This window comes from Odocoileus virginianus, chromosome 3 (genome assembly GCF_023699985.2).
Source record: "Odocoileus virginianus isolate 20LAN1187 ecotype Illinois chromosome 3, Ovbor_1.2, whole genome shotgun sequence".
NCBI classification, from domain to species: domain Eukaryota; kingdom Metazoa; phylum Chordata; class Mammalia; order Artiodactyla; family Cervidae; genus Odocoileus; species Odocoileus virginianus.
Window position 1 is genome coordinate 27,621,191 of NC_069676.1, and position 144,179 is coordinate 27,765,369.

General features: G+C 37.4%; 1 protein-coding gene across 3 annotated transcripts; it reads left to right on the forward strand.

Moving 5' to 3' along the window:
- Nucleotides 1–1,310: 1,310 nt before the first annotated feature.
- CEP120 (centrosomal protein 120) lies at nucleotides 1,311–83,494 on the forward strand. Of its 3 annotated transcripts, none has more exons than XM_070465101.1 (21): nucleotides 1,311–1,331; nucleotides 1,772–1,850; nucleotides 9,181–9,337; nucleotides 10,790–10,904; nucleotides 15,766–15,907; nucleotides 37,436–37,584; nucleotides 44,474–44,671; nucleotides 46,427–46,654; nucleotides 47,616–47,832; nucleotides 49,335–49,512; nucleotides 52,248–52,397; nucleotides 53,142–53,324; nucleotides 55,038–55,134; nucleotides 55,246–55,398; nucleotides 56,162–56,251; nucleotides 60,397–60,489; nucleotides 61,744–61,905; nucleotides 65,445–65,567; nucleotides 69,807–69,905; nucleotides 78,727–78,872; nucleotides 81,772–83,494. In XM_070465101.1, exons 2-21 carry the CDS (start codon nucleotides 1,802–1,804, stop codon nucleotides 82,004–82,006), a joined length of 2,964 nt encoding a protein of 987 aa, XP_070321202.1. In that variant the 5' UTR covers nucleotides 1,311–1,331; nucleotides 1,772–1,801; the 3' UTR covers nucleotides 82,007–83,494. The 3 variants fall into 3 exon arrangements, with proteins under 3 accessions (XP_070321202.1, XP_070321201.1, XP_070321203.1); XM_070465100.1 differs by lacking the exon at nucleotides 1,311–1,331 and adding an exon at nucleotides 1,391–1,517; XM_070465102.1 differs by lacking the exon at nucleotides 1,311–1,331 and adding an exon at nucleotides 1,392–1,517 and having other exon boundaries at nucleotides 1,769–1,850.
- The last annotated feature ends 60,685 nt before the right edge of the window (nucleotides 83,495–144,179 follow it).

Sequence of the window (144,179 nt, forward strand, 5' to 3'; positions counted from 1 at the left end):
CCCATGGTGCCACCCCATGGATTATACAGTCCATGGAATTCTCCAGGCCAGAATACTGGAGTGGGTAGCCTTTCCCTTCTCCAGGGGATCTTCTCAACCCAGGGATCAAACCCCAGTATCTCACATTGTGGGTAGATTCTTTACCAGCTGGGCCACAGGGTAAGCCCAAGAACACTAAAGTGGGTAGCCTATTCCTTCTCGGGGGGATCTTCACGACCCAGGAATTGAACTGGGTCTCCTTCATTGCAGGTGAATTCTTGACCAACTGAGTTATCAGGCATTTCCTTCAAATACCTGTTGCTCTGCAATGGATGAAGAGGACTGGTCTTCAGCTGATAATTTCCCAAGCTGCGTTCTGGGTACCTGGGGGTTCTTGTATGATCGGTCCTCTTTTGAGTCTGACATTTTCCGCAGAAGAATGTATTGAACCGAAAGTAGATCATTACTTTGGTTTTATTTTGCATAATGCCTTATTTCAGGGAGGCCTCTAAAGGGGCTTGAAAATGTTTTAGAAGTAGTCTAGTCCGGTCTCCACATCCTCTTTTTCTTTGGGGCACAAAGCGGAGATGGGGTGATGGGGCGGGGTGATGGGGCGGAGTGAAGGAGTAGAAATTGTTCTCTCTTCCTCGTCCTCCCACCGATTCCGCCCAAGAACCAGTTTCAAACTAGGTGCTTTCCAAAACGCTTCTAATCTTTCCTAAAATAAAGCCTGAAGTGTGTGGGGGAGAAGGCATGGAAAGGAGGAAATGTCCTCTAAAATGAAGCTTTTAGACGCTTTTTGATTTCTGGTCTTGATTTCGCTGATTACTTTGTCGCTAGGGAGTAGAAGAACCTATACCTTTAATTTTCCTGCCCACGTGACAATGTTTTTGTTTTAGGGTAGTTTTTACTGTACAGGAAATTCTCAGCGAGCTTACGTCACTGCCAGCAGTTACAGCAGTTACCGTAATGACACTACTTTAGTTTACAAAGCGTGAAACCTGAGCTGCCGTCAGGACAATTTTAGTTGATTTTAGAGTTCAGACTTAAATCATTATTTTTCCAGGATTTACCTTTTAAGCAGTATTGACACTGGTGGCCTGAACAGAGTTAGCTTTTTTGTTTTCTAAACTTATATTGATGTATTTCCCAGGTTTTGTCTAGGACGAAAACCAGAGAATACATCACATTCACTTTCCTTACTGGGGAAGTTCGGGAAGGGTTTACTGCAGTAGTGCGCCTGCGCGGTTGGTCTCCACCAAGTCGCCCGCTTTCCCCGGTCCGGCTAGCAGGGGGCGCTGTGAGGCCACGGCCAGTCTTTTCTTCAGGGCTCTGGAACGTAGCGTAAAAGGGTAAGAGGTGAGGCGGGCTGAAGGGCGTTCTATCCTCGACTGCCCTGATCTCTATCACCCTTTGTCCTCCAGCCTCCCCGGGGCGCTGGGCCTGCGGGCCTGGTTGCTAGGCGGAAGCGGGGAACTGCGGCGGCCGCGGCGGCAGCAGCCGGGGTGTTTGAAAAGCTTTTACGCAGGCGGCAAAAGGTCCTCTGGCGGCGGGCTCGCGTCTCCCTGCGGACAGGCCGGGCCGGGTGGCCGACCGGCTTTTGCTTTGAGTCGGGCCCGGGTTGCGGGTGGACTGGCGGCCCCGCGCCGGGGAGCCGGGCGCGCTGCAGGCCGACCACCGGGCGGGATCCGGGTGTCCGGGGCTGTGGGCGGGCTGCGGGAGCCTCGCCGGGAGTTCTGCCTGGGGTCGCAGGCTGCCCGCCACTCACCCGGGCCCCTCTTCCTCCCAGCAGACCCCCGCCTACCGGCCGCCGCCCGCAACCATGGTCTCCAAGTCCGACCAACTGCTCATCGTCGTGTCCATCCTAGAAGGTGAGTGATCGGGAACTTGGCGTTTGCAGTTGCTGCTTTCTAAATGTTAACGGAGTAATGTGGGACCGAGGCTTTGTTAACCTGAGGAGCCCTGTCATCTTCGCTGGTGCGGTCCTCAGAGATTTGTTTGAAGTTGTATGCTGTAAGGTCTGTTGGGCAGTTGATTTACAAGTCCCCCAAGGGAGTGGGAGTATGAGAGGTTAAGGGTAGATGATATTTAGCGTGATTAGCCGTAGACCCAGAGAATGTTGGAGAAAGTTTCCATCAGAAGCAGCATATCGATGCTGCTTACAATATGAGCTGAAATAGTACCTGGAAAGCACGTTCTGTTCAGCGTCCTCCTGGTATCAGTGTTGAGAACTTTGCTTTGACTCAGATACATATTTCTTGCATTTTTCAGAAGTGTTTATGTGTTCTTGCATTTTCAGATGTCTTTGCGGGTGCCCTTCCGTTTACAGGTCTCTACTGGGTGCTTAGAGGACTACAGTTGTCAAGAGGGTCTATTGCACATGCCCGGAAGTTGGGTTTGTTTGGAGACTAGCTGAGTGTCAGGCACTGTGCTGGGAATAAAAACACAACAGACCTGGTTCCAAAAGCTATCGGCGTAGCCTGGAGAACAATAAATTCTTATCAAGGTGTGGAAGAAGGGATGATCACCTCTGTCTGGGGAAGCTGGCAACGTTTTCCCAAAGGAGATGACATTTATTTTAGTCCTAAAGAATGATTAAAAGTTTGTCGGGGGAGAAAAAAGGAAGCAAGGGCATTCCAGGCAAAGGGAAGCGCCAGTGGTGTTTAAGGGATAGTCAAGCCAGACATCTTTGATTGCTTGAATTCAGTGTGGTTGGAGAACAGGAAAGTGGAGGATATAGGAGTTGATGGGTAAATTGAGGTTAGGTTTTGAATAATAGGACAAGAAGGAGTCATCTTGAACGGTGAGAGGAACCGCTGGGGACCCCTGCCCTTCAGGGGAGGTGTCTCATGGAGGCCTGGCACTCTTTGGGAGGTGAGAGGGAAGAAAAGATAAAACTAATTTTTGAATTTTGGAGGAGAGGATGGGCTGGAATCCGTAGTGTTGGGGAAGATTTAGCTGTTAGGTTACTGACTGTTTAAAGACATAGGACTAAAATCCTCTTGTAATTTGGTGAACAAAAGCTTTTGGACTGTGGCCCATGCTATGAGGTAACAGAAATGTAAGGCACTCTCTTTCCCTTCAAGGTTGTAGGGTTCTGTCTCCTTAGGGGGGTCAAATTAATGTGCAGGACATAATATGTTGGGATGTAATGTAAATAAAAATAAATGATACAGGCTGTAAACACAGGTTTGGGAGGTGGATGAGGTTGATGGCTGAAGTGCCTTGGTTGGTAGGTAATCAAGGACAGAAGAGTCATTCCAGGCAATTAGACAACTCAGACCACTGTGGGATTGAGTATGGTGGTTTCCAGAGAACCTGGAATTGGGAAGGTCAGTTAGGTGTTGCTATAAACATATGCAGTCCTCCAAGCCATTCCTCCTTTTGTGTTTGTATTTCCATTCATTGTAACCACGCTGTTGCTTCAAGCCAAGACCCTGGGAGTCATCGTCTTCCTGGGTTCCCTCTCCATCACCAACATCCAGTTGGTCACCAAGTGTTGATTTTATTTTAACAATAATAGTAGGTGCTTTATATAACTTTTTAAAAAATGTAAGCTATTAAATGAACGAGTTTCCATTGTGGGTGCCTTGCTGTGGGGCTGTCATTATCCCCCTAATCTACTGTAGTAATCTTCTCAGTAGTCTGTTTGATAAATCTTCAGGAAACACTGTCCACCTTACTGGCAGGGGTAACTTCTGAAATGCCAAGCTAAGTTTCTTAAAATCCTTTGATGTGCTGAGGGATAAGGTCCTGCTTAAAGTGGCATACATGGCCCTTTAGGGTAGACTTGTGACCTACCTTTTTAGCCTTCTCTCTCCTGCTGTGTGTATTCATATGTTCCTGGTCCTTCAACTATTTGAACTGCTTGCAATTTCTTGGCTATGCTTCTAGAAGTGCTCTTTATTCAAAAGAAGATCACTGGGCCTCTACCATGAGCAAACTTTGGCCTAAGTACTAGATTCCAGGGATGAGAATGACACGGGTTTCTGATTTCAAGGTCGTCTTTGTCTTTGGGACGAGGCAGGCACCTGTTGTTCCGTACTTATCCTCTGGTTTCAAGCTAATTGGAAGTTGTAGTTAGGATCGTCTGAAAATATAGGGGTCTTTTTGGACACATATGAAATTCATTTGTGAAACTTAGTGATCGGTTAGAGCAGCCAACAGTGACGTCCTGTGAGAGGCCCCTGAGTTCTACTGGGGAGAGCCATGCCCAGCGTGGCAAGACTCTTCATGGGGAGTTTCAAATGAGAACTTTAGGTTGACACTCACAGGTTTGCAGTCAAGGTCTTATGACCAGCTTAATTCCTTTTAAGCAGCTTGAACCAGGGTGAGTGGCAGGAGGGATGTGCTTGTTTAACAGTGGTTAAACTCCGCTTACTGAAACCCCCTCACCAGACCTGCAGACATATTGGCTGTAAGATGCTTAGTGCTTATTTCTTTTTTAGTGTTTTGTTTTTTGTTTTCACTATGTTAAGTTTGTTTCCACTGGACCCTCAACTCTTCAAGAACACATACTCTGTTTTCTTCCTTTTGCATCCCATTTTCTGGCATAAATTGAACTCTGAATATGTCTTCAGCAGACTGAAGGAATGAAGTCTGTCAGTACAAATGAACAGTAATGCAGAGAGAATATTTTAATATTTCTTGATAGTGTATAGCATTGTCGTTGAAAATAACATGAATGAATGAATGTGTTTATTTTCCTTTGGCTAATTTGTAAAGTATCCTTTACTGTGTTGTGTTAGTTCAGTTCAGTTGCTCAGTCGTGTCTGACTCTTTGCGACCTGATGGACTGCAGCACTCCAGGCCTCCCTGTCCATTGCCAACTCCAAGTTGACTCAAACTCATGTCCATTGAGTCCAGGATGCCATCCAACCATCTCATCCTCTGTCATCCCCTTCTCCTTCCGCCTTCAATCTTTCCTAGCATCAGGGTCTTTTCAAATGAGTCAGTTCTTTGCATGAGGTGACCAATGTATTGGAGCTTCATCTTCAGCATCAGTCCTTCCAATGAATATTCAGGACTGATTTCCTTTAGGATGGACTGTTTGGATCTCCTTGCAGAGACTCTCAAGAGTCTCCTCCCAACACCACAGTTCAAAAGCGTCAATTCTTCAGTGCTCAGCTTTCTTTATAGTCCAATTCTCACATCCATACATGGCTACTGGAGAAACCACAGATTCGACTAGATGGACCTATGTTGGCAAAGTAATGTCTCTGCTTTATAACTTTTCTTCCAAGGAGTAAGCGTCTTTTAATTTATGACTGCAGTCACCGTCTGCAGTGATTTTGGAGCCCAAAAAATAAAGTCTGTCACTGTTTCCACTGTTTCCCCATCTATTTGCCGTGAAGTGATGGGACCAGATGCCATGATCTTAGTTTTCTGAATGTTGAGTTTTAAGCCAACTTTTTCACTTTCCTCTTTCAACTTTCATCAAGAGGCACTTTAGTTCTTCTTTGCTTTCTGCCGTAAAGGTGGTATCATCTGCATATCTGGAGAAGAAAATGGCAACCCACTCCAGTACTCTTGCCTGGAAAATCCCATGGATGGAGGAGCCTGGTAGGCTGCAGTCCATGGGGTCGCACAGAGTCAGACATGACTGAAGCTACTTAGCAGCAGCAGCATCTGCATATCTGAGGTTATTGATATTTCTCCCGACAATCTTGATTCCACCTTGTGCTTCATTCAGCCCAGCGTTTCTCATGATGTACTCTGCATATAAGTTAAATAAGCACAGTGACAATATACAGCCTTGACGTACTCCTTTTCCTATTTGGAACCAGTCTGTTGTTCCATGTCCAGTTCTAACTGTTGCTTCCTGACCTGCTTACAGGTTTCTCAAGAGGCAGGTCAGGTGGTCTGGTATTTCCATCCCTTGAAGAATTTTTTACTGTTTTCTGTGGTCCACACAATCAAAGGCTTTGGCATAGTCAATAAAGCCGAAGTAGATGTTTTTCTGGAACTCTCTTGCTTTTCAATGACCCAGCGGATGTTGGCAATTTGATCTCTGGTTCCTCTGCCTTTTCTAAATCCAGCTTGAACATCTGGAAGTTCATGGTTCACATACTGTTGAAGCCTGGCATGGAGAATTTTGAGCATTACTTTGCTAGCGTGTGAGATGAGTGCAATTGTGTAGTAGTTTGAGCATTCTTTGGCATTGCCTTTCTTTGGGATTGGAATGAAAGGTGACCTCCAGTCCTGTAGCCACTGCTGAGTTTTTCAAATTTGCTGGCATATTGAGTGCAGTACTTTCACAACTTCGTTTCTTAGGATTTGAAATAACTCAACTAGAATTCTATCACCTCCACTAGCTTTGTTTGTAGTGATGCTTCCTAAGGCCCACTTGACTTCACATTCCAGGATGTCTGACACCATTGTGATTATCTGGGTCATGAAGATCTTTTTTGTATAGTTCTGTGTATTCTTGCCACCTTTTCTCAATAGCTTCTGCTTCTGTTAGGTCCATACCATCTCTAATTTTCTTGAAGAGATCTCTAGACCCCATTCTATTGTTTTCCTCTATTTCTTTGCATTGCTTGCTGAGGAAGGCTTTCTTATCTCTCCTTGCTATTCTTTGGAACTCTGCATTCATATAGGTATATCTTTCCTTTTCTCCTTTGCTTTTCACATCTCTTCTTTTCAAAGCTATTTGTAAGGCCTCCTCAGACAACCATTTTGCTGTTTTGCATTTCTTTTCCTTGGGGATGGTCTTGATCCCTGCCTCCTCTATAATGTAATGAACTTCCATCCATAGTTCTTCAGGCACTCTATCAGATCTAATCCCTTGAATCTATTTGTCACTTCCACTGTATAATCGCAAGGGATTTGATTTAGGTCATACCTGAATGGCCTAGTGGTTTTCCCTACTTTCTTCAATTTCAGTCTGAATTTGGCAATAAGGAGTCCGTGGTCTGTGCCACAATCAGCTCCTGGTCTTGTTTTTGCTGACTGTATAGAGCTTCTCCATCTTTGGCTGCAAAGAATATAATCAATCTGATTTCGGTGTTGACCATCTGGTGATGTCCATGTGTAGAGTCTTCTCTTGTGTTGTTGGAAGAGGGTGTTCACTATGACCAGTGCATTCTCTTGGCCAAAACTCTATTAGCCTTTGCCCTGCTTCATTCCGTACTCCAAGGCCAAATTTGCCTGTTACTCCAGGTGTTACTTCCTACTTTTGCATTCCAGTCCCCTATAATGAAAAAGACATCTTTTTTGGGTGTTAGTTCTAGAAGGTCTTGTAGGTCTTCAAAGAATCATTCAACTTCAGCTTCTTCAGTATTACTGGTCGGGGCATACACTTGGATTACCGTGATATTGAATGGTTTGCTTTAAACGAACAGAGATCATTCTGTCATTTTTGAGTTTGCATCCAAGTACTGCATTTTGGACTCTTGTTGACGATGATGGTTACTCCATTTCTTCTAAGGGATTCTTGCCCACAGTAGTAGACGTATTTGTTGTCTGAGTTAAATTCACCCATTCCAGTCCATTTTAATTCTCTGATTCCCAAAATGTGGATGTTCACTCTTGCCATCTCCTGTTTAACCACTTCCAATTTGCCTTGATTCATGGACCTAACATTCCAGGTTCCTATGCAATATTGCTCTTTACAGCATCGGACTTTACTTCCATCACCTGTCACATCCACAGCTGGGTGTTGTTTTTGCTTTGGCTCCATCCCTTCATTCTTTCTGGAGTTATTTCTCCACTGATCTCCAGTAACATATTGGGCATCTACTGACCTGGGTAGTTCATCTTTCAGAGTCCTATCTTTTTGCCTTTTCATACTGTTCATGGGATTCTCAAGGCAAGAATACTGAAGTGGTTTGCCATTCCCTTCTCCAGTGGACCACATTTTGTCAGAACTCTCCACCGTGACCTGTTTGTCTTGGGTGGCCCTACACAGCATGTTTGTTCGTTTCATTGAGTTGGACAAGGCTGAGGTCCATGTGATCAGATTGATCCTGTTACTGTGTTAACAGGAAAATTAAGATGCAGGTAAATTTGTTTTTGCTAATTTGATTATTTTTTAACTCTCTAGACAACCTGTTCTATATTAAATACTGGTATTTGTTGTTGTTCAGTTGCTTTGTCCTGTCTGACTCTTTGTGACCCCATGGAGTGCAGCATGACAAGCTTCCGTGTCCTTCACTATCTCCCAGAATTTGCTCAGACTATTACCATTGAGTCAATGATGCCATCCAACGACCTTGTCCTCTGCTGCCCCCACTTCTCCTGCCCTCAGTCTTTCCCAGCATCAGGGAGTCACCTCTTCGTTTCAGATGGCGAAGGTACTGGAGCTTCAGCATCAATCCTTCTAATGAATATTTAGGGTTGATTTCCTCTAGGATTGACTGCTTTGATCTCCTTGCTGTCCAAAGGACTCTCAAGAGTCTTCTCCAGCACCACAGTTGGAAAGCATCAGTTCTTTGGGGCTCAGATGTCTCTCCAACTCTCACATCCATACTTGACTACTGGAAAAACCATAGGTTTGACTATATGGACCTTTGTTGGCAAAGTGATGTTTCTGCTTTTTAATATGCTGTGTAAGTTTGTCATAGGTTTTCTTCCAAGGAACAAGCATCTTTTAATTTTGTGGCTGCAGTCACTGTCCACAGTGATTTTAGTAACATCTAAAGTGGGTATAATCACATTTTTAACAGTTTAATTATGAATGTTATTGAGATTATTGCTGCTCAAAGTATGAACCAAGAATAACATCATTGACATCTCCTGGGATCTTGTTAGAAATGCAGAATCTTGGGCCCATCCCAGACCAGTTGAACCAGAATCTACATTTTAACAGGACCTTGGGTGATTCATTGCACAGTAATGTTAGAGAAGCACTAATTTATTAATCACAGCTTTCGATTTGACTAATGTGTTTATGAATCATGAATTTGAGTATATATGTGAGTATGTGCTTCTGCTGCTGCTAAGTTGCTTCAGTTGTGTCCGACTCTTAGTGACACCATGGACTGCAGCCCACCAGGTTCCTCCGTCCATGGGATTTTTCAGGCAAGAGTACTGGAGTGGGGTGCCATTGCCTTCTCCGGAGTATGTGCTAGTGAGTTAGTTTATGGAATACATGATAGGCTAACCACTGTTAACATGTCAGTTTTTAAAACTTAGGTGCCAGGTGACCATATTTGATTTTTGTACACTTCCAGTTAACCTGTACAGTCTTTTTTTTTCTAGGTCGCCATTTCCCCAAACGTCCAAAACATATGCTTATAGTAGAAGCAAAGTTTGATGGAGAGCAGTTGGCTACTGATCCTGTGGACCATACAGACCAGCCAGAATTTGCTACTGAGTTAGCCTGGGAAATTGACAGGAAAGCACTTCATCAGCACAGGTGACTGTTATTTCCAGTCTGTTCAGCTCTTGTTTCAGTTTGTGAGTTGTGTGTGCACGGACATGTGTACACGCTCAAAGGTGCTGTGCTGTGTTTAGTTACTCAGTCGTGTCCAACTCTTTGTGACCCCATGGACTGTAGCCCACCAGGCTCCTCTGCCATGGGGATTCTCCAGGCAAGAATACTGGAGTGGGTTGCCATGCCCTCCAGGGGATCTTCCCAACCCAGGGATCAAACCGGGGTCTCCTGCATTGCAGGTGGGTTCTTTACCAGCTGAGCTACTGCATGTATATATATGTATATACATACATGTCTAGGTAGGCTTCCCTGGCAGCTCAGGTGGTAAAGAATCTGCCTGCAGTGCAGGAAACCTGCGTTTGATTGGGAAGATCCCCTGACTTAGTCCATGAATTTCTTTAAAATGGTATTAAATGCAAGAATTTTCCTTTTCATCTCAGTGACTTCTGGAATATCTGCTCATACAGTGTCTTCATATTGAGATATTAGTGCCTGCGCTGATGTTTGTGTATACAATTGTGTTAGTATAAAGTGGCACCACTCTATTTCATAGACTGAGACAATAACACAGATAAATACATACATGATGAGTTTTGTGTCCAGTGCAGGGTTCACAGTCATTCCGTTAGATAATGGCAGTGATGGCAAACTCCAGTCAGCTTACCATATGTGTAGGGGTTCCAGACTCAAAAGAAGCCATGTTGCACAAGTCAGGCTCCTGCTTACATGACCTTATCATGTATTACACTGAATTGCTTTTAACTTAATAATTTACAATGTTATGACATTTAATTCTTAAGCTTATTTCATTTTTTTTAGCAACAAAAAGAGTTACAAGCATATAAATAGGGACTCCCTGGCTGTACAGTTAAGACAGCCTTCCAGTGCAGTGGTGCAGGTTCCATCCCTAGTCTGGGAGCTAAGATGCCACATGCCTCAGGGCCATGAAACTAAAACATTAAACAGAAGCAGTGTTGTAACAGATTCAATAAAGATTTCTTTCATCTATGTAAAAAAATCTATATATATAAAAAAAGAAGCATATATATGTATGTTCAAGCCTTTATGTGTATAAGTCTAAGAAAAACAATTTAAAATCAGTCTTGAGGATTAATGGTAATTTTTGACTTTGAAAGCATTCTGTGTATCACAGAAGCTTGAGAAACATTGACCTAGATGTTAGCTTCTTAGATGAGAGAGACTTAAAGTTTTTTTTTTTTTTGACATGTTTTGTGTATTAGTTGGTATATAGATAAGTAGACATAATTAATAGCTCTTGCCAGTTGAGTTTTTTAGAAAGTACAGAAAAGATATAGGTTATCCAACAAAATAATAGTTGTCTTGAGTAGTAGTAAGTAGCTTTTTCAAAGCTGATAGAAAGTTCAGTATTAAGCAAAAGTGATTTTATTTATCACATGAATTGTTATGTTACAGGCTACAGCGTACTCCTATCAAACTGCAGTGTTTTGCCTTGGATCCTTTAACTTCAGCCAGAGAAACTATTGGTTACCTTGTTCTCGACTTAAGAACTGCTCAAGAAACAAAGCAGGTACTGACCTTTTGATGTTTTGTTACTGACTCTGTCAAACAGTTGGTTATTTTCAGTAGATAAGAGATTGATGGAAAGGACATGGACTATTAGACCTAGTAGATCATGGCTCGTACCATGGTGTATGGTATGGTAGTTCTTAGTTCTTAAAGTGAATTTGCTATAGAAAATCCTGACCTTTTGATCCTTCCTTTGACCTAGATCTTCTGAGTTCAAATCTGTGTTCAAGTTGCTATTACCTTTACGTTTAGCATGTTCAGCTCCTGCTGAACCTTCAAAGTGTTCCTCTTGTAGAGTTCCTTGCTTCAGTGATCGTCACTGCTGTCCTTCCAGACGTGTTCCTTGACACTCCCCTTTCCTGGCCTCCAGAGCCAACCTTTCCCAGTTGGTTTTCCCTCCTGATCCATCTGATGTCCTGCATTTCATGCTGCCATCTCAAACTGAAGCCACTTACCCAGCCTGTCATGTTGTTCAGTCACTAAGTCATGTCCAACTCTTTGCGATCCCATGGACTGCAGCACACCAGGCTTCCCTGTCCTTCATTATCTCCCAGAGTTTGCTCAGATTCATGTCCACTGAGTCGGTGATGCTCTCTAACCATTTCATCCTCTGCTGCTCTCTTCTCCTTTTGCCTTCAATTGTTTCCAGCCTCAGGGTCTTTTCCAGTGAGTTATCTCTTCACATCATGTGGCCACAGTATTGGAGCTTCAGTTTCAGCGCAGTCCTTCCAGTGAATATTCAGGGTTTATTTCCTTTAGGATTGACTGGTTTGATCTCTTTGCAGTCCAACTGCAAGAGGACTTTCAAGAGTCTTTTCCAGCACCATAATTCAAAGGCATCAATTTTTTGGCACTCAGCCTTCTTTATGGTCCAGTTCTGTCTTCCACATGACTATTGCAAAAATCATAGCTTTGGGTATATGGACCTTTATTGTTGAAGCGATGTCTCTACTTTTTAATACACTGTCAAGGTTTGTCATTCCTTTCCTTCCAAGGAGCAAGCATCTTTTAATTTCACAGCTGCAGTCACCTTCCTCAGTGATTTTGTAGCCCAAGAAAGTAAAGCCTGTCACTGCTTCCATTTTTTTCCCCTTCTATTTGCCATGAATACCATGATTTTTGCTTTTTGAATGTTGAGAGTTAAGCCAACTTTTTCACTCTTCCCTTTCACCCTCATCAAGAGGCTCTTTAGTTCTTTTCTTTCTGCCATTAGAGTGGTATCATCTGCATGTCTGACGTTGTTGATAGTTCTCATGTCAGTCTTGATTCCAGCTTGTGATTCATCCAGTCTGGCATTTCACATAGTGCACTCTGCATATAAGATAAATAAACAGGGTGACAATTTACAGCCTTATTGTACTCCTTTCCCAGTTTTGAACTAGTCAGTTGTTTCCTGTAAGATTCTGACTGTTGCTTCTGAACCCACATACAGGTTTCTCAGGAGACAGGTAAGGTGGTCTGGTATTTCCATGTCTTTAAGAATTTTCCACAGTTTGTTATGATCCACACAGTCAAAGACTTTAGCCTGGTTAATGAAGCAGAGGTAGATTTTTTCTGAAATTCCCTTGCTTTTTCTATGTTCTAACAAATGTTGGCAATTTAATCTCTGGTTCCTCTGCCTTTTCTAAACCCAGCTTATACGTCTGGAAGTTCTTCAGAAGCCTTGCTTGAAGGATTTTGAACATAACCTTACTAGCATGTGAAATGAATGCTATTATACCCTAGTTTGTACATTCTTTGGCACTGCCTTTCTTTGGGATTGTAATGAAAACTGACCTTTCCCAGTCCTGTGGCCACTGCTGAGTTTTCCATACTTGCTGACATATTGAGTGCAGCACTTTAACAGCATCATCTTTCAGGATTTGAAATAGCTCAGCTGGAATTCCATCACCTACACTAGCCTTGTTTGTAGTGTTGCTTCCTAAGGCCCACTTGACTTCAGACTCCATCATGTCAGGCTCTAGGTGAGTGACCACACCATCGTGGTTACCTGGGTCACAGAATATTTTGTATTGTTCTTCTATGAATTCTTGTCACTTCTTTTAAATCTCTTCTGCTTCTGTTAGGTCCTTACTGTTTTGTCTTTTATCGTGCCCATCCTTGCATGAAATGTTCCCTTGGTATCTCTGATTTTCTTGAAGAGTTCCCTAGTCTTTCCCATTCTGTTGTTTTCCTCTACTTTTTGCATGGTTCATTCAAGAAGCCCTTCTTATCTCTCCTTGCTATTCTCTGGGAACTGTGCATTCAGTTGGATATATCTTTCCCTTTCTTGCTTTTTGCTTCTCTTCTTTCCTCAGCTATGTGTAAAGCCTCCTCAGACAACCACTTTGTCTTCTGGCATTTCTTTTTCTTTGGGATAATTTTGGTCACTAACTCCTGTACAATGTTACGAACCTCTGTCCATAGTCTTCAGGCACTCTGTCAGATCTAATCCCTTGAATCTATTCATCGCCTCCACTGTATGATCATAAGGGATTTGAACTGGGTCATACCTGAATGGCCTAGTGGTTTTCCCTACTTCTTTCAGTTTAAACCTGAATTTTGCCGGCTTTCATGGTAGCCTTCTAATTGGTATCCCGGCTTCCTGCTCATTGCATGCCTTTTGTATTACTTAAGAGTAAGGGAACTTCGTGTAACACACTTGTTATGTAAATAGTATCCCTTTGGCAAGATGGTAAAACAACTCAGGGTCTTGATTATGCTTTTGTTATTGAAAATGCTTCTTAGGTCTTTTAAAATATCTTACAACTTTTTTTGTATGTTACTGACTTTAGAAGTTCTTAGTTTCAGTTTTTCTTAATGATATTTTTTGGTCCTACTTTCTTCAGAAAATAAAGTAAAAAAATATTCTCTCATTTTAAAGTCCTTGATGGATTTGGATCTTACATGAGGATTCTGTGAAGAAAAATTTATCTGTTACTGACATTTCTGCTCCTGGTAGAAAGATAAAGGCATACCTCATTTTTATTGCACTTCAGTTTATTATGCTTCACAGATATGCTTATTTAAAAAAAAAAAAAAACAATTGTGATCTGTTGGCGCCGCTTTCCAGCAGCATTTGCTCACATTTTGGTAACTGGAATATTTCAAACATTTTCATCATAATATTTATTACAATGATCTGTGATCAGTGATCTCTGATGTTACTATTGTAAGGAGATTATGACTCACTGAAGGCTTAGCTGATGGTTAGCATTTTTTAGCAATAAAACATTTTTAAAATAAGGTATGTACTTTTTTTTAGGCATAATGCTACTGCACAGTTAAACTACAGTATAGCATAAACAGAACTTCTGTGTGCACTGGGAGGCCCAAGAACTTGTACGACTCCCTTTATTGCAATAGTCAGTTTATCGTGGTCGTCTGGGACCCACCCTGCAATATCTCCAAGAATATGTGTGTAATTGCAAATAAGCCAGTCAGTCTGGCCCAAATTTGGGGCTATTCAGAAGAAACTGAAGTGCTTTAAAAGAGGACTTGTTTCTCCTCCATCTTTGGGTCACCTCTCTTCCCCCCAAGTCCTGAGAAAGGTTTTCCTTCTAGGCTTAGACCCAGAATACTTGTGTAGTTTCTTTGGTTAAAGAGAAGGTAATGCCTCTGAGGAGGAGGATGTCCAAGGCAAGCTCTTATCTCTAAATGCTCTTAGCATTGCTTTTACCTGGTTAGTCCTTTAGGGCAGTTAGTCTTCATATTGGTGAACAGAGTTAAGAAGGAATGTTTCAAAAGTATGTTAGTTTTGGGAAAACTAAATATTGTCTTGCTTAATGTTTTCTGTTTGCCAGCAGAAATATTTGAAGTTGGATAGTAGAATATTTTAATTTCAGGGTAAATTGATTCTCTGTAAATAAACACAAACAGAAGAAACCAAATTTGTTTTTCTGAGTTAACACCAGAAAAATAAAATATATCGTAAATTCTGTGAGCAACTAAAAGTCTTTTTTTTTTATGCTAATGCTTAAAGTTATAAAATATCTGTCATAAATACAGCAACAAACTATGAGTTTTTGCCTTAAAAAAACTTGGTTATGGATTTTAAAAAATACCTATGGTTTATTTCATCCTGTTTCACCTATAAACATAGTTTGAATATAAAGCCGCAGTTTTTGGTTTTGATCACCAGTTCCCTCGCCTTTCTGTTACAGTGTTCAGAGTAAGAATGCTGTTTATAGGTGTTGAAATGGTGCCCCTGTGCTGATGGTACGTGTGATCATGGGCCATGAGATTCTGCAGGCTGATTTGGGTATTAAAATTCTTGAGGTTACTCTTAGGTTTGAGGAGAGAGGGTGGCTATGCAGGTATTTTAGGATTCCTCATTCTGTGAGAAAGCTTTTATATTTCGGTATCAGTCAAATACATGGCTCATAACCCAGAACGCTACCATTAGACCTTACTTGAGTATTTTGTTTGTGTTTTTATTAACATTAAGCTTTTCTTTTCCTGATTTGATATGAACAGAACAAAACAGAAATGTGGCAAGCAGAAAAGGTATAACAGAAAAAGTGAAAAATTAGTGGTTAGAAACTGGAAAACCGATAGTCTCTGTTGTTGTTATAAGGGATGAAGTGAGACAGACGATACAAGAGTGAAGATAGAAAGAAATACACATACCTGTTGAAGCATAGAAATAAAAACAAGCAAGGCAATCTAAACTTTTGCTTGTTTTTTTTTTCAACAGGAAACTCAGTTAGTTTCCTAAGCAGTATTCATTTCTTTTGAGGAAAATGTGGAGGAAAAATACTTTAAAAGAGGAGGAAGTTCTGAGAAACTACAGGAAACGTATTTACAACCTTATAGAACATTTCCCACTACTGTTTATTTCCTGTTAACTATTAAGGAGCTTTGCTTTTTTTGTTACTCTCTAGGCACCAAAATGGTACCAGTTGCTGAGTAATAAATACACCAAGTTCAAGTCTGAGATACAGATAAGCATTGCTTTGGAAACAGACACAAAGGCACCAGTGGACAGTTTTAAAGCAAAGGGAGCCCCTCCTCGTGATGGAAAAGGTTTGTGCATCATCTCTAAGGTTATTCTCTGTGAGGTACACCTGTGGACCAGAATTTCAGGAAGGGAGGGGTGGAGGTATTATAGGGAGATAAATGCAAGTGTGTGAACTGATTTTACTCCAGAGCATCAGACAAATGCTGTGACATTGTTATGCATGAACACTTGTTTCTCTCTGCTGTTGTCTTCAAAAATTAGCAATAAGGAAAGATTGTGTTTTCATTGTTTGATATACAGCAGAATAAAGCAGAATTTTGTATTGTTTTTAAAAATTGCTTCTTAGGAAAATTTTCTTCCTTGGATGAGTGCAGGGAAACCAAAAATGTCTTCATTGGTCTCTGTTAACTCAGCTGTAGTTTAAGAAAACCTTCATTTTTTTATTTTTCATTTAATAAACTTTTGTTTTTTTAGAGCTTTTTTAGGTTCACAGCAAAATCAAGTGGGAAGTACTGAGTGTTCCCAAATACTACCCCCCCCCGCCCCACAGTCCTCCTCACCATTGTCAGCATCTCCCACCAGAGTGGTGCATTTAAACAATTGATGAACCCACACTGACACATCATTATCACTGAGTGTCCATAATTCATATTAGGGTTTGTCCTTGGTATTGTACATCCTATAGGTTTTGACAAGTGTGTAATGACACCCATCGATGGATGGAGGATCCTGCAGAATAGTTTCACTGCCCTAAAGATCTCCTGTGTTCTATTTGTTCATCCCTCCTCCCCCTCTAACCCTTGGCCACTACCAATCTTTTTACTGTCTCCATAGTTTTGCTTTTTCTAGAATGTTGTATTATTGGGATCATGTAGCATGTGGCTTTTTCAGATTGGCTTCTTTCACTCAGTAATATGCATTTAGGTTTCTTCCGTGTCATTTTGTGGCTTGATAGGTCATTTCTTTTTAGAGCTGAATAATATGCCATTGTTTGGATGTACCAGTATTTATTTATCCACTCAAGCTATTGAAGAATATCTTAGTTGCTTCCAAGTTGGGGCTCTTAGGAATAGAGCTATTACAGACATCCTTATGCAGGCTTTTGAATGGACCTGAGTTTTCAGTTCATTTGGGCAAATACCAGAGAGCGTGATTATTGGATCGTATGGTAAAAGCATGCCAAGTTTTATTAATATAAGAAACTGCCAAATGGTAAGAGTGTATGGTAAGAATGTTTAATTTTGTAAGAAACCAACAAACTTGTCTTCTAAAGTGGGTGTGCCATTTTCCATCTCCACCAGCCATGAACAAGAGTTTCTGTTGCTGCACATCTTTGACAGCATTTAGTGTTGTCTGTGTTTTGGATTTTGTTCATTTTAATAGATACATAGTGGTATCTCATTGTTTTTATTTGCAATTCTCTAGTGATAAATGATGTTAACATCTTTTCCTGTGCTTACTTGCCCTCTGTATATCTTCTTAAGTGAGGTGTCTGTTTAGGTTGTTTGCCCAGTTTTTATTTTTTTGCATTTTAAGTGTTCTTTGTATATTTTGGAAAATAGGTCTTTATCAAATGTCTTTTGCAAATATTTTTTCCATTCTGTAGCTTGTCTTCTTAATTGTTTGACATTGCCTTTAGCAGAGCAGAAGTTTTAAAATTTTAATGAAATCCTGCTCATCAATTCTTTCACAGATTGTACCTACAGTGTTGTATCTAAAAAATCATTCCATAACTACAGTCACCCAGGTTTTTCCTAGGGTTTAATAGGGTTTGTACTTTGGTCTTTTAGGAGTTAATAAAGATTTGTACTTTACACTTAGATCTATGAACCATTTTGAGTTAACTTTTGTAAAGATTTTAAAGTCATACAGACCTTAAAATAAGTTTGTGTTCATATTTTTACATGTGGCTGTTCTAGCACCGTTTGTTGAAAGACTGTCTGCTCCATTGTATTGTCTTTGCTACTTTGTCAAACATCAGTTGACAGTGTTTATGTCAGTCTGTTTCTGGGCTCTCTGTTTCATTGATCTTTATGTGTTTCATGAGTACCACACTGTCTTAATTACTGTAGCTTTGTAGTAAGTGTGTAGGTTGAGTAGTATCAGTCTAGCAACTTTGTTCCTCAATACTAAGGTGCCTATTCTGGGTTCTTTGCTTCTCCATTGAAACTTTGGAATCATTTTGTCCTTATGCCCACAAAATAGCTTGTTGGAATTTTGATTGGGATTGCACTGATTGTGTAGATCAAGTTGGAAGGACTGACATCTTGACAGTATTGAATTATTCTACTCATAAGCATAGAATTTGGCTTAATTTATTTAGTTCTTTGATGTTATCACAGCTTTATAGTTTACCTTGTATAGATCTTCTGCATGTTTTGTTAGGCTTATTTTTAAGTATATAATTGTTTTGGGTGCTGATGTAAATAGTATCTTATTTTGATGGTACATTGAAACATTTTATTTGATATTGGAGTAGATAGTCGATTTAAAATTTTGTGTAACTTTCAGGTGTTAGAGCAAAGTGGTTCAGTTATACATATGCATATATCCGTTCTTTTTCAAATTATTTTCCCATATAGGTTATTACAGAATACTGAGTAGAGTTCCCTGTACTATACAGTTGTCCTTGTTGATCATCTGTTTTAAATATAGTGTGTTTATTTAAAATTTTGGATTTTAAATAACTCCACCTTATCCCAGATTCCCAGTTTACCTCTCCCTCCCACCTTTCCCCTGGTCAGCATGAGTCTATTTTTCTATGTGTGTGAGTGTTTTTATTTGTAAATAAGTTCAATTGTATCATTTTTTTCAGTTTCTTCAATAAGGGGTATTGTATTAGTCTTTCTTTGTCTGACTTCACAGTATGGTAATCTCTATGTAGATCTCTACAAATAGCATTATTTCATTCTTTTAAATGGCTGAGTAATATTCCATTGCATGTACATATTCTATCTTTCTTTATCCATCCGTCTGTCAGTGGACATTGGGTTGCTTCCATGTCTTGGCTATTGTAAATAGTGCTGCAGTGAACATGGGGTGCATGGATCTTTTCAAATTATGGTTTTCTCTGGATATATGCCCAGCAGTGGCTTCCCAGGTGGCACTAGTGGTAAAGAACCCACCTGCCTATTTAAGAGACACAGGAGACAGGGGTTTGATCTCTGGGTTGGAAAGGTCCCCTGGAGGAGGGCATGGCAACCCACTTCAGTATTCTTGCCTGGAAGATCCCATGGACAGAGGAGGCTGGCAGGCTGCAGTCCATGGGGTTGCAGAGAGATGGACATGACTGAAGCAACTTAACATGCACATAGGTACACACGTATGCCCAGGAATGGGATTGCTGCATCATATGGTAGCTCTATCTTAGTTTTTTAAGGAATCTCCATACTGTTCTCCATAGTAGCTGTATTATTTAACATTCCTATGAAAACACTGTAGAAGTGTTCTCTTTTCTCTACACCCTCTCCAGCATTTATTGTTTATAGACTTTTTTAAAATTTATTTTTTTTATTGAAGGATAATTTCTTTACAGAATTTTGTTGTTCTCTGTCAAACCTCAACATGAATCAGCAATGGGTATATATATATCCCCTCCCTTTTGAACCTCTCTCCCATCTCCCTCCCCATCCCACCCATCTAGGCTGATACAGAGCCCTTGTTTGAGTTTCCTGAGCCATACAGCAAATTCCCATTGGCTATCTATTTTATAGATGGTAATGTAAGTTTCCCTGTTACTCTTTCCATACATTTCACCCTCTCCTCCCCTCTCCCCATGTGCACAAATCTATTCTCTATGTCTGTTTCTCCACTGCTTCCCTGAAAATAAGTCCTTCAGTACCATTCTTCTAGATTCTGTATATATGCGTTAAGTTCAGTTCAGTCACTCAGTTGTATCTCTGTGACCCCATGGACTGCAGCATGCCAGGCTTCCCTGTCTATCACCAGTTCCCAGAGCTTACTCAAACTCATGTCCATTGAGTTGGTGATGCCATCCTACCATCTCATCCTCTGTTGTCTCATCCTCCTGCCTTCAATCTTTCCCAGCATCAGGGTCTTTTCTAATAAGTCAGTTCTTCACATCAGGTGGCCAAAGTATTGGAGTTTCAACTTCAGCATCAGTCCTTCCAATGAATATTCAGGACTGATTTCCTTTAGGATGGACTGGTTGGATCTCCTTGCAGTCCATGGGATGCTCAAGAGTCTTCTGCAACACCACAGTTTAAAAGCATCAGTTCTTCAGCACTCATCTTTTTTATAGTCCAATTCTCACATCCATACATGACTACTGGAAAAAGCCATAGCTGTGACTAGATGGACCTTTGTTGGCAAAGTAATGTCTCTGTTTTTTAATATGCTGTCTAGGTTGCTCATAACTTTTCTTCCAAGCAGCAAGCGTCTATTAATTTCATGGCTGCAGTCCCCATATGCGGTGATTTTGTAGCCCAAAAAAATAAAGTCTGTCACTGTTTCCACTGTTTCCCCATCTATTTGCCATGAAGCGATGGGACCAGATGCTGTGATCTTAGTTTCCTGAATGTTGAGTTTTAAGTCAACTTTTTCACTCTCCTCTTTCACTTTCATTGAGATTCTGTTTAGTTCTCCTTTGCTTTCTGCCAGAGGGTGGTGTCATCTGCATATCTGAGGTTATTGATATTTCTCCTGGCAGTCTTGATTCCAGGTTGTGCTTCATCGAGCCAAGCGTTTCTCATGATGTACTCTGCATATAAGTTAAATAAGCAGGGTGACAATATACAGCCTTGAGGTACTCCTTTCCCTATTTGGAAGCAGTCTGTCTTTCCATGTCCAGTTCTAAGTGTTATAAATGCACTAGAATATGATATTTATCTTTCTATTTTTTGACTCACTTCACTCTGTATAATAGGTTCTGGGTTCATCCATCTCATCAGAACTGACTCAAATGCATTCCTTTTTATGGCTGTGTAATATTCCATTGTGTATATGTACCACAATTTCTTCATCCATTCATCTGTCTGTGGACATCTACATTGCTTCTATGTTCTAGCTATGGTAAATAGTGCTGCAGTGAACAATGGGATGCATGTGTCCTTTTCAGTTTTGGTTTCCTCAGGGTATATGCCTAGGAGTGGGATTGCTGGGTCATGTGGTGGTTTTATTCCTAGTGTTTTAAGGAATCTTCATACCATCTTCCATAGTGGCTGTATCAATTTACATTCCCACCAACAGTACAAGAGTGTTCCCTTTTTGCCACACCTCTCCAGCATTATTGTTTGTAGACTTGGCCATTCTGACCAGTGTGAGCTGATACCTCATTGTGGTTTTGATTTGCATTTCTCTAATAATGAGTGATGTTGAGCATCTTTTCATGTGTTTGTTAACCATCTGTATGTCTTCTTTGGAGAAATGTCTGTTTGTCTTTTTCCCACTTTTTGATTGGGTTGTTTGGTTTCCTGGCATGGAGTTGTGTAAGCTGCTTGTATATTTTGGAAACTAATTCTTTGTCAGTTTTTTTCATTTGCTATTTTTATCTCCCATTCTGAGGGTTGTCTTTTCATCTTGCTTATAGTTTCCTTTGCTGTATGAAAGCTTTTAAGTTTAACCAGGTCCCACTTGTTTACTTTTGTTTTTATTTCCATTACTCTAGGAGGTGGGTCATAGAGGATCTTGCTTTGATTTATGTCCTCAAGTGATCTGCCTATGTTTTCCTCTAAGAGTTTTATAGTTTCTGGTCTTACATTTAGGTCTTTAATCCATTTTGAGTTTATCTTTGTGAATGGTGTTAGGAAGTGTTCTAATTTCATTCTTTTACATGTAGCTGTCCAGTTTTCCCAGCACCATTTATTGAACAGGCTATCTTTGCCCCATTGTTTATCTTGTTTGTCAAAAATAAGGTCCCCATAGGTGCATGAGTTTATTTCTGGGCTTTCCATTTTGTTTCATTAGTTTTTATTTGTTTTTGTGCTAGTACCATACAGTCTTGATGACTGTAGCTTTGTAGTATAATCTGAAGTCAGGAAGGTTGATTGCTTCAGTTCCATTCTTCTTTCTCAAGACTGCTTTGGCCATTTGGAGTCTTTTGTGTTTCCATATGAATTGTGAAATTTTTTGTTCTAGTTCTGTGAAAAATGCCATTGGTAATTTGCTGGGAATGCATTGAATCTGTAGATTGCATTTGGTAGTATAGTCATTTCCATAATATTGATTCTTCCTACCCAGGAACATGGAATTTGTTTATTTTGTCTTTGATTTCTTTTATTAATGTCTTATAATTTTCTGTGTACAGTTCTTTTGTCTCCCTAGGTAACTTTATTCCTAGATATTTAACTCTTTTTGTTGCAATAGTAAATAGAATTGATTCCTTAATTTCTTTCTGATTTTTCATTGTTAGTATATAGAAATGCAAGTGATTTCTGTGTATTGATTTTGTATCCTGCACCTTTGATAAATTCACTGATTAGCTCTAGTAATTTTCTGATACTATCTTTAGGGTTTTCTATGTATAGTATCATATCATCTGCAAACAGTGGGAGCTTTACTTCTTTTCTGATCTGGATTCCTTGTATTTCTTTTTCTTCTGTGATCGCTGTAGCTAGAACTTCCAGAATTATGTTGAACAGTAGTGGTGAAAGTGGACACCCATGTCTTGTTCCTGATGTTAGGGGGAATGCTTTCAGTTTTTCACCATTGAGAATAGTGTTTGCTGTTAGGGCTTCCCTGGTGGCTCAGAGGTAAAGTGTCTACCTGCAATGTGGGAGACCCAGGTTCAATCCCTGGGTCGGGAAGATCCCCTGGAGAAGGAAATGGCAACCCACTCCAGTATTCTTGCCTGGCGAATCCCATGGAGGAAGGAGCCTGGTGGGCTACAGTCCACGGGGTCGCAAAGAGTCGGACATGACTGAGCCACTTCACTTTCACTTTATTACATACAGCCTTTAATATGTTGAGGTAGCTTCCTTCTATGCCCAGTTTTTGAAGAGTTTTCATCATAAATGGGTGCTGAATTTTGTCAAAGGCTTTTTCTGCATCTATTGAGAGGATCATATGGTTTTTATCTTTCAGTTTGCTAATATGGTGTATCACATGGATTGATTTGCATATATTGAAGAATCCTTGCATGCCTGGAATAAACCCAACTTGATCATGGTGTATGAGCAATTTGATGTGTTGCTGCATTCTGTTTGCTAAAATTTTGCTGAGGATTTTTGCATCTATGCTCATCAGTGATATTGGCCTGTGGTTTTCTTTTTTTGTGTTGTCTTTTTCTGGTCTTGGTATCAGCGTGATGATGGCCTCATAAAATGAGTGGAAGTGTTCTTTCCTCTGCAGTGTTTTGAAAGAGTTTCAGAAGGATAGACGTTAGCTCTTCTCTAAATGTTTGCTAGAATTCTCCTGTGAAAGTATCTGGTCCTGGGCTTTTTTTTTGGGGGGGGGGAGATTTTTGATCACAGCTTCAGTTTCAGTGCCTGTAATTGAGTTGCTCATAATTCCTATTTCTTGTTGTTTCAGTCTTGAAAGATTGATCTTTTCTAAGAATCTGTCCATTTCTTCCAGGTTATCTATTTTATTGCCATATAGTTTTTCATAATACTCTCTTAAAATCCTTTGTATTTCTTCATTGTCTGTTGTAACCTATTCTTTTCATTTCTAATTTTGTTGATTTGATTCTTCTCTCTTTTGCTCTTGATGAGTCTGGCTAAAGGTGTCTCAATTTTGTTTATCTTCTCAAAGAACCAGCTTTTAGTTTTATTAATCTTTACTATTGTTTCTTTTATTTCTTTTTCATTTATTTCTGCTCAGATCTTTATGATTTCTTTCCTTCTACTAACTTTGGGGTTCTTGTTTTGTTCTTCTTTTTCCAGTTGTTTTAGATGTAAAATTAGGTTGTCTATTTGATGTTATTCTTCAGGTAGGAGTGTATTGGTATAAACTTCCCTCTTAGAACTGCTTTTGCTGCATCCCATGGGTTTTGAGTTGTCATGTTTTCATTGTCGTTTGTTTCTAGAAATTTTTTAATTTCCTTTTTGATTTCTTCAGTAACCTGTTGGTTTTTTAGAAATGTGTTGTTTAATCTCCATGTGTTTGTGTTTCTTACAGTTTTTTTCCCCTATAATTGATATCCAGTCTCATAGTGTCATGGTCAGAAGATGCTTGATATGATTTCAGTTTTTTAAAAATTTACTGAGGTTTGATTTGTGACCCAGGATGTGGTCTTTCCTGAAGAATGTTCCATGTGCATTTGAGAAGAAGGTGTATTCTTCTGTGTTTTGATGGAATGTCCTGAAGATACGATCAATGAGCTCCATTTCATCTAATGTATCATTTAAGACTTGTGTTTTCTTATTAATTTTCTGTTTTGATGATGTGTCCATTGGTGTGAGTGGGGTGTTAAAGTCTCCTAGTATTATCGTGTTACTGTCAATTTCTCCTTTTATGTCTGTTGGTGTTTTTCTTATGTATTGAGGTGCTCCTATGCTGGGTGCATACATATTTACAATTGTTAAGTCATCTTCTTGGATTGATACCTCAATTATTATGTAATGTCCTTCTTCATCTCTAGTAATATTCTTTAAGATCTATTTTGTCTGATGTGAGGATTGCTACGGTAGCTTTCTTTTGTTTCCCATTTGCGTGGAATATATTTTTCTATCCTCTCACTTTCAGTCTATATGTGTCTTTAGGTCTGAAGTAGGTTTCTTGTAGACAGCATATATATGTGTCTTGTTTTTGTATTCATTCAGCCAGTCTGTGTCTTTTGGTTGGAGCATTTAATCGATTTACACTTAAAGTAATTATTGATATATATGTTCCTATTGCCATTTTCTTAATTGTTTGGAGTTTACTTTGTAGATTTTTTTCTTTTCTTGTATTTCTTGACTATATAGGTCCTGTTAACATTTGTGGTAAAGCTGGTTTGGTGGTACTGAATTCTCTTTAACTTTTGCTTGTCTGAAAAGCTTTTTATTTTTCCATCAATTTTGAATGAGATCCTTGCTGGGTACCATCATCTTGGTTGTAGATTTTCCCCTTTCAGTACTTTAAATATATCCTGCCGTTCCCTTCTGGCCTGCAGTTTCTGCTGAAAGATCAGCTGTTAAATGTAAGGGGTTTCCTTTGTTTGTTACTTGTTACTTCTCCCTTGCTGCTTTTAATATTCTTTCTTTGTGCTTAGACTTTGTTAGGTTGATTAGTATGCATCTTGGTATGTTTCTCCTTGGGTTTATCCTGTATAGGACTCTTTGTGCCTCTTGGACTTGATTATTTCTTTTTCCATGTTTGGGAATTTTTCAACTATAATCTCTTCAAAAATTTTCTCATACCCTTTCTTTTTCTCTTCTTCTGGGACCCCTATAATTGAATATTGGTGTGTTTGATATTGTCCCAGAGGTTTCTGAGACTGTCCTCCGCTCTTTTCATTCTTTTTACTTTATTCTGCTCTTCAGAAGTTATTTCCACCATTTTATCTTCCAGCTCACTGATTTGTTCTTCTGTTTCAGATATTCTGCTATTGATTCCTTCTAGAGTATTTTTATTTATTTTTTTTTTTGTTTGTTTTTTTTTTGTTTGTTTGTTTTTTTTCATTTATTTTTATTAGTTGGAGGCTAATTACTTTACATCATTACAGTAGTTTTTGTCATACATTGAAATGAATTAGCCATGGATTTACATGTAATCCCCATCCCATTCCCCCCTCCCACCTCCCTCTCTACCCGATCCCTCTGGGTCTTCCCAGTGCACCAGGCCCGAGCACTTGTCTCATGTACCCAACCTGGGCTGGTGATCTGTTTCACCCTAGATAATATACATGTTTCAATGCTGTTCTCTTGAAACATCCCACTCTCGCCTTCTCCCAGAGTCCACAAGTCTGTTGTATACATCTGAGTCTCTTTTTCTGTTTTGCATATAGGGTTATCGTTACCATCTTTCTAAAGTCCATATATATGTGTTAGTATACTGTAATGGTCTTTATCTTTCTGGCTTACTTCGCTCTGTATAATGGGCTGCAGTTTCATCCATCTCATTAGAACTGATTCAAATGAATTCTTTTTAATGGCTGAGTAATATTCCATGGTGTATATGTTAATTTCAGTAATTGTGTTGTTTCTCTCTGCATGTTTATTCTTTAATTCTTCTAGGTCTTTGTTAATTGATTCTTGCATTTTCTCCATATTGTTTTCAAGGTTTTTAATCATCTTTACTATTATTATTCTAAATTCTTTTTCAGGTAGTTTGCCTGTTTCCTCTAAATTTATTTGAACTTCCTTGTTTCTAGTATGTTTCTTTATTTGTGTAGTATTTCTCTGCCTTTTCATTTTTTTTTTTTTTTTAATTTATAGTGTTTGAGGTCTCCTTTTCCCAGGCTTCAGGGTTGAATCTTTCTTCCTTTTGGTTTCTGCCCTCTTTAGGTTGGTCCAGTGGTTTTCGTAAGCTTTGGGTAGGGTATGATGTTTGTTTGTTTGTTTTTCCTCTGATGGGCAAGGCTGAGTGAAGTGGTACTCCTGTTTGCTGAAGACTGGGTTTGTATTTTTGGTTTGTTTGTTGTTTAGATGAGGCGTCCTGCGCAGGGTGCTCCTGGTGGTTGGGTGATGCTGGGTCGGGTCTTTTTGTATTCAGGTGGTTTCCTTTGTTTGTTCTCCTCTTTGGTGCTCTCTGAGGTTACTTCTCTGGTAGTCTCGGGCCTTGGAGTCAGTGCTCCCACTCCAAAGGCCCAGGGCTTGATCTCTCTGGTCAGGAACGAAGATTCCACAAGTTGTTATGGCATTAAGTGAGATTAAAACAAATATCCAAAAATGAGAAACCAAAGATGAACCCCAGACAAATGACAGTTACAAAAACAGGCAAATAATAATTAAAATATTGGAATGTATACATACACATTTATACCAGTGAGCAAAGTCAAAACAGTCCAACAAAAATAAAGTACAGTAGATTGACCAGGTGGACAAAGGAAATCAGAAATCTGTTTGCCATTTAGAAACAAAGCCAACTGAAGCGCAAACTGGAAAGCAAAGCTAAAGCTAGGGGCCAAGTGGGTGATAAAGCAGTGAAAACAGAACTAACAAATACGTTGAGAGGAAGGGAAGGAAAGGATAGATATGCAAAGTTAAATAGAGGTAGATGAAGAAGATTTATATACATTAAAGTTTAACTGCAAGGGGAAAAGAACGGTAGGGAAGGCAAACAAAGGAATAAATGTAGAAAAAATATAATAGGTTAAAAAAAAATTTTTAACTAAAATTATAAAAAAGAATAGAAGAAGAAAAAAAAAACAGAAGCAGAAAGAAAAAAGGAAAACTCCATAGAACTGCACAAGCCCAATGTAGAGGCAGAGGTTTATAACAATCATAAAAAATGTGACTGAGAGGGGGAAAAAAAGCTCAAAAGCTTAATTAGATTTCATAGTGTCAATAAAATCGACAACTGCAATGGGGGGGGGAATAGAAAAAAATCCCAAAGTATCTACAGAACAAGTCAAAACATAATAATAAATGTGTTTCTTGAGTCACTGCTGTCAGAGTCCTTTCTCTCGCTGGGAGTCACAGTCCACCTCACCTCCCGGGGATGCCTTCCCTCACTGTGCTGATCTCTGGACCTGCTGTGGGGGCAGCTCAGATTCTAATCTGGTCCTACTTCTGTGTGTTCCTGCCTCCAATGTCCCCAGCCATCAGAACTAGTGTGTTTTCTTTTGCGGGAGCTCTCAATGTCCTTGTATATATTCCACAGACACAGAGCCTGCCTAGATGATTGTGTGGATTTAATCTGCAGCTTGTACAGCTGGTGGGAGGGTTTTGGGTCTTCTTCCTTAGCCACACTGCCCCTGGGTTTCACTTGTGGTTTTATTTCCACCTCTGCATGTGGGTCGTCCACTGGGGTTTGCTCCTGAGGCTGCCCTGGAGGACTTGGGTTTGCCTCTGTGGGGGCCAGGTGTGGAGGTGGTGCAGGTGCTTGGGTTGCAGGGGTCTGGCAGCACCAGGTTCTCAGGACAGTTGGCGGCCAGGGCAGCAGGAAATATAGTGCTCTAGAAGGATATGGCAACCAACATTGGCTCATATGCTCTAGTACTGTTGCCTGGAGAACCTGCCTCCCTGACAGAGAAGCCTGGCAGGCCATGGTCTGCAAGGTCTCAAAGAGTGGGTCACCAAAGTGACCCTTCGCACGTAGATGCAGGACTTCTTTTGCCTGTGGCAGTGCTGCCCCAGGTAGAGTTGCGCGTGCAGGCGGTGCAGCTGCTTGGCCTGTGGACCCTGGCAGCATCGAGTGTGCAGGGACACGGGCTGCCTCTGCTGCAGGAGCTGTGGCCCTATCAGAGTCGTTTTTCAAGCCTCCTGTAGCTGGCGATCAGAAGGCCTCTTTGACCGGTCTTTCTCTGGAGCTCCGCCCATTCAGGCATTTAGAGTGCGCCCTTGCCTGGGGTCCGTCTCTGTTGTTCAGCACCTCAGGCACTTAGAGGGGCCCCCTTGGCTGGGGTCATACTCTGTAGCTCAGTGCATCAGGCGTTTGATGGGCCTGCCTCTCTGTTGTCCTGCTGCCAATGCTGCTGTGTGGGGAGAGAGAGTCTGTGGTGATGGCTCCACCCATCACTCGTGACTCAGCAGTGAAGTGAAGTCGCTCAGTTGTGTCCCCGTGGACTCTTTGCGACCCCATGGACTGTAGCCTACCAGGCTCCTCAGTCCATGGAATTTTTCAGGCAAGAGTACTGGAGTGGGTGCCATTTCCTTATTGCCTTGCTTCTATGGCTTTTATGCTTCTATGCTTCTATGGCAGCTTTCCTCTACAGGCATTTCCCACCACAGTCTCCTCCCTGACATCCCCTTGATCTGTCTCTCCGCAGTCAACAGCAGTCCTTGCCCTGGGATTGCTCCACAATCCCTAAACTCCAGCTCCCAGCCACTGTGCTTTTCAGGGGACTTGCGTCCCTGTCCAGGGTATGTATGGCTACAGCGAGGACTGTCTGATTCTCATTCCGTTTAGCCTGCCACAGTCAGCTGTTTCAGTGTCAGCCTTAAATGTTTCTTCTCTGACTCAGACAATTGCCCCGATATGGGGATTGGACTTCTGCTTCAGTTCCCCCACCTGCCGAGGTCCTACTGACACTCCTGTTTTTCCCCCTAGTTCCTTCCTCCTACCGAGTTTTGCATGGTTTATATATTCTTTTCCACTGGTCAGGTACTCCTGTCCACTCTCAGCTGGTATTCTGCATGCACTTCTGTGTTTGAAGGTGTAGTCCTGATGTATCCATGGAGAGAGATGTACTCCATGTCCACCTGCTCCTCCACCATCTTGTTCTTTCCTTTATAGACTTTTGATGATAGCCATTCTGACTGCTGTGAGGTGATACTGCATTGTAGTTTTGACTTGCATTTCTTTAACAATTTGCGATGCCGAGCACCTTTTCATGTGCCTCTTGGCCATCTGTATGTCTTCTTTGGAGAAATGTCTATATAGGTGCTCTATATAATGCCTATGTAGGCCCATTTTTAAAAAAGGATTTATTTATTCAGTTTTGGCTACACTGGGTCGTCTGCTGTGTGTGGGCTTTCTCTAGTTGTGGCAAGCAGGGACTACTCCTTGTTGCTGTGCATGAGCTTCTCATTGCAGTTGCTTCTCTTGTTCCGGAGCACAGGCTCTAGGCTTGTGGACTTTGGTATTTGTGGGGTGTGGACTCGGAAGTTGTGTTACATGGGCTTATTTGTCCCGTGGCCTGTGGGATCTTCCTGGGCCATGGATCGAACCTGTGTCCCCAGTGTTGGCAGGTGGATTCTTAACCACTATACCACCAGGAAAGCCCCTGCTGACCGTTGTTTTGATGGGGTTGTTCATTTTCTTGATACTGAGCTGCATAAGCTGTTTGTAAATTTTGGGGACTAATCCCATTTTGGTCACATCGTTTGCAAATATTTTCTGTCATTTTGTGGGTTATCTTTATGTTTTGTTCATGGTTTCTTTTGCTGTGCAAAAGCTTCTGTGTTGAATTAGGTCCCTTTTTTGTTTATTTTTTTAAGTTACTTTTTATTGGAGTATGGTCGATATAAGGTGTTAATTTCTGCTGTATGGCAGAATGAATCAGTTTTACACGTATGTAGATCCTCTTTTTTTTTAGGTGCTATTCCCATATAGGTTATTACAAAATATTGAGTAGAGTGCTCGGTGCTATGTAGTAGGACCTTATTAGTTATTTATGTTATATATCATAGTGTGTATATATCAATCACAATCTCCTTAGTTTATCCTTCCCCGCTTCCCCCTTGATAACTATAAATTTGTTTTCTATATCTGTGACACCATTTTTGTTCTGTAAATGGATGCATTTGTACCATGTTTTAAAATTCCACATATAAGCAATATCATATTTGTCTTTCTCTGACTTACTTCACTTAGTATTACAATCTTTGGGTCCATCCATGTTGTCACAAATGGCATTATTTGGATCTTTTTATGAATGAGCAATATTCCATTGCATATATGTACCACATTTTTTAAAAACCATTCCTTTGTCGATGGACATTTAGGTTGCTTCCATGTGCTGGCTATTGTAAATAGTGCTGCAGTGAACTTTGGGATGCATGTGTCTTTTCAAATTATGCTTTTTTCTGGACATTTGACCAGGAATAGGATTGCTGGATCATATAGTAGCTCTTTTTTTAGTCCATTGGTTTGTGTTTTTATTTCCGTTACTCTAAGAGACATATTGAAAAAGATACTTCTGAAATTTCTGTTAAAGAGTGTTTTCCCTATGATTTCCTGTTAACGGTTTTATATTATCTGGTCTTATGTTTAGGTCTTTAACCCATTTTGAATTTATTTTTGTGTTAGTGTTAGAGAATGTTCTTATTTCATTTTTTTACCAGTAGCTATCCAGTTTTCCCAACACCACTTATTGAAGAGACTTCTCTCTGTTGTATATTCTTGTCTCTCTTGTCATAGATTAATTGACTGTAGGTGTGTGGGTTTATTTCTGGGTGTTCTTTCCTGCTCCATTGATCAGCATTTCTGTTTCTCTGCCAGTGCCATACTGTTTTGATTGCCATAGCTTTGTAGTATGGTCTGAAGTTGGAGCGCTTGATTCCTCCAGCTTTGTTTTTCTTTCTCACAATTGTTTTGGCTCTTCAGGGTCTTTTGTGTCTCCATACAAATTTAAAAATTTTTTGTTCTACATCTGCAAAAAATGCCTTTGGTAATTTGATGGGAATTGCATTGAATCTGTAGATTGCCTTGAGTGGTATAGTCATTTTGAGAATATTGATTCTTCCAGTCCAAGAATTTGGTATCTGTTTTGTGTTATCTTTAATTTCTTTCATAAGTATTTTATGGTTTTCTGAGTACAGGTCTTCTGCCTCCTTAAGTGGGTTTATTCTAGGTATTTTTATTACTTTTGATATCATGAGAAGTGGAATTATTAATTTCTCTTTCTGATCTTTCATTGTTAATGTATTAAAATACAAGAGGTTCCTATGCATTAATTTTGTATCCTGCAACTTTACTGAATCCATTGTTGTAGTTTTCTGGTTGCATCTTTAGGATTTTCTATATATAGTGTCATGTCATCTTCTAACAATGATAGTTTTACTTCTTTTCCTATCTGGATTCCTTTTGTTCCTTTATCTTCTCTGACTGCCATGGCTAGGACTTCCAAAACTATGTTGAATAAAAGTGGTGATAGTGGATGTTCTTGTCTTGTTTCTGATCTTAGAGGGAATGCTTTCAGCTTTTCACTTTTATGAATGATGTTAGCTGTGGGTTTGTCATATATAGCCTTTATTATGTTGAAGTAAGTTCCCTCTTTGCCCACTTTCTGGAGAGTTTTCAGTCATTAATGGGTATTGAATTTTGTGAAAAGGTTTTTTTTTGTATCCCCTAATGTAAGCATATGATTTTTTAATATTTATTTATTCTTATTTTGGGCTGTGCTGTGTCTTCATTGCTGCATGGGCTTTCTCTAGTTGTGGTGAGCAGGGGCTGCTCTCTGAGGCGGTGCGCAGGCTTGTTATTGCGGTGACTTCTCTTGTTGCAGAGTCCAGGCTCTCGGGCCCACAGGCTTCAGTAGTTGCAGTTCAAGGGGTCTAGAGTGCAGTCTCAGTAGTTGCATGGGCTTTGTTGCTCCACGGCATGTGGAGTCTTCCCAGATGAGGGATCGAACCCGTGTCTCCTGCATTGGCAGGGGGCTTATTATCCACTGCACTACCAGGGAAGGCCCTGAGCATATGGTTTTTATTCTTCAGTTTGTTGATGTGATGAATCGTGCTGATTGATCTCCAGTACTGAAGAATCCTTGCATCCCTGCAATAAATTCCACTCGATTGAGCTGTGTAATCCTTTTAATATATTGTTGGATTCAGTTTGCTAGTATTTTGTTTTTTGTATCTCTGTTCATCAGTGATATTTGCCTGTATTCTTCCTTGGGTTTATCCTGCCTGGGACTCTCTCAGCTTCCTGGCCTTAAGCGAGTGTTTTCTTTCTCATGTTAGGGAAGTTTTCACGTATAATCTCTTCACATGTTTTCTTGGGCCCTTTCTCTTCTCCTCTGAGAACCCTGTAATGTGAATGAAAGTCGCTCAGTTGTGTCCATCTCTTTGCGACCCCATGGATTCTACAGTCCATGGGCTTCTCCAGGCCAGAATACTTCTGTGGGTAGCCTTTCCCTTCTCCAGAGGATCTTCCCAAGCCAGGGATTGAACACAGCTCTCCCACATTGCAGGCAGATTCTTTACCAGCTGAGACAAAAGGGAAGCCCAAGAATACTGCAGTGGGTAACCTATCCCTTCTCCACCAGATCTTCCCAACCCAGGAATTGAACCAGAGTCTCCTGCATTGCAGGCCGATTCTTTACCAACTGAGCTATCAGGGAAATAAATGTGAACGTTGCCTTTAATGTACCATGAGTCTCTTTGACTGTTCTCATTTGTTTTCCCTTTTTCCCCTTTATTCTGCTCTGCAGCAGCATATCCACCATATGTCTTCCAGCTCAGTTACCTGTTCTCCTGCCTCATTTAACTTGCCATTGATTCCTGTAGTATATTTTTCTTTTCAGTTCTTGTAATGTTGATCTCTGTTCTTTAGGTCTTCTGGCTCTTTATTAAACATTTCCTGTATCTTCTCATTCTCTGCCTTCATTCTGTTTTTAAGGTCTTGGACCATCTTTACTATCGTTACTCTGAATTCTTTTTTGTGTAGATTGTGTATCTCTACTCTGTTGTTCTTCTGGGGTTTTATATTTTTACTTAATCTGGGAGTTACTTCTCTGATGTCTCATTTTGTCTACTTTCTGTGATTGTGGTTTTCGTTCCACAGACTGCAGGGTTGTGAAAGTGAAGTAGTCATCATTGATTAGTCTTCTTGCTTCTGCTTTCTGACCCCTGGTGGATGAGGCCTAAGAGGCTTGTACAGACTTCCTTGTGAGAGAGACTGGTTCCTGCCCACTTATGGGTGGACCTGGTTCTTGACCATCTCGGGGGCAGGGCCTGGCAAGGGGTGTCTTTAGTGGGCAGCTGTGGGCTCAGAAAGACTTTAGGCAGCCTGTTTGCTGATTGGTGGGGCTGTGTTCCTGCTTTGTTGGTTTGACTTCAGGTATCCCAGCACTGGAGTCTACAGGCTGTTGGTTGGGGCCCAGATCTTGGGGAGAAAATAGCACCCTCCAAGAGGCTCACGCCAATGAGTACTCCCCAGAATTACTGCCACCAGTGTTTCTGTCTTTGCAGTGAGCCATACCCAAGCCCTGCTTCTGCCAGAGAGACTCTGATTCCAGCAGATAGGTCTGGCCCAGGCTTTTATGAGATCGCTGTTTATTTGTTTTTTACCCTGGCCGTGGTGTACAGGAGACCTTATGTGCATTCTCCGAGAGTGAAGTTTTTGTTCCCTCCAGTACTGTGAATTTCCTGTAATCAAACCCTGCTTGCTGAGTTGAAAGCCAGTTTGTTCTGAGGGCTCTTTCTGATACCAGACCTCCAGGCTGGGGAGCCTGACATGGGGCTCAGAACTTTCACTCCTGTCGGAGAACCTCAGGAATATAATTCTTTTCCAGTTTGTGAGTTGCCTGTCTAGTGGGGACTGCATTTTTATTTTATTGCATTTGTGCCTCTCCTGCCCTCTTGTGGCTTCTTCTTTGTCTTTGGATGTGGGATATCTTTCTTAGTAGGTTCCAGTCTTGTTGTTTTTTGTTTGTTTTGCTTGTTTTTTGGTTGATGATTGTTTATCATTTAGTTGCAATTTTGATTTTTTTTGAGAAGTGAGCTATGTACAATATTACTCCACAGTCTTGTCTCCATGCTGGTTAACTCTCTGTAAATGGTGTTTTAAATTTCAAATTCTACTTTATTCTTGGTCTGTGGGAAAGCAGTTGGCTTTTGCATGTTAACCTTGTCTGCTGCACTGTAATTGTTTATTATTAGTTCCAGGATTAGGGTTTTTTTCTTCTGGTTTTGGTTTTGGTTTTCCATAGATGGACATTCTGCACTTACCTGCAAACAGAGGCAGTTTAGTGTCTTTCTTCCCAGTCTGCAAGACTTTGTTTCCTTTCTTGTTTTACAGCCACAGCTAGGATTTCCAGTGTACTATTGAAAAGCAGAGTGAAAGGAGACATCCTTGCCTTGCTCTTGATCTTAGTGGGAAAGCCTCTCGCCAATAAGTATGATGTTAGCTGTAGATTTTTATAGATGCTCTTTATCAAGGTAAGGAGGTTACTTCCTATTTCTAGCTTACAGACAGTGTTTTGTCATGAGTAAGTGTTGGATTTTGTCAGATGCTTTTTCTGCATGTATTGATAAGATCATGTGAGTTTTCATCTTTAGTCTGTTGACATAGTGGGTTATATTCATGGCTTTTTGAATGTTCCCAGCTTTGTGTACCTTGAATAAATCTTATTTCATTGATTTATATAGTTCTTTTCATGTATTCAATTTGATTGTCTAATACTTGGTTGAGGATTTTTACATCTATGATCATGAGAGATGTAGGTCTGTTGTTTTCTTGTAATGTCTTTGCCTAGATTTCATATTAGGACAATGCCAGTGAGCGACTTCACTTCCACTTTTCACTTCCATGCATTGGAGAAGGAAATGGCACCCCACTCCAGTGTTTTTGCCTGGAGAATCCCTGGGATGGGAGAGCCTGGTAGGCTGTCGTCTATGGAGTCACACAGAGTTGGACACAACTGAAGTGACTTAGCAGCAGCAGCCCCATATAATGAGGCTTCTGACTGCTTCTGACTTGTGAAAAAAAATTGCAGAGCATTGGTATAATTTCTTCCAGAAATTATGGTGAATGTTAGGTAGAATTCACCAGTGAACCCATCTGGATCCAGTACTTTCTGTTTTATGAAGTTACTGATTCAGTTTCATCATACAGGCCTATTTTTAAAAAGAATTTTATGTTTCATCGAGGTTATCAAATTTGTGGACATAGAGTTGTTTATAGTATTCTTTAAACTTCTAATGTCCATGAAATCTATAATGATATCCCCTCTTTCATTTTTGATGATAGTAATTTGTGTCTCCCCGCACCCCCTCACATTAGGCTGGCTACATTATTACTGATCTTTTTCAAAGAGCCAGCTTTTGATTTTGTTATTGAAAATTTTTTTTCCATTGATTTCTTGGTTTCAGTTTCATTGATTTTGGTTCTGGTTTTTATTATTTCTCTTCTGCTTACTTTTAATTTTACTTGCTCCTGTTTTCTTAAGATGACAGTTTAGGTTATGCTTTTTTTTTTTTTTTGTCTTTCGGTATGCCTTAAAATTTTTAATTGAAAGATGGACCTGATATACTACTAATGCAGTGAGTGTTAAGGGGCAGGAGAGCATTCTGTTCAGAAGATCAGTTTCGGTCTTTTGGTGAAGATGTGTCCCCTGTACATTTTGGGCTCGTCTGACACTAGATTTTGGTTAGGCATCTTTGGCAGGAGTATCAAGATGCTCTGTTCTCATTGCATTGTGTTGGTTGGTGCACTATTTTGATTTAGTCTCATTACTGATGATGTTCACTTGATTATTTGATTAAGGCGGTGTGTGTCTGTGTTTTCCTTTGTAATAAATATTTTGTGGGGAAGAATTAGAAATTTAGAAAAGTATTTATTCCTTATACCTTCAATTTATTTATTTATATTATCTAAATATGGACTTACAGTTTTCTCTCAGTTTAGTGGATTATAATCTTTAACCATCATTATTTGTCACAGATTTGAGCATTAAGAACTTTTTTAATCATCTATTTTTTAGTACATCAGTAATTCTTTGAGGTTTTGGTTTTTTTTTTTTTGGCTATGAGAAGATAGTCTAAGTTCATCTTATACTTTCCCTATCTCAGTCCTGGATTCAGCTGTTTCTATAAGAAGCTGTGCTTCTTCTTAGAAAAGGATGACGTTTAGAAGGCAGGATTCAGCTGCCAGGTGTGCCAGTTGCTGTCGGGCTGTTGCCGTTCCCATGTATGTATACACATGGATATATATACTCACATGCACATATATCCTTTTGTATATTTATTTGTCCGTATTTATACCTAACAACGTATACTCACATTGAAATGTTCAGTCCTTTTAATCCTTCACCACAAGATTTATCCTAGTGTTTGCCCTTTCTGAGAATGAGTAATGAGACCCATCACAGTTAGTATTTTGACTTTTATTTAAGTACTTTATTAAAGTACTTGTCAGGTACTGTGCTAAGTGCTTTATTTTACTTATCTAATTTGATCTTCTCAACAGCAGTGTAAAAGATTTTCAGAAGAAAAACGAGACTAAAGGAGATGGTATAAGTTCCCCATACAAGCCACTGAATAGCAGAACTCTGGTTGGAACCTTGGTCTGTGTGACTGTGGTGTTTGTGCTCTTGATCATTAAGCTACTTTTAGCTAGTGCTGCCATAAGCATAATTCTTCAGGATTAACTCCTGAAGGAGTCAGGGTTTGCAGTGGTATACCATATGCATGTATAAAGTTTTGGTAAGCCCTGACATACTACCCTTCAAAAGGTTGAACTAGTCTGTGCCTACCAACATGGACAGTGCTGACTTGCTGGCAGCCTCCCTAACACTGAATGTTTTCTGTTACTTTAGTTTTATGTAGTTTCATTTTTCAACTTAATCAGTTGCAAAAACCCCTGTCCCTCTGCCATCTCTTCATAACAAAGCCTGTTTGTTTATATCTGTTCTTCTCGAAATTGTTTATTGTTTTCTGTTATTCTTAGAACACTGTCCAAATGTCTCAGCATGGTCTTCAGGAAGACTCTTTATGATATGGCCTCTCTCTTTCTGTACCTGAGTCTTTGCACTGTGGTCCAGCATGCCACACCTGTTTCAGTTCTCTAACCACATCCTTTGTCTTGCCTCTGAGGTTTTGTATGTATCGTTTCTTTTCCCTAGAATACCTTTCCCTCTATAGTCACTTTGCTCTTTTCAGCCAGGTTTTGCTTGTTTTTCAGTTCACAGTTTAGATTCATTTCCTTCAGGCAACCTGTGATGCCTTTTCTATGTGGTTTATTAAACTGAAGTCAAACGAAACCTTACTGAGGTATTGACTGGATCTGTGAAAATGGCCAAGTAAATGAAAAAGTATAACTGGCTTTCAAACTCTTATACTAGTTTATGGCAAACTACAATGTAGTTAATTGTGTTTTTTTCCATATAGTACCTGCCAGCCTGTCTGGACTTGACCCAAAGGACATTGTGGCAGTGCTGAATGAGGAGGGAGGCTACCATCAGATCGGACCAGCAGGGCGCTGTACCGACTTCTTCATCATGTCAGTGACCATAGCATTCGCCACCCAGTTGGAGCAGGTGAGACTGGTGATTCACGAAGAATCTGAAAACATTTTATTTTTAAAATCTGTCTTTTAGGTATTGAAAAGACTTGTAAGTAGACTTAAAAAATAATTTAGAATAATGTTTTCTTTCACATCAGAAAACATTTTTGTTTCAGGAAAAGAATAAATAGGGATGATCTTGGTAGTAAGAGAATAAATTAAATCTCTTAGAATTTAGAAGAAAGACCATGAGTAAACTTTGTTTTACATTGTATTGTGTGACATTGTTAGGGCTGGTATGAAATGATTCCCCTTCCTCACCCCCACCCCCAAGTATTAAATTATTTACTTTTTGGAGAAATGTATAATGTTGGGAACATTGTCTCAGTCATACCTTAATAGCTGTCAGGTCTGGGATTCAATTTTACTCTATTTACAGACTAATAAATTATCCCAAATGCTGCCAGAAGATAGTAGATTCTTAGATCGGGGATAAAGGAGTATATTACTCTCAGCCCAGCAAACAAGATGACTATCAGTGTATTTCTTTCAGTTTCTTCTACCCCAAGTACCGTGGCGGTGACATAGAGGGACCTAGGTGGTTTCTCCACACTCACTGGTATGTCACAGTTTAGGAATAGAGAATCTAGGGAATGTACTACTTTCAGCATAAGCAGTGCTAGTCTCTGTCTGGGAAGACAAGTCACAAGGTTATGAGTTGCACAGTAGTGAGGGCCTCACAGTCTTGGTGCACAGTAAGGATGTACAACCAGGATGAATTCTGGCAGTATTCAGGCTTATTTGTTAGTTTGTAAACAAGGTAATATCTAACCGCAGAATGTGTGGAGATGTTTAAGGCCCATGGCTGATTATCTCTTCCCATCAATGGCTCAGCACACAACAGTAGCTGAGATCCTTTTCAGGATCAAGTGCAGTTTTTTTGGTATTGATCTATAGTGTGTGAAGTAATGTTTTTAAAAAATAGAGACTATAACTTACGACTTTACATTTTTATCATACTATTCACTTTCTTAGAGGTATACATTTTCCAGATAATCCACATGCATAAGTGAAATATGAGTTAGTGACCACACTAAATCTTTGTAAGGTTTGTCAGGTAAAGATTTTTCCTAGGAAATAATATTTAGCTTTGTCACACTGAATGCATGCCCACTGCACAAAGTACTTTTATATATGCATTTTCTTTGAGCATTTCTTTGAGAAAGAGTAATATTCTTTCTCTCCCAATTTGGTCCTGTTATTTTCTCATTAACACTTTGTATGTGCTTTTGTCTTTCTCCATCAGTTTCCTTATTTTTTTCTTTTCTTCATAAAACTGCTTGTTGATTGCCCTGCTTAATATGCCTTACTGGTTGGGGGGAAAGCCAGCTACCTATTGTCTGTTCATTAATCACATTAGATACACATTAGATAATGATCCTATTGTATTTTTATTATGTTATTAAATACCTGCAAAGTATTTAAAATCACTACTTTATTTTTAAAAATATTTTTTCAGCTTCCCTGGGAAGGCATAATTGTTAATATTTATCAGTCAACTTACTTTTGTTATGTTTTGTGAAATACTTTGCTAATGTTGGGTTTAAATGTACCACAACTTTAGGAGGTTATTAGTTTTACTTTTGAGATAAGGAAACCAACTCTTGAGAAAGTTCTGTAACTAGTAAATATACTTAGGAATTTCCAGCCATAGGGTCACTTTCCACATTCTGTTGTTGCTGTATTTTGCTCCCTCTGAAGGAGTTTTGGAGTAAGATCAATTTGAGCTAGAGTCTCATTCTCATACTAACTAGCTTCTTTAATTTAGGGAACTTACTTAACCTTTCTCAGGCTTGAATTTTCTTGGTTGTGTGGTATTGGTACTACCAGCTTTGTGGGTGTGTGTGAGGAATGAAATAAAACTAACGTGCTTAATATGTAGTTTGTATGTGTGAAGCTATACACACATACCTGGTGAAAGCTAATCGACCTATTTGAATCCACCACTAAAACTAATTCAGTTCTTCGTAATACGAAGGAACTGATTAGGAGAAATCACTCAGCTTAGTTAAAAATATAAAACAAGCTTGTCTGGCAAGCTATTTGAAATCTCTGATAAAAATTAAGCTAAATATGTAACTCCTAAGATTAAACAGAAAATTACCATAGAACTCAACAATTTCACTACTGGGTATATATCAAAAGAATTGAAAACAAGGTATTCAAATAAAAACTTATACGTAAAATTCATAGCGGCATTATTCACAATCCCAGAATTTCACAGAAATAACACAGTGACCATCCATGGATGAATGGATTAATTATACACACACCCACAATGGAATATTAGTGGAATATTATTCAACTGTAAAACAAATGAGGTACTGATCCATGCTACAACAAGGATGAATGTTGCAAGCATGCTGAACAAAACAAGCCATATATGAAAGGCCACATACTGTGTGATTCCATTTATAAAAAAGTATCCAAACAGGGCAGACTCAGAGAGACAAAAAGCACATTTGTGATTTCCAGGGGTCGGGAAAGTTGCAGGGGCGTGGAATGGGAGTGGCTGCTTAATGGTTCTGGTGTTTCTGCTTGGGGTGATGGAAAAGTTCTGGGACAAGGTAGTGGTGATGGTTGCACAATATTGTGAATGTACCTAATGTTACTGAAATACACAGTATTTAATGGTTAAAATGTTAAATTTTCTGTTACAGGTATTTTACAATAATTTTTTAAAACACAAAAAATTAAGCCCAGTAATTTATTCATACTCTGATATTGCTTAGTATTACTTGTTTGCTTTTTTTTTTTTTTTTTTGGACTAGCCCAAGGATTTTTAAAAATAGCATTTTAGCTGTCTTCTCAAGTTAGTCAAAGGCCTTGTGAGAAAACATTTAGTAATAAATAAAGAAACATATTTTTCAGATGCAGATAAGGGACTTAGAATACTGATACTATAAAGTAGTAGAATGGAGGAGTGAGATTAGAATAAAAATACTGGATGATAATAATCTTACCTCCTTTTTAAATAGTGAAATTAAGGGTAAACAAAACAAAACTGTTTCTAAATCCAAGGGTGATAAAGGATTTTTAAAAGCATCTCTTCCCTTAATGGGAATTACTTGTAAGTGTACTATGAAATATAAAAGGGCTATCTTTATTTCTTAAAAGTTTTGTTGCTTCCTGATTACAGAAGAAAGTAAAAGAAAATGAAAGTCTCTTTTAAGTAAACTCAAAAATAATCACCCATAAGGGCAGAATATTTTTTCCTCAGATATTTTTCCATTCATGTAACAGTTGACTATGTGCTAAGTAGAATTGCAGAAGTGAACATGTATTATTTCTTTTAACCCTTTACATAACCATAGGAGACGTGGAGCTGCAGTGATTAAGTACTTGTCTAGTCTCAAGGCAAGCCATTGGTAGAACCAAGGTTGAGGACTGGGGAGTACTCCAGAATTTGTTCTTAATAATTACAATATTGGTAGTTTTTGATTATGCTTTTAGATATGATTAATGATTAAAATCTAATCAATTAAACAAACACATTTTAAAGTATAGGATTAAAGTAATAACATATATAATAATACAGAGGTCCGTGACATTGTACAAGAGGCAGTGATCAAGACCATCCCTAAGAAAAAGAAATGCAAAAAGGCAAAATGGTTGTCTGAGGAGGACTTACAAATAGCTATGAAAAGAAGAGAAGTGAAAGGCAAAGAAGCTGCCATATGACCCAGCAATCCCACTTCTGGGCATACACACCGAGGAAACCAGATCTGAAAGAGACACGTGCACCCCAGTGTTCATCGCAGCACTGTTTATAATAGCCAGGACATGGAAGCAACCCAGGTGCCCATCAGTAGACGAATGGATTAGGAAGCTGTGGTACATATACACCATGGAATATTACTCAGCCATTAAAAAGAATTCATTTGAATCAGTTCTAATGAGATGGATGAAACTGGAGCCCATTATACAGAGCGAAGTAAGCCAGAAAGATAAAGACCATTACAGTATACTAACACATATATATGGACTTTAGAAAGATGGTAACGAGAACCCTATATGCAAAACAGAAAAAGAGACTCAGATGTATAGAACAGTCTTGTGGACTCTGGGAGAAGGCGAGGGTGGGATGTTTCAAGAGAACAGCATTGAAACATGTATATTATCTAGGGTGAAACAGATCACCAGCCCAGGTTGGGTGCATGAGACAAGTGCTCGGGCCTGGTGGACTGGGAAGACCCAGAGGGATCGGGTGGAGAGGGAGGTGGGAGGGGGGACTGGGATGGGGAATACATGTAAATCCATGGCTAATTCATTTCAATGTATGACAAAAACTACTGTAATGATGTAAAGTAATTAGCCTCCAACTAATAAAAATAAATGGAAAAAAAAGAAAAGGAAAGATAACCCATTTAAATGCAGAGTTCCAAAGAATAGCAAGGAGAGACAAGAAAGGCTTCCTCAGTGATCAGTGCGAAGAAATAGAGGAAAACAATAGAATGGGAAAGACTAGAGATCTCATCAAGAAAATTAGAGATACTAAGGGAACTTTTCGTGCAAAGATGAGTACAATAAAGGACAGAAATAGTATGGACCTAACAGAAGCAGAAGATATTAAGAAGAGGTGGCAAGAATACACAGAGCTATACAAAAAAGATCTTCACGACTCAGAAGTAGCAGAAGTAGATGTTCTTCTGGAATTTCCTTACTTTCTCTATGATCCAACAGATATTGGCAATTTGATCTCTGGTTCCTTTACCTTTTCTAAATCCAGCTTGTACATCTGGTAGTTCTCGGGTCACATACTGTTGAAGCCTAGCTTGAAGAATTTTGAGCACTACCTTGCTTCATGTGAAATGAATACAGTTGTACAGTAGTTTGAATATTCCTTGGCATTGCCCTTCTTTGAGATTGGAACGAAAACTGACCTTTTCCAGTCCTGTGGCCACTGCTGAATTTTCCAAATTGGCTGGCATGTTCAGTGCAGCACTTTCACAGCATCATCTTTTAGGATTTTAAATAGCTCAGCTGGATTTCCATCACCTCCACTTGCTTGGTTTGTAGTAATGCTTCCTAAAGTCCACTTGACTTCACATCCCAGGATGTCTGGCTGTAGGTGAGTGAGCACACCGTAATGGTTATATGGGCCACTAAGACCATTTTTGTCTTTGTTAATTCTTGCCGCCTCTTCTTAATCTCTTTTACTTCTGTTAGGTCCTTGCTGTTTCTGTCCTTCATTGTGTCCGTCTTTAAATGAAATGTTCCCTCAGTATCTTCCAGATTTTCAATCTATACCTCCATTCTTTTTCCAAGATCTGAATCATCTTTAGTATCATTACTCTGAATTCTTTTTCACATAGATTGCCTATCTTCACTTCGCTTAGTTACTGTTCTGGGGTCTTATCTTGTTCCTTTGTCTGGGACAAATTCTTCTGGTATATCATTTTGTCTTCCTGTGATTTCAGTTTCTCTTCCACAGGCTGTAGGATTATAGTTCTTTTTTGCTTCTGCTTTCTGCCTGTGGTGGATGAGGCCAGCCCAAGGGGCTTGTGCAGGCCTCCTGGTAGGAAGGACTGGTCCCTGCCTATTGGCTGGTGGAGCTGGGAGTCATCCTTTGGTGGGCAGGGCCATATTAAAGGCTATGTTTAGTGGGCAGCTGTGGGCTCAGAAGGCCTTTATGCGGCTTATCTGATAATTGGTAGGGCTGTGTCTCGCCCTGTTCATTGCTTGACTTGTTGCATCCCAGCACTGGAGCCTACAGGCTATTGGGTGGGGCCAGGTCTTGGTTAAAAAATGGTGGCCACGAGGAGGGCTCACACCAATGGGTACTCCCCAGAAATACCACTGCTGGTGTCTTTATCCCTGCAGTGAGCCGCATCCATCCCACCTGTCACACCTTCACAGGACGCCCTGCAGCGTCAGCAGTTAGGTCTGGCCCAGGATCTCATGAAGTCACTGCCTTTTCCCATGTTCCTGGTGTGCCCGAGACCTTGTGTGCATCCTCCAAGAGCGGAGTTTCTCTTTTCCCTGGTCTGTGGATTTCCTGTGAGCAGACTTTGCTGGCCTTCAAAGCCAGGTGCTCTGGGGCTTCTCTCAAGACCAGCCCTCCACATTGGGGAGCCTCATGTGGGAGAACTTTTGTGATATAATTATTTTCCAGTTTGTGGGTTGCCCACCTAGGGGTATGGAATTTGATTTTATCATGATTTTCCCTCTCCTACCCCCTTGTTGTGGCTCCTTCTTTGTCTTTGGATGTAGGATATCTTTTTTGGTATGTTCCAGTGGTTTTTCTTCCTTTCCCCGCCCAGTGGTTGTTTAGCAGTTGTGAATTTGGTGTTTTTTTGAGAAGAGGTGAGCTCAAATCCCTCTACTCCACCACCTTGTTCCACCCTCAGTAAACATTTCATTGGTGAAGGGCTCCATATCCCCCCTGCAATAGCTCTTTATAGTGGGTGGAAGATAGCCTTTTGTAGCTGTTAATTTACATGTCTCCAAGTTTTGTAGGAATAATTAAAAAACCATTTTTTTTCTTTCATCAAAAGCCCTGGATTGAGAATTTATAAGGAAAAGTTCAGTGTCAAATATTTCACTACTTTCTTCTAAAATAATATTTATGGACTTTTCATGGACTAGTTAAATGAAATGTGAACTCTAAAACAAGTGTTATGTTATACAACATAAATGTATAAAAATATTTTAGTTTCATTTTGCTTGTCTAAGTAAACCTTTAAAAATTAAAACTAGTAACTTAGTAGCAATTTGGCAGAGATTTAGAAATTTTGAGTTACTAATTTAAGGCCTGAATTAAAAATCATTTTAGCAAATGTTTTTGGAGTTTATCAGACATCTATAAGCATGTTTAGTGGCTTATAAAGTAATAATCTTTTTTCCCCCCCTTAAATGTTTAGTTAATTCCATGTACCATGAAACTTCCAGAAAGACAGCCTGAGTTTTTCTTTTATTATTCTTTACTGGGAAATGATGTTACAAATGAACCCTTCAATGATTTGATCAACCCAAACTTTGAGCCAGAGAGAGCATCTGTTCGTATCCGGAGCAGTGTAGAAATTCTTCGTGTTTACCTGACTCTTCATTCTAAACTACAGGTAAGTACAGCAGAAAATTGTTTCCAATTAGAGCTTATTTTTTTGTAAGCATTAAAGAGGTGCCTAAACTCTCTTGTTTCTGAAGTATATACCATCTTTCTACCACATCTTATTTTTTTAGGAATTATCCTGACTTGTAAGTCATAAGATGATAGTTATTTCAGAATGTTAGGAGATGTAACATTTTAGTTATTTTGAAAAGAGGTAGGTCAGTTATCAATCATTTATCATATTCAATAACAAATCATACCTGGAACTCAAACCTGTGAGCATCAGGCAGGTTTCATTATTGTTACTGGAGATTAGCTGTTACCATACAGATCACACTCTAGAGTTCAGAATTTATAAACCTTTTTGCTATTAAAGCAAAGAGATAATAAAACAACTTTTTAAAACCTGTCCTTGAATTAAGTAATTTTGTAAACCAATTTTAAATAGGACTTTATTTTTTAGAAAAGTTTCTCTAATCTGAAATTACTTCTTTGTTCATTATGATTAGCTTTAATCAGACTGAAATGGGTGGTGAAGTGTAGGGTGGGGTAGTCCTTTTTTTATACTAAAGTGATTCAATAGAGCTTGTACTTTGAGTGGATAGTACAAAAAGCATAAAGAAATTTTAGTGGAACTAAATTTTAGAGGTGGTTGCTAAATCCAAGGTATTTAGAATGTTGACGATTATATAAAATGATGAAGGAAAAAAGTAGTTTGATCTTATATCTAACATATTCCTCACCAAACTATTGACTTACATATCAATTTGATTCTTATGGACTTGTAAGTCATAAAAATCCTTTCTTTCTAGCCCGTTAAAAATATCACACTTAATAACATTAAGACTGACATTAGAATTAAAAATATTTTTATGTAATGATTGCATATTGTTCATGTGAATAGTAGGTTTGCTGAGGCTTCAGTGTAGTAAGGGAAAAGAATAGTTATGTAACACATACCTGGAACAGCCATGTTTTTTTTTTTTTTTTTTTTTCTTTTTTGGTAGTTTCCAAAGGTGGTAATGTCCAAGTTTTGATTAGCTAGCAGTGATTCACAGTACATTCCATCTCAGTGATATTCTCTTTTATCTTTTACTGTTAAGCACTGTTTTATATAGAGAGTTTGAAAAGCAAGAAAAAAGAAAGATTCATAGTGTTTTATGGGTGAATAAAACAGAATTATTTGAAGTTCTTTAGTTCAAATAGGGCTGGATCCACTCACTTAGTTTTTAAGAACTGTGCTTAAATTAATGTTATAATGAAAAGAGAAAAGAATTGTGGATGTATTTCTGTTTAAATTCATGTATTCATGATACAGTTTGCATATGTACAATAAGATAGTATAGTAAAATATTAAAGTAACCATAGCTCACCAAGGAGACAGAAAAGAGAACAAGAAGTAACATGTAATGTCTATGGATGATGATGATTCATGTTGAGGTTTGACTGAAAACAACAAAATTCTGTAAAGCAATTATCCTTCAATTAAAAAATAAATTTAAAAAAAAGTAACACATAGGAGTAAACAATACTGAAAGGAAAAGTGAAAAGAATTAATAACTTTATTATTGAGTTCTGGGTAACTTTATGCTTTATCAACAGTTTTAGCAATCAGGTATGAGAATCTTAGTCACTGGCAGTCAGTAAGATAACCTGCATTCTGCTTTCCTTCTCTGAATCATTTTATAACTTTGTTGTTAAGTTTGTGTGTTTAGGATAAAGGAGAAAGTGTAAATTCTGGTTTTGACTTTCGCTTTCATATTAGATCCATCTCTGCTGTGGAGATCAGTCACTTGGAAGTACAGAAATACCCTTAACCGGACTACTGAAAAAGGGTAGTACAGAAATCAACCATCGCCCAGTCACAGTTGAGGGTGCTTTTATCCTTGACCCTCCAAACCGAGCCAAACAAAAGCTTGCGCCTATTCCTGTGGAGTTGGCCCCCACGGTGGGAGTGTCTGTGGCTCTGCAGAGAGAAGGCGTGGACGCCCAGGCAAGTAGCAGCCCGCCTTCCCCTCCTCCAGCTTCTCTGATACGTCGCTCATGATTAGTTACAAAAGTCGAATTTCAGATGCATCATCTCTCATAAGAGAGTATTTATCACTCTTAATCGTGGTCTTCATTATACGATAACCCCTTCTCTAAAAAGACCCTTCTAAACAGTGCTGTGGCTTCTGCCATGGTTCATAAGTGACTCTGCCCAGAGTCTTTGAGTCCAGTTTTCTCACATAGTGGAAACCATCTCCCACACTCCAACTCACCATCAGTGACCACGGGACTCTGGTGGAAGAGACTGTTTTTAGACCTGGTTTCTGGGGATCTGCATTAATAGATCTTTTTTAGTTGACTCAGCCTTAGCTAAGTTTCTCATTTCCTTAGTGCTTCACAGTCCTCATACTGTCTCCAGGCAATAGAAACATTTATTTGAATGTAGATGTTTTTTGATTATATATAGCCCTTGAGTCAACTTTAGCATCCTGTTCTTTTAAAGAACTGATTTTTATGTAGACTCTGAACTAAAGTAAGAATTTAAAAGGACACATACGCATGTATTTTTGGAGGATAGTGAACCAAAGGAAGAAAATCATACTAGACTTCTGGTTTTTGTTTGTTTTGGTTTTTGTTTGTTTTCTAGTAATGTGGACCTCCTTTGTATTGCTTTGGTAGGAATAACCATTCTTGGGGACACCTATGCCTGACTTCCTTTATTGAACATCCCTTCTTAGGATGCATTTTGATACTGAGCTCTGGATATCATATTTCCTTCCTGTTCATCTCCCTTTTTCTGGTCCTAGATGCTATAAGAAAATATGCAAATTATGAAGAAAAATAGACTAGGAATATCCAAACTGGGAAAGGAAGCTATTTAAAAAAAAAAAACAACATCACGTTTTTTGCTTAATTATGAAGGAAAGTTCTTTGCAAATTATACTTTATTTAAAAATTGTTTTTAGTCTTTAATTGAATTAAAGACCCAGAATGAACATGAGCCACACCATTCAAAGAAGAGAGTTTTAACCCCCATAAAGGAGAAGGCACATACCGGGCTGCAGTCACCAAGCGGGTCCCCTGCTCCACCTCACAACCAGTCACCTCCAACCAAAGACGATGCGACAGAAAGTGAAGTGGAAAGCTTACTGTATGATAAGGACACAAAACTCAATCCAAAGGGTAAGATGTTCTTTTCACAGATCTTTTAGGTATAGATTTTTTGGCCATCTGATAAATGACTGTGAGAGTTTTCATGGGTGCTAAGTAAAAACTATAAGTTTCTTTTAAAGAGCCAGTAATGTGTAGTGATGTGTTTTGTTTTGTTTTTTTTTAAATCAGTTTAAAGTAATTGCAACTTATATAACTTCATAATAGAATTTGCTAACAGAAAATTTTTCATTGACTTTCATACTAGAAATAGTCTCTTATTCAAAGGAAATTAAAGAATATAGTTCTTTGAAGTAGATTTTTAGCAATCTCAAATTCATTGGAATTTTAGAGAAGAGATACTGCCTCTTACAGTAAACTTAAAATAATCACTTTTGATCTTAAAGTTGAGACAGTTTGAGAATACATATTTATCTGTCTTATATAATTTTTCTACCTGTTACCTAAGAATCTGTAGTTAAATTTAGTAGTATAAATTGTAAGAGCAGTGGTGGATTAGGAATTAGAAGTTTGGGTACAAGTTGTAAGTGTTTCCATAAGTAGCTATAGGACTTGAGCCATTCACTAAACATCTGTGATATATAATAGGATTGGAATAGATATCTCTGTCTTTTCAGTTTTGAAAGTTTTTATTGGAGTGTAGTTGATTTACAGTGTTGTGTTAGTTTCAGGGGTACAGCACAGGGAATCAGCTGAACATATATCTACTCTCTTTGAGATTCTTTTCCCAAGGCTATTACAGAGTATTGAGTTCCCTGTGCTAGACAGTAGGTCCTTAATAGTTACCTGTTTTATATATAGTAGTGTGTATATGTTAGCCCATGTCCCAATTTATCTCTCCCCCCACTTTACCGCCTGGTGACCATAAGTGTGTTTTTTACATCCGTGACTGTATTTTCCGTTATGTAAATATGACCATTTGTACCACTCTTTGTAGATTCCACATATAAGTATTATCATTGATACTTGGTTGTCAAGTTTTATTTTGTTAGACTATGTCATATGTGTCTAAAATAACCAAGCTACTTAAAAAAAAAAAAAGGATGTAATTATTTACATAATTACTATAAAATACTGATGTATATGTGCAGTAAGTCTCGAACACAATCTTTGCCATACTAAGTTTTAGTCACCTGCTTCTTAGAAATAAGTTAGTGCCAGGCTGCTGTCAGACATTGCTGCCTCAGCACTATATGCTTTTTAAGTTCTGCACATCTTGAGAATGAGAATAAGGGTTTTTTTGTTTTGTTTTGTTTTTTTACCCCCACAGTTCTGTGATGGGAATTAAACATCTTGAGAATGAGAGTAAGGTCTTTTTTTCCCATAGTTCCATGATGGGAATTAAAGCCTACATAATTTTGGACAAATCACTTGGAAGTTTATGCTTCAGTTCATATGTTTATTTAGTTATTTAGTTGAGTCTTTAAGATTATATCTTTAAATTACTGAGTAACTTAAGAGAACTTGTTTGCAAATGAAATTTTTTTTTTTTTTAATTTTTATGTTCACCTTAGCTGTCAGTTCTTCTGTACCTGCAATACTGGCCCAACCAGTGACAGCATCTGTTGCTTCAGAAACAGCCTCAGGACAGAAGATTGCTGTTCCTGCAACATCACATCATTTTTGCTTTTCAATAGACTTGAGGAGTATCCATGATTTGGAGGTTGGCTTTCCAATCAACTGTATACTAAGGTATGATTTGATTTTGTTTCAGAGTGTTATTTTCTGAGAAGAAATGCCTTTTCTGTATTTGGGGTGTTGCAGACAATGTCACCAAAGAAATTATTACATTTGTTAAATCAGTGGACCAGAAGGATTAAAGCAGTTATGTCCTATGGCTTTGAAGATAATGGAGGGTGGCATTGATGGTATGAAGGGTAGTTAATCTTGCCTATTCTGATATAGTAATTATAGGTATTTTACAATACTTGTTAATGTTCTGTTTCAAAATACACTGACTCTTGAACTTAAAATGTCTTGTTTCTGGAAAAGTTGCCACAGTTCAAAATACTTGGATGTATAGTATCTGATTTTTCTATAAAATTGCATTATAATGGAAGGTTATATTCCTGATATCTACCTTTTATATGTATGAATCTAAAAACCATACCTAATGAACTGGAAGTGGAATGTGTCCACACTGTTGAGAGAATTGAAATTCAGTCTGTTAAATGACTTTAGGCAGTGGCTTGTTTTTAATATTACATTTTCATAGACTTTTCAGCTGATAAATATATTAAATGTAATATGATTGTGTGTTTTAGTTTGGAGTCTTTAGGTTCTTATAAATTACTTTGGAGCAAGCAATAGCATTTGTAATAACATTTTTGGTCTTTATGTGACTAACACGCAAAAAATTAGAAAATTTTTCTCTCATCTTGGATTACCATTCCAAAGAACTTCATCAACTTTTTGTTGCTTCCTGCTGTTGTTTGAGGCACGTCTGCCCTTCAGATGCCCAAGTGAACTCCTTGTGTGTGTGTATGCTTATTTCTTTCTGACTCTGTGATCCTGTGGACTGTATCCCGCCAGGCTCCTCTGTCCATGGGATTCTCCAGGCAAGAATACTCGAGTGGGTTGCCATTTCCTTCTTCAGGAGATCTTTCCTATCCAGAGATCAAACCCGGGTCTCCATCATTGGCAGGTGGATTCTTTACCACTGAGTCACCCAGAAAGCCTTAAGTCCACTCCTATTGTATCTAATCTTACAGTTCTTTTGATCGTTTATCAAATTGCTTCCAAAGTCCTCTGAGCTTTGGTGTGAATAAAGGACAGAATCAAAGGGACCCAGCACTGAATGTGACAGTGAAGTCGTAGAATGGAAGTCTATCCTCACAGCTTAAGTTCTGCCTATTACTTCATGTTAAAGGCTGAGAATCATGGCTGAAAGACTGTTTTTATTTAAAAATTGAAAGCCTAGAAAAGGTTTCCTCTTATAGACATAGCTTTTCTCACTGGGTTTATGTAATATAGAACTATTGCTTTTTCTGTTTTGCTCCTAGTGGAGAAACTGGTTTTAGAGATGATGTTGGCCAGAAGCACAGGGGTGATCTAAAATTGGATGAAGGATTTCCCTGGTGGTCCAGTGGTTAAGACTACACACTTCCACTGCAGGGGCATGGGTTCAGTCCCTGGTCAGGGTGCTAAGATCCCACATGCTTGTGGTACAGCCAGAAAATAAAATAAATAGAATAGATGTTTTGAGGGAAAGTCTTGAACAAGCCCACTTAGAAAGCACACATTAGTTTTTGTGTTTCCTGATTGCCACAGGCCCATTTGTTTAATCATCAAGTGATTACAGTAAGCCAGCAGTTTGCCCAGTATCAGGGCAGGGGGCATATAGACAAAGAGCTCAACCTAGTGAAGAAGACAGATTCAGAAATATGTTAATAAATGAGGGAGGCCAGTATTATAGTGCACTTGACAAAGAAAAGTGGAAAGAATATTCTGCCCCAAGGAAATAGTTAGAATCCACTTCATACTCTGTAGAAATTATTTGATCAGTTTAAATCCTAGTTTTGTCAATAAACAACAAAGTATCAGATGAAATTTGAGTGAGCATTACAATATCTTTATATTTGACTTTAAATACAAAATAAGTTCAGCAGTAAGCCAGGCATTCTTCTGTTTAATCTGGTGTGACTTATGTTGAAAGAAATAATGTTATGTCAATCTTTGATTCTTTTGTAGTATATTCTCAGTTCAGAGACAAAACACTATGACTGCATCCTTTAGGAGTTGACTAAGGGTTTTTTTAGCCCATAAAAAAATCAGGACATTATTATATAAAGGAAAATAAGTTTAAAAATTGAACTTAGCAAGCATTTCTTGACAGTATACTGTATCACAAAAGGTGTTCCTTGGAGTGCAAAGGTGGAAATGATAAGAACTGTGCCCTCAGGAATTCTTTTTTCCCCACATTTTAGTTTTATTATTTCTTCATAAGAATATTTTTGAAGTATAACATTGGGTGAATTTAATGTGTACAGCAGGTTAATTTGCTACATTTATACACCTCAAGGGTACCAGCACTGTCTTTGTTTAAGGGATTCATTTTCACTTCTAAATCTTTGTCTTATTGAGAATTTATCAAAGTGACTCTCTTCCTTAATTAGTATATTGCCTTCAAATTACAGTATTCTCCTTCTTCCCCAGAGCATCATTTGAAGATGACTTGTAAAGCAACTTTGGAAGCCAGTGCTGGGCAAATACTGCATTTTTTTTCTGTAATCTCGGAAATTTTTTTCTGTTAATATTGAAAATATTTGTATAATTTTAAAGTTGGTGATAGTAAAGCCATAAGGTATTTGTATCATTTATCTATTAAAATTTATTTGCTCATAATATTCATATTGTACTCTCTTTTTCACAGATTATAAATCTCATCTGTACACTGCTTTAAGATTTTTGTTTTTCTTAAATTCTAGGTACTCATATCCTTTCTTTGGAAGTGCAGCTCCTATTATGACTAACCCTCCTGTAGAAGTTCGGAAAAACATGGAGGTTTTTCTTCCCCAATCTTACTGTGCATTCGATTTTGCAACTTTGCCTCATCAACTCCAGGATACCTTCCAAAGGTAATGTGTACATGATAGTATTTTTTTCAAATCAACTCTCGAAAATTTGTATCTTATTGACAAGAGGAATTCCTTTACATGTCTAAATCCACAGCAGCTTATGCATTTGAGAATCTAGAAACAAACTTAACATCTGTGACACTTGTGCTTCCACTATAAGGTTTTATCAGTATGTGTTCATGAAGGCTTTTTTCAGATTTTCATATCTTGTTTGCCTGAGTTGGGATATTAGAACTTTATTAAAACAATATAGGAGCAATGAAGGCTCTTTGAAAAGTAATCTTGCTTTTTTCTGTACAGTATGTGAAGATAAATACAGGCTGTTTAATTCTTGATGATTCATTTAATGACTGTAATGCATTATTTGCTTTTTCTGGTTTTTTTAATCTGTATAAAATAGAGATTTTGTTCCAGCTATCTGAAATGGATTTGTGAAGAAAAATGAGATCTTTGAAATATCTTTTTCTTAGAGTATCACAATTCAAAAAGAATTTTAAAAGAGAAAAAAATAAACATTATGAAACCATTAGTGGAAATAGTGTTTGAAGTGTTTTCTTTATTGCATAGGAAGAGGTATAAAAAAAAAAGTAATAATATTTTCTATCTGTTAATTGTAGAATTGAGCCTTTACATTCCAGGTAACGAAAACATGCTTGACTACATTAAAGGAATTCAAAATTTTTAGTCCAGAAAAGCCTTAGTTCACAATTGATAAGTATGAACACGTGCTTCTCTTTTCCTTAGGATTCCATTGCTGGTTGAATTATGGCACAAGGATAAAATGAGTAAAGATTTACTTCTGGGAATCGCCAGAATCCAACTTTCTAACGTCTTGTCTTCAGAAAAAACTCGCTTTTTAGGTTCTAATGGTGAACAGTGTTGGCGACAAACTTACAGTGAAAGTGTGCCTATTATTGCAACCCAAGGGTAATGCCTTTCTTATATTTAGTCTTTGCTTTTTATTCTGTTCAGCTGGTTATAGCCTTGTCCTTCAATGTCATTTTTTTTGTCTTTTGTCTTTGACCCACGGGGGCTATGTCCCAGTTTGCTCGTTAGCTCTCTGACACCCAGTATGCCCTCACAGGGTGACTCTGTGGCACCACAGAGTGAGCATTTTCTCTCCCCTCTCTTTAGACTCATAATTTTAAGTTCGGGATCAGGCTTTTTTTTTAATTTAGTAATTCAAGTCACATTTATAATGTATTTTTACATTATTTTGAATTTTCCTACTTGAAAAATATGTAAACTTTTGCCTTAAATATAGTTGGTGAATGTTACAGATGTTTGCCTCTAAAAAATGAGTATTTTTTTTTTTGCCCTGAAATTCACTGCCACAGTGAAAAACTGGAGTTCGTATATTTGAAATCATTCAACAATTATCTCTTTATATATCACCTGCCTTTATGTTTAAAGTGCAATAAGAATGTGGAAGAAAAGCAGGCCCAGTGAAAAGCTGAGATGTCTTAAGTATTATTGGAATTTCTTCCCTCACTGTTCCTTCTCCATGCCACTTCCAGAGACTGAAGGGTTTAGTAAACTTTCTTATTTATTTGGAGATCTGGGAACAGTTTTTTTTTAGAAAATCGGTTATTCTGGATAATTGAAAATTCTTTTAAAACTTAGCATTCTTTTCTGTTAGGTCAAGTAGAATATAATGAAAACAATCATTACTTGTTGGAAGTTATTCTAATGATGATTGCTTTGAATATTAACTTTTATTGACCTGCTGTGTAGACAAGTTTTAAGAGATTTGCTTAAGCGAAAACTTCAGAGATGATTCTGCTTCATTTTACTTTACTCATTTGTTCTAAAATCTGAGATGAGAAGAAGCAAATGTAAAAGTTGATTAATTAAGAGTTCTAATTGTGTGAATCCAATCCTTAAAGTTTTGATTTAAACAAAGCCACGTATTTTTGTTGCCAAAATTTTATTTTCCTTTAACATTTTGTTTTTTATTTAATGCCCCATGCAGTTCTGTGATATAGAGAGGTATTCATTACGATAAACATGTCATTATCCTGCTTCCAGGATTTAATCCTGAAGCAATGCTCATATTCAGCAAAAGATTTATGAACGAGAATGTTACAGTCCAAGAAAAGCAGAAAAAAAGAGTTCAGAATAATCTATATATAATTGAGTAGGGGAATTGTTATGTGTTTAAAATTTTACCAAATAAATTCATTAGTATGTTTTACAGGCTTTAAAAGTTACATTTTTGAATTAGTGTTTGCCATTACACTGGAGAAAATGTTCCTGTATAAATGGACAAAACTATGAATTTTAATATGCATGAGTACATGCATATCTACATAATCTAAAAAAGAAGAAAATGAAATTTTAGCACTATTTGTGGGCAGTGAGATTTAAAATTTCTCTTTTATACTTTTGAAGTTTTTCAAATAACCTACTACAGTTATAGGTAATTTTGTAGTGAATGTAGGTATGTACTTAATACTGTGTTTGTGACCAAATAAAATGACATATATAGAAGGTCTTGAAGTCTATAGAAGCTGCTGCACTTTGAGCAACAAGTGTCAGGAGCAAGGCTTGTTGCTTACTCAATGCTCTAGCCTTGGGGAAGTAAAAGGAAACGTAGAAGTGTTTCCATGACGTTTTAAATATTTCTGATTTCATTTGTAGGTCAAATAACAGGATAGTAGATCTTTCTTACACAGTGACTTTAGAGGATTACGGACTAGTGAAGATGCGTGAGATTTTTGTCTCTGATTCATCTCAGGTATGTGTCACTGAATGTTATGAAATTATTCTTTAAAATGGACCTTATGTATGTATGTATGTGTGTGTGTTTGTTTCAGTATGCTTTTTTTTTTTTTAATTCACATCCTAGGGTTTATCTGCTGTACAACAAAAGCCATCTTCTGTTCCTCCAGCACCCTGTCCTTCAGAAATCCAGACAGAGCCTCGTGAAACCTTAGAATACAAAGCAGCGCTTGAGCTAGAAATGTGGAAAGAGATGCAAGAAGACATTTTTGAAAATCAGGTTACCTTTTAAATGTTACTTAAAAAGTATTTTTGTCCAGTTTAGTGTATCTTTCCTCCTGCAACATAGGCTTTTCTAGGCTTTTCTTTCTTTTCCACAGGTACCTTATCTAGTCCCTTTGAATTCAAGAATTGCCTTATTCTTTAAAAGAAAGAAAACTAAGAATTAAAAAATATGCAGGGGACTTCCTTGGTGGTCAGGTAGCTAAGACCTCCTGCTCCCAGTGCAGAGGGCCCAGGTTCAGTCCCTGGTCAGGGAGCTAGATTCCCACATGCCACAGTTTAAGAGTTCACGTGCCTCAACTACAAAGATCCCACGTGCTGCAACTAAGACCTGGCAGAGCCAAATAAATAAGTATAAATATTTTAAAAGGTGAACTATCAAAAAATACTCAAAATGTGACCACTTTGCAGAAGCCATCCAGAAGGAGTCTTCTAAACTTTCTCCAAGTCAGAATTTAAGGACTTGAAGGTTTCTTTTAATTGCAGGATCTCATTTAGCATGCCCTCCTGGAAGCTGGAATCATCAGTTGTTAAATAAGAGAGGTACAAAACAACTTACTGTTAGCTTTATACTGTCCTGAAATACCCTCAGATTGGTATAACTCACATCAGGCATCCTCAGTTGTGTTTTAAATAGAATGTCTGAAAGAAATATCAGTGGTCAGTATTATTTAACTGAAAACAACTGTTATTTGAAATATTTACTTGTTTGAAATGTTTTTTTAAACTTAATTTTTCTTTCTTTTTCCTTCCTTTGGCAGCTAAAGCAGAAAGAACTGGCTCATATGCAAGCTCTTGCTGAGGAATGGAAGAAAAGAGACCGAGAGAGAGAGTCACTAGTAAACAAAAAGGTGGTGACTATATAAAAATGGAAGGAGGAAAGATAGAGTATTAATGACAGTATCTTCTATAGACATAAAGATCTCTGGAATGAATAACTAAGCACAGTGGTTATATATTGGCCTGGATAAAGTTAATGAATGGGTCAAGGGTAGAAAGAAGAGTTTTCACTATAAAGTGTTTTGTACTTCTTAGATTTTGAACCCTGCAAATATGTTACCAGTTCAAAAAGTGAATGAATATAAAAAACCTACTGTACCACACAGAGAACTCTATAAGTGCCCTGTGGTGACCTAAATGGGAAGGAAATCCAAAAGAGAGGGGAGATATGTGTATGTATAGCTGATTCACTGTACAGCGCAAACATTGTGAAGCAACTATATATCAATAAAAATTAATAAAGCAATCATATTCAAAACCAAAAAAAGTGAACACCCTAGAGAAACAGCCTATCTCTGTGTTTAAAAAGAAAATTAAACATTTAAGTTTATATAAATATTACATTATCATCTATTAGTTAATGAAAAGTACGCCAAACTTTTAAGCTGTTTTAAAAGACTGAATCATGAAATAAATCACATCTTTAAAAATGATAACATAAGACCATCTGATATTATTCCAGAAAGCCAAAATTTAATATTTATCTATTCATACTCAAGTTACTGAGTAAAACAACCTTGAAAATTAGACCTGTCTCAGACATTCCAAATTTAAGTCTCTAAAAATACTCTTATATTTGTGATTCATGAAAGTCTATAAATGGGAGAAGACAAACTGTGGCAGGGGAGTTTGCTACACTAGACCAAGACACTGCCCAGTGTGTGGACTGGAAACTTCTTTAAAGTTGTTTCAGGTCTCTTCTCTGACTTTCAGCCATTTACATTTAATGTAGTTATTGATATGCTTGGGTTTAATTCTACTGTCTTGCTCTCAGTTTTCAATTTGTCGCACACATTTTTTGTTCCTTTTTCGCTCTTCTCCTGTTTTCTTTTGCAATTCGTTGGATTTTTTTTTTTAATGATTCCATTTTATTTTTTACAGTTGCTTTATTAGTAACATCTTTTGTTGTATTTTTTTAGTGATGGCTCTAGGGCTTATAGTATATATCTTTGTTGTTGTTTAGTTGCTCCGTCATGTCTGATTCTTTTGTGACCCCATGGGCTGAAGCCTGCCAGGCTCCTCTGTCCATGGGATTTCCCAGGCAAGAATACTGGAGGGGGTTGCCATTTCCTTCTCCAGGGGATCTTCCCAGCCCAGGGATCAAACCCACGTCTCCTGTCTTGGCAGGCGTATTCTTTGAGCCACCGGGAAAGCCCATGCGTCTTTATTTATCACAGTTTATCTTCAGATGATATAGCACATTTAGTTTTTAACACAATTTAATCTTTGAGCCATTTTTCTAATGTGATTGATGGGTATTTCATTGTTGATGTTTGTAACATATGTAGAAGCAAAATAGTTGATGATAACACAAGGTGTGGAAGTGAGGATATAGACATACACTGTTATAAAGTTCTCATTCTACTTTGCTAGTTTAAGCAATCATCTCTTTTCTAGATTACTGTGTTTACTTCTTAACTTGGTACCCTGTCCTCTTTTCCTGGCCCCTGTTGTTTTTTAATACTCTTATCAGCCAAGAATAGAGGAAGTCAGATTATGTACTCCTCTGCTTAAAACCCATCCAACTGATCACATTTAGAATAAAACTCAAGAGTTCTTACCAGATCTACAAGGCCTTATGTGACCCATCCCCTGACTTCCTCTGTGACCTCATCTTCTGCCAGCCTTCAGTTCACAGAGTCTGTTCTAACCACGTTGACTTCTCTGTATTTCGTGCTGAGCCACTTCTCACCTCAGGATCTACAGGCTGCTTTTTAGAGATACTTTCTGGTTTCTGCTCGGAGTAATCTGAAGGAGGCCTTCTCTGATCACTATATCCGAAATAGTGTCCTCTTCACCTGCCGCCAGGCACTAACCATCCCCTCATTCTGGTTTGTTTCCTTCATAGCATTTCCCTACTATTACATTAAAGATTCACTTCTTTGATTATAGTTTGTTTTCCCTCCGAGTATATAGGTTCCACATGACTTTGTTTTGCCTGTTGTCTGCAAGGTTTACAGTTAACATTTGTTTAAAAGGATAATGATTTCGGGTTTTACATAGTTTTGAGTTGGAGATTTATGGGGAATGTTGGCATGTTCATCAGGTATTTGGGTTTACAGGTCTATAACTGTGGAGCGAGGTTTGACTTTGCGATACAAACTTGGGGTTTCTTTGTATATCTGATGGTATGTAGATAAGGTCACCCCAGGAAGTCACATAGTTTGAGAGAAGACATCCTGCGGCAGAATTCTGGGAACACAGATATTTGGGTTGTCAGAGGAAGCACATGTGGTTTGAATACTCTCACCTGCCTTCCTATGAGGCATTTTTACATGTGGCACTCAGAATTTTTTTAATGTAGTTTTAAATTAGTTTTTATTGGAGTACAGTGTTGTGTTAGTTTCTACTCTCCAGCACAGTGAATCAGCAATTACATACGTCCCCGCCCTTTTGGACTTCTTCCTCATCCCGGTCACCACAGGGCATTATAGAGTTCTCTGTGCCAGACGGTATGTTCTGCTTAGTTATCTATTTTATATTTAGTATCAATAGTATATATGTGTCAATCCCAATCCCAATCTCCCACCTCCTCCTATCCCCCTTCCCCCTTGGTATCCATATATTTGTTCTCTAGGTCTGTGTCTCTATTTTTGCTTTGGCAAAGTGGCACACAGAATTTGACACATTTGTATTAGTCATTTGCCTAAGATTTAGGCAAATTAAGATTTATTAATTAAGATTAAGATTAAATTAATTAAGATTAAAGTAAACCAAAAGTCAGTGGTAGAATTAACAGAATAAATAAATGATCTTGGTTGATTAGTATGTTGGGCTAAATAAAATACAGTTTAACAAGGACAGATGTCAAATTCTGTCATAGGAGTAAAACATTAACTTGGACAGTGGATATAGTTATTCCAGGTTTATAAATACAGACCTTGGGGATTTTCTTTGACATAACAAATGGTGTGATTAGGATCCTCAGATAGCAAATGCAGTTTTAGATGAACATCATAGACATGTGTTGACCTGGTCTCTGGCAGTGCACGTTCTTTAGTTTCTGAAAGAGTGAGATACATCTGGGTGCCATATTTGTGAAAGGACTTAGTTTAGAATAGAGACTCCAGATTAAGTCCAGCATACTAGAGGATGTGGAAATAATAACATGTGGACAATAGTTGAAGCTTGTGTTTGTCATTGAGAAGAAAAAAAGACTAGGAGGATATATGATGGCTGTTGCTAGAGTCAAATATGTGAAGGTACTTTTTTTCTTCTTCCCAAGGGAGAGAAACATGATTAAAGGGTGGGCTTCTAAGAAGCATCAAACCAGAGCTTTATTGGCAGTAGTAAAGAGAAAGCTAGGTTGGGGCCTGGGACCTGGTAAGGAGGACAGAAAGTTGGTTCAGAAAGTCCTGGTAAATATGATCAGTCTGAACTGAACCATGAGAGAGGGTCCTGTGGAAACCAAGCATCCATCATGGACTCACATCTTTAAAGACAGAGCAGAGCAGGATTTTAGGCATTGGGGTAGAATTTGGCATATCAAGTATGGGCCCATCAGGAACTCTAACTTTAGAAATGACTAAGAACTCAGTTATTTGAACTGCAATAAAGGACCAGGTCTGAACAATAGGAGGACTGACTTGAAACTGATTAGCTGGTCTATCAACAATATTAGTTCCAGGGAGAGAGCTAAATAAATAAATGAATAAGAAGGCTTCAAAAGAAAACTGGGCTGTTGAACAAGGTAGATTTTTAAGGAGATAGTTTTTTTTTTTTACTAAACAAAATTTTATTGGCCGTCTACCTTAGCACCCCATGGGTGAAGGGCTTCCTCCGGAGACTGAAAATTACTGCAGATACCCAAGCAGAGGCTAGGTCAGCTTCTTTCCTTAGAGTGTAGTAGAATGAATTTCTGCTTTGAATTGGTGAATATAATTCATGATCTTCCTATTCTCAGATCCTTTGTTTCAGTAAAATAATAATATATGCACTTTTAAATCTGTGTTTTGAATTTGGGGAAAAGATAAAAGTAATTTTTATTATATTTTAGGTGGCTGAATATACTATTCTCGAAGGAAAACTTCAAAAAACTCTAATTGACTTGGAGAAGCGAGAGCAGCAGCTTGCCATTGCAGAATCAGAGGTACTGTATTCATCTGTCGTATGTGTTTATTTCACAGAATCCATTTATTAAATAGATACTCATGAATTCATACTATTCATTTGTTTTGTCTTTGTATAAAATATATTTCATGGAAATTGTCTTTTAGGCATTATGGGGGAAACTGCTATTCAGCTGGGTAAAGCATATTTTTATATGTTAGAAGGTGAAGAAAAGGTAGAAAACTGTTGTTTAAAATGGTTAATTATTATTCAGTCAGCTTTGACTGACTTCTGCAATAGTGGAGACTTTTGGTTACCTTTGCAATGATGTGAAAGGAATGGATAGTTGCACTACCTACAGAAAAGCATCAGGGGCCTAGAATTATGCTTTTGATTTCAGTAAGAAGGGAATATCCCTTTTTCTTGCCCATTAAAGATTATATCCCAAAGAAAGGATAAACATGTTAGTATTGGTTGGCCAAAAAGTTTGTTTGGGTTTTCCTGTAACATCTTGCAAAAAACTTGAATAAACTTTTTAACCAACCTAATACTGTGCCTAGTTAGCATTTTTGTTAGGTTTTATTGAATTTTACTTGATATACTTTTTAGCATTACTATAAAAGTCACTTCAAATTATTAGAATTTCTTCCACATGAAATTTATATGCCCATTCCTTGCCCAAATGTTTCTTAAAATTTTCTCGGTATATATAACTCAAACCTTCTGTAAATCCATGGCTGATTCATGTCAATGTATGGCAAAAACCACTACAATATTGTAAAGTAATTAGCCTCCAACTAATAAAAATAAATGGAAAAAAAAAAACTCTAACCTTATCTTTACACATTTTCTGGGATTTCTAAATTGATTTACATAGTTAAACCTAAATATAATATAATATGTATTTGTTTCTAATAGTAAGGCTCTGTTATCTTCTATGTGATTAGGTAAAAAAATGAGTTTCTAAAGAAGAAAAGAAACTTGAGCATATTTGCTTATATAATAAAATGGGTAATTTAGATCAGTCATTTAGTTATTTAGTCTTAAATAGTTAAGGCTTTTTCAGTTGAATTTATGCATCATATATGGATTTGGGGATGTACTTTATATTTTAGTAGTAAATGATTAAAAATTTTAATTTTAATATACCTAAACATTAACTCTCTAATACCTGAAAATATGAAAATCAGTTTGTAAAGTATTCTGAACACTTGACCATATATATAAGGATAATATTGAGCAATATAATGCAACTAGTAGTGAATCACCCTCTTAAAGATGTACCCGTTTTAAGCTTCAAAGAGAAAGAAGAGAACTGAAATCAGAACGTGAACGGAACCTGCAAGAACTTCAGGATTCTCTCCGGAGGGCCAAGGAAGATTGTGTCCACCAAGTAGAACTGGAGAGGTTGAAGATGAAGCAACTACAAGAGGATAAACACCGACTTCAGCAGCAGGTAGGGTTAAAATATGTGTTACCTCCTTAAACTGAGAGTTTACTTGCATTCTAGAAATAATAGAAATGGTTCACTAAAGAGTTAGAAAAGTTCTCAGTAATTTGGACTATTAATCATATTTATTGCACTGAGATTCAAATATAAGTTGAAACTTCTTTTCCTGAGTCAAAGCTAAGGACTATATTGGAATAATCTCTTATAATTATTTGCATGATCTGTGCTATATTTGAGTTAAATCTCAAATTAGAATTTTTCTTTCAGATAAATCTCCTCTTAACAAACATACTTTTCATATATGACTGGACCAAGTTCAGTTAAGAACCAAATTTCATGAGAGAACTGTCTGTGCTCCTTCCCATTTTTCACCTCTCAACCACTTCTCCTCAAGTTTCTATCCCCATCGCCCCAGGCAGTTGTCAGAGAAACTACCAGTGGCTCAGCCGTTAAGTTCCGTGGGCATTTTTCATTTCTCATCTAAATCACACTTATCACCAGCATCAACACTGTTGTTTTTGCTTTTGTATATTCTCTTCTCTCAGTGCCACTCTCCTTGTTTTTCTCTACTTTCTGGCCATGGCTCAGGCTCTCTTTCCTTTATCTAGCCATTAAATGTTGAACTACCTTCCAGCTCCAGACTTACACTGTGCTAAGCAATCTTATTCATGTCTGTAGTTTCAGAGACAGCCTGTATCTCTGGGACTTGCACATTTGTATCCCAGACCTTACCTTTGCACCCTGGACCCACTTATCTCATTGCCTTTTAGACATCTCTACTTGGGTGTCTTGGGCATTTAAAACTCAGCATGAGCCTCCTACCCATACTTGACCTTGCTGTAAGTGTTCTTTACTTCAGTGAGCAACCCCTGTAACCTGTTCTTCTGTTGCAGCCTAAGTGATATTTTTGAAGTTCGGGAATCATAACACTCTCTTCTAAAACCATTTAGGGTTGTCTTAATGCTCATAGAATAAAGATCAGAATTACTACCTTGCCCTACCAACCTTTGCATAGTTTGCACCCAGCCTACCTACCTCACCTCATCTCTCGCTGTTGCTGTATGGTCCTCTTCAGGTCCTTGGGCATACCATGCATGCTTCACCCTTTAGAATCTTTGTGTACGCTGCTTTTTCTTGGCCCAGTGAGCTATACTAATCTCTGTTTCCAGCTGAGGCATCACTTTCCCAGAGAAATCTTCCCTGACCCCTGCTGTCCAAGTCTAGGTCAAGTTCTTGTTATATGTTTTTTTGGAGTATTCTTCTCTTATTCTGTTTCTTTATGATATGTTATAGCAGTTTGCTTTTATTTTCATTAGTGTGATAATTTGATCAGTGTCAGATTGTTAGGTCAATAAAACTAGTTTGGTTTCTATCTGTATGCCTGGAGCCCGGCCAGTCTTCAGCACATAATATGGGCTTAAAAAATATTTGCTGGGAAAAAAAAAAAAAGGCTCAAGCTGTTAAAAATGAAGCTTATCTATCTTGAAAAATTTCAGTGTAGATTAGATATATATGATGAATGCCTCTGAAGTCTTTAGTAAATTCTGGCATGAAGAATAGTTTCCCTAGCAGTTCAGGGTCAGGTAAGACCATATTATTTAGGTGGTTATAAAGATAAATTCGATTGTTATTAGGACAGTCTCATGTAGATTTATGAAAGATAAAGTTGTAAAAGTGGGCAATTGTGCTGGGATTCTCCAGGATTGCTTCTCTTCTATGATTTATCAGGAAGATTGAGCCATCTAGAAAAAATGCTTCTAAGATATGTTAGAATCCCTAGGGGAGCTCTTGGGAAAAAAAAAAAAAAACATGGGCATTGCTACCCTGTCCCTACCCTACCTGAGGTATAATTAGCTTACATCTTTGTGGGAAGAATTAGTATTTTGGAAGAATTCCCCAGAGCACTCCTAAAATATAAGCTAAAACCTGTGGGAAAAAGTGGTAGAAAGCAGAAGTTTTGGGGATGCCCCGTTACTAAATCCATGACTGTAAACATTTCCCCTCTTCTGTATTAGAAAACTTTGCAGGCCCTTACTCTGAACCAGGTTACATGTACTGTACACACAATTCTAATAAGACAGGTAGAAGGGACAGATAGACTATCAGTGCACAGTGATGAAGTATATACATTCAAATATGTAAAAGCAGTTATTAGAAGTGAAAAAAGCCAATGTAAATTGTGATCCACTTAGCAAAGGATAAAGAGCCCAGTATGCCTAATAGTAGACTGATAATGTGCCTGTCAAAAAATGCCAAATACTAAGTTTATTAGCTTTTGTTTTAAACAGAAAAATGACAGATTCTTTAGAGAAGTTTCTATTCAATTTTAAAAGTTTGCGTGTTCAAAGAGGTAAACTAGTTATATGGAAAACTTCCATGTATGGAATACTCATTACCTTAAGATGCTAGATAAATCCTGATTAGAATTATTGATAATTACTAGCATAAAGTTCCATTTTTGCTACCAATTTTCTCAGTATTTCACATTTAGTTAAGTCTTAGAGAAAAAAGTAATTGGTTTATCTAATGATGGCTAGTCATATTGGTATGTTTTTGGAAAGCTTCTTTAACAGTACTTGAAAGTGAAGGGAAAGTGTTAATCACTCAGTCGTGTCCGACTCTGTGACCCCAGGGACTGGAGCCCACCAGGCTCCTCTGTCCGTTGGATTTCCCAGACAAGCATACTGGAGTGGGTTGCCATGTCCTTCTCCAGGGGATCTTCCTGACCCAGGGATCAAACCCGGGTCTCCTGCATTGCAGACGGATTCTTTACCGTCTGGGCCACCAGGGAATCCCTGTGCTTACTTCCATTTGATTAAAAAAAAAAATCCCAGATTTTGAAACAACACTTTTATTATCTTTTTTTCTCGATAGTTTTGAAACTGTTTTAAAGGAAATTACAGTGTTTAGTCAAGACAGTCTTTTTTTTTTTAATTTAAGGAAGTATTGCCTGCTTTCATTAGAGGATCATTCTAGGAGATGAAAATATCTGAGTTCTGTTCGTATGTCTGCCACTTACTGGCTCTATGGCACTGCCTCAGTAATCCAGTTCTCTGACCCTCAGTTTTGTTACCTATAAATGTGAAGGGACTGAGCCAAGTCTTTAAGTTATAATCATATTGGAATTATGAAATTCATAGAGTATCAAATTATAAGAACAAAACTGCATTAAAATTAAACTTACTTTCATCAATAATCAGGTATACCTATAATGTTCAATCATTCATGACACATTTAAAAAAATTATTTCCAGTATTTTTATAATATTACTTTTCTGTCACCTAAAATTTAACAACAATGTTCTCAAGATACTGGTTTTATAAGAAATTTCATACTCTTAAAAAGTTTTTGTATATTGTTAATCAGTTGACTTACTGAATTTTTAAGATTACTAGAGCAGTTAACTTTCCTCATTATAGTTTATGTATTTTCTAAATTTTCTAAATATGAACATGCCTTAAAGATAAAATGACACTGTTGAATTCTGTAATACTACACTTTGCATACCTCTGTTTTAAAATGGCTATAATCTTTTTTTAATACAGCTTAATGATGCTGAAAATAAGTATAAGACTTTAGAAAAAGAGTTCCATCAGTTCAAAGATCAGCAAAGCAGCAAACCAGAAATTCGACTACAGTCTGAAATAAATCTTCTCACTTTGGAAAAGGTACCTGTGTTGGTTTATGGCATCCTAACTAGCCCTAATGATCATTTTATAAGATCAGTAAATGATACTTGCATATTTAGTGTAATAACATTTAACTGTAGTATTCTGATATCAAATAATACATCTCATCAAAGAATTTGATGCATAGGACACTGTCACTTGAATTTCATCGCTTTTTTTTTAATATCAATTATAGCCTATACTGGAGTCATTGATTGAAAACAGCAGAACTGAGTAAACTCTCGGACTAAAGGAATTCACAAACCCGTCAGGAAAGCTATAACAGCCAGGAGAAACTGAAGCTTTAAAAAAGGAGAGGATGGTTGGACCATAGAAATAAAATGTAGTCCTTGATATAACTATTTAAGAGGCAAAAAGGGTGTATATAGAAAATTTGGAGAGAAGAATAAGAATGTGGTTTAAAAAACTGAGTTGAAAAAGGGTATTAACTGATTTCTTCTAGCATTTCTGAGTTCATTAAATGTTTCTGGAGCTTGTCAAATGCCATGCTATCTTTGGTTCCTCTTCTTACCTCATATCTATTTAATTGCAAAGTTCTGCTTCTTACATATCTAGACACTCTCAGTCTTCTCCTCATTTCTTTACCAGTGACCTTGAATTTGAATCAGTCTGGACATTTCCCACCCTTTTTGATTAACCCAAGTATTTAAAGTACTTCTGTTTTTGTATTATGAATTCTGTGGCCTACCAGAGATCTTTGAAGCATTCAGACAATATCTCATAAATTCTCACAAGTAGGTGTCAGAAATATTTCCATTTTTAACTTGGGTAAATTCAGGACCAAATATCTCAAAATTGGAACAGAAATATTTATCTTATTCATCTTTTCTGAATTAAATTAGATAATATCCACCACAGAAATAAATGGTAAGTGATTTTTAAAATTCCTTCTTCCAACTGCATTTCTACCAATAGAATAGAAATCACCAAACATAGTACAAGTATAAATAGTACCATGAACTTGTTGAGGGAAAAAAAAAGTGTAATTGAAGTGCCTTTATATCAGACCTAATGAATTCATCTACTGTTTTTAAATACCTTGTAAAACAAGACTTCTCAGCTCTTTTGAAAATTCTTTGTAAGAGCTTCTGGAGCCAGAAGAGGGCAGAATCTTATTTCTTAAGTAGTAAAGTCATAAAAGCACAAAAAGGAAGGCTTAAGTGAAAAGTCCCTGATTTAGTCTGCAACTTCTAGTTATATCTGATTGAGAGCTTTTTCTTTTCTGTTTACTCATCTCTCCAGTGTAACACAAATATTGCCATTCTTCACTGAAATGGTCTACAGATAAGTTAACATTAAGATTTTACTAAATTCACTTGTTGATTCCCTTTATAAGAAGTAAAAAGTGGTTTGATTTGCTTTAAGCTAGGAAATGACTTTATGTGGCTTAAAAATAATTTGGACTTTTAAAAAATAAGATAGGGAAAGTGTTATAATTTAGTAGGGCATAAAGAAGAAGACAGAAGTTCTACAGAAGCTAAAATTGGTGTATTTAAGAGCATTTGGTAAGTTCCTATTGTGTGCCCACCCCTGACTTAAGAAAGAGAGGAAAATGAGAGAAAAGAATAAGAGGGAAAGTTGTTATCCTTTTGAAAGGGACCTCACTTTTAAAGAGTTTGTAACCTAATTGGGGAGATAACCCAGAGAGGCTTAAATGATTGTATATAATTAAATACCAGGGAATGTGATAGAAACTCTTTGCAACTCAGAAAGAAGAAATCATTTGATGTTCAGAATATAGTAGTTTTAAGGCATCTCCATGTAGAGGTAGAATTTGAGCTGAACCTTAAGTTTTAAGCAAGCAATGAAGCAAAAAAATGGACAGGTTCAGGAATTAACTTGGACTAGGAGATGGAGGGGGACAAAACTGGTGGTTGGTATTTCATATTGAGCACCAAGAAAGCTGAACAAGGATGGAAATTGTGTTTTGGTGCTTTAACACCTAGGCAGAGGAGTTTAGGTTCAATACTTGCCAGGAGGCAAGTGTTTAGTAGCTATTGTAGATGCTTTAGTAGAGAGTGAATTGATGTAATCGTGGCTTGCAGGATTTGTAGATAGAATACATTTAAGGCTGAGGAGACAAGAGAAGATGAGATGAGCCTGAACTTAGGAAATGGTAGTAAGAATACAAAAGAATAAAACTGGAAAATATTTCAAGGGAGAAATCTGTAGTCTCTTATGACAGATTGGACCTGGAGAATAGAAGATTAGAGGCAGAGACAGTGCCATGCCAACAGTAGAGAATTAGGAGTTGTGGATGTGTCAAGGATGGAAACAGGGACATTAAAATCAGTGGAAGTCTGCTTGGTCTTCACTAGGCCCTGAATTGATGCTAGGTGCTGAGCCGAATTTTATTTTCAGTCTGTAACTTGGCTTATAATTTAAGTGCAAAAAAGGTTTCAAGTCTCATATCTACTACCCACAAAAAGGGCCCTTAACTCGAGGTCTTTGAATGTCCTGAAATTGTGTCAGAACTTTGGTTGTGTACATTTTTCTGGGAATTGGGTGTGTTTATTACATTAGAATCACAGAGGCATTTGTATCATTAAAAAAAGTTAGGAATCACTGATTTGATAGTTTGGGATGAATTAGGAAAATGATGTTTACATCTCAGATTTGTTAGCTATCACTTTTTTGTTGTTTGTTAAGAATAAAGAAATTATATGTTTTTATTATATATGTGTTTTAAATTAGTGTGAATAACAATGCAAATGTGAATTATTTTGATAATCATGGAAAAATGTATGTAACCCCCTTTCTGATGGAGTCAGTTTAGTGGGTATAAATGATCTTTCTAATTGTCCTAACCCTCATCCTGGGGCTTGTCCAGGACACTATACTTTCTCCAAGATGGAGGGACATGGTCACTTTTATAATTGAATACTATTCTTGTATCTCACAGTTATAAACAGATTTTTGCTTTTCCTCTGACATATGTCCAGTTGTTAAATTACCAATTGTTATATAATTATACTGGACAGTTGTTATAGGTCCAGTTAAGTAATAGGAATAAATCTTTGGGGGCATAAGTGGAAGAGATCATATTTGATAATCTCAGAATATTATTCAGCTTAAGACGTATGAGTCTAGTTGTGAAATGTCAACACATTTAAATCCAAGCTCTAGGGATTTATAAAGCAGCTAAAACCTTGACTCCATGAAGTCATATATTACTGCAGAGAACGTTCTGGTCTTTTGTGAAGGGGTTTTGGCAATCTACTTTTCCTTTCATTTTATTTCCTCCTGAGTTTTCTGAAGTTTGAATATTTGGATAGTGTCTTCGATTTTATTTTTCTGCAAAACATTAGGAGTTGTGTGTATGGGAAAAACTAGAATCGATATTCAAAAACTACAGCAGTTAAGATGAACAGTATGTTACTGTAATTCAGCCATATTATCACCTTATCACTTCAATAGTAAAACTGTCTGTTGGCTGCATGAATTTGTTTGGTACTTGGTTTGAAACTTTGAGAGAGTACATTCCAAGAGCTAGCCAAGTTGGCTTCAGTTCATGCACAACAGATTGCCTGCTGCAAGTATAAATAACTGTATTTTAAAAATTGAATCTCTTTCGTGTTTCTCTTCATGTGTTTGAGGAAAAATAGAAAATAAAAGTTAGATGAGTGTTTTTAGGAGCATTATTTTTCTTACTTGGGTTTAACATTCTTAAAATATTTTTGACTTTGTAGTCTTACTAAACCGCTTTCTGATAAAACAGTTCACTGTTCTCAGAATTCTGTGATTTTTGCCAAAATGAGTTATAAAAGTATCTCTACAAGCTCTCTTCACTGTAAGACAAAATTCCACATAATGATAGGTCTCCAAAAGGAGTAATCTGGTTTCAGGGTCGAGAGTGTCAGCTAAATTGGAATGTTAACAACTGCTTTTTGTAAAAAAACAACCCCCAAAAATGTGTTTTTTTACTCTATGATCTTTGTTATATGTTTTAAATACATTTATAGTAACTGTCTGGAGGTTAAGACTGATTCAGTTCCTTTTAGTATAGGCTGTTAGGCAGTAAAAATACGACTATATTTTAAACAAGAAAATGTTCACGTGCCATAATATTTATAGTAAATTATATAACAGTTTTAGATGATGTCGTATGTTACACTATATAAACTCTTTTCTTAAGCCAGACTCCTTGTATATATTATCTTTCAGTGATTGTACACAGTGGTATAGTGTTTCACTTGATATGATTTTAATCACTGTTAGGTTGAACTTGAAAGAAAGTTGGAATCCGCAACCAAGTCTAAACTGCATTACAAGCAGCAGTGGGGACGAGCTTTGAAAGAACTTGCCAGACTTAAACAGGTATGTAGTTTATAGCTGATGATGGATTATTCTTTATATGCCATTTTCCCTTGATTCTTTACAAGTTTGCATATGTGGCAATATCTGTTATGTTCAGATGTCCATATTTGAGTCTCCAGTTCTATATTTGAGATTAGGGTCTTTTTTTTTAAATGCATTATATATAAGATCTTCCTTTCCTTAATTAAAAACTGAAACTTATAGGTCTTTTTTTTTTTTTCTCCTTAATTGCAACTATCCTCTGGCTCACAGAAAACTGGGAATAATTTCTTCTACTTATAAAACTACCATCCTTTTCTCCCTAGTATTAATTTCCTTCTATTGGGAGTGCCTTTTGGAGGGAGAACTTTAAGAACATACTTTTAAATGTTACCTCCTAGGAAGACATAGTAATTTCTTCATCAAGAAAAGGAATCACGGGGTAGTTCTGCATAATTTTTTAAGAATTTAAAGTGATAGTACTTTCCTGAATTCTTTGTTACTTTTTTTTCCCCCTTCCTGATACTGGGTGACAATTGCTATTAGCTTTATGAGAAATTTTAATTTTGGGTATAATTTCTTCAAATTATTAAGATCAAATAAAATATGAACAAGATTTTCATTTTGAAATTAGTGGTTAGTTTATTCTAAGTTTTGCTTTTGTTAAATGTGTCCATTTAAATTCTGAATGAAATTTGGTACATAGGGTCTCTTAGATTTGTTTTTTTTCAAATGTGTCTCCCAGACCACCAAATGTTATTAAACATCTTTATGGTATTGTTCTAAATGCATACCAGTGTCATAGAAGAGTATTTACTAGACTGCCTGAGAATAGCACAGTTTGCCTTAACATAGCTTGTAGATGAATTGAGATTGTAAGCATAAAATAATATTACACACAGTGAATATGTTTTATAAATGCTCACAAGACTAAGGATAATCATATATAGTATCAGGGCCTGTGTTCAAGGCACTGCCCTAGATTTATAGATACAAGTCAAACATAGGTCTTTGTCTCAGGGAGCTTGCCATTTAGTAGTAGGGCAGCAAACTGACATTTACTGCCTAATAGTAAGAGCCCTGAAAAGAACTGTACAGAGTACTCAAGAGAGGAAGTGCTTTATTTAGTAGAACTTAGAAAAGGCGTCATAGAAGATGGGGTGTTTGAGATGGAGCTCTGGAGAATTGCTTGTGGTTTAGAGAAGTTGTTGGGCGGCGGGAGAAGTGTTGTAAATACAATGAATAGAGTGATTATAGTAAAGAGGCATAAAGTCAGAAAGCATAGACTTCATGGACAACAGAGGAGGTCCCATTTTAAAGGTCATTTCAGGAAGTAGGGCTTAGAACTTAAGTGGTAGCAGTGAGAACGTGACAAAGGTTATTTTAAAAGATGTGATTTTGGTAGATGCTATATAGGACACTATACCTAATCAGATGCAGAGTGGAAAGTCAAAGATGATGTCAAGTGTTCAAGCCTCAGTGTCCAGAAAGAGAGTTTTCCAATAGTGGAATTATGGTTATTAAGACAAGAAGCTGATTGAGGCATGGGAAGAAGATAGGACATGCAGATTTGAACATTTTAATTTTTACAGAAAGAATTTCAGTAATCAGAAATACGGACTGATATGTGGAGGATGTTTGAGCTTAAGGATAGATGAAGGAATCCTTTGCCGAGATGATAACTGAAGATGTAGATAGAACTTAGAATGCTTATATTTAAGGAGGAGGAAGGAAAGCTGATAAGTCTCAGGTACTGTGCTAAGCCCTTCATATCTTTTCATTTGCCACTAAACAAGATCCTATATGGCCTTCCCTGGTGGCCCAGTGGTAAAGAATCCTGCCTGCCAATGCAGGAGATGCGGGTTCAATCCCTATGTCAGAAAGATCACCGGGAGAAGGAAATGGCAACCCACTCCAGTGGGAAATCCCACAAATAAGAGGAGCCTGGCAGGCTGCAGTCCATGGGGTCACAAAAGAGTTGGACACAACTGTAAACAACAAGACCCTCCCCCTATAGAGCAGGGACTATTTCCATTTTATGGATGAAAGAAACAGAGAAGTTAAGTTGCACATGATCACACAGATACTAAGTGGTAAGAGTGAGGATAGAATCATGTAACTGAGCATACACTCACGCTCTTTCCCCTTTCCAGTGTTACAGCTTAATTCCATAGAACCCACATAAAGTATTTCAGAGTGAGCCGTGGAAGACATTAGGGATCTCTGCCTGAGTACTGAAGCAGAAGAAGTAATGACTTGGCTTATGATAAGCAAGGAAAATGCCATCATTGACTGTTAGATAGACCAGCTCTGGAAATGAGAAATTAAAGTGACTTTGAAAGAGAAGAAGCTAATATGAAGTCATGATGCCAAGACATTGAAGTTCCCTTTAGTTCCATAGGGAAGAGTCCCCATGGAACTGGGAGCAAGGGGATAATGTGATGAGAGTGGCTATTAAAAATAACAGAATAACAACTTCTGTCAGAGGCAGCAGACATAGCAGTTTAGAACATGGTCTTGGTGTCAAGAGAGCCAAATTGAATCTTGGCTGTTAATAACTCTCGACTTGGGGAATTTAATTTCTCCTATTAGTCCCTTTATTTGTACAATGAAAAATCTTTCCTCGAGGTTGTCTGAGAATTGCTGAGTGGCCTGTAAAGCAGTATTAGCGTCTGGTACTTTGTCTGTGCTCAGTAAAGGGTAACTCGTGAAAAGGACATGAGCCATAATGCTGCGGGGTAGTGTTCTTGGTTTCAGCGGGCGAGGACCTCGTGAGATGGTAGCTTCGTGTATTGAGGAACAGAACAAATATTAGAAAGACTTGTGACTGACTAGCTGAAAGATAATGGCAGCAACAAAAATTTGAAAAGTTTTAAGTCTAGAAAATAAGATGTTGCTGTATGTAATAGCTGTAGGGAAATGGGGTTCGGGATAGTTTGAGTAAGAATAGTACTTTGGATGATAGTTTAAGGTAGATGTTTTGTAGAAACTGACAGGAGAGAAACCTACATAAGGGCTAATTGTGCAGTAGTGTCAGTCAGCAGGTGCAAAGAGGTGAGTGTGTTAAGTCTGGAGAATCATTTAGAGTTGTTTTATGTGTTCATTCTTTAGCACGTACTTATCAGGAGCCTGCTGTGTGCCTTGAACAGTGGAGGGTGCTCTGTTCTGGAAGAGAGAGCAGTTCTCTTCCACAGGAAGGTGCAGCTGGGAGGGCTGACACTTAACAGGAATATGGCAGGGTTGTAAGAAATGCAAATGAAGTTAGCAAAACTAACAAAATAAGTATTAGACAAACAAGAGGACTGTGGCGTTCTCGTTTGGTTTCGTCATTCAGAGCTAAAGGAGAAATATGGTTCAAACCCAATGTTTCTAATATCAGTGTTAGAAAAAGGGATCCAAATTGGAGAAGAAGTGAAACTGTCACCGTGTGCGGTTGACATGATCTGACACAGAAAATCCTAAGGGTGCTACAGAAAACTGCTGGAGCTCTTCATTTTAAAAACAATAGTTAGAAATTGGTAAAAACAAAAAATAGCAGCATTAGATATGAAGTCACTTTAAGTTTAACAATAAAGAGCAGGTAGGAAAGAAGTGGAAGACAATGCCTATCTCTGAAGAAGTTTATGCAACTTATGAAGGATAAGAGACTAATGCAGTGGTAAATACTTATAGGGCATTACCAAAATCAGTAATGAAAAGATGGCAACCTGTTAGCTGTTGATTAGGGTGTTTCTTCTGGAGAACTTAGGAATTATCAGAGCATAATTTCATTATAATTGTCACATTTCTTACTAAGAAATACCCCATGCAAGAACAGTGAGTAAGTAAATTGATTTTTAAGTTATGTTCATATGTGTATATTGATGGAGGACATTGTTTTCACATTGTTTGAGGTAGTTTTTAAAATGTAAAAAATAATGTTTTGAATATAAACCCCCCAGTTCATGAACTGAAACTGGCTCTTAAAGGTTCAATTTAAAATGCTTCCACCCAAGCACCCCCTCCTTCTAACATAAGCATTCTCATATACTTTTGCTATCTTCTTGGTTTTTCCTTTAATTCTTTGTTTTCTGTTTACCCTTTTTTCCTATGGTTTTTCCTACCCTCTTGCCTAAAAACCATTAGCATAGTAGTTTTAGCTATTTGTACCTAATAACAGAAGACATCACAAAAGTTCAGATGCGTCTTTTAAGTTTCTATAAGTGAATTAAGGAGAAAAAACTTTGTTAAATTACTGATTCAACTCCAGACGTCTGCTTCATGAAAGAAAATAGTCTCAAATTCTTTGAGTGCAGTAAGCTTCCTTGCAGACCACTGCTATTCCTTATCCCGCAGACTTTCTGCATTAGAAACAGCACTGTAAACTGATTTTAGGGTCACTAGGAATTGCTGATGTTCTACAGGCCACGTTTGAGAGATGCAGCACTTTAAAAATGTAATAGACCTTGAGATTGCCATAGTGAATTGCGCTCTGCCACTAACTCTTTTTGGAAGATTAAAATTAATTACTTCATCAAATAGGCACAATTTATATGTGTGAAAATTACTTCAGTTTTTTTCCTAAAACTTTTTATTAAAAACACATTGTGTTTGAATATAAAATTGGAATCCTCTATCTGCTTTTGTTCAGAGGATTGTTTGTGCAACTTCTTGTTTAAATTGGATTAGTACCATGTTAATTTTACATTGCCTCTGGTGAATAGCCACGGGGCTATAGTCTCTGCCAGTAATTTGTCACAGCAAAATCCTCTGGAGGGCAGTACAAAACATTTGTGTAGTGCGGATTAGACGGCGAAAGCCGTATCTTAGATTGTTAATAAATGTTAATGACAAAACCCAGCTGGTAAAGCTTGGAAGTAAGACCTAATGCTCAGTGCCTATTGCCAAAAGAATGTTTAAACAGAGATTTCCATTACTCAAAGGTGACCTCGTATAGTCAGTTGGTGAATTTAAAAAATCATAATCTTCCAGTTATTTAGAAAAAAAATCTTTTCTTCTGATTCATAAGTATAAAAGCCTGTGTTTTTTCATGTTGTAAACTTTTTTGTTCTTGGGTAACTGGGTAGGCAACAGCTGTAAAATATAAATAAGTGTAACTTGAAATGGGTTCTAACTTAGAAGACAAGGAAATGATGCCCGTACATTCTGGATTTGCTATCTTTGGTATGATGTATAACACTGACTTTGAAGAATTCTAGTCAGACACTTAAGGGGTAATTTAGTTTCCTTCCCCACCCCCCCCAATTGTAAGTTAAGATTGTTACTTTACTGTGTCCTAAGTGCCGTATTTACTTAAAAACATTTCTTGACACATTAGAATATAGTTATGGAGGAAGAATAATAGCCACTACATTTTAAAAACAAATGAATCATCGTTAAGAGATATGAATTTGTTGTTCTGGGCAATTTAACATTTTCATCATGTCTGATGCATTAAAACTAGGTATGTTTGTTCACAGGACAGGAAACAGAACTAAGATTTGGGTAGGACGTGGGCCCCTTACCATATTTGTGCACAGTAGATCTGTTTAAAACTGAGCTGATATATTTAGTTAAAACAACACAGACTTCATTGGCTGACATCAGCACTATCTTGTCCAGCCTCCTGCTTATCCACTCAGAGTAATTAATTTGATTAATTTATAAGTAATTTAGCCAAGGATGGGATGTAAATCTTTGTTTAAGAAAACAGTTGGAGGTCCAAGTCTTGGTTAAAAACTGTGTCTTGAAACCATCCAGGCCCTCCTACTGACTTGTCAGCTCTGGGTTATTTTCAGAAAACTTGACTTGAGTTCCTTAGTTTAGTTGTAAGTTTTTTCCCACAGACTTACATGGTATGTGTGAGTGGGAGAGTAAGTAGTGGCCACGTTTTAGCCGCTGTTTAGTCTAGTGTATGTATGTTTACATCTCCTCTCTGGATTTATAGGCAGCCAAGGCAAAATAAAGATTATACTCACTTGATTGAGGAGCCTTTAACCCAGAGCACCTGGCAGCAGAGGGGTTCCTTCCTCGAACCTCTAATTTGTGCGTGTGCGATTATTATTGATGCTGTGCGCCGGATTAAACATCCAGGGCCGTTCAAGGCTTTTCTTATGGTTTAGAATTAAAGTGTTTCAAGTCTTACAATGTTACACTTTTACAAAGTAACCTAAAATTAAATCATTGACCTTTCCCCCCCTGTTTGCAATTATATCTGCTCACTGTAAAAGAAAAAAAAAGTCCACATTTTTTGCAGCATAACGTACATGAAAGTCACTAGTAACCTTATCACCTCTTCAGCCAGATGTAACAATCCAGTGTGTTTTTTGTCTGGATTTCTTTTCCTTTATTTTCTTAATAATTACTTTTGAAATGAAACACGTTACATGTTCCAAAAAGGGAATCAAAGAAGATTCTTCTGCTCCTCAACCCCCACCTTCTAGTTTAAGAAACAGCATTATCAGTGTCCCATGCGCCTGTTCTCACCTGCATCCTCTCCACAGGTAACTGCTTTGCTGACTTTGGAATTTATTATTCCTTTGCTATTTTTTTAATAAGATTAGAAAGATACTAAAAATATTGGTAAATAACACTATTTACTTTTGTATGTCTTTAAACTTTATATACATGGAAGTACTCTGAATCATTCTGTGACTGCCTAGTGTGATTCAAAATGGATTTTTGTGATTTAACTATTTTGATGTAGTAGCCTGATTTTATTTTTACTGGTTTACACACCTTAAACATATAGTAAGACAACACTGAAAAATTTTTTACATGTGAGCATTCTGTTTCTGTCTAAAAGTGGAACTTCTGGGTAGTAGGCTTTGCTCATTTCTTCTTCACTAAATGTTGCCAAATTACTTTCCGAAGTGGTTGTACAAGCCTGCAGTTCCCAAGAGGGGTGTGTGATTGTTATTCTTCACACCATGTCGAACACGTGGCTGTTATCAGATGTATAAATTTTTTCCAGTTTGGTGGGTGTGAAGTGGTCTCGCTCTGTGGTTTACCTGTTTATTTCCCTGATTATTAGACTTGCATGTAGAATGCCTTTTTGTTTTTTGCTCAGTAGAAATCAACAGATTTTGGAATCACCAGACAGAAAGTTAGAAATAACTGCCAGAAAATAAGCGATATGATAGAGAAATGTATTAGAGAAGTGGAACCTTTTCAGTCATATAGACATCCTGGAACTGAAAAGTTTTACAATGGAATTGTGAATTCATTAGATGAATTAATAGCAGAACCAAGAATATGTGAGCTGAAGATAAACCAATAAAAAGTATCCAAACTGGAAGAGAAAAAAGGATAGAAAATGCAGCATAGAACATGTGACACACAGGATAGGTAACCCCAGACCTCCCCTCTTAGGCTGTTTGGGCTGCTGTGATAAAATAGCACAGACTGGATGGCTTATAAACATCAGAAATTTGTTTCTCACATTTCTGGAGGTTGAAGTCTGAGATCAAAGTGTACACACAGTCAGCTTCTCTGTCTGGAAAGGATCCACTTCCTAGTTTATAAATAGCCATCTTTCTACTGGGGAACTCTACTGAGGTTCTTTTTTTAATTAAAATAGTCAAACAACTAGAACTCATCAATGGATTTGGTCAAGTTGCAGGCTGCAAAATTAATACACATAAATCTGTTGCATTCCTATACACTAACAAAGAAAGATAAGAAAAAGAAATTACGGAAACAGCCCCATTTACCATTGCATCAGAAAGAATAAAATACCTAGAAATAAACCTAGTTAAGAAGGCAAAAGACCCATACTCTGAAAACTGTAAGTACTTTTCATCAGTGTAAAAGAATGAAAGAAATCAAAGATGACACAAACAGATGGAAAGATGTACCATGTTCTTGGATTGGAAGAAACATATTGTGAAAGGGACTATACTACCTAAAGCAAGCTGCAGATTCAATGCTGTTCCTATTATATTGCACAAACTGTTTCAGAAACTAGGAAGAGAGAATAATTCTCACTTAAAAACAATGACACCACCATTCTCTTCATTCTAAAATCTGACAAGGATGTTATAATAATATTAACTGATCAGTCAATCTCATGAACATACATATAAAGCTTGTAAGTAGCACAACTAAATTTATTTATTAAACAAAGGGGAAGTTGACTGTCACCTTAAAAAATGAAGAAATCAAATGCTCTTATCAAAAATGCAGAAAGTCAGTACCCATTCATAGTAACAATGTAGAAAGGTTCATGAGATCACTATGTTAGATGACAGGATGTCTTACTGCAGCATTCTAAAATGTCTGTTACTGAGAGAGTGGTTGACTAAATCATGGAATATCCATTCTGTGGAATGTTACACATTTATATGAAAGAAATTTTCTGTGCATAGATTTTTTGAGAGTCTGAAGAGTGGAAAGGCATATTATTTCTTGAGATAGGAGTGGAATTAATTACTAGTACAGGGGCAGTTATTGAATTTTTCTTGGTAACTCTGTATTTTATATAGTTACTTTGTATACTTTATCATTGTAATTTCTTATATAATTTTATATAATTAACCTATTTCTTAGATGCTACTCTTACCATTGCTCTTGTGGCAACTTACTGTGTTGACAGGAGACTCTTTCTTGCCCTTAACTTCTGTTAACTTACATTCAACTAACCTCAATCACTGATTGGAACATGAGTGGTTATGGCTTATAACAGGAAGGGAAGTCATGGAAAAGTTTGTAAAGAGAACACAGACATTTCTAGATAATATGTGTCCCCAGAATCTGCTGTGTATGGCTATATCACGGGTACAGTCAAGGAGGGTTATAATCACAGATCACAGTCATATAAGTATATGTGTTCCTAACATGAGAGATCTGGCTTGTTTCTTTCAAGCGAGAGCAAGAAAGTCAAATGGCTCGTCTCAAAAAACAGCAGGAAGAATTGGAACAGATGAGACTCCGTTACCTGGCCGCTGAGGAAAAAGATACAGTAAAAACTGAGAGACAAGAATTGTTGGATATAAGAAATGAACTGAACAGGTATAATGACTAAAAAATTACTTCCTTTTCCATACAAAAACTTAAGTTCAAATAGGACAACTTTTTATTTATTCATTGGTCCAAGGAGAGTACATCATCAAAAGTCTAAGAATAGGGACATCATTTCTAAAATGTAGCTGTTATATAATAGAAAATCTTTGCCAAAGACCATTACTCTCACATTTTTTTTTTGACATGAATGTAGCTCTGTTTAGCTTTCTTGATCCATAGCATTAGTACTTTAAATTTTATTCCTGTGTGACTATTTCAGATTTATTGCAACTATTTCAAGGTAATTAATGATAATGAATTTAATTATATAAAGTATAACAAATTTAAAATATTGTTATATTATTTATATAAATAATAGATTAGCTCTTAATTATTGCCCTTACTGTGTATCAGCAGCTATTTTAAATATCTCATATGCCTATCTCCACTGTTTTTTTTTTTTTTTTAAACTCTGCAAAGCAACTTTTTGAGGAAGATAATTAATCCCATTTGGAGATGGGGAAACTGAGGATTAGAGAGATTTAAGTACCCCTTCCAAGGTCACACAGCTAGTAAGTCAGGGGGCCAGAGTTCAGATCTGATGCCAGAGGTTGTATTTGTAACTACTCTGCAACACCGGGCTTCTCTGTAGTGTCATGGTACTCTTAGTTACTCTTTTAAGTATGTCATGTTAGGAAGCAATGTTAGAACAACCTGTGTCTTTTTGGAGGAGAATGTAGGGGAAGACAGAGTTTATCAGGAGACTAGTATTTTGTGGCAGCGAAGCATACTGTCTTAGCTCAGCTAGCATAACAAAATACCATAGATGGGCTTAAACAACAGAAATTTATTTTCTCACAGCTCTGGAGGGTAAAAATTCCAGATCAAAGCGTCAACACAGTTAGTTTCTGGTAAGGACTCTCTTCCTAGTTTGTAGACAGCTGCCTGACCACTTGTCCTCACAAACTCTCTGGTGTCTCCTGTAGGAAGTGCACAAATTTCATCATGATGGCCCCTGGCTCATGATCTCATCTGAACCTAATTCTCTTTCAAAGTCTCCATCACCAGACACCATCGCACTGGGGGTTGCATCATATTCATTCAGCATGTGAATGTGGGGAAGGCCCAATTCCGGACATAGGACATGCATTTAACAGACGACCCCGTGATACATCCCTACACAGACTGGGGAAGCTCAGTCACTGTATCCAGTGGGTTTGGAGCTGAATTACACAAATGCATTTAGAATATTAATGTATAAATATCAGTTGGAAAAAGGTCAAGGTCTTTAGTACATGCTACAGGGCTCAGTTCACTCTGTTAGTCTCTTAATTCAGCAAATACTTATTTGGTGTCAACTGTGTCACAGATCTGGAAGATGTTACGAATTAATTTTAACATGCCCCTTGCTTCCAAAATTTTCCTATTGTATATAGCAGTTTAGTTTAGCAAATACATATTAAGCCACTACTCTTTGCTCAGCACTGTTTTGGTGGTTTAAATGAAGATAGCCATGTGCCTGTCATATGGATAGGTCATATGAAATTAAATCATCTTATTAATCATCCCCATGTATTGCTCCATTTTACCAGTGTCCCGTTAATCACTTGATTTCCTCCCGAGTCCCAAGGCACAGGGCCCTATTTTTTATTTCCTTTCTTAGAACAGATGGAGGTTTTTTGTGTCCTGTTTGGACTGTACACCTCAGTTTCTTATTCTTTTGTGAGGGATCGTAGGAGTTAGTTCAGGTTTCAAAGAGTCATATGAACAAACAAAACCATGCACTGCCACTGATCCTGCACCCTTTCTGGGGTCCGGCAGAACTCTTCCTGGCTCTTCCTCTCCCCCACGCCATATGTAATCTCAGAACTGGTTCTCATGGGCTTACTTACTGTGAAGGCCATCTAGAAGCAGGGACTTAGATTCAGCTGTTTTTTATCTTCTTTATAAAGACAAAAGTCGGGAATAATTGCAAATTAAAATATTTTTGTAGCTTGTTACTTAGAGAAGTATAAATTTGTATCTTAGTTGTAGATTCCAAATCAAATTAAACCCTACTCTATGTCCAGACTAACTTAGTATACTTACTAAGTGATAGTAATGCCAGGTATACTCCCCATTTTCAAGGTAATGTGATTGATAATATTCCATTGGAAATAACCCAGATCCCAGGCTGGCACCTGCTCCCCTTTCTTCATCTTTGAGATAAGATCATCATAAATGTAACTTGAAGCTATCCATAACTTAATATCCTTTTAAACTCTTAAAAGGTACACACCCTAGATTCAAGCATTCATATCTATAGAATATCACTTTCTACAAATAATATTTATATAACCTCCATAATAACAGAAACTTCTTGATTTGACACAGTATCCCCCAAACCTAGCACCTTTTGGTATGAGTAAATATTTGTGGGATAAAGTTAGAAGAAAATGATGTTCAAGAAACAATAACAAGGGCTTGATAACAACCTAAATATCAATAATGATGATATCGGAAAATATTCATTATATTAATAATAGTGAAAATATATTGGTAATTGTACAGAATTGCATATATACAATTGCTTTTTAGATAACTGTTTAAAATGCATGCATTTTTTAATTGAGAAGAGATATAGAAAATTACTTAGATTGCTTATCTCTGTTTAAGATGATTTTTTTTCCCTGCATACTCCCAAAATTTCTACAGTTTTCATGTATTTTATGCAAATATTGGTTTTTAAAACTGTCTTTTATAAGTGTGCTAACTCTAGCTAGCCAAGTAGGTTTTTGTTTTCTGCCTGAAAATATTACTGAAAATGTATTTTACCATTGAGTCATTTTGTTGTTAACTGGCAGTACTAACTAAAAACCAAAACAGTGTGTGTTGCCTGCTCGAGTGGCCTGTGTTCTTGACTTCTCAGGTTAAGGCAACAAGAACAAAAACAGTACCCGGATTCCAGAGAGATTGCAAGTGGAAAAATGGATGGCCCCCATGGCAGTGCATTGGAAGAAGGTCTGGATGATTATTTGACTCGCCTAATAGAAGAAAGGGATACTTTGATGAGGACGGGTGTGTATAATCACGAGGATCGAATTATAAGTGAACTCGACCGACAGATCAGAGAGGTTTTGGCAAAAAACAATGCCAGTAACTAGTAACATTTTGAAAAACTTTGCCTGAGACTCCGGGTCTAAATTTTAATTGTAAAGCCCTCAAAAGAAGGGAAAATGGCTGTTTTAAAATGCAATTTTCAATTTTTTATAAGCAGAATTTTGTATGTTATTGTATAGTATTTATTTGGTTTTATTTGCTGTGTGCTACCTCTCCCACCCTGGTTTATTTGTAATTGCATTTTATATACTCATTTTTTAAAGCCGTCAGTGTTCATCATTTCATGACTAACTTTCAAAACAGTTTTTCTCTAAATTTGTTCTCAGAGAAATGACTGTACTAATTTCCAGTTATATAATTTTTTATGATGAGCCAAAAGAGTTATATGTTGCACTTTAAAAATGCTGTTCATTTGAAGAGATATCTTAAAAGTTGATACCACTTAAAAATCCAACTAGTTTTATTAAATTCTTTTTAGATTACCTTTTTTTAACTTGAAACATTTGCAGAGAAGTCATATGTGATCTATTGAGTGACAAATTAGTCATTTATTTAAAATAAAGTTAATACAGATTAAACTTGTTTCAATAGCTATTAAATTTTCAAACTTTTAAGAATATGAATAGCTTAATAAGTCTCTGTCAGTCTCCTGCTGAAGATTGCATTGTTTTCTTTTGTTGAAAAGAGATTTCATTGTCCAGTAATAGTAATACTAGTTGTAAACCCTCTGTAATAAAACATGAAAGCAGACGCATAAACGCTTCAGCTAAGAAAGTAGAGTGGAAACCCATATTTGATTTTCCCTAGTTTTAATCAATCTTTTACAAAAGTACAAGAGACTAAGTCATTGTGTCGATGTAGTGCCATGTCAATATAAATTTTTAAGGATTCCTTTATGTAAGATTGTTCAGAGCAACACTTTCACTTCCTTTTACCAGGTACTGAAAAGGTTTAATTAGCAAATTCACAGATTAGGTCAGCTTTGCAATAGATGTAGTTTAAAATGTCTTATTCCCAAATATAATAAATTTAAGTATATACTTTAGGAAGTATATACTATTTACTGATAACGTCCACAAAAGCAGAATAGGCTATTTTCTGTCGTTTTCAAGGAGGTGTATTTCTTGTTTGGGAAATTAAAGTCCCTCCATGCTTTATATTTTCTTTTTTTCCCCTTATTACCAAGTGTTAACCCAAAAAAACCCAACAGTAAATACAGAAATTACTGAATGAGAGAATAATGGATGTGAGAATTATAGAAAGAATGTGAAATATTAATTATGGCTGAACATTTTCTCTCATTGATTTTTGTGCCACATGAACAGAGTATTCTTTTCGTTTGGGAAGGTCTCGGGTAAAATATCGTGACTGTGCCTTCAGCTGCCTTGTGTGCTGCATGTGATGTTTTCAAACACTAGAGGGGGCCTCAGATTTAAAGAAACAAAAGGGACAGTCCTAAAATGGATGTGTGGTTTGCCTTCTCTAATCTTTTGGCTATGTATTTTATCAAATAAAAATCATAATTGTATACATCTTTGAGTTTCTGAGCAGTCTATTACTTTTTTGTTAAATAAATGGGGCTAGTGCTTGTCACTTCCTGTATCAAGTAACTAGCTTTGTATTTTTGGTCTTTAAATGTTTGCACTGCAGATACCTTTGTATGTTCTGAAACTGATTGGGAGTCTGAAATTCTAACACCTTTTTGTGGTCCTTCACCAGCAGACAGCTCATCCATCAGTGACGCTCACTGTGTTTATACTGATGGCTTCCCTAGGTTGTCGTCAGTGCCTGGGGTTTGAGTATGACCACAGCAGACAGATACATGAATGAGAAAAGGGGCAGGTGAGTGACTAAGAAGTTTCCTCAGTACCATATGTAATAGCAGACCTTTCATCAGATACTTTCATATGAAACAAAATTTACCTTTAAAATGTTTGTGATTCCTTTTCATGAAGAAAGCCTAGTTTCCATGCCTAAGGCCAGCCCATACCGCAGGGGAAGTGAGTCACACCTGCCAGGTACGTGTGGTGCCATGTCTGTGTAAGTTGGAAGAGTTCCTTTGCAGGTATAACCCAGTGATTTCTATACAGACCTGGGATCCTGTTGCTTTCAGCTGTGGTGGAGGTTTGGGTGGGATTTAAGGATGTATAAAGGCACTGCATGAACAGCTTAGAGTACAGCCGGTGAGTCTGACCAGATGACTTTCTCATCCACATACTGCTCTGTCCAATTCCTTCGCAGCCTGAATCCTCAGATCACCTCCGTACATACTGCTTGTCCTCAGCCACCTCAGAATGGACCACCTGACCTGGTTCTTGCAGCCTATAAAAAAAAGAGTCCTCTCCTCTGGTAGCTATGTTTGGGCTTTTAAATTTTGGCCTCTCACTACCCTTGTGTCTGGCTTGACTGAATACCTAACCTGACGTTTTTATTGCTAGAATTCACATACCATAGGACTCACCATTTTGATGCACTTCAGTGGTTTTTAGTGTATTCACCTGGTTGCACAGTGGTCGCTGCTGTCTAACATCTTCCCCCAAAGCAGCAGCATGTTCATTAGTAACCGTTACCCTTTTACATCTCCCCCAGCCCTTGGCGCCACTAACTTTCTGTCTCTCTGGATTTGCCTATTCTGGATATCTCATTTAAATGAAATTCTAAATTTGATACTAAAATTGGAACCCCGAAATATTTTTCGTGTGCCCAATTCTGTGGTATATAGCATTTTTGTTGTTGTTTAGTCACTAAGACATGTCCAACTCTTTGCAACCCCATGAACTACAGCACGCTAGGCTTCCCTGTCCTTTACTATCTCCCAGAGTTTGCTCAAACTCAAGTGCATTGAGTCAGTGATGTTATACATACATACATACATATATATATATAAATAACTTTATTTGGGCCTTATGCATCTCCTTATCATTTAACATCTGATAAAATGCTATATATAGCAGTGGAGGGACTGTGTGTATATATAGAGTTGCTCTGTTCGATGTATTATTTTTATATGCATATATATATGTGTGTGTTTGTTAAGTAACAGAGATGCAGAAGGCCCAAATAAGGGTATAATATTTACCAATCAGTATAGCTCAGCTGTGCTATTATCCATTCCTTAGTAGAGCAGTCACCAGGAATAGTGAGAGGTAGAGAATGTTCTGCTGTGCCACGTCTGAGCAGTCCTGTGGTGCTGGAAATGCATCACTGATAACGAGGCATGTGCCATGTCTGAGCAGTCCTGTGGTGCTGGAAATGCATCACTGATATCCTATCAAAATTGCACACTTTCCAAATGAGCACAGCCACTGTGGAGAACAACGGGGGGTCCTTGAAAAACTGAAGGTAGAGCTACCTATGACCCTTCAGCCCCACTCCTGGGCATGTATCCAGAAAAAACATGATCCAAAAGGATACATGCACCCATACGTTCACTGTAGCACTGTTTACAATAACCAAGGCTTGGAAGCAACATTAGGTCCATTGACAGTGGCGTGGATGAAGAAGATGTAGTACATAGGTACATATATACAGTAGACTACTTCTCCTCCATTAAAAAGAATGAAATGCCATTTGGAGCAACATGGATGGACCTAGAGAGTATCTATTGAGTGAAGTCAGTCAGAGGAGGAGAGATACCATATGGCACCCCACATACGTGGAATCTAAAAAGATGACACAAATGAACTTACTTACAAAACAAAGAAACTCAGCAAGTGAGCTTATGGTTGCTGGGGGAAGGGGTCGTTAGGGAGTTCGGGGTGCTCATGTGTACACTGCTGTATTTAGAACGGGCCTCCTCTGTCGTCCATGGAACTCTGCTCAGTGTTATATGTCAGCCTGGATGGGAGAGGTGTTTGGGGGAGAATGGATACATGTGTATGTATGGCTGAGTCCCTTTGCTGTTCGTCTGAAACTGTCATAATATTGTTAGTTGGGTATATCCCAATAAAAAAATTCAAAAGAAAAATTGCACACTTTCCCACGTGATTTCTAGAGTGTGAATAAGGAGAAGTATGGTTAACTAGAACATAAGGTCCATGAAGACAGAGGTTAGGTCTGTCTGTCTGCCATTTGCCTGCACTATGCAGGCACTCAGGAGTTGCTGCATTCATGAAGAAACACATGAAGAAACAAATCATTTATGGTCTGCCAGTCAAAATAGACATAAAAATGAACGATGACTGAGGTACAGCCCCTGCTGAAACTGAGGGATTTGTTTGTTGGATTGTTGGGCTTTTTAAAAGGATGCTTCAACAGATAAAAGGTAGAACAGAGGTTACCTAAGGGATGGGGTGCAGGAATGGGGGAGACACATGTTGAGTAGGTACAGAGTTTCTGCTTAGGGTGATGATTGTAGAAATCACTGCATGGCACTGTGAATATATTGCTGTGTAATACCACTGAATTATACACTTAAAACTGTTAAAATTTTGTTTTATGTATTATATTTACTACAATTAAAAAATGTTTGCTTCAAACCTGCCTATCCAGTGTTTAAATGCTAAAAGGTTTTTGCACATGAGTCTCCCAGTAAGCCATTGTTAAAGACACTTATCTTCTCATTCCCAGGAATGCATCAGATACTTCATTATATATTTATAGTATCTTTGTTAGCAAAATGTGAAATTTGTGAAAATTAATGGCTACTTTTTCATCCCAACTTATAAAGGTAAAATTGGGGCATCCTTGAAACTTCTAATTATGATGCCTTCACATATTATAAAATTAAGGTCTTATTATCCTTTTAAGAAAGAAAAATGACAAAATCAAGACAACACTGGTTATGTAATTGAACGGATAGTCCAGACCATGGACATAAATTTGAGTGGTAATTTTTCACAATGAATTACTAGTTTCTTAAATTAGGCTTAATATCTTTTTGTTTGAGGTAGTCTGATTGTTGGTTGGTTGTCTTATTAACTGACAAAATGGTTTGTGTGGGAGTAAGTGCTGAATAAAGTCTGGGTGGATAATTTTTAACATGGTATAACTTCAAAATGAAAATCCATCTTTGACATTTGGGTTTTGGCAACTGGGACAGAGGCCTGGGAACCAAGACTTTTCAGCCTGCAGTTCTTTTGTCACCTGCCCTAGAGCATAGTCATTATGCTTCTTCCTATCCAGTGGGCTCTCTGCTTATGTGACTTGGCAGACAAGGATGCAACTCCTCCATTCTGGTGTAAATGTGGAAATACAGACAGAATTGTTTAAGCACCTACATTTTTCACTGAAACCAAAAGAATTAGAGTGGTCACTGATTTTGTTATATAACCTCTATTTGGCATCAAATTAGAATCCACTATTGTTAGGAATGTAACTGTAGAAAGGCTGCTATATACTTAAATCTCATTTTATTTGCTTCTCTGGGGGTTGTCTTCATGTTTTCATTAGGAATGTTTTTACAGATGTAGGCTCTTCAGATATAAAGTTGCTGAAATAGAGACTCAGAAGTTTAGCTTTCAAATTGAAGGGGGGTGGAAATCTGTTTAGAAAGATTAATTTATAGATAAATAATTTACTGACTCTGATACGTTAATGTACAATAATCCCGAGAGGCTTTTAAAGATGTAGTCATTATATTCTTAGGGTTTCTAGGAATGTTAAACCTGTCATTCATAATAGGAGAGAACTAAAATAGGGCCCATTTATAATTTCTTCTTGGAAACATTTCATCCACAAATTCATAGACAAATATTTTTTCTTTTCCAAATAGCTTATCTAATAGTTGGATAGCATAACCCTTTTCTCGATTAACATGTTAACTAGTCAAAAGCCTGCAGACACATTGGATGAGTGCTGAATTTTCCTCAATATTGCAGATTAAAACTTGGCCAGAACAAATAAAATATTACCACAAGAATCCTACTTTGACATTATTGTAAATTTTAGTGAATGCCAACCCTGATAGTGAGAGGGTCTGTGCCTAGTAGGTATGCTCAGTTTTTTAGCAGACTCTCATGTTAATGAATAGATGGAGCAAGGCTAAAAGCATTAAAGAACTGGCTTCATGACTATGCCTTCTTTCTGTAGTCTGAAAAACAAAGATTCGGTCACTAAAATTTCCATCTGTTTTCTGGAGAGAAATACTGAATTTCAAGCAAGGCTATTATTGAGTTACTTGAGTTCAGTTCAGATTGTGTGCAAAGATGCCCTGAAGATGGGATGTCAGATCAGGAACTTGAGGCATTAATATTCAGCATGTATCTTGAGTCATTCTATTTAGATTGGATGAGATAGGAAAAAAGAAAAAGATAGCTTTAAGTCATGTCCAACTCTTGGAATCCCATGAACTGTAGCCTGCCAGGCTCCTCTGACTATGGGATTCTCCAGGCAAGAATACTGGAGTGGGTTGCCATTTCCTTCTCCAGGGGAACTTCCGGACCCAGGAATTAAACCCAGGTCTCCCGCATTGCAGGCAGATGCTTTACCAACTGAGCTACGCAGGAAAGCAGACTGGTCTAGTGGCCTGGTTGGTGCCTCAGGAAAGAACTTTCAATTTCTGATTTAGCTTCATTGATGGCAGATGAGAGTAATGGTCTTTTCTTGGTTTCTGGTAGAAGTTTATTTAGGTAACCAACCAAAATTTGTAAAATTTGCACAAAGAAAATAAAGGTACCAAATAGGGAAGTTTATAGTCCAGAAGTGATTCAGGCCAACAGATTTTTTCCATCAATAAAAGGTGAAATAGCCAGCCCATGTTTGGCCTATCACTTCTTTCCCTGTTATCAGTCCACACTTATTTCTTATCTCCCTATAAATGTGTGTTTATCAGAAACAAATGACACCCAAAATTAGGCTCTAAACGATTCCTTATAAAACTCCTCAGAAAAGAAAAGGAAGAAAGAAAAGCAAAGAGTGGATAGAAGAGCTCACACCTCAATTTTCCTTTGGCCTACCTTTTTCTTTTTCTATCCAAGGTCTATAAAATAGGTGGTTTCAGTGGTTCGATTATTCTTTACCACTTATCACTTGAACCTCAGTGTTACTTCCAGATCTATCTGAATGCATTTATGAACCCAGCAGTATACATGCGTATGAGAACCAACTGTCAATCTAGTATATTCTGGCATGAATCCAAACTTAAAATTTGGAACATATACGAGATAGCTTTTAATGCTCCCTCCATGTGTGTACTTATTTGGCAATTGCCAGTGGCATGCCCGTCTGCCAAAGGAGAGAATAATCCGCCTGTCCCACTGAAATAAAAAAAAATTATACAATACATACATATATATGATTATATAATTTTATATAAAATTTTATATATTTATAATTATATAATTTAATATATACATATATACAAGTGCTTTATGAAATATACAATTCTACATAACAGTTGACCCTTGAGCAACGCATGTGTTAGGAGTGCCAACCCTGGCAGTGAAAACGCCATCTATAACTTTACAGTTGGCTCTCCTATCTGTGGTTCTGTGTGTGCAGATTTAACCACAGATCACATAGCTCTACAGTACATATTTATATACGTGGACCCATATAGTTCAAGTCCGTGTTCAATGGTCAACCTACGGTTATATACGAAGCATACCTATTGTTCTTGCATGACTCAATGAAGCTATGAGCCATGCCATGCAGGCCATACAAGATGAACGGGTCATAGTGAAGAGGTCTGACAAAACATGGTCCCCTGGGGACAGAAATGGCACCCACTCCAGTATTCTTGCCTAAAGAACCCCATGGACAGTAATGGAAACGCAAAAAGGTGCGACATGACACCAGAAGATAGGTGCCCCCAGATCAGAAAGTGTGCAGTATGCTACTGGGGAAGAACGGAGGGCAGTTATTAACATCTCCAGTAAGAAGGAAGTGGCTGGGCCAAAGCGGGAACAACACTTAGCTGTGAATCTGTCTGGTGCTGAAGGTAAAGTCTGATGCTATAAAGAGCAGTATTGCATAGGACGCTGGAATGTCAGGTACATGAATCAAGGTAAATTAGCCATGGTCAAACTGGAGATGGCAAGAGTGAACCGACATTTTAGGAATCAGTGAACTCAAATGGATGGAAATTGGTGAATTTAATTCAGATGACCATTATATCTACTACTATGGGCAAGAATCCCTTAGAAGAAATGGAGTAGACCTCATAGTCAACGAAGAGTCTGAAGTGCAGAACCTGGGTACAATCTCAAAAATGAGGTGTTCAGCATCACGGGGATCCAAGTGTATGCCAACCACTGACGCCAAAGAAGCTGGAGTTGGCCAGTTCCCTGAAGACCCACAAGACTTCTAGAACTAACAACAGTGAAATGTCCTTCTTATCACAGGGGACTAGAATGCAAAAGCAGGAAGTCAAGAGATAGCTGGAGTAATAGGCAGGCTTGGCCTTGGAGTACAAAATGAAGCAGGGTGAAGGCTAACAGAGTTTTATCAAGAGAACACACCGGTCATAGCAAACACTATATCCAATGCAAGAGATGTTGGATGGACATCACTGCATGGTCAATATACATGGACATCTCCACATGGTCAATACCAAAATCAGATTATGTTCTTTGTAGTCAAAGAGGGAGAAGCTCTGTACAGTCAGTGAAAACAAGACCTGGAACTGACTGTGTCTCAGATTTTGAGCTTATTGCAAAATTTAGGCTTAAATAGAGTAGGGAAAACCACTAGGCCATTCAGGTATGACCTAAATCAAATCCCTTACAATTATCTAGTGGAGGTGACAAATTCAAGAGATTAAATCTGGTAGACAGAGTACCCAAAGAACTATGGACAGTGATTCATAACATTGTACAGGAAGTAGTGACCAAAACCATCTCCAAGAGAAAGAAATGCAAGAAGGCAAAGTGGTTGTCTGAGGAGGGCTTACAAATAGCTGAGGAAAGAAGCAAAAGGCAAGGGAGAAAGGGAAATTGAATGCAGAGTTCCAGAGACTAGGAAGGAGAGCTAAGAAGGCCTTCTTCAATGAACAGTGCTAAGAAACAGGAAAACAATATAATGGGTAAGACTAGAGATCTCTTTAAGAAAATTAGGGATAAAGGGAACATTTCATGCAAGGATAGGCAACACATCCTGGAGTGTGAAGTCGAGTGGGCCTTAGCATTTCTGTAAATAATGCTAGTGGAGGTGATGGAATTCCAGCTGAGCTATTTAAAATCCTAAAATATGATGCTGTTAAAATGCTGCACTCCATGCTCACACAACTCAATACCAGAAGAACAACCCAATCAAAAAGTGGGCAAAATCCTAAACAGACATTTCTCCAAAGAAGACATGTAGATGGCTAATAAATACATGAAGAGATGCTCAACATCACTCATTATTAGAGAATTGAAAATCAAAACTACAGTGAGATACCAGACAGAATGGCCATAATCAAAATATCCACAAACAACAAATTCTGGAGAGGGTATGCAGAAAAGGGAACCCTCCTACACTGCTGGTGGGAATGTAAATTGATACAGCCACTATGGAAGACAGTGTGAAGATCCTTTTAAAAACTAGGAATAAAACCACCATCAGTTCTGTTCAGTTCAGTTGCTCAGTCATGTCCAACTCTTTGTGTCCCCATGGACTGCAGCACACCTGTCCATCACCAACTCCCAGAGTTTACTCAAACTCATGTCCATTGAGTCGGTGATGCCATCCAACCATTTCATCCTCTGTCTTCCCTTTCTCCTCTCACCTTCAATCTTTCCCGCATCAGGGTCTTTTCAAATGAGTCAACTCTTCGCATGAGGTGGCCAAAGTACTGGGGTTTCAGCTTCAGCATCAGTCCTTCCAATGAAGATTCAGGACTGATCTCCTTTAGGATGGACTGGTTGGATGTTCTTGCAGTCCAAGGGACTCTCAAGAGTCTTCTTCAACACCACAGTTCAAAAGCATCAATTCTTCAGTGCTCAGCTTCCTTCACAGTCCAACTATTACATCCATACATGACTACTGGAAAAACCATAGCCTTGACTAGACAGACCTTTGTTGGCAAAGTAATGTCTCTGCTTTCTAATATGCTGTCTAGGTTGATGACCCAGCAATCCCACTTCTAGGCGTATATCCTGAGGAAACCAAAACTGAAAAAGACACATGTACCCCAATGTTTACTGCAGCACTATTTACAACAGCTAGGACATGGGAGGAACCTAGAGGTCAGATGAATGGATAAAGAAGCTGTGGTACATATATACAACGGAAACTACTCAGCCATAAAAAGGAACATTTTGAGTCTGCTTTCATGAGGTGGATAAACCTAGAGCCTATTATACAGAGTGAAGTAAGTCAGAAAGAGAAAAACAAATATTGTATATTAACATATATATTTGGAATCTAGAAGGATGGTACTGATGAACCTGTTTTCAGAGCAGCAGTAGAGACTCAGACAGAGAACAGACTTATGGACAAGGAAAAGAGGGAGAAGGTGAGATGAATGGAGAGAGTACCATGGATGCATGTACACCAACATATATAAATAGACAGCCTATGGGAATTTGCTGTAAGACTCAGGGAACTCAAACTGGGGCTCTGTAATAACCTAGAGGGTTGGGAATGGGCAGGTGGCGGGATGGAGTTTCAAGTGGGAGGAGGCATTGTATACCCATGGTTAATTCAATTGATACATGACAGAAATCAAGCCAATATTGTAAAACAATCAATTAAAAATAAATATTAAAAAAAATTTTTTAAGTACTGCACTCAAAATGTCAGCAAATTTGGAAAACTCAGCAGTGGCCATAGGACTGGAAAAGATCAGTTTTAATTCCAATTCCAAAGAAAGGCAATGCCAAGGAATGTGCAAACTACCATACAATTGTGTTCATTTTACATGCTGGTAAGGTTATGCTCAAAATCCTTCAAGCTAGGCTCCAGCAGTATGTGAACCAAGAACTTCCAGATGTACATTATGGGTTTAGAAAAGTCAGAGGAACCAGAGATCAACTTGCCAACATTCTTTAGATCATGGAGAAAGCAGGGGAATTCCAAACATCTACTTCTGCTTCATTGATTATGCTAAAGCCTTTGTGTGGAGCACAACAAACTGGGGAAAACTCTTAAAGAGATGGAAGTACTAGCCCACCTTATCTGTCTCCTGAGAAACCTGTATGTGTGTCAAGAAGCAACAGTTAGAACCTTACATAGAGCAACTGATTGGTTCAGAATTGGGGAAGGAGTGTGACAAGGCTGTATATTAATTGCCCTCTGCTTATTTAACTTATATGCAGAGTACATCATGTGAAATGCCAGGCTGGATGAATCACAAGCTGGAATCAAGATTGCCAGAAGAAATATCAACAACCTCAGATATGCAGAGGATACCTTTCTAATAGCAGAAAGTGAAGAGGAACTAAAGAGCCTCTTGATAAGGGTCAAAGAGGAGAGTGAAAAAGTTGGCTTAAAACACAACATTTAAAAAATGAAGACCATGGCATCTGGTCCCATCACTTCACAGAAAATAGATGGTGAAAAAGTGGAAGCAGTAACACACTTTATTTTCTTGGGCTCCAAAATCACTGCAGATGGTGACTACAGCCCTGAAATTAAAAGACACCTGCTCCTTGGAAGGAAAGCTATGACAAACCTAGACAGTGTGTTAAAAAGTAGAGACATTACTTTGCCGACAAAGATCTGCGTAGTCAAAGCTGGTTTTTCCAATTGTAATGTACAGATGAGAGAGCTGGACCATAAAAACGGCTGCACTCTGAAGAACTGATGCTTTTGAATTGTGGTGCTGGAGAAGACTCCTGAGAATCTCTTGGACAGCAAAAAGATCAACCCTGAATATTCACTGGAAAGACTGATGCTGAAGCTCCAATACTTCGGTCACCTAATGCCAAGAGCCAACTCATTGGAAACAATCCTGATGCTGGGAAAGATTGAAGGCAAAGGAGAAGGGGGTGGCAAAGAATGAGATGGCTAGATAGCATCACTGATTCAATGGACAGGACTTAACTGAACAACAACACTGCTCTTCCTATTATGTTACAATACATATATTATACTCTTCATGGTGATCAGTAAAAACTATCGGTGATAGGGGGCCTCCAATCCCCTTATGGAATCACCAGCAAAGAATGACCAAAATAGCATTTCTGCATTTTCCTTCTCATCATCATTCATCTGCACTTCTCTGGTGGCTCAGCAGTAAAGAATCTGCCTGCCAATGCAGAAGATGCAAGTCATTCCCTGGGTTGGGAAGATCTCTGCTGAAGAAGATGGCAACCCACTCCAGTATTCTTCCCTGGGATTTCCCAGGGACAGAGCCTGGTGGGCTATAGTCCATGCGGTCCCAAGGAGTAGACACAACTTAGCTACTACAACAACAACAACATCCTTTATCCACACTCATTGTTCTATCATTTCTATGATAGCATCTGTTACCATAGAGTGAACAGAAGTTTCCAATATCAGCTTTATTTAAAAAAAGCTCTCCTCAAGCATGTTAATTATTTTATCTCACAAGACTTTTCCTCAAAGTTCACATGAGTATTTGGACATTAAATTTGATATTAAAAGGAGCATCAAATTTGTTTGAACCAGAGAAACAATTTACATCAAAGTAGCTACTAGTCACACTAAAATTTCAGAGGTAGGTATAGGGGGAGAATGAAAAAATAGAGCAATATGTTTATAAGCCTGTGCTCCCAAAAATTAGCTTGCAAAGGGAGTGAATATGTAGGCAATCACAGCTGGAATCTAAGGTGGCCTTAAAATCCTTAGGGTCCAAAGTATTTCCATAGAATGTGGCAATAGACATTTTGGGGTACAAGTGAGAGTGGTGGTCAAGTGAGAAAAAGCATTTGTCAAAATCCAGCATCCATTCCTAATGAACACTACTAGAAAACTAAGCATATAAGGGAACTTCTTCAACCTGATAAAGGGCATCTAAAAAACCCTAGAGCTAACATGCATGCATGCACGCTAAGTTGCTTCAGTCATGTCCAACTCTTTGGTTCCTATGGACTGTAGCCCACCAAGGTCCTCTGTACACAGGATTCTCCAGGCAAGAATACTGGAGTGGGTTACTGTGCCCTCCTCCAGGGGATCTTCCTGACCCAGGGGTTGAACCTGCGTCTCCTGTGGCTCCTGCATTGCAGGTGGATTCTTTACTGCTAAGCCGCCTGGGAAGCCCAGGGCTAACACACTTAATGATAAAAGAGTGAGTGCTTTCCCAAAAGATCAAGAACAAACAAGCATCTCCTCTCACTATCTCTGTTCAATACAGCATGGAAGGTTCAAATATCACTGCATGGTACACCCAGTGAAATAAGGCAGAAAACAAGAAGATAATAGAGTAGCAGATACCCAGCCTCAAGACATATAGCAAGTATGCAGCTATTCATGAATGAAAACAGCCCTGGTAGGACTCAAGATTCCAATAAGAGCCTATAGCAAGACAGTGCAACCAAACTGGAGAATAAAGAACAAAAATGACTCCTTGTGAGATCAGCATAGTTCCTGTCTCAACAGATGCACCTACTTTCCAGATCCCAGCTACCACGGCTGCTGGCCTTGTATGCACGTCTCAGAGAGCAGAGCAGCCACCACTGTGGCAGCCAGTGCCCCAACCCTGGATCCACTGTTGCTCTGTGACCATTCACACTCCAGAGCCCAGCTTCCCAGCTCTTCCACGGTACCTAAGTATCAGACACCAGTGTCAACTTAAACACGAGGGCACTTGTGAGCTGGACATGGATCCATAAGCAATACCCTCTCCCATGACATGCCCAGCAGAAGAGAAAAGATCAGAGTTCCCCAGAAGCCTTTACCACCAAAGACCCCATCAGACCCCACCACTGCTTCAGACAACCACAATTCTGGGCCAGTGAAGACCCCAGCAGTCTTTGGGAACAGTGACCTCAGCTGGTGGACCTGCACAGAGCAGCACTGTCAGGACCTAACTGGAGCCAAGGACTACCATATCCCACTCAGCCACTGTGCTTAGACCACCTGCTGGTAACCTTTTCCCACTAAAATCTGTCCACAAAGTCTGAAAGAGGTTGACTGATCCATCAAATGCAGAGACATCAACAAAACACTACAAGAAAAGGTGAAAAATCAAGGTAAAATGACATGACCAAAGAAACAATAATTTTCCAGTAATCAGCTCCAAAGAAATAAAAACTATGAGTTAACAGAAAATTCAAAATAATTGGTTTAAGGAAGATCAACGAGCTATAAGAGACTACATATAGACAATAAAATTATGAAAATACATAAGCTAAGCAAGAAGATCAACAGAGAGACAAATCGTAAAATAGAACCAAACATGCTGGAGCTAAAGATTATAATGAATGGAATGGGAAAAAAAATGCAAGTACATCAGCAGAATTAACCATGCATAAGAAAGAATTTGTGAACTTGAGAACAGGTCATTTGATATTATCCAGTCAGAGGAGAAGAAAGAATGAAAAGCAAAGAAAGCCTACGTGAATTATGGGATCGCATTATGCAAAATAATATTTGCACTATGAGAGTACCAAAAGTGAAGAGAGAAAGGGGCAGAAAGCTTAAAGAAACAATGGCTGGAGAGATCAAGATGATGGAGCAGGAGGATGCTAAGCTTGTCTCCCTCAGTGAACACATCAAAAATACATCTACATGTGGAGAAATTCTCACTGAAAACAAACTGGAGACTGGCAGAAAAATTATAAAGGCTATAAAGAAAGATCCACAAAGAGTGTCAGGTAGGAATAAAAGAGAAGTGATCATGTCAGGACCTGCACCCCTGGGAGGGAACACAGAAGGGGGATATTACACAGGCCTGGAGATACTTCCTGGGGAGTAAGTGGTTCCAACCACATATTGGATATGCCAGACTTTGGGTCCCATACCAGGAGGATGAGTCCTGTTGCTGGCTTGAGGACCAATAGGACTGGCGGGGCTGGGGGGCACTATGAGAAACTTGGACTCCACTTGTGAAGTTCACATACATGTTTCCTTGTTCCCCAAACAATGCTGAGTAAGCAGATTGAGACCACCCAGGACTCTGGCCAGTTTTCCATGACCACCCAACGATGTACCTTGACCCATAATGAGGGCCCACTTTGGCCCCTCTTGCTCTGTGGGGGAGCACCCCACTAGAATGAAGGCTGCTGCTGCCAGGGGAAATGTGCTGTTCCGGGGGCCAGAGCTGGCTTATACCTGGTACTACATCTGAATGGGGCAAGGGCAGCCCTTGCTGGCACTCTTGGGGGCAGCAGATCAGAAGCAGTCCAAAACTCTTGACTGGGTATATGGGACCATCACAGTACATGTCCTGGCCTGAACTGGGTGCCTGATCTGGCCTCTCCTGCTCCAACTCTGCTTCCGTCTAGAGCGAAGCTCTCAATGCTGGGGGCAATACAGAGCACACCCTTAGAACAGAACCAGCTTGGATCTGAACCTCAAGCCGTCTTCTCTAGCATCTTGGGAAGGGAACCCACCCGCACTGGGGTGGTGTCAAGCACTGAACATAGGAGAAACCCCAGCTCACAGTGGCTCCGGCTCTAGCTCTGCCATCTCTGGTCCCCACTTCAGTGACAGCTGCCAGCACACCCTGGAAGAAGACATGACCAAGATCTCCCACCAAAAGCCACTAGATACACCTACACGGACTGTGGGTGGACACAGCCATGCAAAGACACCTTCAAAACCAGGACGGGTAACTGCTTTACCCAACTTCAGAGAGATAGAGAAACTTGGAAAATGAGAAGACAAAGGAATTTGTTTCGAATGCAAGAACAAGGAAAAAACCTCTGCACACATCATGAGGTGACACATCTGTTTCTCACCAGGAATTGTGCTTGAATCAGCAGGTAAGAGGCCTCTCAACTCTGTCCAAGCACCCTGTGAACAAGTGAAACTAAACAGAGCGAAGAAAAACAAAAGCTTTGTAGGGTCTGAGGACGAAAAGGCAGAGTAGAAGGACCTGAGTTCACCTCCTCTCAAGGAAACATCAAAATCACAACTGCTTGCTTCACAATCATAAAAAAAAAAAAAAAAAAAAAAAAAAAAAAAACTGGAACCTACAAAGACAGATATTCTACTTCCAAAGACAAAGAAGAAGCCACAACAAATTGGGGGCAGACACCCAAATAGAAGGAACTAAAATCCTGCAGCCTGTGGGAACACAAACACAGCATCTTACACAAAATGAGACAGCAAAGGAATATATTCCAGATGAAGGAATGAGATAAAACCTCAGAATAACAAATGAAATGGAGACAAGCAATCTATCTAAAAAGGAATTCAGATACCTTTTTAGGTATTCAGAGTAATGATAGTGAAGATGATCCAAGATCTCGGAAAAAGAATGGAGCCACAGACTGAGAAGATACAAGAAATTCTTAACAAAGAGCTAGATGATATAAAAAAAATCAGTTGAACAATGGAATAATGAAAATGAAAAATACACCCAAAGGAATAGGAGAATAAATGAAGCAGTAGAATAGATGAGTGGGAAGAAAGAATGGTGGAAATCAATGCCACAGAATAGAATAAAGAAAAAAAAGAATGAAAAGAAATGAAGAGTCTCAGAGACCTCTGGGACAATATCAAACACATCAACATTTCTATTATAGGGTTCTCAGAGGAGCAGAGAGAGAGAAAGGACATGAGAAAATATTTGAAGAGATAATAGCTGAAAACTTCCCTAATATGGGAAAGGAAATAGTCACCCAGGAAATGCAGTGAATCCTAGGCAGGATAAATCCAAGGAGGAATGCACCAAAACACACAGTAATCAAACTGACAAAAATTAAAGACAAAGAGATAATATTATAAGCAACAAGATTAAAGCAACAAACAGTATACAAAGGAATTCCCACAAGGTTATCAGCAGATTTTTCATCAGAAACCCTTCAGGCCAAAAGCGGCATGATATAAAGTGATGAAAGGAAAAAACCTACAAACAAGAATTTTCTAGTCAGCAAGGCTCTCATACAAATTTGACAGAGAAATCAAAGGCTTTACAGACAAGAAAAAGCTAAGAGAATTCAGCACTACCAAACCAGTTTTGTAAGAAATCCTAAAGGAACTTCTCTAGACAGAAAGGAAAAGGCCACAACTAGAAACAAAATTATGAATGGGAAAGCTCACCAGTAACAACAAACATAAATATAATATCAAAACAAGCAAGAGTACATATGCAAGTTATTGGAAATGCATTGGAAATGAAGACCAGCAACTTAAGATGATCTTGTACATATTCAGACTACTATATCAAAATTTACCTCATGATAATCACAAACCAATAGATATAAATCCACAAATCCATAATAGATATACATACAAAAAAAGAAAAAGCAACCCAAACACAACACTAAAAATAGTCATCAAAAAAGAACAGAACACAAGAGAAAAAGAAGAAAAAAGACCTACAAAACAAATTCAAAACAATTAATAAAATGGCAGTAAGAGAAATTTCCTTAAACATAAACAGATTAAATGCTCCAACCAAAAACACAAACTGGCTTAATGGATACAAAAACAATACCCGTGTATATGCTGTCAAAAAGAGACCCATTCAGAGCTAGGGACACACAGACTGAAAGTGAGGGGATGGAAAAAGGTATTCTATGCAAATGGAAATCAAAAGACAGCTGGAGTAGCAATACTCATATTAGACAAAATAGACTTAAACATAAAGACTGTTACAAAAGACAAAGAAGGACAATTATAAATACATATGCACCCAACACAGAAGTACTTCAATATGCAAGGCAAATGTTAATAGCCATAAAAGGGGAAACTGACAGTAACACAATGAAACTGGGGGATTTTAGTGCCCCATTTATGCCAACAAACAAGATTATCCAGACAGAAAATCAATAAGGAAACACAAGCCCTAAATGACACATTGGACAAGGTAAGCTTAACTGATATTTATAGAGCATTATATTCAAAAGCAGCAGGATACACATTATTAAGTGTACATGTAACATTCTCCAGGACAGGACACATGCTGTGCCATAAGGCAAATCTCAGTACATTGAAAAAACTGAAATCATATTAAACATCTTTTCTGGCCACAATGCTATGAGATTAGAAATCAGCTATAACTACAAGATCAACTATAAGAAAAAGGGAAAAAAAACTATAAAAACCACAAACACTGGAGGCTAAACAATATGTTACTAAACAACCAAAGAATCACAAGAAGAAATCAAACAGGAGATAAAAAAAATACTTAGAGAAAAATGAAAACACAATGCTTCAAAAACTATGAGATGCATCAAAAGCAGTTATAAGAGGGAAGTTTATGGCAATACAATCTTACCTCAAGAAACATGAAAAATACCAAATAAACAACCTAACCTTATACCTAAAGCAACTAGAGAAAGAAAGCAAACAAAACCCAAAATTAGTAGAAGAAAAGATCATAAGATTCAGAGCAGCAATAAATGAAATAGAAATTAAGAAAGCAATAGAAAAGATCAATGAAACTAAAGCCTGGTTGTTTGAAAAGATAAACAAAATTGTTAGACTTTTAGATAAACTCATCAGTAAAAAACAAAGGGAGAAGGTTCAAATCAACACAATTAGAAATGAAAAGGGAGAAGTTATAATGGACACCACAGAAATACACAGAATCATAAGAGACTACTACAAGCAACTATATGCCAATAAAAAACCTAGAAGAAACAAATTCTTTGAAAGGTACAATCTCCCAAATCGGAATCAGGACAAAATAGAAAGTATGACTAGACCAATCACAAGCTCTGATACTGAAACTGTGATTAAAGCACTCCTTGCAAACAAAAATCCAGGACTAGATGTCTTCAAGGTGAATTCTATAAAATATTTAGTGAGGCATTAAAACATCCTTCTGAAACTATTTTTAAAAATTGCTGAAGAAGGAACACTCTCTAACTCATTCTTCATGGCCGCTATAACCCTGATACCAAAAGCCAGACAAAAATACCACAAAAAAAATTTTTTTAAAGACTTACAGTCCAACATCACTGATAAACATAGATGCAAAAATCCTCAACAAAATACTAGCAAATCGGGACTTCCCTGGTCATCCAGTAATTAAGAATCCTCCTTGCAATGCAGGGGACATAGGTTCAATCCCTGATCAGAAAACTGGGATCTCACATGTTGTGGGGCAACTAAGCCCATGTGCCACAATGAAGACCCAACACAGTCAAATAAATAAATACTTTAAAAAAAACCCAGCAAATTTAACAAATTGAAGAGTAAAAACCATATGATCACTTTGGTAGCACAAAGATGGCATGGAAATTCATCAACTGTTTCACATTTTTTTTAACAGGTATAAAGAGAAAAATTGATAGCAATACAGTAACAGAAGACATTAACATCCCATTCACATCAATGGAAAGATCTTCCAGACGGAGAAATCAATAAGCCGACAGAGACACTGAATGATACAATAGAACAGTTAGATTTAGTTGAGATTTTCAAGATATTATATCCAAAAAAAAAAACCCCCAAAACAACCCAGAATACACATTCATCTTGGTCTCTAGGCTCCCAACAACATATGAGGGCACAATACAATGTAAACAAATTTAAAATACAGAAATCATCTCAAGCATTTTTTCTGACCACAATGACATGAAACTAGAAATTAACCACAGGAAAAGAAATGAGGAAAAATAATTACATGGAGACTAAAAAACTTGCTACAAATAAATCAATGGGTCTATGATAAAATCAAAGAGGAAATTAAAAAATAGATGACAATGAAAATATAACTGTACAAAATCTATGGGATACAGCAAAAGCAATTCTTAGAGAAAATTCATAGCAATACAGGTATTCCTCAAAAAACAAGAAAAATCTCAGATAAACTAACAAAATTTAAGTCAAAAGAAAAAAGGAAATAATAAAGATCAGACAGGAAATAGAGATTTTAAAAATAGAAAAAAAATCAAGAAAACCAAGAGCTGGCTCTTTCAAAGTATAAGCAAGATTGATAAACCTCTGGCCAGGCTCCCAGAGAAGAAAAGAGAGAGAATCCAAATAAACAAAAATAAGAAATGAAAAGGGAAACATAACAATTGATACTGCAGAAATACAAAAAACCATAAGGGAATACTATGAGCAATTTTATCCCCCCAAATTTGACTACTGAAAAGAAATGGACAATATTCTAGAAACAGCCCAGCAAAACTGAATCAAGAAGAAATTAGATAATTTGAAATGACTAATCACTAGAAGTGATATAGAATCTGTAATTTAAGAACTCCCTACATACAAAAGTACAGGACCAGATGGCTTCATAGGTGAATTCTACTGAACTTGCAAAGAATTTATACTAACTTCTCTCATACTCTTTCAAAAAACCAGAGGAGGGAGCACTCCCAAAGACACTCTATGAAGCCACCCTCACTCTGATACTAAAACCAGACAAAGACACCACCAAAAAAAGGAAATCACAGGCCAATATATTTGAATATAGGTGCAAAGTTCTCAACAAAATATCACCAAACTAATCCAACAATACAAAAAGATCATATACTGCAACCAAGTGGGATTCATCCTAGTTCAAAAGGATGGTTCAATATATATAAACCAATGTGGTTCACCACATCTAAAAAAGAAAAGACAAAAAACACATAATCATCTCAACAGATACAGAAAAGCATTTGACAAAATTCAAAATCCATTCGTGATAAAAACTCTTACCAAAGTGGGTACTGAAGGAACATATCACAAAATAGTAAAAGCTATTTATGACAAATACACAGTCAATATAATACTCATGGTTAAAACTGAAAGCTTCCCCACTAAATCCAGAACAGGACAAGAATGCCCACTCTTACCACCTCTATTCAACATAGTATTGGAAGTCCTAGCCACAGCAATCACATGAGAAAAGGAAATAAAATGTATCCAAACTGGAAGGAAAGAGGTAAAATTGTCATAAGCAGATGAGATGATCTAGAAAAGTCTAAATACTCCACACAAAAACTACTATAACTGATAAACTCAGCAAGGTAGCAGGATACAAGATTAACATACAGAAATCAGTTGCATTTCTTTACATCAACAAAAAAATAACAGAAATGGAATGTAAAAATATGGTAACTTTTAAAATCACAACCCCAAAAATAAAAGTTAGGAATGAACCTCACCAAGGAGGTAAAAGACTTAGCCACTGAGAACTATAAAACATCAATAAAGGAAAATGAAGACAATTCAAAAAAGGAAAGATATCCCACGCTTTTGGATTGGAATAATTAATACTATTAAAATGACCATGCTACCCAAAGCAATTTACAGATTTAACATGATCTCTGTCAAATTACCCATGATATTTTTCATGGAACTAAAACAAAGTATCCTAAAATTCATATAGAACCATAAAAGACCCAGAATTGCCAAAGAAATCCTGAAGAAAAAGAACAAAGCAGGAGGTAAAACCCTTCCAGACTTCAGACAATACTAAAAATCTACTGTAAATACAAAACAGCAAGATATTGGCACACGGATATATGGATCAATGGAACAGAATAGGGAGCTCAGAAATAAACACATCTACGATCGATTAATCTTTGACAAAGAAGGCAAGAATATACAAGGGAAAAAGGACAGTCCCTTCAGCAAGTAGTGCTGGGAAAGCTGAAAAGCCACACATAAATCAATGAAGTTAAATCCTCTCACCATACACAGAAATAAACTCAAAATGCTTGAAGACTTAAATGTAAGACATGACACCATATAATTCCTAGAAAAGAACACAGGCAAACTTTCTCTGATATAAATTGTGCCAATGTTTTCTTAGGTCAGTCTCACAAGGCAATAGAAATTTAAAAAAGGGGGGCGGCTAATCAAACTTAAAGCCTTTTGCATATCAAAGGAAACAATAAACAAAAAGAAAAGACAACCTACAAAATGGGAGAAAATATTTGCAGAAGATGTGACAAACAAGGGCTTAATTTCCAAAATCTACAAACAGCTCATATGACTCAAAAGCCAAGAAGCAAACAACCAAATGGAAAAATGGTCAGAAGACCAAATAGATGTTTCTCCAAAGAAGGCATGCAGATGGCCGACAGGCACATGAAAAGATGCTCAACATCACTCATTATTAGAGAAATGCAAACCAAAACTACAATGAGTTACCATCTCACAACAGTCAGAATGGCCATCATTACAAACAACAAATGCTGGAGAGGGTATGAAAAAAAGAGAACTCTTCTACACTGTTGTTACAATAAATTGGTACAGCCACCATAGGAAAGAGTATAGAGGTTCTTCAGAAAAGTAAAAAGAGAGCTACCATATGATCCAGCAACCCCACTCCTGGGCATATATCTGAAGAAAACCACACTTTGAAAATATATGCACATCAACATTCATAGCAGCACTGTTTACAGTAGTCAAGACATGGATGCAATCTAAATGTTCATCAACAGCTGAATGGATAAAGAAGATGTGGTACATATATACAATGGAATATTACTTTGCCATAAATAAGAATGAAATAATGCCATTTGCAGCAACATGGATGCAACTAGAGATTGTCATACTAACTGAAGTAAGTCAGAAGGGAAAGACAAATACTATGTGATATCACTTATATGTTGAGTCTAAATATGACAGTGAACCTGTCAAACAGAAACAGAATCATGGATATAGAGAATAGACTGGATGCACCGGAAGTTTGGGATTTGCAGATGCAAACTGGCATATACAGAATGGATAAACAAGGCTCTACTGTCTAGTATAGATAATGATATATATTCCCCTGTGATAAACCATAATGGAAAAGAATATGAGAAAGAATGTGCTTATTTGTATAACTGAGTCACTTTGCTGTAGAGCAGAAACTAATGCACCAACGTAAATCAACTACACTTTAATTTTTAAAAAATAAAATACCTATATGATCATGTCAGTAGAGGCATAAAAAGGTTTTGACAAAATTTAACAATTATTTATGATAAAAGCTCTCCAGAAAATGGGCATAGAGGGAACATGTCTCAGTACATTAAAGGCCATATATGACAAACCCACTGCTAACATCACACTCAATGTTGAAAAGCTGAAAGCATTTCCTCTAAGATCTGGAACAAGACAGGTATGTCCATTCTCACTCCTCTTATTCAACATAGTTCTGTAAGTCCTAGCCATGGCAGTCAGAGAAGAAAAGGAAATAAAAGGAATCCAAATTCAAAAGGAAGAAGTAAAACTGTGACTGTTTGCAGATGAAATGATCCTATACGTAGAAAATCTTAAAGATTCTACCAGAAAACTATTAGAGCTCGTTAATAAGTTTGGTAAAGTTGCAGGACACAAAATTAATACATAAATCTGTTGCATTTCTATACATTAATAACAAAAAATCAGAAGGAGAAATTAAAGAAACAATCTCATTTAGAATCACATCAAAAAGAATAAAACACCTGGGAATAAACTACCTAGGAAGGCAAAAGATTTGTATTTCAAAAAACTGTAAGATGCTGATGAAAGAAACTGGAGATTACACAGATGGAAAGATGTAAAATGTTCTTGGAACGGAAGAATCAATATTGCCAAAATGACCATATTACCCAAGGCAATCTATAGATTCAGTTCAATCCCTATCAAATTACCCATGCCTTTTTAATTTTTTTTCAGATCTAGAATTAAAAAACTTAAAATTTGTGTGGAAACACAAAAGACCTGAATAGTCAAAATACTCTTTTGTAAGAAAAATGGAACTGAAGGAATCAAGCTCCCTGATCTCAGACTATATTAAAAAGCTTCAGTAATCAAAACAGTATGATATTGGCGCAACAGACTTATAGACCAATAAAACAGGACAGAAAGTCCAGAAAAAAACCTATGCACCTAGGGTCAATTAATCTACAACAAACGTGGCAAGAATATACAATGGAGAAGAGATAGTCTCTTCAGTAAGTTGTGCTGGGCAAACTGGACAACTACATGTAAAGAAAGAAATTAGAACAGTCTCTAATATGATACACAAAAATAAACTCAAAATGGATTAAAGACATAAATATAAGACCAGATACTATAAAACTGTTGGAGGAAATCACAGAAAAAACACACTTATTTAAATCTCAGCAGTATCTTTTTGGATCTACCTCCTAGAGAAATGAAAATAAAAACAAAAATAAACAAATGAGACCTAACTAAACTTTAAAGCTTTTATACAGCAAACAAAACCATAAACAAAAAGACAATTTATAGAATGAGAGAAAATATTTGCAAGTTATGTGACCTAAAAAGGATTAATGTCTAAAATATACAAATAGCTCATGCAGTTCTCTATAAAGGAACAAACAAACCAATAAAAAAAAGGGGGGGGTCAGAAGATCTATATGGACACTTCTCCAAAGACAACACACAGATGGCCAAAAGCACATGAAAAGGTGTTCAATATTGCTAATTATTAGAGAAATGCAAAGCAGAACTACAATGAGGTATCACTTCACACCGGTCAGTACAGCCAACATCTACAAACAATAAATTATTGAGATGTTACGGACAAAAGGGAACCCACCTACAGTGTTGATGGGAATGTAAATTGGTGCAGCCACTATGGAGAACAGTATGGAGATTTCTTTAAAAACTAAAAATAGAGCTATAGCAATCCCAGTCTTGGGCATATATCCAGAGAAAAAAAATACTTCAAAAAGATACATGCAACCCAATGTTCACTGCAGCACTATTTACAATAGCAATGACACTAAAGCAACCTAAAATCCATCAACACAAGAATGAATAAAGAAGATGTGGTATATGCACACAATGGAATACTACTCAGCCATAAAAAGAACAAAATAATGCCATTTGCAGCAACACTGGATGAACTCAGAGATTCTCATACTAAGTGAAGTAATTCAGAGAAAGACAAATTATATCACTTATAAATAGACTCTAAAGAATTATACAAATGAACTTATTTAGAAAACAAAAACAAACTCACAAACTTAGAAATAAACTTCTGATTACCAAAAGGGTAATGTGTTGGGGGAATAAATTAGGAGTTTGGGTATATGTGTATTAGTGGGAAAACCACAATTCTAAAACACATATGTAACCCAATATTCATTGCAGCACTATTTACAACAGCCAAGATATGGAAGCAACCTATAAGTCTATTGACAGACAAACAGATAAAGAATATGTGGTACATATACACAATGGAATATTACTCAGCCATAAAAAGGAACAAATTTGAGTCACTTCTAGTGAGGTGGATGAGCATAGACCCTGTTATATAGAGTGAAGTAAGTCAGAAAGAGAAAACCAAATAGCTTATGTTAACACATATATATATATGGAATCTAGAAAAATGGTATTGATGAACCTATTTACAGAGAAGGAATGGAGATGCAGATGTAGAGAATGGACTTGTGCACACCCAGGGGAAGGAGAAATGAGATGAATGGAGAAATTAGCATCAACACATATATACACTACCATGCTTAAAATAGAAAGCTGGTGGGAAGTTGCTATAAAACACAGGGAACTTAGCTTGGGGCTCTGTGATGACCTGCAGGGGTGGATGAGGGGAGGGGAGGGAGGCTCAAGAGGAAGGAGATATATGTATAATTAAGGCTGATTCACATTGCTGTTGTGCATAAACCAACACAACATTGTAAAGCAAATTTCTTCCAATAAGAAAATAAATTTAAAATAATAAAATGAAAGTACCAAAAAAGTTTTTACACAGTAATTAAAAAATTAAAAGTTTGGGATTAAAATATACATACTACTGTATATAAAATAGGTAATCAACTAAGATCAACTGTGTAGCACAGGGAACTCTACTCAATACTCTGTAATAACTTATATGGAAAAAGAATTGATATCTGAATAACTAAGTCACTTAACTGCACAGCAGAAGTGAACACAACATTGTAAATCAGCTATACTCCAATATAAAATAAAATTATGTGATGTAAACTGGTAATACATCATGAGAGGGCAACTGGCCATTAATATATATCTATGATATATTAAGAGGCTTCCCAAGCGGTACTAGTGGTAAAGAACCCACATGTCAATGCAGGAGATGTAAGAGATGCAAGTTTAATTCTTGAACTGGGAAGATCATCTGGATGAGGGCATGGCAACCCACTCCAGTATTCTTGCCTGGAGAATCCCAAGGACAGAAGAGCTTGGGAGGCTACAGTCTATAGGGCTGAAAAGAGTCAAATACCACTGAAATGAGTTAGCATGCACACACACATAATATATTAAAAGGGAAATAGGCTTATGGAACAGGATGTGTAATATGATATCTATAATGTGTATACTATATATATGTGCATATATGTTCAATATATATAAATATAAATGCATACAATTGCATATTTTGGTAAGTGCACAGAAATAGGTTGGGAAGGATACAGCATACCAAATCATTAATGGTGAAAAGAAATACAAAAAGAACAAATGTCACTTTTATCTTCCATATATGTGTAGGTTTTTGCATTTTGATAATGAACATGTTTTCATTTAGGAGGAAATTACATTATTACAATAAATACACTACTCAATAAGAAAGGAAAAATACTCTGAAAACAAACAACTAATGAAACAGATAAATAATTTACCAGATAACACAGTTCAAAACATTAGTAATAAGAATGGTTACTTAACTAGGGAAAAGAATAGATGAAATAGTGAGGACTTTAACAAGGAACTAGAAAATTAAAAGAACCGATCAGCGCTAAAGTATACAATAACTGAAATGAAAACACGCTAGAAGGAATTAAACACAGACTACATGATAGAGAAGAATGCATAAGTGATCAAGAAGATAGAATACTGGAAACTTTCTCATCAGAACAGCAAAGAGAAAATAACTTAAAAATACTAGGACAGTTTAAGGGACCCACAGAAAAACAACAAACATACCAAACTTTGCATTATAGAGGTCCCAGAAACAGAAGAGAAAAGGGGTCAAAAATTTATTCGATGAAATTATGTCTGAAAACCTCCCAAACCTGAAGAAGGAAACAGATATTCAGGATATACAGGAACTAGGGAGTGTCTCAAACAAGATATCCCAAAAGATCCAAACCAAAACATATCACTGTTAAAATGACAAAGGTAAAAAATACAGAGAGAATTCTAAAGGGAGCAATAGCAAAACAAAGAGTCACATACAAGGGAACCCCCATAAGTTTATCAGCTGATTTTTCTGCAGAAATTTGAAGGCCAGAGGGTAGTGGCATGGTCTATTTAAAGTGCTGAAGGGGAAAAATCTTGAACCTAGGATATTCTACCTAGCAAGATTATCCTCCAGAATTGAAGGAGAAATAAAGAACTTCTTGGATAAGCAAAAACTAAGAGTGTATCAATACTAAACAGACCCTAAAAGAAATGGTGAAGGGTCTTCTCTAAGTGAAAAAGAAAGGTTACAATAGGAAGTAAAACTTTTTAGGAAGGGAAAAATCCCATGAGTGAAGGCAAAGAAATAGTAAAGCGTGTGGATCAACCACTGAAGTAAGCTAGTATAAAGAAAAAAAACTATAAAATCAAATAAAACTGCAACAAACAGTTAAGGGATAAACATGAAGATATAAAATATGACATAAAAATATAAAATGTGCGAGAGAGGAACTAAAAAATGTGTATCTTTTAAAATGTGTTTGAACTTACATGATTACTAATTTAAAACAAGTAGATATAGGTCAACATATATGAACCCCATTGTCACGACAAATCAAAAACATACAAAAATACACAAAAACTAGAAAACATAAATATACAACTAAAGAAAATAACCAAGCCACAAGAGAAGAAACTGAAAGAAGAAAATAACAAAAGGACTACCAAAACCACAAAACAAGTAACAAAGTCTCAATAAGTACAAACCTATCAATAATTAATTAATGAGATCAGAAGATACCTCAAGAAAAATTAAAATAACACAACTTTCCAAAATCTATGGGATGCAGCAAAAGCTGCTCAAAGAGCAAAATATAGCATTATATGCTTATCTCAAGAAACAAGCAAATTACCAGTTAAACAACCTAACCAAATCTCTAAAAGAATTAGAAAAAGAAGAACAAACAAAGCCAAAATTCACCATAAGGAAGGAAATAATAAAGATCAGAGAGGAAATAAATAAAACAGAGACCCCCCCTCAAAAGAAACAAAAAAGAAAATATGAGACAAATCAAGAGATTTTCTTTTTTAAACAAAAAAATTTGTAAACCTTTAGCTAGAATCATCAAGAAAAAAAAGGGGGACCCAAATGCACAAAATAAGAAATGGAAGAGGAAAAGTTATAAGTGCCATCACAGAGATACAAAAAAATTTAAGAGACTACTATAAATAGTTATATGCCAACAAATTGGGTAACACAGAAGAAATGGATAAGCTTCTGGGAACATACAGTCTTCAAAGGTTGAATCAGGAAGAAACAGACAATCTGAACAGACCAACCAGCAGTAGTGACAATGAGTTTGTAATTAAAAAACTCTCAGGAAAGGAAGTCTGGGACCAGAAAGGTTCACAGTGGAATTCTACCAAAAACACACAAAAAAGCTAATAATTATTCTTCTTAAACTAGTCCAAAAAAATTGAAGAGAAGTGAACTGAACACTCTCAACCTCATTCTATGACACCACCATTATCCTGATACCAAAACCAGACAAAAATGCAACAACAAAAAAATTACAGGCCAGTATATGATAGATATAGATGCAAAAGTTCAACAAAATATTAGCAAGCTGACTTCAACAGTATATCAAATGGGATTTATTTCAGGGACACAGAGTTGGTCCAACATCGACAAATCAGCCATTACACCACATTAACAAACAAAGGATGAAAATCACATGGTCATCTCAATAGATGCAGAAAAAGCATTTGACAAAATTCAACATCATTCACAATGAAAACTCTCATCAAATCAGGAATATGAGCAATCACATCTCAACAAATTAAAGATCACTTACGACAAACCCACGGCTAACATCATACTCAGTGGTGAAAGGCTGAAAGCTTTTTCTTCAAAAAAGGAGCAAGACAAGGATGCCCACTCTCACCACTTATTTAACATAGTATTGAAGTCCCAGACCCAACAATGAGACAAGAAACAGAAAAGGAATCCAACTGAAAGAGAAGAATTTAAACTGTAATTATTAGCTGATGACATGATAATATTTATAGACAACCCTAAAATATCCATCTGAAAACTATTAGAATAAATGAATTCAGTAAAGATTAAGGATATGAGATGATTATGTAGAAATCTGTTGCTTTTCTACACACTAAATGAACTACTAGAAAGAGAATGTAAAAAAAGAAAAACTCATTTAAAATCCCATCAAGAATAAATACTTAGGAATAAACTCAACCAAAGAGGTGAAAGCACTACACTCTGAAAAGTATAAAACACTAATTAAGGAAATGAAGATGGTACAAATAAAAATATAAACTGTATTCATGGGTTGACAGAATTAGTATTGTTAAAATGGTAATACTATCCAAAGCAATCTTCAGGTTTAATGAAATCCCCATCAAAACATCCATGACATTTTCTTCAGAACTAGAACAAATAACCCTAAAATTTACATGGAACCATAGAAAACCCTGAATTACCAAAGTAATCTTGAGACAGAAAAAAAAAAGTTGGAAGCTTAATGCACTCTGAGTTCAGACTATACTAAAAAGCTACAGTCACTAAAACAGTATGGTACTGGCACACCCTGAATATTCATTGGAAGAACTGATGCTGATGCTCCAATACTTTGGCCATGTGATGCAAAGAGCTGACTCATTAGAAAAGACCCTGATGCTGGAAAAGATTGATGGCAAAAGGAGAAGGGGGCAGCTGAGGATGAGATGGTTAGATAGCATCCCTGACTCAGTGGACATAAATTTGAGCAAATTCTGGGGGATAGTGGAGGACAGCGGAGCCTGGCATGCTGCAGTCCATGAGGTCACAAAGAGCTGGACACAACTTAGCAGCTGAACAACAATTGGTACAAAAGATTTATAGATCAATGAAACAGAACAGAGAGTTCAGAAATAAATCCACACTTCTATGATCAATTAATTTATGGCAAAAGAGTCAAGAATATACAATAGAGAAGACACTTCAATGAATGATGCTGGGAAAATTGGACAGCTACATGTAAAAGAATGAAATTAGAATATTTTTAACATCATACACAAAAATTAGCTCAAAGAAGATTAATGACCTAAATGTGAAACCTAAAACCATAAAACTCCTAGAAGAGAACATAGGAAGAACACTATCAGAAAAATTGTAGCAATGTTTATTTTTTTTATCTGAGTCATAAGGCAAAGGAAACAAAGGCAAAAATAAGCAAATGGGACCTAATTAAAGTTAAGAGTTTTGTTTTTTTTTTTTTCACAGCAAAGGTAACCACAATAAAATGAAAAGGCAACCTATGGGCTGGGAGAAAATATTTGCAAACGATGTAACTGACAATGGGTTAATATCCAAAATATTAAAGTTTGTCATAAATGGCCATTATTAGGGTGAGATATAAATTTACACTAAATACAAAGGACCAACATAGCCAAACGAACTTACCAAAAAGAAAAACAAACTCGAACAATGAACACTGCCTGATTTCAAGTTTTATAAAGATACAATAATAAAGGCTACATATATAGACAGAACTCTTTTTTTTTTAAACCAAAAGGCAAAGTCAATTCAGTGAAAAAAGAGTAGCCTTTGGTAAACTGTTCTGGACTCTATACATGGACATCACCAGCTGGTAAATACTGAAATCAGATTGATTAAATTCTTTGCAGCCAAAGATGGAAAAGCTCTATACAGTCAGCAAAAACAAGACCGAGAGCTGACTGTGACTCTGATCAAGAACTCCTTATTGCCAAATTCAGACTTAATTTGAAGAAAGTAGGGAAAACCACTAGACCATTCAGGTATGACCTAAATCAAATAACTTACGATTATACAGTGGAAGTGAGAAATAGATTCAAGAAATTAGATCTGATAGACAAAGGGCCTGAAGGACTATGGATGGAGGTTCATGATATTGTACAGGAGGCAGGGATCAAGACCATCCCTGAGGAAAAGAAATGCAAAAAGGCAAAATGGTTGTCTGAGGAGGCCTTACAAATAGCTGTGAATAGAAGAGAAGTGAAAGGCAAAGGAGAAAAGAAAAGATATACCCATTTGAATGCAGAGTTCCAAAGAATAGCAAGGAGAGATAAGAAAGCCTTCCTCAGTGATCACTGCAAAGAAATAGAGGAAGACAATAGAATGGGAAAGACTAGAGATCTCTTCAACAAAATTAGAGATACTAAAGGAACTATTTATGGCACAATAAAGGACAAAAATGGTATGGGCCTAACAGAAGCAGAACATATTAAGAAGAGGTGGCAAGAATACACAGAAGAACTATACAAAAACAACCTTCATGACCCAGATAATCACAATGGTATGATCACTCACCAAGAGCCAGACATCCGGGAATGCAAAGTCAAGTGGGCCTTAGGAAGCATCACTACAAACAAAACTAGTGGAGTTGATGGAATTCTGTTGAGTTATTCAAATCCTAAAAGATGAAGCTGTGAAAGTGCTGCACTCATTATGCCAGAAAATTTGAAAAACTCAGCAGTGGCCACAGGACTGGAAAAGGTCAGTTTTCATTCCAATCCCAAAGAAAGGCAATGCCAAAGAATGCTCAGACTACCACACAATTGCACTGATTCGACATGCTAGCAAAGTAATGCACAAAATTCTCCAAGCCAGGCTTCAACAGTATGTGAACCACGAACTTCCAGATGTTCAAGCTGGATTTAGAAAAGGCAGAGGAACTAGAGATCAACTTGCCAACATCTGTTGGATCATAGAAAAATTCAGAGTTCCAGGACAGCATCTACTTTTGCTTTATTGACTATGACAAAGCCTTTGACTGTGTGGATCACAACAAACTGTGGAAAATTCTTAAAGTGATGGGAATACCAGGCCACTTGACCTGCCTCCTGAGAAATATGTATGCAGGTCAAGAAGCAACAGTTAGAACTGGACATGGAACAACAGACTGGAAAATCAGGAAAGGCATACATCAAGGCTGTATATTGTCACCCTGCTTATTTAACTTATACACAGAGTACATCATGAGAAATGCTGGGCTGGATGAAGCACAACCTGGAATCAAGATTGCTGGGAGAAATATCAATAACCTCAGACATGCAGATGACACCACCCTTATATAGCAGAAAGTGAAGAAGAACTAAAGGGCCTCTTGATGAAAGTGAAAGAGGTGAGTGAAAAAGTTGACTTAAAACTCAGCATTCAGAAAACTAACCTCATGGCATCTGGTCCCATCACTTCGTGACAAATAGATGGGGAAATAATGGAAACAGTGACAGACTTCCTTTTTTGTGGCTCCAAAATCACTGTAGATGGTGACTGCAGCCATGAAATGAAAAGACACTTGCTCCTTGGAAGAAAAGTTATGACCAACCTAGAAAGCATATTAAAAAGCAGAGACATTACTTTGCCAACAAAGGTCTGTCTAGTCAAAGCTATTGTTTTTCCAGTAGTCATGTACAGATGTGAGGGTTGGACTATAAAGAAAGCTGAGCACCTAAGAATCGATGCTTTTGCACTGTGGTGTTGGAGAAGACTCCTGAGAGTCCCTTGGACTGCAAGGAGATCCAACCAGTCCATCCTAAAGGAAATCAGTCCTGAATATTCATTGGAAGAACTGATGTTGAAGCTGAAACTCCAATACTTTGGCCACCTGATGCCAAGAACTGACTCATTGGGAAAAACCCTGATGCTAGGAAAGATTGAAGGTGGGAGGAAAAGGGGATGACAGAGGATGAGATGGTTGGATGACATCACCGACTCAGTGGACATGTATTTGAGTAAACTCCAGGAGCTGGTGATTGACTGGGAAGCCTGGTGTGCTGCAGTCCATGCGGTCGCAAGGAATCAGACATGACTCAGTGACTGAACTGAACTGAAACTGTTCTGGAAAATGTGGATGTCCTTAAGTAAAAAACTGAACTTTCCATACTTCACACTATATACAAAAGTTAACTTGAAATATTTCATAGATTTAAATGTAAAATATAAAACTATAAAACTTCCAGAAGAAAACCTTGTGGGTGGGGTTAGACAAAAATGCCCTACACAAAACACCAAAAGCTCAACCCATAAAGGACTAAATTTATATACACATATATATGTATATATACATATACTTATATACATATAAATACTATATGCATTATTTACATATATGTATATATATATACACATATATACATATACATTTGGAGAAGGAAATGGCAACCCACTCCAGTACTCTTGCCTGGAAAATCCCATGGACAGAGAAGCTTGGTAGGCTACAGTCCATGGGGTTGCAAAGAGTTGGACATGACTGAGCAACTTCACTTATACATATACATTATATACATATGTATGTATATACATATATGTATATATACATTTTATACATATATATACATATAAATACTATATGTATATATGTATACTAAATTTATATACATATATATATAAAAGTATTCAAATTAAATACTCACTCATGAAAGACACTGAGAAGAAAATGAAAAACGGAAGCTACAACTTTGACGAAAATTTTTCAGATCACATATCTGATATACAATCTGTATTCAGAATATATGAACAACTTTTGCAAGAAAATAATAAGACAAACCACTCAAGTTTTTAAAAAGGTAAACCTTTGAACAAATGTCTCACTAAAGCAAGATAAGGAAAATCCAAGAAATACATGAAAAAATGCTCAACATCAGTAGTCATTAAATATGCAAATAGGTACCCCAGTTAACAGGGACTAATCAGTTTCTGCAACCTCAAGTTACAGCAGGTATAGCTGAAGAAAAGGATTACAAAATGCATGGGATTTTACAACCTACATTGTCAATTTGGTAATCTCAGAGCCACGCTCCGGGTTGACCTAATTCAAAATGAATTAGTAGGCTTGAGACAGAACCTATTGTTGCAGGCCAAGCTGCTGTTCAATTGCTAAGTTGTGTCTGACTCTTTGTGACTCCATGAACAAGCACCAGATAATAAATATAAGCTATCAATATTTTGATGAGTTGAGAATAGTCATAATTTGTGATTCCAAACTCTGGTCTCATTGGTGCCCTAGGGTGTTTAGGGTTAGAGAAGGATGATAGATTCAGTCCTTCTGTCACAGAAATAATTGATAAGGATGGAATGGCAGTTAAAATTAAGATGATGACTGGTAAAATTGTTCAAACTTTTTTTTTACTTCCTGTGCATCTCTTGTGTTTGTATGTTTTAGTTTAGTGGTTAGTCTGAGTTAATATATTAGTATAAATGAAATAATATAAAAAGCCAGAGAACTAATGGAAAATATGATTCATGTGTGATCATGGAAGTGCAGGAGCTCTTCTGTGGTGGGTGATGTTGTGTCTTTTTTTCTTTTATTTATTTTATTAGTTGGAGGCTAATTACTTTACAACATTGCAGTGGTTTTTGTCATACATTGATATGAATCAGCCATGGATTTATATGTATTCCCCATCCCGATCCCCCCTCCCACCTCCCTCTCCACCCGATCCCTCTGGGTCTTCCCAGTGCACCAGGCCCAAGCACTTGTCTCATGCATCCCATCTGGTCTGGTGATCTGTTTCACCCTAGATAATATACATGTTTCGATGCTGTTCTCTCAAAACATCCCACCCTCGCCTTCTCCCACAGACTCCAAAAGTCTGTTCTATACATCTGAGTCTCTTTTTCTGTTTTGCATATAGGGTTATCATTACCATCTTTCTAAATTCCATATATATGTGTTAGTATGCTGTAATGCTCTTGTGTTGTGTCTTTAAAGCCAAGTTGAAAAGGATTGTTGTTCAGTCGCTCAGTCATGTCCGACTCTTTGCAATTCCATGAATGATGGCACCCCAGGCTTCCCTGTCCTTCAGTATCTCCTGGAGTTTGCTCAACTCATGTCCATTGAGTCGGTGATGCCATCCAACCATCTCATCCTCTGTCATGCCCTTCTCCTCCTGCCTTCAATCTTTCTCAGCATCAGGGTCTAATGAGTTGACTCTTTACATCAGGTGGCCAAAATATGGGAGCTTCAGCTTCAGCATCAGTCCTTCCAATGCATATTCAGGGTTGATTTCCCTTAGGATTGATTGGTTTGATCTTCTTGCTCTCCAAGGGAAAGGCTATGCCATGGAAAGCATATGCCATGGAAATAGAAAGGGTTTTCACCTATGATTTATCCTGGACAAAGTTATGTAAGTTTTACTATATCTCATTTGTCAAGAGACATAATGCTTGTGGTATTTGCTTGAAACCAGTAGAAGAGGGTTTGATTCACTTATTATGTGCTAAGTCATTTCAGTCATGTCCCACTTTTTGGGATCCTATGGACTAAAAAAAAATTGCAAATTTAAACTACAAGGAGCTGTTGTTGTTCAGTCAAACATCCAAGGACTACATGAATATCCAAGAAGTACATTAAAAAAATACTCAACATCAATAGTCATCAAAAATGCAAACTTAAATCATTATGAGCTATTACCACACAACAATCAGAATAGCTAAAATTAAGTACACTAAATACACTAAATAGTCCAATTCTTTTCCTAGGTCTTTACCCCCAAAATAAAGCGTATGTCCATACAAAGACTTGTAAGTGAATGTTCATAACAGTTGTATTTGTAGCCATATTGGAAACAGTTCAAATGTTCATCAGTATGAGAATGGATAAATAATGGCATATCCATGCCATGGAGTATTAGTCTCCAATAAAAAGGGATGTGTTATCACTGAACACAGCAAGGATGAACCTCAAAATTATTACACAGAATGTATTCACAGGTTGAAAGAAGTCCAACCAAAAAAAAAGAGCACTTAATGAACCATCAAAAATGAACCACTCATAGAAATTTCTTAAAAGCAAACATTAATGCATAGTAACCAAAATTAACAGTTGATTTGTATTACAGTGTGGGTAAGGAAAGTTATGACCAACCTAGGTAGCATATTAAAAAGCAGAGACATTACTTTGCCAACAAAGATCTGTCTAGTTAAGGCTATGGTTTTTCCAGTGGTCATGTATGGATGTGAGAGTTGAACTGTGAAGAAAGCTGAGTGCCAAAAAATTGATGTTTTTAAAATGTGGTGTTGGAGAAGACTCTTGAGAGTCCCTTGGACTGCAAGGAGATCCAACCAGTCCATCCTAAAGGAGATCAGTCCTGGGTGTTCATTGGAAGGACAGATGCTGAAGCTGAAACTCTAGTACTTTGGCCACCTCATACAAAGAGTTGACTCATTGGAAAAGACCCAGATGCTGGGAGGAATTGGGGGCAGGAGCAGAAGGGGGCGACAGAGGATGAGATGGCTGGATGGCATCACCAACTCGATGGACATGAGTTTGAGTAAACTCTGGGAGTTTGTGATGGACAGGGAGGCCTGGCGTGCTGCGATTCATGGGGTCACAGAGAGTCGGACACAACTGAGCGACTGAACTGAAGGAAAGGAACAGTGTGGAAGAGTTATAAAGTGATACAAAGAAACCTCTGCGGTTGATGGATATATTATTTTGATTAAAGTAATGATTTCACAAGTTTATACATATGTTAAAACCTTTAAAATTGTATACTTTCAATATTTACTATTTATGTCAATTATGTCTTAATAAAGTTGGTAATTCTTTAAAACAGTAATGTTAAAATAGCTGCCAAGGCATTATTTTTTCAATTGTACTCAGTTTTTTATATACTAAATACTATAGTGATAATACATCTGTTTTCCATATTAGGGCAAAGACAGCTGACTTTTAATAACATGGATTTAAACTACATGGATCCACTTGTATGTGGATTTTTTAAAATAAATGCATACTATAGTACCTCACAGTGATCAGCTGGATGATTCCCTAAACACAGAATATTGGATACAGGGTGTTGACTGTGAAGTTCCATTGTGAGGATGGCCGTGCCTGTAATTTCTACAATGTTCAAGAATCAGCTGTACTTTTTCATGTAAGTGGATTTTCCAGATAACTGAAGCCTAGTATTCACCTCTTTGAATAGTGCTTCTTTTAACCATTTTAAAGGTAAACCTTTATGTAATGTATCACAGTCATCCTTACTTTTTGGAACAAAATACGGAAACCAAGTAATCTCTAGGCCACAGAAAACCACCATGACAGCTGAAGCAGGGGTGGGAAAGTACTCTCTAAAGCTGTTTGACATTATGCACAGGTTTACATTTGCTGCCCTTAACGAGGAATTGCAGATGGTTTTCAAAATTAAATATAATTCAAAAGGAAATGACAAATGTTTGAAGGAATTGATATGAAAGAAAAACACAGATCGGCAACTACTAATGCCAGAAAAAATATTAGTGACAAACAACACTGTCATAATTCTCTTTCTGTAAGTGACAGAAAAATCCACCTTGAAATTACCTGGGCACTAAAGAGGATATGATCACCAAAACAATGTGATAGTAACGAAATGGGAACAGCCTTGAGACTAATATCATTAGGGTTCTCTCTGTGTATTGTTAACTTCGCTTCTCTGGGCTTGAAGCTTCCTTCCTTTATTACACTAAGGGGTGAAAAAAATAAGGATGTAGAAAATGTAAACATTATTCATAAGATAGATATAATTTTTATGTATGCATTTTATACCCAGCAAACAGTAAATAAACCTTTACAGGTTCACTTGAAATATGCAAAACAACTGAGTGTATGTTAGGCCATAAAATATTTTATATCCTAAAAATGCAGAAAGCATTGTCTTGCTAAAACTAAAAATTAGTAAGAAAACTAGCTTATAAAAATTACTTAAGTGCTCTCTTAACATTTGCATCAAAGAGAAAAATCAAAATCAATACAAATTATAAGATCTCTAGAAAATAACAGGACCTATATTAATTTTGTTATAGTGACACAAGCAAGATGGTAGACCAGGAAGCTCCAGGCCCTCATTCCTCTATGGAAACATCAAGTAAACAACAACAGACTGACAAGAATAACTTTTGGGGAGTGCTGGAAACCAAAGTTATGCAGCAGTTAAATGAAAAATGAAATTTTAAAAAATCACCCACAGAATGATGGAAATTGTTGGTACAAATGATGGTACCAATTGCTCACTTGTACCCCCACCCCCATCCCTCATGTGGAGTAGTGCAGAGTAAGGCAGTCAGAAAGCAGCCAGATCCCTGGGTCTTCCCTTAGGACAGAAGGAAAAGGGTGGAAGTTGCCTGCAACATTTTGACTCGTCTGAAAACCCCCGCGGGACCAGTTTCCATTTCTCTTGAATCTCAGATAGGAATAGTGGCATAATTTGGTTATCAGATTGCAGGTTACTGAAAGCAATGGCAGGCAAAATGACACATTAAAAACTGCAAGGGTCTGCAGACCTATGGTAAGATACTATGGGCTGAAGGATACAATAAAGCCTTTAAGACCTGAGAAAAAGCACAGGTAAAACTCAGGAAAATAAACAGATTTAAAAACAAGCATTTATCCAGGGGAGTTATGGGGAAAGCACATGCACAGGCTCAGGGAAGACAAAACTCCAGAAAAGTTCTAGAAAGAATTAAAATTTCAGGCTGGGTGAATTGGTGAAATTCTTTCTCCACTCAGAGCCAGTCTCCAAAGACTTGGAGAGGTTCCTTATTCTTTCTGTGTTCAGTTTTCAACAAAAGATCTCAAGTCACACAAAGAAGGAAGGAAACACGGTCCATTCAATGTAACAAAACAAATATCCAGAAGCCATCCTTACAAAAACATAGGTTTCAGATTTGCCAGACAAAAATTTAAAAACAATTATATTTAGGTGATCAACTATATTGAGCATCTAAATATATAAAGCAAAAACTAACAAAGCTAAAAGGAAAAATAAATAGCAATACAATATCTGGAAACTTCAATACCCCATTCTCAACAATGGATATATCATCCAGATAGAATCAATGAAGACATAGGGGATTTGAACAACATTCAAGACTAAATGAGCTTCCCTGGTGAGCTCAGTAGTAAAGAATCCACCTGCCAATGCAGGAGACATGATTTGATCCCTGGGTTGGGAATATCCCCTGGAGAAGGAAGCGGCAGCCCATTCCAGCATTCTTGCCTGGAAATCTCATGGAGAGAGGAGCCTGGCAGGGTTCCTGACAGTCCATGTGGTTGCAAAAGAGTCAGACATGACTTAGAGACTAAACAACAATAGCAGACCAAATGAACCTAACATATATAGAACGTTTGATCTGATAACCAGCAAGATACACATTCTTCTTAAGCACAACAGAACACTCTCTAGGACTGACGAAATGCTGGACCACAAAACAAATCTTAAAAAACTAGGATATCAAACATGCATCTTTGACCACAGTGATATGAAACTAGAAATCAGTAACATGAAAAAAACTGAGAACAACCAAAAATGATCAAAGAAGATATTAAAGAAACTGAAGTTTCTTGAGACAAACAAATATGGAAGTATAGCATACCGAAATCTATGGGATACAGCAAAAGCAGTTCTAAGAGGAAAGTTCATAATAACACATGTACATTAAGAAATAGGAATATCATGATATTACTTACCTGTGTAATCTTAAGAAATGATACACAGGAACTTATTTACAAAACAGAACTACTTACAGACATAGAAAACAAACTTATAGCTACCAAATACCAAAGGGGAGAGTCAGGAGGGGGAATAAATTAGGAGTTTGAGAGCAACATATACACACTATTACATATGAAACAAGGACCTACTGTATGGCACATGCAACTACACTCAAAATCTTATAATAACCTATAATGGAGAGGAATCTGAATAAAATAAGTATATATTTGTGTGTGTGCATAACTGAACCCTTTTGCTGTACACTTGAAACTAACATGGCATTGTAAATTAACTATAGCACAATTTTTAAAAATGCAGGGCAGATATATGATATCAATTATACGCAGAATGTATAAAAAGGATACAAATGAACTTACAAAAAAGAGACAGACTCACAGACGTAGGAAACAAACTATGGTTACCAAAGAGGAAAGGAGGGAAGGGATAAATTAGGAATTTGGATTAACATATGCATATCACTATATATAAAATAGATTAACAACAAGAATCTACTGTATAGTACAGCAAACTATATTCAACATTCTGTAATAACTTTTAATGGAAAAGAATCTGAAAGTGAATATATATAATAGGCTATAAAATATATATATATCAATTCACATTGTTATATATATATTTTTTCAGATTACATATAAGTTATTCTGTTATATATATGTGTGTGTATATATATATATATATATATATAAAATCACTTTGCTGTACACCAAAAACGAACACGGCAATGCAAATCAACTACAATTTTAAAAAAGGGAAAAAAATTCCTAACAACTTTACACTTCAAGGAATGAGAATAAGAAGAACAAACTGAGATCAAAGTTAGTTGAAGGAAATAATAAAGATTAGAGCAGAATAAATAAATTAGAAAACAACACAATATAAAAGATTAATAATCAAATTAAGAAGTGGCTTTCTGAAAATATAAGCAAAATTGGACATGACTTAGTGACTAAACCACCATTACATTAGCTACAACCAATGGGGAAAGAGAGAACTCAAATCAACAAAATTACAAATAAAAAAGAGTTTACCAACTGATATAACAGAAATACAAAGGATCCTAAGAGGCTATTATGAACTATTGGCTATATGCCAACAAACTGGGCAACTGAAAAGAAAGGGAAAACCCCTTAGAAATATACAAATTACCGAGACTGATAGAACAGACTAATTACTAGTAAGGAAACTGAATCTGTAATCAAAAATCTCCCAACAAAGTAATATCCAGGACTAGTGGCTTTACTGGTGAATTTCACCAAATATTTAGAGAAGACTGCCTATCCATCAAAATCTTCCAAAAAATTGTGAGGAACACTCACTAACAACAGCATTGCTCTAATAACAAAACCAGAAAAGGACATTACAAGAAAGGAAAACTACAGGCCAAAATTTCTGATAAATATAGATCCAAAAATTCTCAATATAATTCTAGTAAACTGAATTCAGCAGCACATTAAAAGGATCATTCATTATGATCAAGTGGGATTTTTCCCTAGGACATAGGATGGTTAAATACACACAAATTAATAAGTGTGATGTATCACATAAATAGAAAAAAAATCATACAATCACATCAATAGACACAGAAAAAGCATTTGAAAACTTCAAATGGGTATACTTCAATACCCATTCATGACCAAAAAACTTAACAAATTAGGTATAGAAGGAATGTATCACAACATTATAAAGGCCATGTATGACAAGTTTATAGCTAGTATCATATTAAATGATGAAAGGTTGAAAGCTTTTCCTCTAAGATCAAGACAAGACAAAGTCTCAACTCTCACCACTCCTATTTAACACAGTATGAAAAGTTCTAGCCTGAGCAATTAGGCAATGAAAAAAACACAAAAGGTATCAGAATTAGGATGTAGGAATTAAATCTTGCTCTATTTACAGATAAAGTCATTTTATACATAGAAAATCCTCAAGATTTTATTAAAAACTGTAAGACCTAACCAAAAATTCTGTAAAGTTTCAGGACACAATATTAACATAAAAAATCAGTAGTGCTTCTGTATACTAGAAACTAATTATCTGAGTAGAAATAAAGAAATTGATCCCATCAATGAAACAGAAACAGAATCACAGGCATAGAGAACAGCCTAGTGGTTGCCAAGCAGGATGTGGATGGGGAGGGATAGATTGGGAATTTGGAAATAGCAGATGCAAACTATTTAATGTATAACTAGATCATTTTGCTGTACATCAGAAATTAACATTGGAAATCAACTATACTTCAGTAAAATAAATTTTTACAAAGGAAGTTGATCCCATTTCCAATTGCATCAAAGACAATAATATACTTAGGCATAAATCTAATCAAGGAGGACAAAGATACCTATATGGAAAACTATAAGATATTGATGAAAAAAATTGAAGAAGACACAAATAAACGGAAAGATATTCCACATTCATAGATTGGACGAATCAATATTGTTAAAATGTCAGTATTACCAAAAGCCAATGCAATCGCTATTAAGATGCCATTGGCAATTTTTACAGAAGTAGGAAAAACACTCCTAAAATTTATATGGAATCACAAAAGACCCCCAAATAGCCAAAGCAAGCCTTAAAAAGAAAAATGTGGTAGGAGTCTCATGTCCTGATTTCAAGCCATATTATAATGCTTTATTAATAAAAAGTATGGTATGGACATAAAAAAGGACACAGACCAATGGAATAGAATCAAGAGTCCAGAAATAAACCCATGCATATACAGTCAAATAAAATTTGACAACAAGAATACTCTATGGAGAAAAGACAATCTCTTCAGTAAATGGTGCTGGAGAAATTAGGATATTCACACTTAAAAGGATGAAACTGGACACCTATCTTACACCACTTTCCCAAATTATTAATAACTTGAAATGGATTAAAGACTTAAATATAAGATGTGAAGTGAAAGTGAAAGTTGTTCAGTCATATCCGACTCTTTGCGACCCCATACAGTCTATGGAATTCTCCAGGCCAGAATACTGGAGTTGGTAGCCTCTCCCTTTTCCAGGAGATCTTCCCCACCCAGGGATCGAACCCAGGCCTCCTGCATTGCAGGCGGATTCTTAACCAGCTGAGCCACAAGGGAAGCACAAGAATACTGGAGTGGGGAGCCTATCCTTTCTCCAGTGGATCTTCCTGACCCAGGAATCAAACCGGGGTCTCCTGCATGGCAGGCAGATTCTTTACCAAGTGAGATATCACGGAAGCCCTTAAATAATATCTGAATTATAGAATGAACTTATACAACTCAACAGCAAGCAAACAAATATCCCCCTCACAAAATAACCACTTCACAAGTAATTCAATTTAAAAATGAGAAAAGGACCTAAATAGACACTTTCCCAAAGAAAATAAATGAAAGGCCAACAGGTACAAAAGAAGGAAAATGCCCATCAAAACCACAAAATCACCTCATACCTGTTAGACTGACCATCACCAGAAAGACAAAAGATAACAAATGCTGTCAAGATGTGAAGACAAGGGAGCCCCATGTACTATTGGTGGAATGGTGCAGCCACCATGGGGAACAGAATGAGGGCTCCTCAATAAATTTTTAAAAATTACCATGTGATTTGGCAATTTCAACTCTGGGAATATATGTAAAGAAAATAAAAATACTATATTAAAAAGATATCTGTACTCCATTTTCATAGCAGCATAATTTACAATAGTCAAGACACAGAAACAGTCTAAGTGTCAATTGATAGATGAATTCATAAAGAAATTATGCTATATATTCACACTGATATTATTCAGCCATAAAAAGAAGAAACTACTGTCTTTTCGGCAACAATGAATGTACCTTGAAGGCATTATGCTTAGTGTAATAAGTCAGAAAGGGAAAACAAATATTGTATGATCTCACTTTATGAAGAATTTAAAAAGCAAATGAAAAAACCACCAAAATCATAGAAAAGAGATCATGTTTTTGGTTACCAGAGGCTGAGTGTTGGGGGAGAAGAAATTGGAGGAAGGTAGTCAAAAGGTACAAACATCCAGTTATAAGATAAATCAGTACCAGGGACATAATTTACATTACTATCATTGCTAACACTGTATAGTCTATATGAAATTCATTAAGAGAGTCTATTCTAAGGGTTCTGATTACAAGCAAAAAAACACTTTTTTCTAATTTTCTTTTTGTATCTGTGAGAGGATGGTTAATAACTAAACCTATGTAATACATGTAAGTCAAACCATTATGTATGCTGTATACATTAAATAGCATTTTATGTCAATTATATCTCTATATAACTGAGGAAAAGGAGAAAACATTGACTAACTGTAAAGACCCTTTAATTATATATGCTTAAAAAGCTAAAGAAGAACATGAACCAGTGACTAGATGAAATCAGAAAATGATAATCAATATAATAAGAATATTAACAAAGATAGAGAAATAATTAAGAAGAAACAAAACAACTCTGGCCAGAAAAATATAATAAGTGAACTGAAAAATATACCAGAAAGGTAAAACTATTTACCCAAACATGCAAAAGAAAGAATCATCAAATTTTAAGACACATCATTTGAAATGATCAATTCTGAGGAAGAAAAAAAGTTAGGAAAATAAACAGAGCCTAAGGAGCTTATGGGATACAATCAAACAGATCAATATGCACACTATAGGAGTCTAGCGGAATAAAAGAAAGAATGGGACAAAGATTTAATTTGAAAAAATAATAGCTGAAAACCTTCAAACTTGAGGAAATACATGGAGATACAAATAAAAGAAGATAAAAGACCTCTAAGTAGGAAAAAAGAAAAAAAGACCTATTACAATCTGTTGAAAATCAACAATAAGAAAAATATCTTGAACAAGATACAACAAGAGAAAAGTGACTCATAATATACAAGAGGTCTTCTCTAAGAGCCTAAGCAGATTTCTTGACAGAAACTTTGCAGGCTAGAAGGCATCAGGATGATAAATTTAAAGTGCAAAAAAAGACAGAAAACAGTCTACTTAGACTCTTATACACAGTAAAAATATCCTCCAAAAGTCAAGGAGAAATTATGACATTCTGAAATAAACCAAAGCTAGGGAGTTCATTAACACTAGGCCTGTACTACAGGAAATATAAAAGGGAGTTTTTCACCTTGAAATGAAAGGATACCAGACAATACTTTGAGGACATAATGAAAATATAAAGTTTTCCAGTAAAGGTTAGCGTCTGAACAAAGATAAAACCAATATTTTAAAACAGAATTTAAAAAATAAAAAATAAAAATTTTATGTCTGTGTTGGCAATAACATAAAAAGGTGTAATTTGTGATCAACAGCATAAAGCTGGGTGAGGGTAGCTGTAAGGCAGTAGGTTTTTCCCCTCCAGCTTTACTGATATAGAGTTGACCAATAAAGAAAGAAAGTTCTTGTAAGCAACTGAACGTAAGCTGTTATCAGTATAAAATATATTATCATCACCTTACAATGTTATATGTCATCCTTATTATAACCACAAAAAAACTATAGTATGTACACAGAAAGGAAATGAAAAGTGTATCAAGATCCATCATTACAAAAATCAACAAAACACTGTCTGATTTGCTTCACTTAGCTTGATATATGATATGTGTAACTGATTCATTTTTCTGCACATCTGAAACACAGCACTGTAAGTGAACTATACTGTAATATAAATTTTTAAAAATTTATGCTCAGAACACATGAGAGTATAGAAGGAAATAAGGAACAAAAAACCTATAGGACAAACAGAAAACAAAGAAATGGTAATAGTAAAGCCTTTCAAATAATTCGGTAATTATTTTAGGAGGCTAATTACTTTACATCATTACAGTAGTTTTTGTTATACGTTGATATGAATTAGCCATGGATTTACATGTACTCCCCATCCCAGTCCCCCCTCCCACCTCCCTCTCCACCCGATCCCTCTGGGTCTTCCCAGTGCACCAGGCCCAAGCACTTGTCTCATGCACCCAACCTAGGCTGGTGATCTGTTTCACCCTAGATAATAACATGTTTCAATGCTGTTCTCCTGAAACATCCCACCCTCGCCTTCTCCCAGAGTCCACAAGTCTGTTCCATACATCTGAGTCTCTTTTTCTGTTTTGCATATAGGGTTATCATTACCATCTTTCTAAAGTCCATATATATGTGTTAGTATACTGTAATGGTCTTTATCTTTCTGGCTTACTTCGCTCTGTATAATGGGCTCCAGTTTCATCCATCTCATTAGAACTGATTCAAATGAATTCTTTTTAATGGCTGAGTAATATTCCATGGTGTATATGTACCACAGCTTCCTCATAATGTAAGCAGTACATGTGTGCATGCTCAGTTGCTCAGTCATGTCCAACTCTTTGCGACCCTTAGGACTGTGGCCCGCTAGACTCCTCTGTCCATGGGATTCCCAGGCAAGAATACTGGAGTGGGATGCTATTCCTCCTCCAAGAATCTTCCTGACCCAAGGATCAAACCTGCATCTCCTGCATTGCAGGCAGATTCTTTACCATTGAGTCATTGTAGATTAGCAAAATGAATTAAATTGAAAGGAACAGCTATGTGTTGTCTACAGGAGATGCAATTTAGATCTAAGGACATGCAGATTGAAAATGAAGTAATAGAAAAAGATACTCCATGCAAACAGTAATCAAAATAGAGTAAGAATGCTTATGATAATATCAGACAGGATAGTTTGTCAAGAACTGTTATGAGAGACAAAGATTTATAGAATCACAAAAAGATTAATTCAAGAAGATATAACAATTAGAAATATTTATACATGGAACCCTAGAGCTCCTAAAAACACAAAGCAAACTGGCAGAATCAAAGGGAAGAATGTTAACACAGTAACAGTAATACAATAAGAGTAGGAGACTTCAATACACCATCTTAATAATAGAACATTGGAACAAAAGATCAATAGGTAAATAGATGACTTGAACAACACTGCAGGCCAATTTGGCTTAAGAGACATAATACTGAATACTTAATTTACCAAGTCAGTTCAGTCACTCAGTAGTGTCCAACTCTTTGCGACCCCATGGACTGCAGCACGCCAAGCTTCCCTGTCCATCATCAACTCCCAGAGTTTACTCAAATACATGTCCGTTGAGTCGGTGATGCCATCCAACCATCTCATTCTCTGTTATCCCCTTTTCCTCCCACCTTCAATCTTTCCCAGCATCAGGGTCTTTTCCAATGAGTCAGTACTTGGCATCAGGTGGCCAAAGTATTGGAGTTTCAGCTTCAGCATCAGTCCTTCCAATGAACATTCAGGATGGATTTCCATTAGGATGGACTGGTTGGACCTCCTTGCAGTCCAAGGGACTCTCAGGAATCTTCTCCAACACCACAGTTTAAAAGCATCAATTCTTTGGCACTTAGCTTTCTTTATAGTCCAACTCTCACATCTGTACATGACTACTGGAAAAACAATAGCTTTGACTAGATGGACCTTTGTTGGCAAAGTAATGTCTCTTCTTTTTAATATGCTATCTAGGTTGGTCATAGCTTTTCTTCCAAGGAGCAAGCGTCTTAATTTCATGGCTGAAGTCACCATCTACAGTGATTTTGGAGCCCAGAAAAATAAAGTCAGCCACTGTTTCCCCATCTATTTGTCATGAAGTGATGGGACCAGATGCCATGAGGTTAGTTTTCTGAATGTTGAGTTTTAAGTCAACTTTTTCACTCTCTCTTTCATTTTCATCAAGAGGCTCTTTAGTTCTTCACTTTCTGCCATAAGGATGGTGTCATCTGCATATCTGAGGTTATTGATATTTCTCCCAGCAATCTTGATTCCAGGTTGTGCTTCATCCAGCCCAGCATTTCTCATGATGTACTCTGTGTATAAGTTAAATAAGCAGGGTGACAATATACAGCCTTGATGTGCTCCTTTCCTGATTTGGAACCAGTCTATTGTTCCATGTCCAGTTCTAACTGTTGCTTCTTGACCTGCATACAGATTTCTCAGGAGGCAGGTCAGGCGGTCTGGTATTCCCATCACTTTAAGAATTTTCCACAGTTTGTCATGATCCACACAGTCAAAGGCTTTGGCATAGTCAATAAAGCAAAAGTAGATTTTTTTTTTTTGGAACTCTCTTGCTTTTATAGTGATCGAACAGATGTCGGCAATTCGATCTCTCGTTCCTCTGTCTTTTCTAAATCCAGCTTGAACATCTGGAAGTTCACGGTTCACATACTGCTGAAGCCTGACTTGGAGAATTTTGAGCATGACTTTACTAGCCTGTGAGATGAGTGCAATTGTGTGGTAGTTTGAGAATTCTTTTGGCATTGCCTTTCTTTGGGATTAGAATGAAAATAGACTTTTTCCAATCCTGTGACCACTGCTGACTTTTCCAAATTTGCTGGCATATTGAGGGCAGCAATTTCACAGCTTCATCTTTTAGGATTTGAAATAGCTCAACTGGAATTCCATTACCTCCACTAGCTTTGTTCATAGTGATGCTTCCTAAGGCCCACTTGACTTTGCATTCCAGGATGTCTGCCTCTAGGTGAGTGATCATACCACTGTAATTGTCTGGGTCATGAAGATCTTTTTTGTATAGTTCTTCTGTGTATTCTTGCCACCTCTTCTTAATATGTTCTGCTTCTGTTAGGTCCATGCCATTTCTGTCCTTTATTGTGCCCATCTTTGCATGAAATACTCCCGCGAAAGTGAAGTTGCTCAGTCGTGTCTGACTCTTTGAGACCCCATGGATTATAGCCTACGAGGTACCTCCATCCATGGAATTTTCCAGGTAAGAGTATTGGTGTGGGTTGCCATTTCCTTCTCCAGGGGATTTTCCTGACCCAGGGGTCAAACCCGGGTCTCACGCATTGCAAGCAGACAGTTTTACCATCTGAGCCACCCTTGGTATCTCTAATTTTCTTGAAGAGATCTCTAGCCTTTCCCATTTTATTGTTTTCCTCTATTTCTTTGCACTGATCACTGAGAAAGCTTTCTTATCTCTCCTTGCTATTCTTTCGAACACTGCATTCAAACAGGTATATCTTTCCTTTTCTCCTTTGCTTTTTGCTTCTCTTCTTTTCACAGCTATTTGTAAGGCCTCCTCAGACAGCCACTTTGCTTTTTTGCATTTATTTTTCTTGGGGATGGTCTTGATCCCTGTCTCCTGTACAATGTCACGAACCTCCATCCATAGTTCTTGAAGCACTCTATCAGATCTAATCCCTTGAATCTCTTTTTCACTTCTACTGTATAATTGTAAGGGATTTGATTTAGGTCATACCTGAATGGTCTAGTGGTTTTCCCTACTTTCTTCAATTTAAGTCTGAATGTGGCAGTAAGGAGTTCATGATCTGAGCCACAGTCAGCTCCAGGTCTTGTTTTTGCTTACTGTATAGAGCTTCTCCATCTTTGACTGCAAAGAATATAATCAATCTGATTTCTGTGTTGACCATCTGTGATGTCCATGTGTAGAGTCTTTTTTGTATTGTGGAAGAGGGTGTTTGCTATGACCAGTGCGTTCTCTTGGCAAAACTCTGTTAGCCTTTGGCCTGCTTCATTCTGCACTCCAAGGCCAAATTTGCCTGTTACTCCAGGTGTTTCTTGACTTCCTACTTCTGCATTCCAGTCCCATATAATGAAAAGGACATCTTTTTTGGGTGTTAGTTCTAGAAGGTCTTGTAGGTCTTCATAGAACCATTCAACTTCAGCTTCTTCAGCATTACTGGTCAGGGCATAGACTTGGATTACTGTGATAGTGAATGGTTTGCCTTGGAAACAAACAGAGATCATTCTATCGTTTTTGAGATTGTATCCAAATTCTGCATTTCAGACTCCTTTGTTGACTGTGATGGCTACTCCACTTCTTCTAAGGGTTTCTTGCCCACAGTAGTAGATATAATGATCATCTGAGTTAAATTCACCTATTCCAGTTCATTTTAGTTTGCTGATTCCTAAAATATCGATGTTCACTCTTACCATCTCCTGTTTGACCACTTCCAATTTGCCTTGATTCATGGACCTAACATTTCAAGTTCCTATGCAATATCGCTCTTTACGGCATTGGACTTTACTTCCATCATCAGCCACATCCACAACTGGGTGTTGTTTTTGCTTTGGCTCCATCCCTTCATTCTTTCTGGAGTTATTTCTCCACTGATCTCCAGTAGTATACTGGGCACCTACCGACCTGGGGAGTTCATCTTTCAGTGCCCTATCTTTTTGCCTTTTCATACTGTTCACAGGTTTATCCAACCAAAACAGAATATATATTCTTCTCGAATATGTATGAAGCATTCTTTCAGGACAGATCACATGATGGATCAGAAATCAAATTTTAAAAAATTGAGACTATTCAAAGTATCTTTTCAATGATTAATAAAATGAAAAAGAAATCAAGAGCAGAAGGGAAACCAGAAAACTCATATATATGTGGAAATAAATAACACACCCATAAACAACCAGTAGGTCAAAAAGAAATGCAAAGGAAATTAGAAAATATCATAAGAAAAATGAAAATTGAAACACAGCATACAAACCTTGTGGAAGTAGTGCTAAGAATAAAATTCATAGTTATAAATACATTTTAAAAAAAGAAAGATTTCAAATCAACATAACCTTATACCTTAAGTAATTAAGTACATAAATAAACAAGACACAAAGCTAACAAAAAACAAAAAGGAAACAAAGGTTAGAGCACATAAAGAGAAAAAAAAGAAAAAAAAATCAAGAAATTAAGTTGATTCTTTAAAAAGACCGATAATATTGGCAAATCTTTAGCTAGAATGACTAAGAAAAAAAGAGAAGACTCAAATAACTAAAATCAGAAATGAAAGAGGGTATTACTACTTGTTTTACATAAATAAAAAGAAATAAGAGAGCAACTATATGCAAATAAAATTGGATAACCTAGGTGAATAGGCAAATTCCTAGAACCAAGACAGCATCCTGAACAAAAGAAATATGAATAGACATATAACTGTAAACAGCTTGAGTCAGTAATGAAAAACATCACAATAAAGAAAAGCCCAGGACCAGATGGCTTCCAAATATTTAAAAGAAGAATTACAACCAGTAATCTACAAACCCTTCCAATAAACTGAAGTGGATAGAAAACTTCTAAATACATTCTGTGAGGCAGCATTAACCATATAACAAAACCAGACAAAGACACTGCAAGAAAACTATAAATCAACATCCTTGATGAACAATGATGCAAAATCCTCAATAAAGTATTAGTGAACAGAATTCAATAACACATTAAAAGGATTATAAACTGTGACGAAATGAGATTTATCTTTAAATGCAATGATCATTCAGCATACCAAAAAAAAAAAAAAACCCAAAAAACAACATAATATACCACTTTAAAAAATGAAGAGAAAAAGGTCACAATCATCTCAATTGATGCAAAAAAGTATTTAATAAAATTCAACATCCTTTCATGATAAAAACATTCAACAAACTATAAACAGAAGAAAGAAAAATACCTCAAATAAGGTAGACTACATATAAAAAACACCAGAGTTAACCTCATACTCAATGATAAAAGAATGAAAGCTTCTTCTGTAAGATCAGAAACAAGACAATGATACATACTTTTATCACTTCTATTCAACATAGTACTGAAGGCCTGGCCAGAGTAATGAGTCAAGAAAAATAAATAAAAGGCATTCAAATTGGGAAAGAAGAAGTAAAATTATCTCTGCAGACAACATGATCATAAAAATTCTACAAAAAAAAAAAACCTGTTAGAATTAATAAATGAATTCAACAAAGTTGTCGGATACAAAATATGTGGGCAAAGTCAATTGTATTTCTATACATCAACAAACAAAAAGGAAATTAAGTAAACAATTTCATTTACAGCAACTTTAAAAAGAATACTTAGGAATAAACTTAATGAAGGAATAAAAAGATTTATATACTGGAAACTATAAAATGTTGCTGAAAGGAATTAAAGATGACACTAATAATTGGAAGGTCATCTCGTGTTCATTGATTACAAGACCAGATTACTTATTACTAAGCTAAAAGCACTCTTTGGCTTATTCATGTTGATACATGGCAGAAACAAATATATATTGTAAAGCAATTATCCTCCAATTAAGAATAAGTTAAAAAATTTTTTTAAAGCTAAAAGCATTGTATAAAAAAGTTCCTATCAAAATCCCAGTGACATTTTTTCAAGAAATAGAAAAATCCACTGTAAAATTCATGTAGAATCTTACGAGACCCTGCATAGCCAAAGCAATCTTAAAAAAAGAACAAAATTGCAAGTCTTAACTTGGATTTCAAAACTTACTATCCATCTACAGTAATCAAATTAACCAAAATAGTTTGATACTGGCATAATGACAGACTTACAGGCCAATGGAATATAATAAAGAACTCAGAAGTAAATCCTCACATATATGGTCCAAAGATTTTTCACCAAGGATACCAAAACCATGAATGGAGAAAAGATAATCTTTTCAATAAACGGGGCTGGGAAAACTGGATATTTACATGTAAGAAGATGAGGTTGGACCCCAGCCTTATACTATATACATCAATCAGTTAACTCAAAATGGGGTCAAAGACCTAAATTTAAGAACTAAAATTATAAAACTCTTACAAGAAACAGAAAATCTTCATTACATTGGATCTAGCAATGATTTTTTGGGTATGACACCAAAACCAAAAGCAACAAAAGAAAAAAAAAATAGATACATTGGAACATATCAAAGCTAAAAACTTTTGTGTAAAACCCACAATCAACAGAGTGAAAAATTGATCTATAGAATAGGAGCAAATATTTCCAATTTATATACTTGATAAGGGTCCAGTTCAGTTGCTCAGTTGTGTCCGACTCTTTGCGACCCCATGAACCGCAGCACACCAGGCCTCCCTGTCCATCACCAATTCCTGGAGTCCACCCAAACCCATGTCCATCAAGTCGGTGATGCCATCCAACCATCTTATCCTCTGTTGTCCCCTTCTCCTCCTGCCCCCAATCTTTCCCAGCATCAGGGTCTTTTCCAATGCGTTAGCTCTTCTCATCAGGTGGCCAAAGTATTGGAGTTTCATATCCAGATATATAAAATACTACAAAAACTCATCAACAATGATAAAAATCAAATAACCCAATTAAAAAATGGCTAAGAACTTGAACAGCCATTTCTCCAAAGAAGATATATGAATGGCCAATAAGCACACGAAAAGATGGTCACCATCACTAAACATTCACATCAAAGCCACAATGAGATATCACCTCACACTCACTAGAATGACCATTGCAAACACACAATCCAGGAAAACAACAGGTCTTGAGAGAGATCTAAAGAAATCAGGAAATTTGTTCTGTTGAAGGAATGTAAAAGGTTACAGCCACTATGGAAAACAGTATTGCATTTCCTCAAAAAAATGAAAAAAGGAACAATCATATTGCATTATGGTTCATCAGAAGCAAAGAACCAATAGGGTTCTTCAAAGAAACACAATAATTGGAGATTTATTATGAGGAATTGGCTCAAGTAGTTATGGAAGTTATGAGGTCCCAAGATCTACTGTCTGCAAGTCAGAGACATATAAAAGCTTGTGGTATAATTCAGTAAATCCAAGGAGAGGAGAACCACAGGAGCCAATGATGTAAGTTACCAGTTCAAGGGAAGGAAAAGAAGACACGAACTGTCACAACTCAAACAATGAGACAGGAAAAAGGAACAAAAGCCTCCTCTCTCTGCCTTTTGTTGTATTCAGATCCTCAATGGATTGGATAATGCTCACCCTTTTAGAGACGATAGTCTACTTTACTGAGTCTACCATTCAAATATTAATTTCAGCTGGAAAAAGAAATCCTGACATATGCCACAATGTGGATGAAGCTTGAGGACATGATGCTAAGTTAAATAAGCCAGTCACAAAAGGACAAATACTATATAATCTTATGGGTCAGCTAGAGTAGTCAAATTCATAGAGAAAGAAAGTAGATCACTAGGTTCTCGGGCCCACGGGGAATGGGAACAGGGAGTTACTGTTTAAAGACTATGATGTTTCAGTTTTGCAAGGTGAAAAAGAGTTCTAGAGATGGATGTGATGATGGTTACTCAAATATATGAATGCATTTCATGACATTTGACCATACCCTAAAAATGGTTAAGTTGGCAAAGTTTACATTATGGGCATTTTACCGCGACAAAAAATTTTTAATACAGAATTTCAGACCCCATGTGGATTTCCCGATTCTGTTTTAACATGTTAACAAGATCACAGGACTTAGACTAGAACACACATTCAGAAACAGTCCATATGTTGTTATATACATACAGGCATTAGTAAGAATTAGCAGAAATGGACCTAATAAAGACGTAACTCAGGCATTATATGTAAGAAGATTAGGAAAATGAGGAGGAAGAAATTATTGGATCTCTGGGCCATTAACCTAGAGAAGGGCACTAGGGTTTTTCTCTCCCCTTCCTCACCCTCCCTCTCCTCTTCTCTCACATCCCTTTCTCCAACTGGTGATCCTGGTGTGAAGGGTTCATCAAGTTTGATAGTGCTTGCAAGAGGAGAGACTGTCATCTCATTCTTCTACTGACTATCTGCTAAGTCAAATTTAGATTTAATGAATGCAACTTCCTAAGCAAGAAGGAGAGAAAGTATGATGAGAACAAAGAGGAAAAGCTTGCATCTCCACCAGATGGATGAGGATCTGAGGGAAGAGGTAGATGGACCGCTGGCCTGAGCAGCTGGAGTTTGTCAAGTGGAGTAAATTGGAGTCTAGCTTTTCCCCCGACACTTCAAGGACAAAGTTAATGGCAGAAGCTGAGCTGTGCCAAAGTAAAAAGATAAGATGACCACATCTGTCACTCCTGAGATCAAGGAGACCACTCCAACTGCACATGCACAGGAAAGCTCCTTGGGGGTCAAAAAGAGAGGGGGCACCACCCCATAATAGGTACTGTCAATCTCTCATAGGCCCCCACGCTGGAATCCATCTTGGCAAAAAATGTGCACATCTATCAGGAAGGGCCCTAAGAGAGGTTGGATATTGGAAAAGAGCAGAGATAACTGACCAGAGGAGAACAAGGACCCAGAAGAACTGCTCCATATACATGATTTTAACAACCTCTCTGATGTGCTCCTCATTAGGGAGATGCCTACACTCTTCTCTGGGTGTGTGTTTCTGCCTTGCTTCTGCTCTAAATAAACTGCTTTATGTTCTCTTTGCACTCACTGTGCTTCCAATAAACTCTGTGCCTGATTTAGAGTCTTTTTGTGGAATTCTTTCTCCAGGAAAGATAAGGACCAAGGTCTCACCTACCGACATCAGATCCTTTGGGTCAGGGGGTGCTATGAAAGGGAGATGGGCCTGAACTAGTCTGGCTGGAACCCACAGAGAGGCCCATGAATGAGAGGCTACAGGTTGGTCCCCCAACCCCCACCCCAGGGATTAGAGTTCAGGAGGGCAGAAAGAAGTCAAGCTGGAACTGGATGTTCTGTATCAAAGAATGGTACAAGGGGGAGGTTCCCCAAGTTCATGACCCTTTATTCCACTAAAACTTCACATGTGACTCAGGAGGGAGGTGTCTTCGGGCCTGCCATAGAGAATGCAGCCAAGCCTGTGTTATAGAAACTACAACAACCCCAAAAGAGGACACAAAAAGATAGCAAGCTAAATCTCTCCCTTTCCTGCTCTCTCCCGCTCAGCTCATTCAGACAATGAGAAGAGCTAGAGGCAGGAAGAGAGAGGAGGGGGAGATTGCCAGAAACAAATCTGACCAGACTTTGAGTGTTACTGGGTGACCAATAACTGGAGTGAAAGGGTAGGCAGTGCCTTCTCCCCTCTTAGAAGCCCCCAACTCACAAGCCTGGTCTGGGTTGGGAGCAGCATAGAGCTTCATTATCCGTGACTAGTTTTTAAATATAATTTCATTTTTTCAATATGTAAAACATGTACATGGTTCAATATTCAAAAGCAACTCAAAGTTACAGGGGGAGGCATCTACTTCCCATACCAGTGTCCCAGCAAAATAGGGGCCCTCCGTGCTCGTGAGTGAGTGCTCATCGCTCAATCGTGCCTGACTCGTTGCGACCCCACGGACTGTAGCCCACCAGGCCCCTCTGTCCATGGGATTCTCCAGGCAAGAACACTGGAGTGGGTTGCCGTTTCCTCCTCCAGGGGATCTTCCTGACCAATCCTCACCAAAAGAAAACCAGCATGTTCAGATTCTTTTACATCCTTCTAGAGATATTCTGTGCAGGTACAAGCAATAGTAACTGTTAACCACATTTTTTTATTTTCCCATTTAAAAATATAGAAAAATGACTGCAATAAGATACTTTTACCCACCTATCAGAAAGGATAAAACAAAAAAGATTGACTTCATGAAGTGTTGACATAAATGTGGTAACTAGAGTCCTCATATATCACTGGTGGAGAGTGTAAAATGTGACAACTACTTTCAAAGTGTTTGGCAGATTCTAACAAAGTTAAACATATATAATCTTATGACTCAGCAGTTTCACTTATAGGCATCTGCTCAAGAAAATTGAATGCAGATGTCCAAAAGACTTTTACATGTTGTTCATGGCAGTTTTACTCATAATAGCTCAAAATCAGAAATAACTCAAACCCATCAACAGGACAGTGGACAAATTATGAATATTCATATAATAGAATATCACTCAAAAATACCCAAAAGAATGAACTACTGATATGTGTAACAACATGGATACATTTCAAAAACATTATTTGAGTGAAAGAAGCCAGACATTACATGGTATGAGTCCATTTATATGAAAGATAAGAATAGGCAAAACTAATCAATGTTGTTAGAAGTCAGAGTAGTGTTACATTTTGTTCAGGATGAGAGCAGCAAGGGGTGTTGCCTCACTCCTGGGAGTGAGGAATGTTCTATTTCTTGATCTGAGTGGTGATCACATAGGTGGATCCAAGTGTAGAGATGTATTTATACAATTTACACACAGTATTGTGCAATCCACTGTACAGTGAAATTCTCAATTTTCTTGATGTAATCATTAATATTCTGAAAACTTAGTGTATATAAATTATATCTTAATAAAGTGTCATAAAACATAACAGTTAAGATTTATATAAAATAAAATGAAAACAAATTTAAAGTTAGGAAAAAAAATGAGATTAGAATTTTAAAGAGAATTCTAATAACTCAAAATACCTGGAAAGTTCTGACATCTGTCCAGGATATAGTTAGGCACAGGAGAGATTTAACAGAGTAAAAGAAATAAAGAAACATAACGTGGATTTATTCTTACATCTTATTGATTAGTGACTATCCAATAAGCCTGTTACAATTCCATTATGGAACATTCAGTTATATATAAAATGAGGCTGTAAGTTGCTTATGGAACACGCATAGGTAATAGAAGTTAGAAAAAAACAAGAAGAACAGGACAGGAATGTGAAACACTTAGGAGAATCATCAAAAAGCAAAAGGAAGTGGGGGGCAGGGAATAAAAGAGATGAAAAGAAATACAAAATGATCTTCTATTTTTTCCTTAAAAGGCAAAGATCAGGCCTTCTTATTAAGAATCTGCTTGCCAATGCAGGGGATGCAGGTTCAATCCCTGGTCCGGGAAGATCCCACGTGCCATGGGGCAACTAAGCCTGTGTACCACAGCTACTGAGTCCTTGCTCTCAAAGAAAAGAAGCCACTGCAATGAGAAGCCCTCACTCAGTAAGGAGGGCAGCCCCTGCTTACCACGACTAGAGGGAGCCTGCATGGGGCAGCAGCGGCCCAGTGCAACCAAAACTGAAGGTTAAAAAAGGCAAAGATTAAAAAGCAATAAAATATTAATATCTGTTAAATTTAGCTGGTGTCTGAATGTTTTTAAAGATATTTGTAAGCATTGTCCAAATGCTTATTAAAAAACAAAATGAGATGGATCTTTATATAGTAACAGAAAACTATCTCCAAGATTTACTGCAAGCCATCACAATTTGGATGTAAGAGTTGGACCATAAAGAAAGCTGAATACTGAAGAATTAATGATTTTGAACTGGAGAAGACTCTTGAGAGTCCCTTGGACTGCAAGGAGATCCAGCCAGTCCATCCTAAAGGAAATCAGTCCTGAATATTCATTGGAATTACTGATGCTGAAGCTCCAATACTTTGGCCACCTGACGCAAAGAACTGAATCATTGGAAAAGACCCTGATGCTGGGAAAGACTGAAGGCAGGAGGAGAAGGGGACGACAGAGGATGAGATGGTTGGATGGTATCACCGACTTGATGGACATGAGTTTGAGCCAGCCCTGGGAGTTGGTGATGAACAGGGAAGCCTGGCATGAAGCCTGGCATGCTGCAGTCCATGGGATCACAAAGAGTTGGACATGACTGAGCGACTAACTGAACTGATCACAATTTTATAGCCAGCTTGCATTGCTGCTGTTAAATAAACGCATGCTTGTAAACAGAAAAATTCAAGAAGACTGACCCAGGAAAATGTTACTAGTCATTGCTCCTGGGTTATGAAAGAAACTTGATTTCACCATATGTTTAATAATAATTTAATATTTCTTTTCAGTATATTTATTAATACATAATATAATTGAGTGGTTTAGATTATATGATCTTTAAGGTGTTTACAGGTTCTAAAATGCTATATTTTATTTTATATAATCACATAATTTTCCAGAAAGAACTTTATTCTAAGAACTGAAGATATAATTTTGAGAGCATACATATTTCAAGTTAAAACATTCTATTGAAATAACGAGATGGGAAAGCATAAATATTTTCTTTTTTCTTTAATTGGCATTATGTCTGCACAACAGTGCATTCTAAAGTTACTGAATACTAACCTATATGCTTTGTGTCACCATTGCACTGGGTTTCCCCCCCAATTTTACTGATCGATAATTGATATCATCACTGTATAAATTTAAGGAGTACAATATCATGGTGTGCTTTACACATAGTGTGAAATACAATCATAGTAGGTTCAGCTAACATCTATCATTTCATATAGATAAAAAGAAAAAAGAAATTAGAATTTACTCTCAAAATTTTTCCTATCTATCATACAGCAGCGTCAACTATTAGTATTAGTTGCTCAGCCAGGTCTGACTCATTGCAAGCCCTGGACGGTAGCCTACCAGGCTCCTCTGTCCATGGAATTCTCCAGGCAAGAATACTGGAGTGGGTTGCCATTCCCTTCTCCAATGGATCTTCCCGACCCAGGAATAGAACCCGGGTCTCCTGCACTGCAGGCAGATTCTTTACCATCTAAGCCACTAGAGAGGCCTAGTGTTAACTATAGCCATCATACTGTACATTAAATCCCTAGAACTTATTTCTCCTATAACTGGAAATTTGTACCTTTTAACCACCTTCATTCAACTCTGCCTCCTTCATCCTCAACCTCTGGTAACCATAAGCAGTCTAATCTCTTTTTCCATGAGTTTGCTTTGTTGTTAAGATTCCACATGTGAGATCATGTACTATTTGTTTTTCTCTGATTTATTTTACTTAGCATAATGTCTTCAAGTTCCAACCATGTTGTTATAAATGGTAGCACTTTCTCATTTTTTTAGATGCATAATATTCAATGGTGGGTGTGTATACCATTTAAAAAGTCTATTTTGTCTGATATAACTATAGCAACCCTTGTTTGTTCTCTTGTTTTTAGTTACCGTTGGCTTGAAATGACTTTCCATCCTTTCACTCTCGGTCTGTGTGTCTTCTTTAAGGCTAGAGTGAGTCTCTTGTAGGCAGCACATGGATTTTGTTTTTATTCTTTCAGCCATTCTAAATCCTCTGATAAGAGAACTTGATCAATACTACATTTATGTTTAAAGCAATTATGAATAGGTGAGGATTTACTATTGCCACTTTGTCTTCTGGTTGTTTTGTAGACCCACTGTTCCTTGTTTCTTACCCAGCTATCTTTAATTGTTTTGATATTGGTATGTTTTGACTCCTTTACAATGTTCTTCTGCATAATTGCTACATATTTTTCCTTGTGGTTATCATATGGCTTACATAAAATATCTTAAAATCAGTTCAGTTCAGTCACTTAGTCACATTCGACTCTATTCCACCCCATGGACTGCAGCACGCCAGGCTTCCCTGTTCATCACCAACTCCCGGAGTTTACTCAAACTCATGTCCATCGCGTTGGTGATGCCATCCAACCATCTCATCCTCTGTCGTCCCCTTCTCCTCCTGCCTTCAATCTTTCCCAGCATCAGGGACTTTTCCAATGAGTCAGTTCTTCTCATCAGGTGGCCAAAGTATTGGAGTTTGAGCTTCAGCATCAGTAATTCCAATGAATATTCAGGACTGATTTCCTTTAGGATGGACTGGCTGGATCTCCTTGCGGTCCAAGTGACTCTCAAGAGTTTTCTCCAACACCACAGTTCAAAAGCATCAATTCTTCGGCACTCAGCTTTCTTTATGGTTCAACTCTCACATCCATACATGACTACTGGAAAAACCATAGCTTTGACTAGATGGACCTTTGTTGGCAAAGTAACGTCTCTGCTTTTTAATGTGCTGTCTAGGTTGGTCATAATTTTTCTTCCAAGGAGTAAGCGTCTTTTAATTGCATGACTGCAATCACCATCTGCGGTGATTTTGGAACACACACACAAAGAGTCTCTCACTATTTCCACTGTCTCCCCATCTATTTCCCATGAAATGATGGGACCGGATGCCATGGTCTTAGTTTTCTGAACGTTGAGCTTTAAGCCAACATTTTCACTCTCCTCTTTCACTTTCATCAAGAAGCTCTTTAGTCGTCACTTTCTGCCATAAAGGTGGTGTCATCTACATATCTGAGGTTATTGATATTTCTCCCGACAACCTTGATTCCAGTTTGTGCTTCATCTAGCCCAGCATTTCTCATGATGTACTCTGCATAGAAGTTAAATAAGCAGGGTGACAATATACAGCCTTGATGTACTCCTTTCCCAATTTGGAACCAGTCTGTTGTTCCATGTCCAGTTCTAATTGATGCTTCTTGACTTGCCTCCTGAGAAATCAGGTCAGGTGGTCTGATATTCCCATCTCTTTAAGAATTTTCCACAGTTTGTTGTGATCTACACAATCAAAGGCTTTGGTGTAGTCAATAAAGCAGTAGATGTGTTTTTGAAACTCTCTTGCTTTTTCAATGATCCAGCAGATGTTGGCAATTTGATCTCTGGTTCCTCTGCCTTTTCTAAATCCAGCTTGAACATCTGGAAGTTCATGGTTCACATACTGTTGAAGCCTCAGTCGTGTCCGACTCTTTGAGACCCCGCGGACTATACAGTCCAAGGAATGCTCCAGGCCAGAATACTTGAGTGGGTAGGTTTTCCCTTCTCCAGGGGATCTTCCCAACCTAGGGATCAAACCCAGGTCTCTCACATTGCAGGCGGATTCTTTACCAGCTGAACCACACAGGAAGTCCTATCTTAAAATAATTACACCCTATTTTTTAAGGTGGTAATTTATAACCACTTCGACAGAATTCTTAAATTTTATACTTTTACTTCTCTATGCAATGAATTTTTGTGAATAAAGTTACTTATCATGGTATGAAGATTTTTAAATCTTAAAGTACTACTGGAGAAAATGTATTAATTCATTTATGTAAATTTCACAAAAAGCGTAACTTATAACTCACATCTTGCTTCTACCATAACATATTTAGTTATATTTAAAAATACTTATATTTTCCTTTCTATTTTAAAATCAGTCTTAAGGTAAACTTGCATTCTAGTTTGGCATGCACCATGTATTAATTATATATCCAACAAAAAAATCTTAAGGCTTATGTATTTTTTCACTATTAAACTTCTGATTCCTCTTATTTAACTTTAACATTTTGTACTAGGAAACTGGTTGGGGTTTCCCAGGTGGCACAGTGGTAAAGAATCTGCCTGCCAATGTAGGAGATGTGGGTTCAATCTTGGGTCAGGAAAATCCCCTAGAGTAGAAAATGGCAACCCATTCCAGTATTCTAGCCTGGAGAATTCCATGGACAGAGGAGCCTGGCAGGCTACAGTCCAGGGGATCACACAGAGTCGGACACAATTGAGCACACATGCATACACCCACACACAACCAAACCACACACACACACACCAGGCAAAAGGCTAGATACGGAAGGAGAGAGAGAACGCTAAGACAGGAGGGTTTTAATCTAAATAGTCCTGTGTACAAACTTACCTGCAGAAGGTGTACTTTGAGATTAGGACTATAATGGAAGGTTAAAAATACCATAATGCTGCCCCTCAAATAGAAATACTTCAGAGTAGAAAAGTTAAGAGAGGTAGCATTTGAATAGGCCATGAAAGATGAAAACCTTAATAATGTCATTATATTATTTCCCTCAAAATCATTCTTTTTTATCTGGGAAATTCTCAGAAGTCCTTGATTTTAATGCAGCTATTGAAAATTTTCTGTTTTTCTACATAAAGAAAAATGACTTTTGTGTCAATGTATGCACTACCAAAAAAAAATGAAGTTACTTATAATGAAGTGTTAAAGCATCATATCTGTAATGATATATTAACAGCATAGATTCCCCTGGACTGCAAGGAGATCTCACCAGTCAATCCTAAAGGAAATCAACCCTGAATATTCATTGGAAGCATTGATGCTGAAGCTGAAGTTCCAATATTTTGGCCACCTGATGTGAAGAGCCAACTCGTCGGAAAAGACCCTGATGCTGAGGGAAAGATTGAGGTCTGGAGAGAAGGGGGCAACACTGAGATGGTTGGATGACATCTCAACTCAACGGACATGAGTTTGAGCAATCTCCGGGGGATA

Bases quoted from the DNA above. Each gene is read 5' to 3' on its own strand.
- CEP120 (XM_070465101.1), top strand. From the start codon at position 1,802: ATGGTCTCCAAGTCCGACCAACTGCTCATCGTCGTGTCCATCCTAGAA. The intron at 15,908-37,435 runs GTTTGTGCATCA...TTTTCCATATAG, and splicing joins CCCTCCTCGTGATGGAAAAG to TACCTGCCAGCCTGTCTGGA. The intron at 55,135-55,245 runs GTATGTGTCACT...TTCACATCCTAG, and splicing joins TTGTCTCTGATTCATCTCAG to GGTTTATCTGCTGTACAACA.